The 116,614-nt window shown below is 49.3% G+C and overlaps 3 protein-coding genes across 10 annotated transcripts; all 3 read left to right on the top strand.

Annotated features, from left to right (window-relative positions):
- The first annotated feature begins 5,982 nt into the window (after positions 1-5,982).
- Positions 5,983-53,089, top strand: ASAP3 (ArfGAP with SH3 domain, ankyrin repeat and PH domain 3). Of its 4 annotated transcripts, none has more exons than XM_087446576.1 (26): positions 5,984-6,184; positions 28,873-28,945; positions 29,035-29,180; positions 32,141-32,215; positions 33,370-33,419; positions 40,029-40,140; positions 40,371-40,456; positions 40,888-40,963; positions 41,140-41,226; positions 41,404-41,513; positions 42,456-42,525; positions 42,808-42,895; positions 44,364-44,412; positions 44,540-44,730; positions 44,818-44,951; positions 45,205-45,299; positions 45,532-45,709; positions 46,663-46,748; positions 46,906-47,021; positions 47,862-47,929; positions 48,024-48,131; positions 48,261-48,459; positions 49,304-49,529; positions 50,375-50,465; positions 50,856-50,918; positions 51,706-51,768. In XM_087446576.1, exons 1-25 carry the CDS (start codon positions 6,056-6,058, stop codon positions 50,874-50,876), a joined length of 2,664 nt encoding a protein of 887 aa, XP_087302702.1. In that variant the 5' UTR covers positions 5,984-6,055; the 3' UTR covers positions 50,877-50,918; positions 51,706-51,768. The 4 variants fall into 4 exon arrangements, with proteins under 4 accessions (XP_087302700.1, XP_087302702.1, XP_014639462.2 ...); XM_014783976.2 differs by having other exon boundaries at positions 48,264-48,459; XM_087446574.1 differs by lacking the exon at positions 50,856-50,918 and having other exon boundaries at positions 5,983-6,184; positions 51,706-53,089.
- Positions 53,090-56,027: 2,938 nt separating this feature from the next.
- On the top strand, positions 56,028-91,134 carry TCEA3 (transcription elongation factor A3). Of its 4 annotated transcripts, none has more exons than XM_087446578.1 (11): positions 56,028-56,219; positions 61,258-61,320; positions 62,029-62,176; positions 62,639-62,780; positions 69,889-69,951; positions 78,215-78,378; positions 78,528-78,583; positions 81,747-81,902; positions 86,421-86,567; positions 88,269-88,340; positions 91,008-91,134. In XM_087446578.1, exons 1-11 carry the CDS (start codon positions 56,151-56,153, stop codon positions 91,014-91,016), a joined length of 1,089 nt encoding a protein of 362 aa, XP_087302704.1. In that variant the 5' UTR covers positions 56,028-56,150; the 3' UTR covers positions 91,017-91,134. The 4 variants fall into 4 exon arrangements, with proteins under 4 accessions (XP_087302704.1, XP_087302705.1, XP_087302706.1 ...); XM_087446579.1 differs by having other exon boundaries at positions 56,030-56,219; positions 62,029-62,161; XM_087446580.1 differs by having other exon boundaries at positions 56,030-56,219; positions 62,056-62,176.
- Positions 91,135-96,454: 5,320 nt separating this feature from the next.
- ZNF436 (zinc finger protein 436) lies at positions 96,455-106,838 on the top strand. 2 transcript variants are annotated; one of them, XM_004425710.3, is made up of 4 exons: positions 96,455-98,778; positions 100,073-100,165; positions 100,976-101,102; positions 103,014-106,838. In XM_004425710.3, exons 2-4 carry the CDS (start codon positions 100,133-100,135, stop codon positions 104,264-104,266), a joined length of 1,413 nt encoding a protein of 470 aa, XP_004425767.2. In that variant the 5' UTR covers positions 96,455-98,778; positions 100,073-100,132; the 3' UTR covers positions 104,267-106,838. The 2 variants fall into 2 exon arrangements, with proteins under 2 accessions (XP_004425767.2, XP_087302703.1); XM_087446577.1 differs by lacking the exon at positions 100,073-100,165.
- The last annotated feature ends 9,776 nt before the right edge of the window (positions 106,839-116,614 follow it).

Below are 116,614 nucleotides of genomic sequence, written 5' to 3' on the forward strand. Positions count from 1 at the left end.
TGAAGTGATGAGGAAGGGTGGATTCTGGATCTATTTTGGGGGTACAGCCAACAGATTTCCTGATGTGGAGAAAGAGGTTTGGGGAGGGAAATCAGGAGTCCAGCTTTGGACATGTTAATTCAAGATGTCCTATTAGACTTCCAGGTGGGAGTGTCAAGGAGGCAGTGGGATATAGCAGTCTGGAATTCGGGGAGGAGGTCCGGGCTGGAGCTGTAAGTTTGGGAACCATCAGGATCTAAATGGTATTTAAAGTCATGGGCCTGGATGAGATCGTCAAGGGAGTGAGCATAGAGATTGGAAAGTAAAGACCAAGGAACGGGGTCCTCAGTGTTAAGAAGTCAGAAGGAACAGGAAAAACCAACAAAGATCAAGAAGGAGCCACCAGAGAGGGAGGAAGAAAATCAGGGCAGTGTGGTGTCCTGGAGGCCAAGTGAGGAAAGTGCAGCCTGGAGGAAGGCACAAGGAAGCTGCTGGCAGGCCAAGCCTGGGGAGAACTGAGCACTGACCCCTGGGTTCAGCAACGTGGGGGGCACCTTGGTGAGAGCCGTTTCAGTGGCTTGTGGGAGCAAAAGTCTGATCAGACGGAGCTTAAGAGAATGCTGGAGTGCAGGCATCGGCTTCCTTCCAGAACTCTTACTGCTGTCTCCAGCGGCTCCAAAGAGCGTGCCTCCAGGGCCTCTCTGAGCTCATTGCTCACCCTCCCCACTGCTCAAACCCAGCAACATCCTGGATTCTCCTCTTGACAGATGGCAGTTTGCCTGCGACCCAGAATCAAGCACAATAATCCAGTGGTGCTGGTGGACGGTTGTCCGAGCAGCTGCTCCTGACTCTATACCACTGGCTGTACGCAGAAATAAAGAGAAGCTATCTTCAGAGGTTCTATTTAGAAAGTTATGACTCTGAGAGAGAATATTTGCATTAGGTACATCAAATACTGGGATCCTTACATTTTTCTCCACTGTCTGTTTTGATCCAATATAAACATAATCTTGGGCATATGCCATGATATCAAACACCTATATATTACTTAAAGATTACCCCAAACCTGGAAATCTAGGGAAAATTTCAGCATAATTGAATTGTTCGCATAATATTTAAATAAAAGCAAAAGGTAATTTTACTAAAAAGAAAAATATTGAAGAAGAATTGGATACTGCGAATATAGTGGTGACTTTTCAATGACTTCTGCTGCAGAGGGGAGCAGAGAAATGGGGCAGAAGCTGAAGGGAGAGGTTAGGTCAAGAGGAATTGTTTCTTAGGGGAGAGACATTACAGCATGTATCTGTGCTGATGGAAATGGACTTTTCTGTACTGGCTTTCTTCCCTGTCTTTGCTCATTCTGTTCCTGGCTCCCTCAAATCCTTCAGGGCTCAGCTCAGTGACCCTTCTTCCCTGAAGCCTTGCTAGCTTCTCTGAGCCAGAAGCCAGAAAGGCTCGCTTTTCCCCTCTCCCCTAATTCCTATAGCACCCCTTTAAGAACGTTTACGATTTGTATCTTATGATTATTTGAGTACAAGTTCCCTAAGAACTGCTCCATATCCTGCCCATCTTTGTATCCACAGCCTCCCTACTCCTCATTTTCCATGTAGAAATACACCTAGAACTGTTGGATAAATGTTTGTTGAGCGAACAAGTGAATTCCAGGCAGCCAGATTTGTACAGGTTGGTCCAGGGACCTAGAAACAGCTATTTTATAAGTAGTGTGTCTTAAACTCTTCCCTTGAAATAGCCCTATCAAGGTGAATGTTTACTTAGGGTGGTCTGGGGAAATAGCTTGAATCAACTGGAAATTTCCTTGAAGGCACTAGGATTTTCTCTGAAAATTCCTAAAAATCTTGTAACCTATTCTGATATAACTCTGGGTTTATCTTATTTCCAAATAATACTGTAATTTGTTCTTCAGTTTTCTCCCAAAAGTCTTGAAATAAAACTTATGCTTCAGAAAGGGGCCTACCATCAGTATCTGTGTCTCTCAGTTTGAGGATCTGATATAGGATTTGACATTGAAGCAGTTGCTTCACAAAATAGTAAGGGATTTGTTAGCCTCCAAGATTTAATGACAGTATTCTGCCTCTGGTGGGTGGCATGTTCTAATTATAGGAGAGAATATATGGAACATTTATATCTACTTAATTTACAAGGGGCAATATTTTCTAGTTAGGTAGCATAGTTTGGTGATTAATAACAAAACAAAACAAAACAAAAACGAAAGGTTTTAGAGTCATGCAGACCTGGGTTGGAATCTTGGTTATATTCCTTGTTCATTCTGACTTTATACAAAGTAAGCTCTCTAAGTTTTAGTTTCCCCACCTATAACACGAAGGAGGAAAGAATAATATTACCTGCCTCCTTGGGCTGTTGTGGGTATTGAGTGAGCCATAGCCCTTGGTACTGTGACTGTACACAGTAAGTGCTCAATAAATAATAAGTGGGCCGGAGACCCTGGCCAGCAAACAGCTGATCACAGTCCACAGTGAGAAGTGCTGAGGCAGAGGATACCCAGCCCTGTAGGAAACCCTAGAAGGACATCAGGGAAGGCTTGCTGGAGGAATTGACGTCTAAATTGGCCAGTTGAAGGGTGGTGGGGGAGCATTACAGGCAAAGGGAAGAATAGTGAGAGGGCTCAGATCCTGGAGGGGAGGCAGTGGTGAGAGAGAGTTATGGCTGACGATGGCAGGAGCAAAGATCATGTAGAACCAGGTAGCCAGGAAAAGAAGTTTGTCTTTCATGCAGAGCACAATGGGGGCCATTGAAGAGTTCTAAGCAGGGGAGCAACAGATCAGAAATGTAAGACTGGGGACACGGAGACCAGTGAGGAGGTGAGAGTGGTGTGGTCTGGACTGGGATTGGCCTAGAGATGGGGAAGGTGGCCACATTTGTGAGACATTTAGGAGGTAGTGATAAGACATGATAATTGGGTGGAGGTTGGTGGAAGGAGATGGGGAGGATGATCCCCAAGGTGTGCATGGTGGTGCCTTCCACCAAGACAGGGACAGAGAAGGAGCTGGGGCATGGGCAGGGTACAAGATGGTGAGTTCAGTTTTGGACATGTAGAGTTTGAGGTGTCTGTGAGATAGCCACATGAACGCTATCAAGCAGAGAAGGGTCCAGGCTGGAGACAGAGACTTGGAAGATGTGGTGGGTTGAATAATGGCCCTCAAAGATATCTAGGCCCTGATCCCTGGAACCTATAAATGTTATGTTATATGGCAAAAGGAATTTTGCAGATGTGATTAAGTTAAGGATGGGGAGATTATCCTGGATTATCTGGGTGGGCCCCAAATGTAATCACAAATGGTGCTTAAAAGAGGGGCCAAGGGAGATTTGACCACTGAAAAGAAGGCAATATCTCTCTCTCTCACACACACACACACACACACACACACACAGAAGCAAGATACCCTTGGAAATGGAGGAAGTTGACCACTGGCCAAAGAATGCAAGGAATTCCAGAACTGTAAAAGAATAAATATGTGTTGTTTTAAAATATCAAATTTGCAGCAATTTGTTACAGCAGCAATAGGAAACTAATACAGAAGACATCAACAGTAATGGTGTAAAGGAAGCTGGTGGGTTGGATGAGGGTGTCCCGGCAGCCTGGGTAGAGTGAGAAGAGCAGATCTAGCAGAGAGCTCCCAATGACTCCAGCATTTAAGATACACGCAGAGGAAGCGCATCTCCAAAAGGGCCCTGAGAAGGAGCAGCCAGAGAGAGAGGAGGACCACCAGGGAAAATCGTGGTCCCAGAATTCAAGGGAAAGAGGGTTTCAGGAAGGAGGGAGTGGTTAACAGTGCCCAATGCTCCTAGAAGTCAAACAAGAAAAGTGCCTGTTGCATTTTAAGAGGAGATCCTAGTTGACCTTGAAATAACTCTTTGGAGAAGTCCTGGATGAAAACAGACTGGAGTGGGTTGAAGCTGACTGAGAGGTGAACCGGAGCTGTATTTCACAGCATATTTGTCCTACCTCCTCCACCAGATTACACATTTTTTCAATTTTTAATTCTATTACACAAGTAGCATATGCTCGTTGCAGAAAAGTTAGTATATACAGATTAGCCAAAAGAAAAAAATTTTACTCATAATGTCCTCAGCTGGTAATATTTTAGGACATATCTTTTCAGGGTTTTTTTTGTTTTGTTTTCTATACAAACTATATAATCCTCCCAATCACCCTATGGGGTAAAATACCATTAGGCCATTTTATAATTTTATTTATTTATTTTTTCCCCCAAAGCCCCAGTAGATAGTTGTACGTCATGGTTGCACATCCTTCTAGTTGCTGTATGTGGGACGCAGCCTCAGCATGGCCGGAGAAGCCGTGCGTCGGTGCGCGCCCAGGATCTGAACCCGGGCCGCCAACAGCGGAGCGCGCGCACCTAACCTCTAAGCCACGGGGCCGGCCCTCATTAGGCCATTTTATAATTTTTATTTATTTATTTTCCCCCAAAGCCCCAGTAGATAATTGTACATCATAGTTTCACATCCATCTAGTTGCTGTATGTGGGACGCGGCATCAGCATGGCCGGAGAAGCGGTGCGTCAGTGAGCGCCCGGGATCCGAACCCGGGCCGCCAGCAGCAGAGCGCGCGCACTTAACCGCTAAGCCACAGGGCCGGCCCACGTTAGGCCATTTTAAAAGGAGGAAATTCAGGCTTGGAGAAGCAAGAAATTTACCCAGCTGCACACAGCTGGTCAACAGCAGCACCAGATTGGAACCTAGGTCTGTCTGACTCCGAAGCCAATGTTCTTCACGGCCGTGCTCCCGTGAATTTTCTACCTGAAGGAATCTTCCAGAGGCTCTCAGCCTCCAGAAGTAAACCTAAGTGGATTTCTATCCTGAATCCCATCCCTCATCCACCCAAGGATATAAATGGTTCCCAAGAGTCAGAGGTTAGTGGGTGGGGAGGAGCGGCAGTCTTTAGCCTGGTGGGGACGGTGAGTGGGGTTGCAAGACACCAGACCGAACCTAGGAAGGATGAAGACACGGGTGAGAGGGCCGCGTAAGGTGGCGCGGGTTACTGAGCGCCTATCAGGTACACGCACGTGTTAGGTTCTTTCCTCGCAACATCACAACCAAGTAGGCATCACACTTCCCCTTCCCATTTTACAGATAAGGAAACTAAGGTTCCAAGAAAGGATGTAATTTTCCCAGAATCACACAGCTACCCAGGAGCGCGGACCCAAACAGTCCTCGGAGACGGGGCACGCGGCTGAGGGCGGGTCCAAGGGGCGGAAGGCGGCCCTGGCCGCGCGCACGGCCGAGGCTGAGAGCTGGGTGTGCGGCCAAGGGAGAGGTGGGGCGATTTGGGGCGGAGCGGGGCACAGAGACTGGCAGGGCTGGCAGTGCTTGGGGCGCAGTGGGAGTAAGTTTGAAGGGGCGAGGTCATGGGGCTGGGAACGAATCGGTAGGAGAGGAGGAGGCAAGGCGCACTGAAGAGGGGCGCGGGGGTGTGGCACCGGGACCGTGGGAGGGATGGGGACTTGGGAGGCGAAGGAGCGGGATGAAAGGGGGCGGGGCCGTGGAGGGCCCGAGAGGAGGGCGGGGTGGAGAAGCGTCAAGCGAGGCCGGGGGCGGAGCTCTCAGGGGCTGGGCGGCCTGGGGGCGGGGCCGAGGAGCCCAGCAAGGGGGCCGGGGCAGTGAGCCAGGGGCGGAGCTCCCAGGGGCTGGGCGGCCCAGGAGCAGGGGACCGAGGAGCCCCGCGAGGGGCCCGGGGCTGGCGCGGGGGGCCAGGGGCGGAGCTCTCAGGGGCTGGGAGCCTGGGGGCGGGGCCGAGGGGCCGGGCGAGGGGCCGGGGGCCGGCTGTCCAGGCTAAGGTGCGGAGAGAGGCTGGAAGGCCGGGGCGGGGCCGAGAAGCGGGCGGGGCGGGGCGGGGCGGGGCAGCTCGGGGCTCCGGCACGCGAGGGGACGGGGCTGTGGCGGGCGCGGGCAGTCGGGGGCGGGGCGTGCGGAGGCCCGGACGGCGCCCGCGGCGGGCGGTGAGGTCGGCCCAGCGCGGTGCAGCGAGCGCCCCCCGCGCCTCTCTCCCCAGCCCCGGCGCCCCCCCCGCGCGCCCGCCATGCCCGAGCAGCTCAGCGTCGCCGAGTTCCTGGCCGTCACCGCGGAGGACCTCAGCTCCCCGGCCGGGGCCGCTGCCTTCGCCGCCAAGATGCCCCGGTGCCGGGGGGCGGCGCTGGTGCGGGAGGAGGTGAGGGGGCCGTGGTGGGAGGGGTTGGGGGTCCCGGCAGGGCCTCGCCTTGACCTTCACAGGCGTGACCGGAGTTGCGATGGCCAGAAACCTGCCCCCTCCCTAGATCTGTGAGAACCGAGTGTATCGCAAACATCCGCGTCCTCGCCGTCGAGGCGGGGGAGGGCCCGAGGGACTGTCTCGGGGGGGGGGGGCCTCGAGGTCACCTCGGTGACAGGCTTCACTGGTCGGGGCACATACCCCTAGTGCTCTTGGTGACCTGTCTCGTCGCATGTGTGTTTGCTCAGCGCCTCACTGCATCTGTTTGGATTTTCATCTTCGGAGCCTCACAAGTTTGCCCCCAAAGTCACTCCCCTTCTGGGATGCAGGCCTTCCCGCCTCAGTCCTGAACTTACTTCTCCGTGGCTGCAGGAAGGCCCCCTCCTCCTGGCTGCTGGTTTTGAGATTTGGCCGGCGTTTGTGGAATGAATGTGAAGGAGAAGGCGCCAGGAGCCAGGGTTCACCTTGGCCAGGCTGTTGGCAAGTTTATCGTCTCCTCTCCCCTCCCCTCCTCTCTCCTCTTTGTCTTTGCCATAAACGCGTCCCAGGCCTTTATTTCGCCCTTGCAGGATGCCCCACCCCATTCCCCTACTCGCTGGAGTTCGTTCCCCTTCTCCGGACCTGCTGCACTTTCCCGGGCCTCCTCTGCAGGAATCTTCTAGGGCAGACACCCTGTGGCTCTGGGCCAACAGAGAATCTGTGTTTTTGCAGCTCCCTTTCAGAGGATGCCCTGAATTTGGGTGGCATTTTTGACCTCAGCAATGGCTCTCACCTTCCATTCTTCACCATAAAAGTATGAACACCTACTGTGTGCCAGATACAAAGCTCAATAATTCATAATACCCTGGGCCAATGTCTTGGGAAATCTCTGCTTCTCCTCCTCTCCTCTGGCAGGCTGAACCCCCATCCCAGAGTCTGTATGTATTGCTTTGTAGGAGTGGTAGAGGATTGTAGAAAGAGCATCGACTGTGGGGGAGGCAGACCTGTGTTCAAATTCTGACTCTGCAGTTTGCCAGCTGTGTGAGCTTGGGCATGTGACCTGATCTCTTTGAGCCCCACTTTTGGCATCTGTAAAATGGGGATACTAATGTTTACCTCACAGGGCTATGGTGTTACACGAGGCAATGTGTGTAAAGCCTACATCTTGATAAATAGAATGATTACCAGGTTAATTGACAGACCTCTTTAGACAGTGACTAGGTCTCTTTTGTTCTCATTTCTCTCACAGAGCCTAGCCTGGTGCTTTGCACGTAGTAGGAGTACAAGTTTTAATTAAAATAAGAAGCAGCCAGTGACCTTTGGCTTCCTGCCTTGGGCAGAACCAATAGCTTGGAGTCCACCACCCATGAATGTGGACTTACTGGGAAGTTCACAGGGAAACTGCTGCAGAGCCTCATCCTGAGGAGAGAGAGCTTCCTGAGGTTTGTCTTCCTGGCCTCGAATTTCGTGACCAGGAAGAGTCCAGTGCCGTGGGCATCTTTAGGGCTTTCACAGTTCACCCTCCTCTCAGGACTGTTCATTAAAATGTTAAATCAGAGCAGGAGAAGGGGCTGTACTATGAATCCTTCTCCAGGGACAGAAATGCCCTTTTATGCCCGTGCATCTGGCCTGGCCTGGCTTGGTGTGCATGAGCACTTGTGTGTGTCAGCAGGGCTGGGGGGAGCCCTTGGAATGGGTCTGGGGGCCGTGGCAGGCTCTGCTCAGCGCTCAGCTTCGCCCCAGTTCAGTCCAGACAAAACCTGCCCTCCTTTGCCTTTGGGACTTTGGTTTGGCGCATCCAAGGGTTCATTTTTGCAACAGAAAGGCTGTGGCACCCAAACACAGCTTTTCTCTTTAGCATTTCACTGCCTGAAAAGTTAGAATCTGACCTTTGGACTGGACTTTCCTAAGGTTTCCTGTTTGGTTTCGCATTCATGTTTATATTTACATGTAGTTTGATGCTGGCATCCCCCACCTCCACAGTTCTGGGCATGACTAACCCACCCCCAGGCTTGAAGCTCCATTTGGCTGAATCAAAATGTAACTGATTCTTTTTTTTTTTTTTTTTTTTAAAAGATTTTATTTATTTATTTTTCCCCCAAAGCCCCAGTAGATAGTTGTCTGTCATAGCTGCACATCCTTCTAGTTGCTGTATGTGGGACGCGGCCTCAGCATGGCCAGAGGAGCGGTGCGTCGGTGCGCACCCGGGATCCGAACCCGGGCCACCGGCAGCGGAGTGCGCACACTTAACCACTAAGCCACGGGGCCGGCCCGTGTAACTGATTCTTAAAGCAAGTCTTCCAGTCCCAGCTGGTTTCCTGGGAGTAACTAGGGACTCTGTCCTGGGACTTGCAGCCCTTTTTTGCTTTCCTGCTAGGAAGGACCCTGAGCAGGCCACAGGAAACTAGAATGTCAGTGCTGAGAGACCCTTTAAGAGAGAGATCACCTAGGAACTCGCTCATTTAAGATGGGGAAACTGATGTCCAGAGAGTGTGAGAGACTTCTCCAAGCTCCCCGTAGCTGGGAAGTGGAAGAATTGGCATTTCCACCCAAATGTTCTAACCCCTGGTCCTTTTCTCTTTCTTTCTACAGTCCGACTGCCTGTTTCCCTATGTAACTTCTCTGAACCTCGGTTATTTCACCCATAAAATAGGTTTAATCATCCCTTCTTGCTTACCTCTCTGGGTTGTTAAAGTTGTTTTTGATTGTGAAACACCTACAACTGTAAGAGAGTATTAAGACAGATAATCATTCTGTCAACCTTCCTCCTGTCCTGAGCCCCTTTACATCCATCGTCTCATTGATATTCACAATAACACAGGTGAAAATGGGTCCAGGGAGGTTAAGGCAGTTGCCTTGTGTCACATAATCAGTCTGTCTGACTCTAAGGCCTGTGCTCTGTCCACTTCTCCATGCCATCTCTGTGCTAGGCACCAAAGACATAAAGATGCTTGAAGGATGAAAGTAGAGAGGACAAGTGAGTGAATTTGGAGACTGGTGGGAAGAGAGCATATTCAGGAACCAAGTAAGCCATTTTGACCAGTGCCGAGAATTCATGCTATCTGGCGTGTCCCACACTGCTAGTGAACTTCTGTCTCCTGGTGAGGCTTGGATGAAGCAGTCCTCCACAAATAGGGCATCTTCAAAAGCGTGTGTATTATATATTTTTTTGAAATTTTAATTGCACACAGGACATAATAATTTTTAATTAACAAATTTAAAAACATAACAGAAAAGGCTAAAGCAACCTCTGACCATGTCCCACAATCCCTGTGTTCTCGCCAGGGGTAACTGCTGTGGAAATGTGCATGCTTCCCAATGTAGGTCCTCAGAGAAAATATGTTATCGGTAAGGGAGTGGTGGTTAGGAGAATGTTTACCTAAATTGGTATCATGTCTTATAATGCATAGTTTTAAATTTTATGGGAGTCAAATTTATCTTTTCCTTTGTGACTTTTGCTTTTTTGAATTTTGTTTTGGAAAAAGAATTTCATTCTTAGTCTTAATATTCTTGTGAGTTTCACATTCTGCTTCATCATGTGTCTATATTTGTTTTACAAAACATAATAAAATTTTTGTTTTACAAAAAATAATAAAAATTATGTAATCTTAGAGATTGTTTGCAAGAAACATAAACCCTCTCAAGCTTGTTTATGTTGAAGGGAAATTTGTTTTAAGGAATTAAAGGTGCTTCAGGGGACTGGAGAGCAGTAAGTAAAAGTAGACCTCACCGGGGCCTCACTTGAGGCTGGGGAGTCATCAGGGACAAAAGCAGCTGCTCCGTCCTTCTCGCTGTCTCTTGCCTCTTTCTGCACGTCTGAACAGTGCTTTTGCTCACTTGTCATCACACTGGCCCCAAAGGGCATCTCAGAGTCTTCTGGGGAAGACAGGCAGCTCAGCCCCCACATTCACGTGACCTCACTGGTCCAGCATCCAAAGGTAACCAAGCAAGTCTTGTGTCCCACTTCCCAGTGCCTGGTAGAGAGGCTGCTGGCCCAGCCCAGCTACTGCATTGGTTCCAGAAGCCGGGTCTCCACCCCTGGTTTCATCAGCAGAGGTCATGGAGGGATAGGCTCAGGCAGAGTAAACATGGCCACAGAGACCTACGCTGTGGGAGGGGGCACTTCTCAGAGAAGAGGGGCAGGGCCTGGAAAGTGTCCCCCCCAGTGTGTCCACGGCAGTTCCTCTTCATTTGGCACAATCTAGGCTCTGGGGAGAGGCTCTGTGCCTCCCTAATTATCCGGGTGTAAATGAACCCCAGTTTGGAAAGCTCAGGGATAGGGGAATTAAAAAGATGGATTGGAGAGCTAAGGGAGTGCAGCACGACTTGGAGGGCCTTTGGGCTTTTGTGCTTTTTGCTGGGCAAAAAGTGGACCCAGTCATGTTGCCTAAGGAATGGATGGGGCTGGCGCTGCCAAGGGCCACAGCAGCCAGCATAGTGCCTGGGGACTGTTCCATGCCAGGCCCTGTATTGGCCCTGGGTAGACACATTGCTCAGTAAAAGAGATGCACTCCCTACCCGTGGAGCTTACACTCTTCCGGGGAAGACAGGCAGTAAACAGGTAAACAAACAAGTCGGTAATTGCACATTGTGATGAGTGGCATGAAGGCTCATCTTCCCCGTCAATGCCTTCCTTAAGATTTGGTCCTGGATCTTCATCTCTTCGCATGCTAGCCAGTCTCCCCAGGCAATCTCATCCACACCCATGGCTTCCCCCATCTTTAGGTGACTCACACATTTGTACCTCCAGCCCAAACCTTCATGTCCAACTGCTCACGTGGCTGTTTCACTTAGATGTCTCAGTGTGTCCAAAACCATACTCATGACTTTCCCCCCAGCCTGGCCCTTCCAGTCTTCCCTTCTCAGTGAGTGGTACCTCTCTCTACTCTGTTACATAAGCCAAAAGTCTCGCACCTCCACATGCACACTGGGTCACCAGGGGTCATCAGTTTTCCGTTCTAAGGTCTCTGCAGTCTACCCACTTCTCTACATCCTAGTCCAAGCCACCATCACCTCTGCCCTGGAACACTGCGGTGGCCTCCCAGCTTGTCTCTCCCCTTTCACTCTAGCTCAGTTCTCTCTAATAGCACTGAATCTCTCTCTTATGCATCACACACCATAGATAAATTTTACATTTATTTGTATAATTATTTTATTAAAATCTGATTTCTCACTAGATTTTGACTTCCATGAGAATCGAATCTATCTCACCATTGTATTATTTACATAGCACCATAGTAGGTGCTCAAAAATACTGGTTGAATAACAGATAAAAGAAGAACACTAAAAAGGAGCATTAATAGAGAATAATGGTGTGAGAGTGCTCCAGATGGAGGGAACAGCTTGGGCAAAGGCCCTGAGGCAGTAAAGAACCTAAAGTATTTGTGACACTGGAAGGAGGCCAGAGGAGCAGAAGCATAGCGATGGGCAAATGGAAGAACGACACCTTTCATTGGGGGAGGTTTGGGAAAGTAGGCAGGGGCTAGATCATATTCAAGCTTCGAGACCCTGGTAGCACGTCTGGATTTTACATATTTTGCAGGCAAGCAGCATGATTCAATTTATATTTTAGAAAGATCATATCAGCTGCTTTGTGGAGACTACACTGGAGGGGAGCAGGAGAGGACCCAAGGAGGCTATTGTAGTTGTTCATGGAAGAGATGGTGGTGGTGTGGACAGGGCCGTGATTGGTGGAGGAGGGAAGTGGGCAGATTTGACAAGTATGTTATAAGTAGTGACTTCAAGATTTGTTGGTGGAGTGGTCAGAAAGGGTTCCCAAATTCCTAATGGAATAGTGCCATTTACCCTTCCTAGGAAGGGGAAATCTGGAAGAGGAACAGGTTTGGGGGAAAGTCAAGAATTCTGTTTGTACATCTTTAGGTCTTTGAGACATCCAAGTGGAAATGTCAAGAAGGCAGTTGGATGTATGAACCTGGAAATCAAAGGAGTCAGCTGGAGATACACATTTGCGAGTTGTCAACGCTGAGATAGTGGGTTTCAAATTTGCCTCTGTGTAAGAATCACCTGGCCTCATTCCCAGAGAGTCTGATTCAGTAGCTGTATCTTATTTAGGCTTTTTATTGCAAGTAACAGAAACCAACCTGAGCTGATTTAAACAGAAAAAGAGTTCACTGAAAGGGAATATTCAGTAGCTCACAGAATTTCTGGGAAGCTGGAGAACGGGAGCAAGGCAGCAGGCAGGATCTCAGCCAGAATCATTCTGCTGAGCCAGTTTGGCGAGGACACTGCTGCTATGCACTAAATGCCACAGCTCGTATCACCCCTGCTCCCTGGAGACGAGGCACCTTCACTGCTGTTGCCACCAGCATAAGAATGGATCTTCCACTCTCTCCGCTCCTGATTCAGAGTCTGCAGTGAGTGCCTCTGATTGGTCGAGCCTCGCTCATACGACTGTACCCTAGCTGCAAGGGAGGCTGGCGCAGGAAGAATTTGGTTTTCTCCGCTTTTATAGGAGTCAAGCTCTGCCAAGCCTCGTGCAGCAAGTAATTTCCCAGACGAAGGAAGGAAGTTCAGATGCCAGACTGGCAAAAGATGACAATATGTCCTTGACAGCAAGTTTGCCAGTGTACAGAAAGTGTCTGGGAATCTTCATTTTAACCAGCACCCCAGGAGATGCTTGTGTAGGCGGCCCACGAACCCCATATGCATTGATTGCATTAGCTGGTGTTTAAAGCTACGGAAGCAGAAAAGATCACTCAGGGCGAGCAATGAAGAGGGCCAGGGCCCAAGCTCTGGGGAGCTCCAGGATCGAGAGATTAGGATGGAAGGGTGGTTAATAAAGGAGACTGAGAAGGAGCCACCAGTGAGGAAGGAGGGAAATCAAGGGAGTACAGTAGCTCAGAAGCCAGGAGAGGAATGTTTTGAGGAGGGAGCAATGCTCAGCTCTGTCAGATGCTGCCTGGATGTCCAGAGCTAAAATAAGATGATTGAGACGTGACCCTGGTGTTGGCAACATGGAGGTCATTGATGACCTTAAGAACAGGTTTAGTGCTGTTTTCCCCTCCACACTGGCCTGGACTGATTGAGGAGGGGGCAGATGAGAAGTTCTCCTGAGATGGGGAGCAGAGGCGTGGGATGGTGGCTAGGGCCCTGGGCCAAGAGGGTTTTCCAGTATGGGCTTAGAACCCAGCTCTGCCTGAGCCCAGCCTCTTCCCAGAGCAGGCTGCCTCCGTACGAGGGCAGAGGGTCTTCCTAGACTCATAGCCGCGAGCCCAGTCTCGCATAGTCTCCTCCCCTCCCCAAATTTCAGTCTTCAGTGTTTACTTTCTTGCCTCGTGTCTGCTGTTTCTGGCCACTGAGGTAACATGGGCAGGTTTGGGAACAGAAACTGGAACTTTAGTTCAGAACAGAAGGAAAATGCTTTCCTCAAAGGCAATTTGGTAGTATAGTCTGCAGACATTATTGCTAGAAGGTCCCTTTGATGGGCCTAGTGTTACGCCCAAAGCACATGAGGCAGTGAGGCCCACGGAGGCCCAGTGAATGCCCCAGACTCTGGGGCAGGGTCCTGGGCTCCATTTGTCCTGGGAACATTGTGATTGGGCCTCTTTGGCCTCAGTGAGTGGGCCTCGCCGTGGAGGGTACAGGAGGCCAAGCTGGGAACAGCTGCTAAAGGTTCTCTAACCTGGCTGGGTTTTGACCTTGACTGAGGTTTTAAGAACTTCACATGCCGCAGGCTCCACCCAGACCTACTGAATCAGAATCTCCTGGGGGTGAGGCCTGGGCAAGTGAGTGGTTCAGAAGTTCCCCAGGCGACTCGGATGAGCAGTGAGGGTAAGAACTATTGTGGTCAGCTCTTACGTGCCCACTTAAGGTTAGTAATCCCTTAAACCCTATTTACTGAACACCTGCTGTGGACAAAGGCAGGATGGCAGATTCTGAGGGCATGAAGATGACAAGACAAGGCCCCCATCTGGGAAGGAAAAGGACTTGTGCCCATGAAAAGATGATTGACAACCCACAGTATACAGGGACATGGCTGAGGTCTGTGGAGAGAGTCCAGTAACTGAAGTCAGACTGACCTGGGTTTGAATCTCTGTTGGTTGTGTGACCTCAGGTTGTGTGACCTACCCTTTCTGAATCTCAGTTTCCCCATCTGTAAATCAGGGGTGATAATAACTATCTTCTGGGGTTATTTGAGGGGTTACATATAAAACATCTAGCACATACCTGGCACATAACAGAGACAATAATTTTTTTAAATTCCCTTTTAATAAAATCACAAGTACACTTGCACGTGGGACAGTTAAAGAGATCAGGAATCACACAGAGAAAAGGGGGAGATAATTGCAACAGGGATGAAGTAATTACTACCAGTGAGCACTAAAATTGTCTGTGCAGTCCTGGCACCAGAGCAAAAAGAGAAATCTGTGTACCTTGCAGGTGTCCAGGAATGAATAGCTGAACCTAATTCTGGACAAGGCAGGTTCTTCCCTCAGCTCTGCCCTTTGCTCTCTCCCAGCCATTTATTTCTTCATCAGACATTTGTTGAGAGCCTACCCAGTTCTTTTTTTTTTTTTTTTAAAGATTTTATTTATTTTATTTTTTCCCCCCAAAGCCGCAGTAGATAGTTGTGTGTCATAGCTGCACATCCTTCTAGTTGCTGTATGTGGGACTCGGCCTCAGGATGGACGGAGAAGTGGTGCCTCGATGCGCACCCGGGATCCGAACCCGGGCCACCAGCATCGCAGCACGCGCACTTAACCACCAAGCCACAGGGCCGGCCCCCTACCCAGTTCTCAATCCTGGCTGGACATTACAATCCCCTGAGTTGCTTTTAGGTAGATTTTTTTTTTAATTGAGGTAAAATTCATATAACGTAAAATTCACCATTTAACCATTTTAAAGTGTACAGTTCAGTGGTCTTTATTCACAGTGTTGCGCAATAGTCGCCATTATCTAATTCCAGAACATTTCTATCACCCTAAAAAGAAACCTTGTGCTCATTGGTGGTCACTACCATTCCCAGCCCCTGGCAACTTTCTGTCTCTATGGATTTGCCTATTCCAGACATTTCATATCAATGGAATCCTACAATATATGGCCTTTTGTGTTTGGCTTCTTTAAGTTAGCATAATGTTTTCAAGGGTCATCCATGTCATCTGGGTTGCTTTAAAAGCAAAACAAATAAGAATAGCAAACACACCAGGCAGTGTTGTAAGCATTCTCCATATATTAACTCATGTAATCCCCATAAGTAAACGAAGGCACAGAGGTGAAATAGCTTAGTAAACAAGGCTGCCACATAACATACAGGATGCCTGTGCAATATCTGGGACATACTTTTACTAAAAAATTACTCATTGATCATCTGAAATTCAGATATTACTGCAAGTCCTGTATTTATTTTTGCTAAATCTGGCAACTCGACTAGCAGTAAGTGGCAGAGCCGGGGTTTGGACTCCGATGGTTCAGAGCCCTTGGGGTGCTTCACGTCTCACTCCACTGTGGGGCCTGACTCTCCCCTCCCCTCTCTAGGGACTGATTTAACAGGTCTGAAGTGAGGCTCTGGCATCCTTATTTTTTTAAGCACTCCAGATGATTCCCCTGGCCAGCCTGGGGATGTGTCTCAGGGTCTGGGAATACAGAGAAGCTCTTTGCTGGCATGATAGCTACCAAGCAGCCCTCCCCATGTGCCGGGCACTGGGCTTGGTGCTTAAATGCCTAATGGCATTCAGTCCTATGACGTAGATCCTGTTATTATCTCATTTGAAAGATGGGGAAATAGAGGCTCAGAGAAACTAAGTTACTTGCCCCAGGTCACACAGCTAAGAGTATTGGAACCAGAATTTGGACTTCAGAACAGTGTGATGTAAAAGCCAGAGTTCTTAACCCCTGCTGCCTTTTCTGTGTTCCCATAGGGCCCTGCTAATATCCATTCATTCATTTACTCATTCATTCATTCCACCAATGTTTATTGCACTCATGTGCCAGGCCCCGAGCTGGGTGCTGTGGATACAAAGGCAAATGAGCTAATCCCTGCCCTTCTCGAGTTTTCAGCCTCATAGAGAAGTCAGACGCATGGTCAATAAGGGCCATGAGTGCCCTGATAAAGTCTGCAGTGGGCACAGGGCAGCAGGAGGGGTGAGTTCTGTTGTGTAGGGAGGGAGAGACCTGTAAGCTGAGTCCGGAAAGATGAAGTGTTCACCAGGCAGAACGGGGGAGGGGCTCTCCAGGCAGCTGGAGCAGCCTGAGCAGAGGTCTTGCGGCTGGGAACAGGCATATTAAGGAAATTGGAAAGCATTGGTTAGGGCTGGGGTTTAAGGGATTAGTGATGGATATCAAGCCCAAGTGGGGGGCAGGGAGGGGTTCATCTGGGCCAACAAGGAACCCAGAGGATGCGAGGCATGGGACCCTGTGCTGCTCTGTCCGGGAGGGCAGGCCAGGCTCTCCCCAGGGTTGGGTGGTATTCAGGGCTTGGGGCCAGGAGTCAGATGGGAATCTTCAGCGGTCGGTCCAGTGGAGTTCTTGCTCTCTTAGCTCATCACTGCCGAGCAGTCTCCGGAGGAAAATCCCAGCCAGGAAACTTGGGGTTTGCAGAGGCCTCAGCGTAGCTGAGGGTGCGGCTCCCTTCCTGCAACCCCTCTTCTTCCCTGCTTCCCACCACCCTGCGCGGGGCAGCTGGTGAGGCTGAGCTGGCAAGGCTGGACAGGTTCCCAGGCTGGGGAGATGGCTGCGGGGCCCAACCAAGGGGGCGCACAGCCAGTCACGGGCTCCAGCAGCGCAGGAAGGAAAACAGCGAGAGGCTGAGGATCCTGAAATAATAAATGTCAGAGCTGGCAGGAGCCTTCCGTGTCACTGCCCAGCCCCTTCGTTCCGGACGAAGAGTCGGCCCAGGGAGGGAAGGGGGCTGGGGCAGAACTAGGGCTGGCCCCGGGTCCTGGATCCCAAGCCTTGAGTGTAGCCACTGAAGGGGCTGTGGACAGGCAGGCAGGGCTGGGGGCCTCTTCCACATGGGCAATGCAGAGGGCAGCTGGGAAGAGCCCTATTCTCCTCTGACCCTTCCTTCTGACTGCCCCAGCCTGGAATCGGGGTGGGGTTTGATCCAGATGAAAACCACTGGAGACTTTTGCTCCTGCTGGTGGCTGAGGTTAGAGCAGCCTTGCAGGGTATGATTAACCTCGACTCTGAGTCTCAGAGCATCGACCTGGAAGGGGATTTGGAGGTCCTGTCCATCAGCTCTAAATTGTACAGATGAGGAAACTGAGGCACAGAAGGAGGAAGGGACTTGCTCAGAGGGACATAGAGGGGCTAATGGCAGGCCTAAAATTCAGCACCCCCCCCTTCCCTCAAAATGTTTCTGCATTGCCTCTCTAGATGCCTGACATCCACCATTAGAAAAAATATGACCTAGTTAATCTTCACAGCAGCCCTTACAGAGCTGATTGGGGTTCAGTGATGTGGGACTGACCTCATGGTTTGCTGTCGTGTGGTAGGGAGAGAAGGCTCTGGAGGCAGAGGGCTCCGCGCTTCCTGGAGCTACCTACATGACCTTGAGCCAGTTGCCTAACCCACTCCAGCCTTGGTTTCCTCATCTGTAAAATGGGGAGCATAATAACTACCTCACGGGGTTGTCAGGAGGCAAAACGAGGTAAATAACATGTCTGCCCCAAAGCGAGCACTCAGTAAGTGGTGCCTGGATTCACGCATCCTGGGAGCTTGGAACCCGAGTCCTTCCTGTTGTGTGATCAGCTTTGGGCCAGGCTGTGCTGTGCTGTCGTGCCTCGGGGACAAGGCTGCACCCCCTTTCTCCCGCTTGGACGTGGGTCTGCTGCCAAGCCCCAGAGCTGATCTTTCTACCACAAGAATTTATCAAGCCGCTCCCCTCGTGTTCAGAACGCTGCAGATCTCCCCATCACTTGTGGGATAAAACCTAGAGGTTTTGGTTAAAAGCATGGACTCTGGAGCCTGACACCATAGGTTTGAGTTTCGGTTCCACCACTTACTAGTTGTGTGAGCCTGGGCAAATGCCATAACTTCCCTGGGCCTCAGTTTACTCATCTGTAAAACCTCCTGGGGTTGTTGGAAGCATTATACGAAATGATACAAAGTACGTCACGTGCTAAGAATAAAGCCTGGCACGTGGTACTGATAGAGAAGCACCTACCTGGCTCTCGTTATCATGAGCAGCGTCTCCGAGGGTCATTCCGGGCCCTGCTTAGCCCTGAGGCCTCACTGCTCACCACTTCCCCACTGGCCCTGGTATGCACCTGCTCCAGTAAACTGGTTGTTCCCCAGGTGTGCCAAGCCCTCCTACCCAGGCGCTTTGCAGGGACGCCTCTCCTCTCTTAGAGTCATCTTCCCCTGTCCTGCTTTGCTCCACCGATGTCTCCTCATTTTTCGAGGCTCTGATGAAGCATCACTTCATCCCAGGGTGGGGTGGGTGCTCCCCATCTGTGCCCCCACACAGGCTTCTCTTCTGCTCCAGGCTCGCCAAGGCCTCCTCAGCCCTTAGACAACATCTTTGTCTACATTCTATCTCCCCTACTGGGCTGTGAGCACCTTGAGTGTAGAGCCTGACGTCCCCCTTTCCCCAGCACCTGCAGAGGATCTAGGGTACAGCCAGGCCCTCAGTGTGTGTGAATGAGCTCCTACTCTATGTCAGTGACTCCATTAGAGACCTTACCCCAGCCCCTCCCCTCTGCCCCACCAGGGGGGAAAGGGGCAGGTTTGCAGATCTGAGATTCCGGAGCAGAGGCTATTAAGGGAGTGGAGCTGAGCTGGATTGCCTTGGAGGTGGGATGCTAGCAAATACTTCTCAGTCCCACCCTTTCCTCTTCCTTGCTGGCCACCCAGGAAGGGCCCTGGGGGATTCTGCCTTTCTCTGGATCTGGTGGATGGGCAGGTGGGTGAGAAAAAGCAAACTTAAAGCATAACACAAACAGGACAGCTCACGTTTGCACGGCTGCAAACTTTCCCAGTCTTTATGTGATTCGATCTCAGTGGGAGGTGGCTGGAGCCACAGTGACTGTCATTCCCATTTTGCAGGTGCAAATTCCCCTAGAGACTCTGGGGACTTGCTCAGGGTCTCAGAGCTAGTAAGGAATTGGGTCTAGAATGGAACCCAGGTCTCCTCACTCCACGCCCTGTCTTTCTACCATGTGCCCTCTCTGTAATTAGGCCTGGAGCTTGGTCAGCCTTAACCCCTTCCCGCTTGCCCCTCAAGGACCCTCCCGCCTGGGCCTTGCCCTCCGTTGGTCCTGAGCCCCAGGCCCTCAGGCCCACTTCTCCTAGACCCCACTCTCTCCCATCCCATCCCTCTTGCTGAAAGCCGTGCACCATCCACTGAAAGGGGCCAGTTCAGTATCCTAAGGTGTCAAGGACTGGTTTCAGATAACTTAGTGCAGTGGTTCCCAACTTTTCTGAATATGAGAACCTCTTGTCTTCTTTTATTAACTTGGTGTTGTGGAAATTTTCAAACATACACAAAAGTAGACTCAGCTTCAACAACTATTACTATTTTGCCAATCTTATTTTTTCATCTCTAACCTTCCCTTTTTTCTTGTTGTGGAGAATTTGGAATAGTCACAGAAACAGAACAGAATGATGAACCCCCATTGACTCATCACCCAGTCCCCACCTGCTTCCCTGACTCTCATCTTATTTTGAAGCAAATTCTAAACATCATATCATTTCATCTTTAAATCTTTCAATATGTAGCTCTAAACAGTAAGGACTTCTTGTTTGCCTAACTACAATACTGTTGTTGTACCCCCAAACATTAACAATAATCCCTAAATCATCAATTATCTAGTTTTCAAATTTCCAGTTGTCTCATAATTGTCCTAACTACTTTTACAGTTTATTTTTTAAAAAGCAGGATTCAAGAAAGGTCCACACATTGCCATTTATTGATGTGTTTTGAGTCTCTTAAGATTCCTCTTCCATCACTTTTGTTTTTATTTTTTGTGGTCCACTTGCTAAAGAAACCGCATGGCCTGTTCTGTAGCTTCCCACAGTCTGATTGTGCTCATTGCCACATCCCCAGGTGTAGTTTTAACAAGATTCTCCATCTTCTGCATTTCCTGTAAATTGGTAGTTGGATCTAGAAATGAGAAGCCCCAGGGGTTTTTTGGGTGGTTTTTTTTTTTTTGCATTTTATGTATCTTTTCATTGAATGTTTTCAGTGTAACTTGATTTGCTCATTAAAATATTGTATTTTAATTTTCATGTTTGACATGTAGTGCATATAATTTCATCTTCTTGTGGACGTCAGAGTCACAGACCAAAGGAGCCAGGATTCCGCTGCCTTACAGCACGACCCCTTTTCAATGTCAAAGTTTCATTGACTTTCCCTCGACACCTGTACTTTTCATATTGATTGAGAAATACGGAAAAGGACAAAAAACTACCATGAATTCCAGAATGGTTTTAAAGATTTCTGTGTCTTATTGATCATAACAGCTGCACACATGTTTGGAATGTGGTCATACTAATTTTTGAGACATTTCTTTTTGGTCTTTAGTGCTTACCATAAGTGTGGCTTCAGAGGGCCCTGGTAGTAACTCCATGGACCCCCAGGATCTGGGGCCGACAGACGGGAATGAACAAGGGAGTCAGAGTCTAAAGTTTGGGTTCCAGGTCTGTCGCCACCACTTTCTGGCTGTGTGAGCTCAGGCAACTTTCTTTACCTCTCTGAGCCTCATTGATTCATCAGCCAGGTGGAAACAAAAGCAGTGACTGCCTCATTGGGATGCTGTGAGTCTTAAAGGGTAGATGCCCAACTGCTTTACAAACCGTAAAGCCGCGTACAAGTTTGGGTTTGTATTCTTTCCTTAGTTTGTTTGCATTTCCAATGAGACCTGGGGCAAGAAACCCATCTGAGCCTTCTTTGCAGTCTGTAAAATGAGGAAAGAATATTGGATTATCTAATATCTTGTGATTTAGTCTCTCAACGGTCAACATCATGGTCGAAAGCAAAGATAGAAAATGGTTTTCATCTCCTGTGCCAACTCTAGTTTAATTGGTAGAGGCTACCTGAAGAGCTGTCTTAGCAGTATGATGAACCAAACCCAGGGTCGGTGGGAAAAATACTGTGATTGATTAATGATGGCTGTAATGCTCATGGGATGCCACAAAAGTGGTGCCTATGCCCCATATTATAATAGTCCAAAGGAGTGAATGTCTAATGGTGAAATTTAATCTGCAGCTCTCAAGGCCTTAGCTTTAGCTGCTCTGCCCCCTTGGCTAAGTTGCCATAGTTACCACAGCTGGCTCTGAGAACTCACAGGAATGAAGAATGGGTCCTATTGATGAATCTTGACCCAGGAGAGGGGCATGCAGAAGGCCCTTCCAAGCAGGGCAGCTGGGCATGGCCGTAGTGCTGCCATCTGTGGTCTTTTGCCTGCAGAGAACACAAACCAGAGAGCCAGAGCACAATGTGTGTGTGTGTGTGTGTGTGTGTGTGTGTGTGTGTGTGTGTGTGTTTGGAGTGGGGTGGGGAGCACAAAGGGCAGTGCCACCAGCTGGAATTCAGGCTTTGTCTAGGAACAGCCAGGCAAGGCTGCCTGAAGGACTTCAGTTGCTTTTCCAAGTTCAGACATGTCCCTGATGCTCTGTGTTTCACCTGCCTTTGCCCAGTGCCTGCCCAGGCTCTTGCATGGAGCCACTGACTCTTAGCTTTGAGACAAATCTCAGTGGCCATCACTACTAATCCAAAATCCAGTGCCTAAATCATGTGCTACCACCTGAAGTCCTTGAATACTTCTAGTGACAGGGAGCTCACTCCCTCCAGCGGTCACTTATTCTTCCTTAGGAACATCTTCCTCTGTTTGAGCTGAAATCTGTTTCTGTCTCCCTAACTTCCACCTCTCAGTCCGGGAATCCTCTTCAGGGCCAACTCATACAAATCTCCTCTCTCCTCTGTAGGATAGCTCTGGGAGTATTTGGAGCTGGGGCCCTGCCACTGCTGTCAACCTTGTTTTCTTTGGACAGGTCTCCTTCTGTCCCTCCCTCCTCCCTTCCCCGTTTGAGGGGATGGTGAGGGGATATGGTAGAGGTGGTTGAGTTGGGATTCACGTTCAGAGGCAGATCCAGTCCCAGGATCAAAGAAGCTGTGTCCGTTAACCCTGGTGGGGCAGCTCGGTGGAGGGAAAGAACATGGCCTTGGATTTGGCCAGACCTGGATTTAAATTATGACCCTGCTACTGTTCAGCATTACGTGACCTGGACATACCTGGACATGTCCCTTGGCCCCTGGCAGCCTCATCTATAAAATGCAAATGGTGATGCTTACCTCAGAGTGTGGCTGGGAGGGTAACAAGTAACACGCCTGGCACAGAGCAGGCACTCAGGACATGTAACGTCTTGCACTCTGTGACTGCCCGGTGGCAGAGGTTTCACTGTGGTACCTCTGCACGTGTGGTTCCCAAATCTTGGGGAGTGGGATCATTGGTGGATGGAGAGGAGGTATTTTTAATTAGCTCAAGGAAAGCTGAAAAATTCCTAAACCAAATTCAACTTAATTTTCAAACAGATCACATTATTAGATATCAAATACCAGTGTTCTGAGCACTTTACCTATGTGAATTCACTTAATCTCCCCAACAATCCTATGTGGTAGAAACTATTATCATCCTCATTTCATGAATGGGGAAACTGAGGCACAGAGAGGTCACATAGCAAGTACCTACTGGAGCTGGAATTCAAAACCAGGTAATCGGGGCCAGCCCCATGCTTTTAGCCAAGATGATTTACTGTGTCTCTGAAGGCAGAATTAGACCAGTGATTTCCAAACGTTAGCTGCGTCAGAATCATCTGGAGGGCTTGTTAAGCCACAGATTGCTGGGCCCTGCCCCGAGTTTCTGATCCAGCTGAAGAATCTGCATCTCGGACAAGTCTCCAGGTGATGCTGACGCTGCTGGTCCAGGGACCCCACTTTGAGAATCACTGACTCCTGGGGATTAAATGGACCCACCTGAATCCAGAGGCTGACTTGTTTTTTCTAACCTATCCTGTCTCAGGCACAGGGAATGCGGGCTGATCTCATTCAGAGGCAGAAAATAAACCACAGGAAGAATCGTATTCATTTTTTCCAAATGCCTCAAGCCTTGGCACATGCTGCCATGTCTATGATCTCATATAAGCCTCACAGTAACTCTGTGAGTTAAGTGAAGAATGGATTTTTTCCCCATATTATATTATTTTTCTCTCATTTTAAAGAAGAGGCAGTTTGAAGAGCTGGCTGGGCTGGTATCACCCAGGGAGATAGTTTTAGGGAGACGGGGGCTAGAACCTCAGCTTGTGACTCATCATAGTATCATTACAGGAGCTCTGGAAACTTCTGTGCCTTTCCCCAAATACCTTCCCTTCCCCAGGCTATGATTGGAATTTCCTCCTTAAAACTATATTTCTTTAGCTTAAATCTTTGCCCCATTATATCATAGAGGGTAGATGTTATCAGTCATTTATACCCAGTGTGAATGATTTTCAGATAGTTTCTTGAGAAAAGGGTGGTTAGAATCCTCCCCTCTTTGTGCCCCCTTCGGGTTGTGTGTTAATAAGTCTGTGAGCCTCTTGAAGGAAGGGCCATGCCTGACTAAAATAGGCACCAGTAGATGCTTGGTGAAATGAATGAATGAAAGAAGGAATGAATGATATTCCTCCCCTTGCCCATTCTTCCCCGAGCAAGCCTCCCTCCTCTAGCAGTCCTGCCACGTATACCACGTGCTCCCCCACCCCGCCTCACAGTGCACTCTCTCAGTCTCTCTTCTGCCTGTCCAGTGTCCACAGTCAAGCATCACGGTTTCCCTGTTCCTCCTAAGCAGACACAGCTCTGCTTCCCCTGGGCTCGCAGGTACCTTGTCCATCTTCCACTACAGCCCTAATCACACTGCGTTATAAGTATCTATTTACTCAGCTCTTTCTTCCCTTAGATGGTGATGTCCCTGAGAGCTGAAACTGTGTCTTTTACACAGGGTGTGAACACAGAGCAGGCACTCAGTAACTAGGTGAATGAATGAATAGCTGTGTGAACCTTCATTGCTAAGAGCAGTAGGGGCGGAATGGTTTCTTGCTGGGAAGCTGTTTCCTGATATATGCCTGACAGGGGCATGAAGGGACAGTTTATGGGTGATTAGAGTGACTTGCCTGCCTGTACCAGTTAGAGCTAGGTTCAGCTATGAGTGTCAGAATAACATAACAGTTGCTCAAGTAAGACAGACATTTGTTTCTCTTTCATATAAAAGAAGTCTATAGATAAGTAGTCCAGGGCTGATAGGGTGGCTCCCCAATCACCATAGACAAGGCTACTGCTTTGTTGTTCCATCATCCACCACACGTGGCTTCTACCTCATGGTCCAAGATGGCTGCCTGAGCTCCAGACATCACTAACGCATTCTAGCCAGGAGAAAGGTCTGACAGAGGACACCCTCCCTTCTATTTTTTCTTTTCTTTAAAAAAATATACTTTATTTTTTAGAGCAGTTTTAGGTTCACAGCAAAACTGAGTGGAAAGTACAGAGTTCTCATATATTCCCTCACCCCACACACGCACAGCCTCCCTCACTATCACCATCCCACACCAGAGTGGTTCATTTGTTATAATCAGTGAAACTACATTGACCTATCTTTATCACTGAAAGTCCATAGTTTACGTTAGGGTTCACTCTATGAATGTACAGTGACAGGTATCCACTATCATAGTATCATACAGAATAGTTTCACTGCCCTAAAAATCCTCTGGGCTCTACCTGGTCATCCCTCCCTCCCCCCAACCCCTGGCAACCACTGATCTTTTTACTGTTTCCATAGTATTGGCTATTCCAGAATGTCGTATAGTTGGAATCACAGAGTACGTAGCCTTTCAGATCAGCTTCTTTCACTTAGTAATATGCCTTTAAGGTTCCTCCATGTCTTTTGTGGCTTGATAGCTCATTTCTTTTTAGCACTAAATAATATTGCATTGTCTTCCAAGTTTTGGCAGTTATGAATAAAGCTGCTATAAACATCCATGTGCAAGTTTTTTGTGGAAATAAAAAAGTTTTTCAGGGGCCGGCCTGGTGGTGTAGTGGTTAAGTGCATGCACTCCGCTGCGGCGGCCGGGGGTTCGCCGGTTCGGATCCCCGGCATGCACCGCTTGTCAGGCCATGCTGTGGCGGCATCCCATATAAAGTAGAGGAAGATGGGCATGGATGTTAGCCCAGGGCCAGTCTTCCTCAGCAAAAAAAAGAGGAGGATTGGCAGATGTTAGCTCAGGGCCGCTCTTCCTCACAAAAAAAAATATATATGTATATAAAAAAGAAAAGTTTTTCAGCTCATTTGGGTAAATTCCAAGGAGCACAACTGGTGGATCATATGGTAAGCATATGCTTAGTTTTGTAAGAAACCGCCAAACTGTCTTCCAAAGTGGCCGTACCATTTTGTATTCATACACTAGCAATGTATGAGAGTTCCTGTTGCTCCACATCCTTATCAGTATTTGGTGGTGTCAGTGTTTTGGATTTTGGCCATTCTAATAGGTATGTAGTCCCTCTCTTCCTTTTAAGAATACTTTCTGGGGGCCGGCCCCGTGGTGCAGCAGTTAAGTTCGCGCTCTCTGCTTCGGCAGCCGTGGGTTCACTGGTTCGGATCCCGGGCGTGGACCCACACACCGCTCATCAAGCCGTGCTGAGGCAGCATCCCACATAGAACAACTAGAAGGATGTACAACTATGACATATAACTATCTACTGGGGCTTTGGGGAGAAAAAAGGAAAAAAGGAGGAAGATTGGCAACAGATGTTAGCTCAGGGCCAATCTTCCTCAAAAAAAAAAAAAAGAATATTTTCTGGAAGCTAAGAAAGGAAATGTCCATTATGTCCCATTGGTCAGAACTTAGTCACATGACCACATTTACCTACAATGTAGGCTGGGAAATGTAGTCTCTATTCTGAGTGGCCAAGTGACCATCTGAAAAGTCAGGGTTCTTATTGCCAAGAAAGAAGCGAGAATGGAGGGCCGGCCCCGTGGCTTAGCGGTTAAGTGCGCGCACTCCGCTGCTGGCGGCCCGGGTTCCGATCCCGGGCGCGCACCGACGCACCGCTTCTCCGGCCATGCTGAGGCCGCGTCCCACATACAGCAACTAGAAGGATGTGCAACTGTGACATACAACTATCTACTGGGGCTTTGGGGGTAAAAAAAGGAGGAGGATTGGCAATAGATGTTAGCTCAGAGCCGGTCTTCCTCAGCAAAAAGAGGAGGATTGGCATGGATGTTAGCTCAGGGCTGATCTTCCTCAAAAAAAAAAAAGAGAATGGACATTGGGAGCCGACCAGCATCTCTGCCAGACTGCAGGGAAGAGACAGACTTGCAGACTAGCTTAAGCACTAAAGGGAATTTGTTGGTGGATCAGGGGTATTTCATGGAGGCCCAAGGACAGGAAGTGTGGAAGGGCCTCTCAGGGGGCAGGATCTAGGTCTTATGTGCTTCTCCACACACCTGCTTTGTTCTCTTCTCTTTGCACGTGGTGGGAAAGATGCCCCAGCTCAAGCACTTCCAATCAATTAGCTAGCTTCCCAAAGCCCAATTCCAGATTCCTTGGAGAGAGAATCTGATTGGCCCAGCTTGGGTCAAGTGTCCACCCTGGTCCAGTCAACTCTGGCTAGAACAAACAAAGCAGCCCAGGGCCCACCTCTGAGGGCAGTTTTCAGAGACTGGGTGTCATGGGATGGGAAGACTCCTCAAAGGTATCTAGAGCATGGACATAGACCTCTCAGGTCCATGTCCCAGGACTTTGCAAACCATCATTCATTTAGGTAAACAGTTATTGAGCACCTTCTGTATGGCAGGCACACAGATCTGCCTTCTAGGGAGTTTTCTAAATCTCTTTGGAATTGTTCATGTCTTTAACCTGCACTATCTTTGGAGTGAAGTCCTAGCTCCTTAAATTAATCACCTCTTAGCTTTCCCTTTTCAAGTTTCAAGGTAGGGGTCAAGGGCTTTGGCAAACGTGTTTCCTCACGTGGGTCTTTGGGAACTATAGAGATGTCCATGTTCTCTCCTCTTGTCTTTGTCTCTCTGGTAGAAGTGTCTTAGTTCTTGAGCTGATTCAAATATGGCCCCCTCTTCCCAATCTCCCTAATTCCTTGACTTTCTTTTTTCAGCCCAGGGATGGGCCTCCACTGGTCCCAAACACAAAAGTATCTCAAGTTCATACTCGGGGAGGAGAATGTTAGGTTTCTAGTCCCTGTAGGAAAAGTACCGAGAATTTGATGGACCTTTCTAGCATCAGCACGGCTGCTGATGACCATAGGTACTGTTCATTGAGGACACACTGTGTGCTCACCACCAAGCTAAGCCCTTCACATGCAACGTCTCATACATACAATCCTCATAATTACCCTGAGAGGTAGGCAGTATTCCCCCGATTTTACAGATAGCTAATCAGGAAGCTCAGAGGCGACTTGCCCAAGGTCACACAGCATCTGGGCAGTGGAGCTAGGCTTCAAAACCAGACCCTCCTCTCTCCAGAGGCTTCCTACATGCCAAAAGCTTCCAAGAACACTCCACATTGTCTGCGAGTTCTGCCCTGTGCATGTCCTCCTGTGAGTATCGTTTAGAATCTTCAGAGATACTGTTCCAAATGTGTTTACTAACTCTTGTCACGTAGAAGTAACTCTTTGGAGATCAAACTCTGATCCCATTTTAGTCTCTGGACAAAACAGGTGGGGCTGGGGTCAGAGTAGGGCCATGGTGTGTGGATGGAGCACTGGACTAGAGCACCCCTGGAAGCCCAGCTCTGCTGCTACCCCACCCTTTGACTCTGGGGAAGGCCCTCCCCTCTGTTGGCCTCAGTTTCCTCTTCTGTGGCTCTGTGAGCCCTTTGCAGCCTAACATTCTATAATTTCCAGCTTAACTCTGCATTTCTTAAGGGTTTCATGAGGTTGGCAGCCTATATACCCACTGAAAGAGGAGTGTGTCTGGGAGGTTTCCATCTGGGCTGAGCCTGGGGCAGGTGCCTTCTGCTTCTCACCATCATTTCTTCTGGCCGTCCGCAGTCTGCCATTTGTTCTGCAACCCCTGGACTTTGGGGTTGCCTGTTGTCGTCCCACCAGTTCTCTCCAGTGGGGCTGAGTGCCCCCTCTGCCCTCTCTCATCTCATCGCCCACCCATGGTATCTGGCCTCTTCATCCTCCTCCTCACATGGCTGCTTATCAAGCCTGGGATTTGTGAACAAGCATTCCCCCATCTGTGTCTTTCAAAAATATCGGGATGTCCACGTTCTCTCCTCTCATCTTTTGCCAAGCATTTTGTACATATTCATCACATCGTTAATTCTCTCAGCAACTCCATGAGTCCACAGTATCATCTCCATTTTGCAGACAGGCACCCAAGGCTCAGAGAAGTTAACAGATTTGTCTGGACTGACATACTAGTTAGTGCCAGAGCTGAGATTCAGACCCAGGTCTGGCATACCCGACTATGCCACATGCCTTGGCATAGCTACTCGGCCTGCATTGGAGTTGAGGAGAAAAGTCTGTGGTCCTCCTGGAGGGGTGTGACTGGTCTACGGTTTCCATGCAGTCTGGTGTAAGAGGGTGGTCTGTTTATGTGTGGTGGGATTACAGCAGGCCGCCAGGGAGGAAACTCTGTGTGTGTGTGTTTGAGGGTGGATTGTGGAGTCAGGCACCCCTCCCAGCTGAGCACCCCTGAACCTCTGTCCCCGTTTGCTTCCAGGTCCTGGAAGGAGACCAGGCCCTCCTGCAGAGAGTGAAGAAGGCGGTGCGGGCGATCCACAGCTCCGGCCTTGGTGAGCGAGCCTGCCTGATGCCCAGCCTGGCCAGCCAGCCTTCCCCAGCCCCAGCCTGGAGCTGACACTGCCCTTCCCTCCCTCCACAGGCCACGTGGAGAACGAGGAGCAGTACCGAGAGGCTGTGGAGTCATTAGGCAACAGCCACCTGTCCCAAAACAGTCACGAGCTGTCCACCGGCTTCCTGAACCTGGCCGTGTTCACCCGCGAGGTGGCCGCGCTCTTCAAGAACCTGGTGAGGCCCCTGATCCCTTCTTACCCAGCCCTTAGCCCGGGCTCAGGGTAAATCTAGTGGGTTTCAGAACCTGACTGGGAAAGGGTTGGTTTCCACCCTTCTCCCAGGTTGCCCTTAACCTCTAGTCTCCCTTGACCTCTGACCCATGACCTGAGGTCCCTCTCCAGTTCGGATCCACCGTTTGCATTCTTCTTCCCCTCTGCCTTCTCGCCCACGTCTTCCCTCTCCCTCCTCTCTGTCCTCCTCTTTCTCTTCTGTGGTGAGTCCCCGGGAGCAGAGGGGGTCTCACAAGGGGGCAGAGCCACACGCGAGGGAGGGCTCCCTGAGGGAGGTTTTGGGAGAAGGGAGGGCAGACTCTGGGCTTCCTGTCTTTGCGCCACTGCCTCTCCTGCACGCTCTGTGTCCTCTGCTTTCCCGACCACATCTGCTTTGTCTTCAAAACCTAGAAGCTGCCTCGCCTCAGCAAGCCCCTCAGCTCCTGCACGTGGCCCCGTGGCCTCACCTTCCTTCCTGAGATTGCCTCCTCCCCTGTCCTCCGAGTCCCCGCCTCGAGGCCACCCCGAGACACCAGCTCCTCCGGTGTGCAGACACGGTTCTCAGTACTGCGCTGGTGTTAAGTCATTTCATCCTGGAGCACAGCTCTGTGGGGTTGGCTTACCACTGCCCTCGCTTTACAGATTAGGAAACCGGGACACCAGGTTAAGCAGCTTGCCCCAGGTCTCACAGCTGGATTTGAACAGGGGGTCTGGCTCCAGTGTTCGAGCACACGCCTGGCTGTACCGCCTCCCAGGAGAGCCCCTCTCTCTCCAGGCCCCGTAGCTTTTGGACCGGCTCTTGTGGCTCGAGTCCCACACAGTGCCCTCCCTGGCTGGCAGGGACCGAGTCATCTCTGAGAGGCACTTTGCTTAGTGGTTAAGCACCCAGATGTCAGGCTTAGACTGGGGCCTCGAATTCCCACTCTGCTGCTCACTAGGTATGTGACCCTGGGCAAATCACTCAATCTGCCTGAGCCCCGTCTGTAAAATTGGGACGCTGATGGTACCCACTTCACAGAGTTGTAATGAGGATTACGCAAGTTAAGTGCCTACTCCAGAGTAAGTGCTCAGTACATGTTAGCAAATATTGCCATCTGTCATTACTACGTCTCTTTGCCTAGCACTGCCTCACACTGTCCTGCATGCAGAGGCCTTATCAGTGCTTGAGTTCAGCTGAGTTAGTGACTTCTTTTGTCTCTACCTCTCCTTGCCCTGTTTTGGTCAAACTAGTGTTTGCTGTGGTGGCCACTGTACCAGGAGCTGGTGACACAGGAAAGAGTCAGACTCTGCCTGAGGGAGCCACGGTCTAGTGGGGGAGACAGGAACTGAGATGTGGGACAACACCAAGCAGTACAGCAGTGTGGCACAAACTCAGGGACCCAGGGGTCGGGTCAGTGGCTTGGCCTGCCGTGGTTCAGAAAAGGGGAGGTCAGCACAGGCCGTGGGCAGGGGTGGTCAGGAAGGCTTCCTGGAGGAGGGGAGACCTGAGCTGTGCCTTGAAAGGTGGGCTGAAATATTAGGCTGTTTTGGGTTGCCAAATGACAGAAACTCAACTCAAACTAGGTTCATTTTTAACAAGGGAGTTCATTGGCCCCTGTAATGGGAAGTCCAGGTGTGCAGCTGCCTTTAGGCACCTTCTCTTTCTCTTAGATAGTTTCTCTCTGTCTCTGCTCAGTGGGCAGGATGGCCCAGCAGGCCCAGATTCCCATCTTACCAGAAGAAAGACACAGTCTTTCTCCCATGACTTTGGCAGAAAAGTCCCAGGAAGGATCCTGATTGGCTGGCTTGGGTGGCGTGCCTGTTCCTGATCTAGTCCCTGTAGCTTGAGGATGGAGTACTCTGGTCAGCTCTGACTCCGGTGTGACCCCATGTGACCACAGGGAAAGGGTTCCCCACATTATAAGGGGAGACGAGGAACTAGCCAGACAAAAACAACAGGTGGGCACCACGGGTGGACTTCAGAGAGTCAGAGAGCAGAGGAGAGGGTGCTCCTGGCAAAGGGACAGGGATGGGACTGACCGTGGATGCTCCTGGAGCAGTGGGGTGGTGAGGAGCTTTAGTTGGGGAGGGACTAATAGCTTTTATGGGAGGCCGACTCCACCGCCCCCTTCTACCCTCCCAGCTTCGCATGTCTCCCCCCTGCCCTCATTGCCCCGGTGCTGTCCTCCCCCTGCACCCCGGTGCTGTCCTCCCCCCACCTCTTTACCCCGGTGCTGTCCTCCCCCCATCTCTTTACCCCGGTGATGTCCTCCCCTGCCTCTGTACCCCAGTGCTGTCCTCCCCCCTGCCCCCTGTACCCTGGTGCTGTCCTCCCCCCACCTCTTTACCCTGGTGCTGTCCTCCCCCTGCCTCATTACCCCGGTGCTGTCCTCCCCTGCCCTCTTTACCCTGGTGCTGTCCTCCTCCTGCCTCATTACCCTGGTGCTGTCCTCCCCGTGCCCTCTGTACCCCGTTGCTGTCCTCCCCCTGCCCTCTGTACCCCGGTGCTGTCCTCCCCCCTGCCCTCAGTACCCAGGTGCTGTCCTCCCCACTGCCCCCTGTACCCTGCTGCTGTCCTCCCCTTGCCTCATTACCCCGGTGCTGTCCTCCCCCTGCCCTCTGTCCCCCAGTGCTATCCTCCCCCCACCCTCATTACCCGGGTGCTGTCCTCCCCCTGCCCTCTGTACCCCGGTGCTGTCCTCCCCCCACCCTCATTACCCGGGTGCTGTCCTCCCCCTGCCCTCTGTACCCTGGTGCTGTCCTCCCCCCGCCCTCATTACCCGGGTGCTGTCCTCCCCCTGCCTTCTGTACCCCGGTGCTGTCCTCCCCCTGCCTCTGTACCCCGGTGCTGTCCTTCGCCTTGTGACGCTTCACTGTACCCTGAGCTCCTTGGGGCTGGACAGACGGTCACCCAAGGTGGGGTATGGGGGTCTCTGCTTTTTCCAGGTTCAGAACCTGAACAACATTGTCTCTTTCCCCCTGGACAGTCTGTTGAAGGGGCAGCTGAGGGATGGGCGACAGGTGAGTTTCCTTGCGGGGAGCAGGGGTGCCCAGGGGTGGTGGGATGGAGCGAGAAAGGGGCGGGCAGGAGGCCACAGGGGAGGCAGGGCTGGGCTGAGGACAGAGGCCAAGCAGTGGGAGACCTCATATTACTGACCCTCAGGTCAGGAGGACTGGCTCTGGGGTCAGCCTAGGATAGCTGACCTACTATCCATCATGGCCCGTATGTGAAATAGCTCATGTTATTCTTACAACAGCCCTGTGAGGTGGGTTCTCTAGGTACTATTGGCCCCATTTTGCAGTTGAGGAAATCGAGGCTCAGGGGTTTGGTAACCTGCTTACAGTTTACACAGCCAGTCAGTGGAGGAGCCAGTGTGGGGCCCCGGCTCCCAACTCCCCTGCTTGGTTGCTCTCTCTGCACCTGGCAGCCCCAGCTCCAGGCAGAGTGCAGCTCAAAGAAGATGACAGAATAATCTCCCTGGGAAGTCGGTCGCCGAAGGCCCAGGGGAGGAGCTGTGCCCCCCAGAGGCTTCCCTCCTTGCCCTCCGCTGGGAACCGCCCAAACCAGACGGGCAGCTTTTTCACCTGGCTGACTGGGGCACCTGGGAAGGCGGGGCGTCCTGAAGGGTGTGAGCACCTGGCTGGATGAGGCCCAAACTAGGCCAGAGATCAGCCAGGTCTCACTGGCTTGCTGTGTGGCCTTGAGTAGACTTCTGAGCCTCTCTCTGTGTATGTCCCTCCACCTGTACCTTCCTATTGAGAGGATGATCTATTTGCAGGCAGGAGAAAACGCTGGGATAAAGTCAGGGGAGGAGTCTGACCTTCATCCTCCCATCCTCCTCCTCATGGTGATCTCCACCTTCTGAGGGATAGGGCACACGGCAGACCCCAAAAATCTCCCATACCCCAGGCCCAGGCCCACCAAACCCCACTGATTCTTGACAACTGTGGGAGGTCAGGTGGGAGGAGGGACTCAGCCCTGAGAAATGGGGTCGGTTCGGTCTGTTGTTGGGGGTCAGGTTTGCAGGCAGGGCTGTGGGGGCAGGGGTTGGTTGGAGTGTGGCTCTGAGCAGCATGGGGGGCATGCAGGCGCAGGGTCCCCCTAACTAGCAAACTGTGCTGTTGATTCCAGACGCCAAGCGCCCTGTGGGCAAATTGTTCTTTTTAAACCACAGGACTCCAAAAAGCAGCTGGAGAAGGCGTGGAAGGACTACGAGGCCAAAATGTAAGTGGCTGCGGCCAGGTGGCTTGTCCAGGAGAGCCATGCTCATGTTGCAGCAGGAGGCTGGCTATTGGGAAGAATCAGTGCTGCCAGGACACATCGCCCAACGTACAGGGCATCTGGATGTCTAGAGGCCTGTACGGGGGGGTGGTTTATGCCCAGCCCTGACGGGAGTCCGGGGGCTGGACCACGAGGCCGTGAAGGGGGGGTGTTTTGTGAAGGGGCCTCAAGATGCTGCTCTCAGAGACCCATCTGCTGGTTGGTGCCCGACATGGGCAGAAAGACAGAAAGAAGCTGCTCGTTACTGAACACCTCCATATGCCGGTCATTTAATCCTCACAATCACCCAGCCCTGTGAGGGGAGTATTAGCATCCCAGTTATCAGAGGAGGAATTGGAGGCTCAGAGAGGTTAAGTCACTTGCTCCAGGTCACACAGCTAGGCAGAGGCAGAGCTGGGGTTCATGCTCCTTGAGCCTCTTTCTGCAATACCAGGTGATATCTATAAACATTTAGTTTGATGTAGAGGAGGAAAGGGAGTTGATGTCATACCCAGGCCTCTTGTGTGCACCACACAATACTCCAGATCTCTCACTAGCTACTGGAACTTCATGGGGACAGAAGGAGTCTCGGGCGCCCAGTGATCAACTGCCCCTGAGCAGAGACTCCTCAGGCTCTGTCTTCTAAACTCTGTACGGGGCCCAGCCCGGCCAACTGTACCTCAGACCACTGCTTGCTATTCTTTGTAAAATTTTGTTTTCTCTTACATTTTGCAAAAGCAATATGTGTTCATTATGAATAACTTAGAAAATATGGAGAAGTAAAAGAAGAAAAAATTTTGATTATCCTTAGGGGAGGATTGGGGTCATGTGGGGAATATCTAGTACTTCTCTGTTGTTTGGATTTTTTTACATAGTATGGGTAGCACTGTAATTTTATCACTTAAAAAAGTAGGGGGAGGGGAAACTACCAGAAACTAGGAGGGAAATCTTTAATTTCCAAGCCTAAAGTATTAACGTCTTTCTAGTCATTTTTCTATATATAAAGAAATATTTTTACAAAACCGAGGTAGTAATCATACTGGTTTTTTTTTTTTACTTAAAAATACATCATGAGCATCTTTCTCCATCATTTCATATTCTCATACAACGTCACTTAAATGGGTGCACTGTGTGCCAATGTATGCAGAATCCAAAATGTATCTAATCCGCCCCTATCATTGGGGAACCATCCTTGAAACTAAATCTTTGCTCCCATCCATAACTATTTCTGTAGGATCAATTCCAAGCAGTAGATCCTGGAGCTTTATTGTTCGTCAACCTCCCAGAGCCAGGGGGACCCCCCTCCTCCGGTCTAAAGGAGGGCCACACCCTCTCCCTCCACCAGCACCTCCATCTCCACTCCAGCTGTGGATCTAGATCCTGTGGTGGAGGGAGTGGGAGTTGTGATGGGCGAGGCCATCGGCTCTCATTAGAGGCCTGGGAGGGGTGTGGACCCGCAGGCTAGCTTTCTCTTTGTGATTTGATGTGGTGATCCCTGGCCTTCCTCCCCCGAGTTACCCTAAGCCCTTAGCCTTTCAGGTCACCATCTACCAAATGGAAAACTAAGCCTTATCCTGCTGACCTTCCCCAGGAGCTCTGCTTTTCCCAGATTTATGTATTGATCTTGCCTGTCAGGTTTCATGTAAAGACAAGACTCTGTAATTGATGGGGAAAGGAGCTTGGCTGAGGTTATTCAGTGAGTTGTCGACAGGGCCTGGGCTAGAACCCAGGGCTTCCAGGTCCAGTGCTCTTCTGGCCGAGCTACGTGGTCTCCTGGCTCCTGCCATGCATGTCACATAGGTTGAGCTACATGTCCTGGCACAGGTGTCTGTGTACATTCTTTTTACACGGGCTCCAGGTATAGCTAGATATTGGCGAGCCATGATTTGCTGTGTAATTCTGCCTCATTCTTACCAAACTGGTCTGGGTAGCAGCTGGAAGGGCCCAGGGCCCTGACAGCATCTGTTGGATACCACCAGGAGTCTCACCCCTGGGTTGTTCATATAGAAGGAGGGCTCCCCCTCCACCTGGGGCTGCTGAAAAAGGCATCCCACACCCTGTGCAGGCGCCGAGTTTATCTAGCCTATTTCATGTGCAGGTCTGCTTCCTCATCTGAAAAACACGGCCCATGATACCTTGCAGGATTGATGTGGGGATGAAATAAGTACAGTGCATATTAGGCGCCTGGCAGTGCAGTTCAACAGGTATTTATTGGCCATCCTTCTGAGCAGAACTGGCACCAGAATAACACAGCAAGGCTGAGAGGCAGGAGCCCAGCCCTCTGCTCCTAGCGTCTCGCCTCACTAGCTTGGGATCTTAGGCAATCACTTCTCTTCTCTGGGTCTCAGCCTCATCCTCTGTAAAATAGTCCTGGACCATGATCTATCAGAAAAGACACTGTGACTGTCACCAGCCGGGGGAACCAGGCAGCGAAGAGGGACGGAACAAGTCTGAGCTGCAGTGTTGGTGTCCAGTGCCGTCCCCAGGGCTCTAGCGTCAGACAGACCTCGGTTCAAATGCTGGCTCTGGCACTTGACAGCCGTGTGACTTGGACAAGTGGCTTATCGTCTCAGCCCCAGGCCCCTCATCTGTAAAGTAGGGTAGTGATTCCTGCCTCACGGGCTATTGCTTTAGTGTGTGAAGGGTCTAGCAGAGCACCCAGTGTAAAATTAGTGCTTCAAGACAACAATTAGTAATAATAGCAGCTAATACTTACACTTACTTGAGAACATCCTTTGTGCCAGGCACTCTGATAAGCTCTTTACCTCTGTTATCAGATTTACTCCCCTTGGCAAGGAAAGGTGCTGTTATGGTCCCCAATTTATAGGGAAGTAGTGAGGAAAAGACCACCACCACAGTCCCTGCCTTAGTAGATCCCACTGGTTTGTAACCAAGAAGGGAGGTGGGTCAATAAATAATGAAAATACAGAGCAATGGTTCCATAACCATAGTGTGAGCACAGAGGGGGCAGAAAAGGCAGGTGGTTGTGTTTGGGTGGAGGAAGAGTGCTGGGAACAGGCATCACAGGAGAGGCGGCTGAAGGTGTCAGGTTGGCAGGTGCGAGATTCTCTTTGATTCCTTTCCTCTCCCGTCTCCCTCCCCCCTGGCCTCCTCACTCCACCGGAGCACCTGTTCGCATCTGCTGAATAACATCAGACTGCTGCTGTGTCCCCTTCTCCAGTTATCTCGGTCTTCTTAGTAACCAGCATTCCAGGGCTCGTCACTCACTATTTCATTTCACTCCTGCTGCTGCAAGTCCATTCAAAGGAAATAAAAATATTCCTAACATTTGAAATGTTTACAAAACATTGGTGATCCTTTGAGGACAGGGAAGGAATGGGAGTTGCTATTTTCTGTGCAGGGGTGTGTGTGGTTGAATAAAAAGCACTCCCCAGCTATTAGTTTGAGGTGTGTCAGGTGATGTCAGGTGACTGTGTCAGACTTTGTAGGGTAAATCTCTGTAAATTACCATAGCTGAGGCTGAGGGACAGAGCTATGGTAATTCACAAAGCCATGTATAGTGCTTCACAGTTTATCTTCATCCTGAGCTAAATAGCTTCTGTCCTTTAATCTCCACTAGACCCTGTATAAAAAAATATTAAAGAAATAAAGAAGTACTCTATGCTAAAAAAAAAAAATCTAAAGGGATCACCAATGGTTATTACTATAATCATCAGTATCATTAGCATCATCATAATCCTGCCATTTATTGAGGGCTTACTGTATGCCAGGGACCATACTAAATGTTTCCCATGCATTATATCATCTGATAAGTAGGCAGTATTAAGTCTCATTTTTGAAATGGGGAAACTGAAGCTTAGAAAGATTTAGAAAGGTTAAGTAAGTGAGGGAGCTGCCATTCAAATCCAGAATCCACGTTTCTAGCCACTATACTATATTGTGGCTTCCTTTTTTCTCCATTTATTGTGGAGTAGATGTCTTTCAGTGTCAGTATATATAGATCTTCCTCATCCTTTTTAACAGCTGCATAGTATTCCTATATGTGGACATAGCATAATTTTTTAAACCACTTCCTATTGATAGACATTTAGCTTATTTTTCATTTTTCACTATTGAAAGATATGGTAACAATATATATGGAAGATTCGCCTGCACCCTCTCAGCTGCTCTCCCCACTCAGTCTCTCACCCTCCTTAGCAGGCTGCCAGGCTCATTGTTGCTAACACACTGCAGGCCTAGCCACTGCCTCTCTCTCTGCTGCTCATCTTCAGATCCCAAAAAAAGCATCTGCCCTGACTCGCAGGCCCAGTTCACAGGGTCAGTGCCCACCCTAACTCCACCACCCTATCACAGACTCCCTCTTGGGGTATCATAAAGCTTTAGGGAATTGGAAAATAACCACTTCTAAGAAAATTAGAAAAAAGCCAAAAACGTGCAGAACTGCTCTAGAACAGTGGTTCTCACCCAGGGGCGATTTTACACCCCAACCCTCACCCCCAGGAGACATTTCTGGTTGTCACAACTGGGGAGATGCTACTGGCATCTAGTGGAACACCCTACATCCACAGAACAGCCCCACACCCAAGAATTATCTGGGGGCCCGCGCCATGGCATAGTGGTTCAAGTTCAGCATGCTCCACTTTGGCAGCCCACATTCCTGGGTTTGGATCCTGGGCACAGACCTACACCACTCATCAGCCATGCTGTGGTGGCGACCCACATGTAAAGTAGAGGAAGATTGGCAACGGATGTTAGCTCAGGGCGTCTTCCTCAGCAAAACATAATAATAAAAAAGAATTATCTGGTCAAAATCTCTGTAGTTCCAAGGTTGAGAAACTGCTCCCCAGGTCTCCAGGGACAGATTCTGCATATAAACACTGTCCCAGAGGTCTGACAGCGAGGCCCAGGACTTTGGAGCCAGAAAGGACCTGAGACCTCAGTCTAGGCCATTGCTTCCTTAGTTTACAGATAAGAAAACTGGGACCTAGAGGGGCCTATGATAATAACAGCCGTAGGGGCCGGCCCCGTGGCTTAGTGGTTAAGTGCGCGCGCTCCGCTACGGGCGGCCTGGGTTCGGATCCTGGGCGCGCACCAATGAACCACTTCTCCAGCTGTGCTGAGGCCGCGTCCCACATACAGCAACTAGAAGGATGTGCAACTATGACATACAACTATCTACTGGGGCTTTGGGGAAAAAAGGAGGAGGATTGGCAATAGATGTTAGCTCAGAGCCGGTCTTCCTCAGCAAAAAGAGGGGGATTAGCATGGATGTTAGCTCAGGGCTGATCTTCCTCACAAAATAATAATAATAATAATAATAATAATAACAGCTGTAGTGTCTTCTTTGTGCTAAGTCTTTTGCCTACTTTATCTCATCTGGGTACAAATAAGGATCCCCATTTTCCAGATGAGGAGACTGAGACTCAAAGAGGGGAAGTAATGCAGCTTGTACTATATCCCACATCTATCTTCTCTGCTCAGGGCTGGCACCCACTTGGGAACAAAACTATTGAGCAAGATTTCTCCGTTACACGGCATTCATGGTCACATGCGCCCAGCCCCAGATGTGGAAATACTGTCCTGGCTGGGAGTGGGTGATCTGATGGGCGTGGGATTTCCAGGAAACCATTTATACACAGTTCCACCCATCCCCAAAGAAGGAAAACAGCCAACCCTTGAGATCCTTGTAGGGGAAGGCCCAGGTTACTCTTAGCTACAAGGATGGAAAGCACTTTCTGTCTTCACTTACAAAGAAAAGAACAAAGGTTTTGTAAGCTTTAAATGGGAAGCTCCATGGCTCAGAAGAATGAAGGCACTTTGTGGTCCTAAATCCCTTCCAGCAAAATCAGAATTGGTCACCCCAAGTCCACCTGGCCTTACCTGAGCCCATCCCCTCCCTGCATAAAAACCTTCACTCCTGGGCCAGCCCCGTGGCTTAGCGGTTAAGTGTGCACGCTCCGCTGCTGGCGGCCCGGGTTCAGATCCCAGGCGCGCACCGACACACCACTTCTCTGGCCATGCTGAGGCCGCGTCCCACATACAGCAACTAGAAGGCTGTGCAACTATGACATACAACTATCTACGGGGGCTTTGGGGGAAAAAAATAAATAAATAAAAATTAAAAAAAAAAAAAAACCTTCACTCCTTCCCATTGCTCTTGGGACAAAGACCAAGAACCTTAACATGTCTTAATTAGGCCCTGCATGGGCTGGCCCCTCTTTACCTCACCTGGAACCCCTCTCTCCATCTCTGCTCGTGAGCCCTGATCCCTCTGCCTCCTGCCAAGGCAACTTCCTCCAAGGCAACTTCTGAGACTTCAGATCCCAGCTCAGCTCAGACATCACTTCATGAGCAGCCGGACGGACGAGGTCCCCCATTTTACTCTCTCATCGCTCTCTTCAGGGCTATGATTTGATTCGTGTCTCTCTCCCACCCCACCCTGTGGATTCCCTGAATCCGTCTTGTTCACCGTTGTACCGAGCCCACCACGCAGCTGGCACCCAGGAGGGCCCCTCACTCTCGTGTGCCTGTGCAGAGAGGAGCACATAGGGATGGTGGGACATGAAAGGGGCTGGTGAGAGTTGCTTAGCTCTCTCTTTCCTTGGGGCCTAGGGCCAGGCTGGAGAAGGAGAGGGACCGGGCCAGGGTGACAGGAGGGAGCCCTGGGGAGGTGGCCCAGGACACGCAGAGAGAGCGGCGCGTCTTCCAGCTGCACATGTGTGAGGTAAGGGGTGCTCTGGGGGAGGGTGGGGTGGGATGCATCTTCCTGTCTGCCTCTCCTGAACCCCCAGGGCCCAGTCACAGGCTCAACTCAGGTCCTGGCCAGATGGCCCTTGAGATGTCGCCAAGGTTCAGTCATGGCCAAGAGGATTAGCCCGGGATGGGGACTGCAGCCCCTAGTCCCTGGATTAAGCTTCTGCTCACATCGCACATCTTGCGCTGCCCTTCCCCCAGTATCTGCTGAAAGCCGGGGAGAGCCAGATGAAGCAAGGCCCCGATTTCCTGCAGAGCCTCATCAAGTTCTTCCACGCCCAGCACAAGTAGGTCTCCCCATGGCCCCACTCCAACCCCCAGGGTCCCTCGCCCCTTAACCCTTCAGGCAACACAGAACAAGGCCCATGCCCAGGCCTGGCAGGCCCTCGATGACTCCGTGTGCCTGTACCTTATTGGTAATGAGTTTTACAGCTCCTCTTCATTAGGCACTAAGTACCTTATACACTTGATCTTAGTCCCCCAACACCCTGTGAGCAGGTACTGTTATCCCATTTTACAGATAAGGAAACTGAGGCTCAGATTTACTAAGACCACACAGCTAGTAAGTGGGGTCTGGACCCAGACACTCTGACTCCAGAGTGCCTGCTCTTGACGGTCAGACTCTTCTGCCCCCAGGTGCCCTGCGGTCCTCAGAGCACCTTCTCCCACACTCCACCTCTCATTTACATCTCTCCTTGTTTGGCCTCACACCTCTTAGCTTTTTCCAAGATGGCTGGAAGGCTGCTCAGAGCCTGTCCCCCTTCATCGAGAAGCTGGCGGCCTCGGTACATGCAGTAAGTCGGGTCTCACCCTTGGGCATGTGGCAAGTCCCCTGTCCTTCCGGGAGAATCGGGGGTGTGGAGGAGCTGGCTGCTGCCCGGAGAGCGAGGCTACTGCTCCGCTGCTCTGGTCTGGCTGTGCACCTGGCTCATCTGCTGGCTGATGCTGGGGTCCCGTCCTGGTCCTACAGCTGCGTCAAGCGCAGGAGGAGGAGCTGCAGAAGCTGACCCAGCTCCGCGACTCCCTCCGAGGGACGCTGCAGCTTGAGAGCAGAGAGGTCGGCCCCTGAGTCACCCCCAAATGAGTGCCCTGCCCCGAGGCCCGCCACGGAGGGAGGGGGAGAAGGAAGACCCCTCAGGGTCCCCTTGCGAAGTCTCCCCAAGTGAGACGCCTGCAGAATGGGGCTCTTCCCACCCAGACGCCCTGAGGTCTCCTTTGCTTGTCTGAGGAACAGGAGAACCTGAGCCGGAAGAACTCGGGGGGTGGCTACAGCATCCACCAGCACCAAGGCAACAAGCAGTTTGGGACAGAGAAGGTGGGCTTTCTGTACAAGAAAAGTGATGGGTAAGTGACTCAGAGAGCTTAAGTAACTTGCCCAAAGTCACACAGCCAGTAAATGACAGGGTGGGGGGAACTGCCCAAGGGGACTGTTCTTATCATTTGTGTAGACCCTGAGGGCTCCAGGGTCCACTCTGGCAATGCAAATTCATCAGAATCCTGGGCATGGGAACTTCTGCTAAAAGTCACTGAAGAATACCTAAATTAAGAATACTTATTAAACTTAAAGAATAATAATAGCAGCAGCTAACACTTACTGAGCACTTACTGTGCCCTAGACAGTCTCCATGCCCCCATTCCTAACCTCTACAATATACTGAATATGCCTGGAAATGAAAGTGTTTACTGAGCCTTCCTCCCTGGTACTAAAAAATCAGTCTGTGAAATGCAAAGGCCCTTATGGATGTGTTCATGTTTCTACTTACTAATCAGTTTTTATCAGAGAAAAATAACTTTGTTAAACCAATTAGTATGTACCTCTAAGAGGAGAAGTGTAAGTAGCTTTGGATCATGGATTTGCTAATTTTATTTTGCGAGTCTCAATATTTGTCTTACTTTATCTTTAACCATAATTCATCTGTTGCAGTCAAGAGCCTGTTCCCCCTCTCAGACTAGGAGTTCCCTAAGGTTGGGAGCTGTGTCTCCTCCACCAGACTAGAAGCTCTCAGAGGGCCAAGGTCACATGGTCCCCTTTAGAATAAGGATTCCCAGAGAGCGGGGCTGTTTCCCCCATCAGCCTGGAGCTTCCTAAGGGCAGGGCTGTGTCTCCTCCATCAGCAGGAGCCCCAGAAAGTGTGGGGTGTAGGAGTCAGGGGACAGAAGAGGTAAGAGGTATGGCTGGAGGTCATACAGGTGGGGCTGGGGACCTGGTCCAGGACTTTGTTCTCTGATACAGAGGAATTAGGTATGAGCCTTCGGTCACTTTCTCTCTATCCCTCTGGGCCCTAGAATTCGAAGAGTCTGGCAGAAAAGGAAATGTGGAGTCAAGTATGGCTGCCTGACCATCTCACACAGCACGGTGAGGCCTGGAGGGGTGGGGGTCTCAGGGCACAATGGGTCCTCTCCTCTGGTGTCCTGAGCAGACAAGTGTCAAGCCCTCCCTCCAAGATTGGCCCCCAAACCTGGATCCAGGGAGCTGGAGACCCCCTGTGGGAGGAAGGATGGGACCCACAGCCCCCAACCTGGTCTTGGGGGGTAGACATAAACTGGCATAGGATTATTATGCCATTTAACAGATTGGGATAAGAGTTTGGGAGGCGCAGAGGGTAACGTGTACATCCTCCCCCACAACTTCCCACAGATAAACCGGCCCCCAGTGAAGCTGACCCTGCTGACGTGCCAAGTGAGGCCAAACCCCGAGGAGAAGAAGTGCTTTGACCTGGTGACGCGTAAGTCATCCCTGTCCCCTCCCCGCAACTGCCCAAGGCTCCTGGGAGGCTTCAGTGAGGCGCCTGTGTCCAATTCCACATGTTTATCAAACAGCTGCTACTGCAGACATGACACTCCTTACGCCCTGGACACTGTTTTAGAGGATTCCCCCCACATCACCTTAAACATTAAAATGCACCCACATCCCACATTAAATATGATTATTTCTGTAAAACATATTTGAATGGATTTGGGTAATTTGGCTTTCAAAATTATTATTACTTTAAAATTTTCAGGGGCCAGCCCAGTGGCATGGTAGTTAAGTTCACATGCTCCGCTTCAGCGGCCCAGGGTTCATGGGTTCGGATCCTGGGCACGGACTTACACACTGCTTATCAGGCGATGCTGTAGCAGGTGTCCCACATATAAAAAAAATGGAGGAAGATGGGCATAGATGTTAGCTCAGGGCCAATCTTCCTCAGTAAAAAGGGGAGGATTGGCAACAGATGTTAGCTCAGGGCTGATCTTCCTCACTAAAAAAAAAAAAAAATTTCAGTGTTTATCCTTTGGAGCCTTTGGTGACAGGCTTTACATGGGGGCCAGCGCAGGCTAAGAAGGGCCTAGATCTGGTCCTCAGGGAGTTCTGTCTGACAGGGGTGTGATGCGGGGACCTAGGACTGCAAGCTGACGGGGAGTGTCCAGAAGGGAGCTGCAGATATAACACCACCAAAGATGAGAGAGAAGGCCTGCCCTGCTGTGGGGAGTCACGAAAGGCTGCCTGGAGGAGAGAGCATTTGAGTTTAGCCTTGAAAGACACAGAATGTAGAGTTTGGGGGAAGACATTTCAGGACACAGGATTGGCATGAGGAAAAGCATGGAAGCTTGAGAGTGGGTCCGGCCAGTTTGGCCAGAGTGCAGGGTTCACATAGGAGTAGTGAGAGATGAGCCCTGGGAATGCCGCTTAACAGTTTGGCCCTTATTTCCTGGCAATAGGGAGCCATGGGGGATCTTGGAGCACGGGAGTGCCTTGATCAGAGCTGAAGCTTAGGCACAACGATCTGGCAGCTGGTACAGGCCATGGGAAGGGTGAGAGATAAGGAGCAGGGAGACCAGACAGGAGGCTGTGGGGCCGCATGGGGCCGCACCAGTTCAGAGGATACCGTGCCTCTGAGCTGCGTGTGGTCCTGTGCCCTGGGAGACCTCCCGACCCTGGAACCTGAGCTTCACACAGACGGCCTTCTTGGGATCCTGCGTTGGAGGTGACTTGTGAGAAACTGCCCCCTCTGCTGGCCACTGTCATTATCCCCCCCACTCCCAGCTTGGCAGAGCCTGGCCCCACAGGGACAAAAGCTCCATCTGGACCCAGCAGAGATGGGAGAGACGGAAGGCCCGCCTTGCTGTAGGGAGTCAGGAAAGGGTGAGGCTCCCTGGGTCTGGGGAAGGCCAGCAGGATTTCTGTGGACCAGACATGCCCTCCTTTCCCCACAGACAACAGGACATACCACTTCCAGGCGGAGGACGAACACGAGTGTGAGGCGTGAGTGCCCCCCACGGCCAGCCTGGGGGTGGGGGCAGGGAGCTTAGCTAATCTCCAGCCTCCGGGCCTGATACAGGACCCCACCACCGCGGGTATCACCCCACGCCTCCCCGCACCCTCTCCGCAGGTGGGTGTCGGTGCTGCAGAACAGCAAGGACGAAGCCTTAAGCAGTGCCTTCCTCGGGGAGCCCGGCAGCGGCCCGGGGCCCTGGGGGGGCGCCGGGCTGGACGGGGAGCCCCAGGACCTCACCAAGCTGCTCATCGCCGAGGTGAAGAGCAGGCCCGGGAACGGCCAGTGCTGCGACTGCGGGGCTGCAGGTGGGGCCGGTGGGCGGGGGCGAGGAGGGAGGCGGACGCGGAGGGGAGGGGCCCGCACCGCCAGGCACGAGCTGCTCTACTTTGCAGACCCCACGTGGCTCAGCACCAACCTGGGCGTGCTCACCTGCATCCAGTGCTCCGGCGTGCACCGCGAGCTGGGCGTGCGCTTCTCGCGCATGCAGTCCCTCACCCTGGACCTGCTGGGCCCCTCTGAGCTGTTGGTGAGGGCGGGGCGGGGCCAGAGGGGGACTCGGGGCGGGGCTTGATCAGGGGGCGGGACTTCCCGACAGGCTTCGCCAGACCTTGTTGGGTGGCCAAGGCGGGGCAGGATCCAGACGAGCCAGAAAGGGGATGGTCAGGGGCGGGGCCTGGACCGGGAGGAAGGCTGAGGGGCGGGACCTCTGGGGGCTCAGTCCTCCAGTGGGCGCTGTCCTAACCACCGGTCTCACCCCCACCACTTTCCCTCAACCCCAGCTGGCCTTGAACATCGGAAACACACGCTTCAATGAGGTCTTGGAGGCCCAGCTGCCCTCACACGGCGGCCTTAAACCCTCTGCTGAGAGTGACATGTAAGGGGGTTCCCAGATGGAGAGGCATCCTAGCTGGGGGATTCTGCTTCCCCAGCGCCTAGGGTCTCAGATGGATCTTGGACCAGAAATTTGGGGAGACGGGAGCCTCAGATCTAGAAGAGTCCAGGACGGGTTCTGGGGAAAAGGGGATCCGTGTCTCCTGGGGGATGGTTCCCGGGGTCAGCTGGGTGGAAATGGTCCTTGCTCTGAGATCCCCCGGTTGTGTTGGCAGGAGCACCCGCAGGGACTATATCGTGGCCAAGTATGTGGAACACAGGTTCGCCCGGCGGTCCACAACTGAGCCTCAGAGACTCTGCATAGCCATTTGCAACCGGGACCTCCTGTCGGTCCTGGAGGCCTTCGCTAATGGGCAGGACTTTGGACAGCCACTGCCTGGGCCGGAGGGGCAGGTGAGAACCACCTCCAAGGGCCACTTAAAACCCACTTGAACTCACATAACTCCCCAGTCCTCCTCCAGGACCAGCTATTACTCTCCTCTGCCCCACCCCTGACATCTGCTCAAAGCCCACCCATCAGTGGGGTAAATGGGAGAGAACACAACTTCAGTCAGGCAGACCTGGGCCAGAATCCTGGCTGTCTATTCCTAGCTGTGTGATCCTGAGCAGGTTACTTAACTTCTCTGAGTCTCATTTTGTCATCTGTAAAATGGGTTAATAATAACACCCACAGTGCTGAAGTGAGAATTAAGTCATGTATGTAAAGGGCGTGGTGCATAATATGTGTGCAATAAATGTTAGTATCATTTTTTTTCTTTGAATAGCCTTAGAAATGGGTAGGGTGGGTCAGATTAGATCAAGGAATGCCATTGTGTTGGTGATTCCAGTAACAACATCTGTGAAGCGAGGGGGAAAGGCTATCAGAGACATTTGAAAGATTGAATCAGCAGGAGTTGCTGCTTGGACATCAAACATTGGATGCCCTGTCTTTGAGCTGTTTGATATCTCGGTGGGGCTGTCCATGGGGCAGTGAGGGTGCAGTGTGTAGGGGAGATAAGAATCTGGAACAGCCTACACCTGAGTGATGGCTGAAAGCGTGAGGTTAGCTGAGGTCTCAGGGGGCAGTGAGAGAGAGGAGCAGAGAGAGGAGCCCAGGGCCAAGAACCAAGTTTGGGAAACACCTTCTATGGGGGGCAAGAGGAGGCAGAACCACTTAAGGAAGCGAGGATGGAATGGTCCTTCAACCTCCTCCCAAACGTGAGATTCCATCCATTCAGTCTCATCTCTCAGGGGTTCTGGCAGCTTCATATCAAGAGCAGTCAGGGCAGCAAGAGTTCAATGCTGGTAATACTGGGATGGGGGCAGGTGAACTGGGGGGACACTCAGAGGTGTGGACGTGTATTCAGGCACCTGGAGAGCTCGCCCTGCACTTGGCTGTCAGAGTCGCCAACCAGGCCTCCCTGCCCCTGGTGGATTTCATCATCCAAAATGGGTGAGGACCTCCCTGCCCGCCTGTCCGCCTCCTCACGCTGCCCCCTTTCCTTCCTCTTCTCCCACCCTCCTCTCTTCTCCCTCTTTTTCCCCCTGACTTTGACCCCCTCACCTGTCTGTTCCCCTTCCCCCCTCCCTGACCACCTCCCCACGCACAGTGGTCACCTGGATGCCAAGGCTGTTGATGGGAATAGCGCTCTGCACTACGCCGCTCTCTACAACCAACCCGATTGCCTCAAGCTGCTGCTGAAAGGGAGAGCGTCCACGGGCACAGGTGGGGCTCCAACACCTCCTCCTCAGACTCCGCCTCCTGACACCCCTCCCGCGGGCCTTGCTGCCTTCTTCCCAGACAGAGAGCATGGTAACAAGCATGGACTTGGCAGACAGACGTGGATTCTAATCCTGCCTTGCCTCTGACCCCCTCTGTGACTGTGGGGTTTGTCCTTTTATCTCTTGAATCTCAGCTTCCTCATCTGTAAAATGGGAATGATACCGCTGACCTAGTAGGCCTGCTGAGAGGATAAAATATAATGTTTCTGGGGGCCGGCCCCATGGCTTAGCAGTTAAGTGCACGTACTTTGCTGCTGGCGGCCCAGGTTCGGAACCCCGGGCACGCACCGACGCACCGCTTCTCCGGCCAAGCTGAGGCCGCGTCCCACATACAGCAACTAGAAGGATGTGCAACTATGACATACAACTATCTACTGGGGCTTTGGGGAGAAAAAGGGAAAAAATAAATAAATAAATAAATAAAATAATGTTTCTGATAGTACCTAACCAAATAAATATTAGCTGAATCTGAATAAGAAATAATGATTATAATAGCCACTATTTACTATTTAACATGTGCCTGATAATGTGCTAAATGCTCTGCATGTATTAACTCATTTAATCCTCTCAACAACCTTATCAGGTAATTACAAGTATTATACTCATTTTATAGACAAGAAAAATTAAGGCCCAGAGAGGTGAAGTAACTTGCCAAGGTCACACAGCCGGGAAGTAGCAGAACCAGGGTTCCAACCCAGATAATCTAATTCCAGAGGTCAATCTTAACCTCTAAGCAGAATACCTCTTTGACCCTGACCATGACCCCTGATTTTACCCCTCACAGTGAACGAGGCCGGAGAAACAGCTCTGGACGTAGCCAGGAAGAAGCAGCACAAGGAGTGTGAGGAGCTGGTGAGGTCTGGGGAAGAAGGGGGAGCGCCTGACTCTCTCTGTCTCTCTGCTGAACCCCCGACCCTCTGAACTAACAAGGCTTTGTTTCTGGCAGCTGGAGCAGGCCCAGGCTGGGACCCTCGCCTTCCCCCTACACGTGGACTACCCCTGGGGAATTTCCACAGAACCTGGCTCTGACAGTGAGGAGGACGAGGAAGAGAAGGTGGGTCCCAGCCCCTGCCTCTTGGGCCTCAGACAGCAGAACGAAAGAGCCAGATGGGACCTGGTGTGGGGAGGAGCGGAGCTGAACTGGAGGAACCAGGCTCTCTTCCCTCCTACACTTTTGCCCCAGCAGCGCTGCCCTCTGAAGCCCCCAGCCCAGGTCCGCTGGGCCAGTGGGAGGCTGGACATCAGCAACAAGACCTATGAGACCATTACCAGCCTGGGACCAGCCGGCCCTCAGAGCCAGAGTGAGGACTGCCCCCCGCCCTTGCCAGTCAAAAATCCTTCTCGGACTGTGGTCCAAGGGCGTGCGGGACATGCCAGTGGAGGTATGGTTGGCTGCCCAGAAAAATGCTCATCATACCATTCATCAAGAGCCTACTGTGTGCTGGGGTACTGAGCTAAGAGTGCATGTGTTAGTCTGTATCATCCTCACGGTCACCTGTCAGGTAGGGGTTATCATCTCCCTCTTACAGGTAAAGGAACAGAGATGTTAAGTGAGATGCCCAGGATCCCACAGCTAATAAGTCCCTGATGTGGGATTCAAACCCAGGTCCGTCCAATGCTTCACTGAAATAAAAAGAGAGAGAAGCATTTGCTGAGCATCCACTGTGTCTGGAGTCCTTTGGGGGCTACTGAGACACACGCTAGTGGGGGAGAGAAAAACTGGAGTGCCATTACTATAATATGAGGCATGGTGTGATATAGAATGTAAATCCCCAAAGGACAGAGACTTGGATGTCTTGCTGACTACCGTTTCTCCAGCTCCTACCACAGTGCTTGGCTGTTCTCAAGAACTATTTGCTGAATGAATGAACCGGCTTGTTCTAGAAGGTCGGGGGAGGGAGGGAGCATGTCCTATTAGGATTGGGGGTGGTTCAGGAAGGCTTCCTGGCAGGGGTAGCATCTGAGCCGAGCCTGAGGGATGAGCAGAGAGTCCAGGCTGAGGAGATGGTATGAGCGGAAGCAAAACAGTGTGGCCCTGGCTGTCGCAAATAATGTTGTGGATGAATGAGGCTGAAGCGTGATGGGGAGGAGCTGAAGGAGAATGCTGGAAAGGTAGATAAGGAGTGGGGAGTTGGGAGAGAACCATGATAGATCCCAGAAGCTAAAGACTGCTTTGAAATTGAGCAGATAAGTGATAAAGACAGGCTTTATCACTTCCAATTCCAGATCGTTCTGAAGTCCCCAGCCTGAGCTCGGACCCCCCTGGGGCCCCTGAGAGCCTGAGCAGTCCAGCCTCCTCCTTCTCCAGCCTCACAAGCCCTGTGGAACCTGGGGGTCCCAGCCAAACCCTGCACGGCTCTGAAGAGGGCCTCTGGGAGCCCTCGGGCGCCTCTCGACCCAGCCTGCCATCTGGAACCGCACCTGCGGAGACGTATCCCCCTGTCAGGTTCAGGTTGGTGAGAACCTGGCTGTGCAACCTGGGCAAGTCTCCTGACCTTTCTGAACATCCATTTATTTCCCCACCTCTAAATGGTGCCGGCCTGAAGACTGGGAAACCTTCCAGCTCTGAGGCCCTTGACTTATGTAGAAATGCTAGACCAGGGCCGACCCCGTGGCTTAGCAGTTAAGTGCGCACGCTCCACTGCTGGCGGCCCGGGGTTCGGATACCGGGCACAGACCGATGCACCACTTGTCAGGCCATGCTGTGGCAGCGTCCCACATAAAGTGGAGGAAGATCAGCACGGATGTTAGCTCAGGGCCAGTATTCCTCAGCAAAAAAGAGGAGGATTGGTATGGATGTTAGCTCAGGGCTGATCTTCCTCACAAAAAAAAAAAAAAGAAAGAAAGCAAAGAAATGCTAGACCTTAAGTACAGGGTGATTGGACCTCTTTCTCCTCACACACCTCCTCCCGAGTCTGACCTGGAGAGCTGGGGAGGAGTCGGGGACTCAGACTGCTGAAGTTGGAGTAGCTGAGGCTAGTCCCACCTGTGTCGCTTATTCTAGGGGCTCTCAGTGGGGTCTTCATTCTGTCCCCACCTCCAACCCAGGTTCCAGTCCTCCCTTCCTTGCATACCCTTTCAGACTGGAGTTTGGGGAGTAGACATGCAGAAATCTCCAGAGCCCTCTGGAGGTCAGTTCCAGGCCTCTGGGGCCTGTGATGGACCCGGCCTGGGGGCCTCGTGGACCTCTGCCCACCCATCCTAAGCCCCCAGCCTTGCTCTGTACCTGAGCCCTTTCTCCCTATTCTGAGGGGCTCTCTGGCCACGAGGTCATGTTGCCTTTTCCCTGCTTTCCAGCTCCGAGAGCACTCGCTCCTATCGGCGGGGGGTGCGGAGCGCCGAAGACTGTCCCTCAGCCAGGCAGCCTCTACCTAGAAGAAACATGCCGGTAGGAGCTCCGGGACTGTGGTCTGGGGGCCGGTGGCAGGGTACCTGGGAGGCAGAGTTGGCAAAGAGTAGGTGTGTGGGAGAGGGGGACCTCTCCCCGTGACTGGGGTACAGATGGGGCCAGGCGGCCACAGTTGGGCCAGCCCCTGTCCTGGAGCTCCTCCTTGCCTTTCCCGCTCCAGCTCAGGATCGGTGAAGCCAGGGAAAGCCCAGTTCTTGAGGAGCAGCAGAGGTGATGAGGCCCAAGTTCTGCCTGCTCCCCCGGGGAGGATGAACAGAGCTGTGTCAGCCTGGCTGGTTGCTCAGAGAAGGAATCACTTCCCTGCAGACGAGGCAGGATTAGGGTGGCTGTGTACCAGCCCTGGGTTTACCTAACTCTCCTCTTGTACAGGAGTCTCCTGGAATCCGCTGAGACTGCCAGCTCCCAGGCATAGAGGGATGTGACAGGGACAAGGCAAGAGCTGTCACCCTTAATCCAGCCTCTCCCTGCTGAATCACAAAGTCTCAAACAATCACACATGTGTAGTTGAGGAACCTGGGAGTGGGCATAGGACAGGCCAGTTGTGCCGAGAAAGAAGCCTCCTTTGTTCCTTGTTCCCTGGGGATTCCTCAGGGCTGGCATTGGTTGTGTGTGCTGGGAGTGGGGCATAGCGGGGGCAGGAGCTGGGTCTCTCTGAGGAGTCGTCATCCCCAGTCCATCATAGTCAGGCACCAGACACAAATCTGTGTCCACAACCAGGTATCTGTCACCCAGCATTTAGTTTATGCCTGTTGTTGAGACATGTATGATAATAAGAACCCGGGCTTTAGAATGTGGAGGCTTGGAAAAGTGGCTTCCCTTCCTCAAGCCTCAGTTTCATCGCCTGTAAAATGGGGATAATTTCATCCACCCCACCATAGGACAGTAGTGAAACTGAGGGAGATAAACAGCTGGTGTGGGGGCCAGCCCAGTGGCGTAGCAGTTAAGTTCACGCATCGGCGGCCCTGGGTTCGCAGCTTCGGATCCCAGACACAGAGTGACACACGGCTTGTCAAGCCATGCTGTAGCAGGCATCCCATATAAAGTAGAGGAAGACGGGCATGGATATTAGCCCAGGGCCAATCTTCCTCAGCAAAAAGAGGAGGATTGGCAATGGATGTTAGCTCAGGGCTAATCTTCCTCACAAAATAAATAAATAAATAAAACAGCCGGTGTATAATAGGTGCTTAGAAAATGTCAATTTTCATTCTTCTTTCCCCAGATTGGCTTCGCTGAAGGAGAGGGCTCAAGGACTGGGGTTCTCCCGGCAAGTTCTATGCAGCTTTTGCAAGACTAGCTCCTTGCTGGTCCTTGCATGCCTGGACCACCCCCATGCTGGACCCCAACGTTCAGAGCTAGGACTTGAGCCCACAAGACTGGGGAGCTGAGGTGTTCATTCCCTTAGGTCTTGCTGTCTCTGTTCCTTGTGCTTTTGTGGCTGGCCTTCCTCCCTGCAACGGGCCCGTGCCCCCGCCAAGGACACTGGACCCTTCCATGTTAGGGATGATGGTGGTTCTTTCCCCTCTATCTCATTACCCCCCAGGGGCCAGGGAGCCCTATGGCTGGATCTCCTGAGCTAGCTTCAGCTGCAGAACCCTCAATCCCTTATCAGACCAGGACTGTGTTTCTTCCATCAGTCTCGGGGCTCCACAAGAGTAGGACCAGCCCACCTTCATCATTCTCCCTGTCCAGACCAGGGATTCTGCCAGACTAGGAACTGTCTTCTCAGCCTTTCATTAGTCTAGTATTCCTTTACTGAGTTCCAGCTCTACGTATGCCACATGAATAAGACAAGGGTCCTGCAGAGGCGGTCCCTTGCTGGGAAGCTGGTCCCAGAACTTGGGCTTGGGAATGGGCAGGGCTAGTCCTGGGGATGGTCCTGGGCTCGGGCAGGCTGACAATCAGCTGGTTTGCCCCTGTGTGACACGGCAGCTGCCTGCAGCCCATTTCCATTCTGGCTGGTCAATGCCCGTGCTCTACTGGCTGTTAAATAAGTGTTCTAAATATCACCCCTTTTGAGGGTCAGCACAGCCTCCTGGGGGACCTCTGCCACACTCCCCAGCCGGGAAGTAGAGTAGGCCTCACCCCCATGTGCCCACTCTCCTTGATTTAGAGGAGTCTAAATCCTCTAAGGAAGGAAGGAAAGCAACGGTCCAGGATGATTGATCCTCACTTCTCTCTTTCTCTCGGTCAACTCAGGAGCCTTTCGGTCTCAGGGGAGGAACGGGCCCGGAAAGGAGAAAGCGGAGTGATAGAAATGGGAGGGCAAACAGTTATAGGCTCTACTTCCCAGGGCCAGAATTTCCAGCACGGCTTTCAGCCCCATGTTAGAATATATCCAGACCATCCTCAGTCTTTAACACCCCAGCCTTACGGTCGCTGGGCACCAGGCGCTGGCAGGGATGGGCCAGGCCAAACGGGAGGCCAGAGGGTGCCAACGGCCAACGCGGCAGTCTGGCCCGGGAGGCTGGACTGTTTACTCTGGAGACCTGACTGGTCTGTGTTCCCACAGGAACAAGGTTGTCTTCTGAGCCCTCAGTGTCTGGTTTTGTTCATCTCAGACTTGTTATTTCACTCATCTCTAATAAAGGATTTTTTTGAGTAAATTCTAGTGGTTTCATTTATGTGATCTGAAGAGCAATAGGGAAGGGCAGGGAATCTTAGGGCTTGGAATTCTTTCTCTGGACCCAGTAAAGGAGACAGCCTGGTGTAGTGCAATGGTTTGCAACCAGAGGCAACTTTGGCCCAGGGGACATTTGGCAATGCAGAGACATTTTTGATTGCTCCCAACTGGAAGGTGCTACTGGCATCTAGTGGCTAGAGGTCAGGGATGCTGCTAAATAAACATCCTATAATGCACAGCTCTGCCCCTCACAGCAATGAATTATCTAGTCCAAAATGTTAATAGTGCGGAGGTTGGGAAACCCAGGTGTGGAGGAAAGAGCACTGGATGAGGAGTCTGGAGACCTGTGGTTTAGCTCTGCCACAGTCCCTGTCTCAATTTCATTTCCCCCAAGACAGGATTTGGGGGCAAGTAGTTTATTATTTGTGAAGTGATCCCAGGAAACATAATGAGGGAGTAGGGAAGTGAAACAGGGCAAAAAACAATAAAAAGTGTGTTAATGAGGGGCTACCACCGTGAGCCACTAGGGCTTATCTTGTTGGGGACCTGTGAGAGACTATACTGATTAGAACATGCCTTCAAGTTGTCCCACGGAGAGTGAAGACATTGGTGTGTTTACCACCAACTCTGGGGTCCTTCCTGGGGGTGTCAGTCCCCAAGCACCTCCAGCTTGCCCGGAAGCCCTCAGAGAGATGTGGGAAGCTGTCGGAGGTGTGTCCAGGAATTGCCTGCCAGAGATCTCCAGGGATACTGGGCAGGCAGGGGGATATGGTGGGTACCAGCAGAGTCCGATACTGTTGAGCAGTGCAACCCTGGGCCTCTCTCAGCCTCAGTCTTCTCATCTGTACAATGAAGGGGTCAGACTTGATGTTTTCTTAGTGTCCTTCAGCCCTGATGATGTGGGTGTCTTGGCTTCTTTTAATGTCACACACCTCAGGGTGGGAACTGGGTGGAATTTGAGGAAAATTAAATCTGCTTTTATTTTTTAAAAGGCAATCCTAAGTAACTGCAGACAGCTGTCCCTTCAACCCAGACGGACTTCCTAGGGGCTTGGCCAAGAGACTCCTCAAACCCAAAACCGTTCAAGTCTAACCTCCTCAAAATGGCCTACAACGCTTTGCGTGGCAGACCCCGCCCACCTACGACCTTCTGCCCCGCCTCTCGCTACATTCCTCTCACCTCGGTGCTGCAGCCACGCTGATTTCCTGACAGCCAAGCACCCTCCCTCCCCTAAGCTTTGCACATTGGGAACTCCCGGAAGAGCAGTTTGTTCCTCCCTGGATGCTCAGGGTGGAACTGCCTGGTACTAAGTAGGTGCTCAATAAATATACGTTGAATGAATGAATGTTTCTTCCTTTTGCGTGAACACTCCCTTCCTCCCCCCAAATCCCACCCTGCACTTCTGCCCAAAGTTTAAACTTCGTTTCTTCAGAGAAGATGACACCCCAACTGATGCAGGTCCCCTCAAATGTGTCCTTAAGGTATCCCCCCTTCTTCCTGACCCTCACCCCAGTTGTGATAATACAGAATTGATTGTGTCCAAATTCGGTTAGGGTTTCTCTTGCCTACAGACCAAATCTCAAGCTTGCTGAGACTGGGTCTGTCTTGTTCCTTGCTTGGACACTCAATACATATTTGTTGAATGAATGAAAAAACCCACCTCTTCCTACCTTTGTCCCAGGTCACACAGCAGCAGTTAGAAGCCACATGAATCCACACTACACTGTCTCCATGACCCAGGCTGGGATGGGGTTCTCTAAGGTTCTCTCAGGAAAGTCTGGAGATTTCAGTGAGCACCCCAAACCACAGCTCCCCACCCTGCACACACTGTGGACTGCTTTTCATGCCTCCACTCTAGGTCCCTAAGCATCCTCCCGGCAATAAAGATCATTTTCTGTCAATTAAACTCACTTGTTTAGGACCCTTCACGGGTCTGCTGGGGACACTTGGAAGGTCCTTCCACAGATGTGTGCACAGCTGTGGGGGCACAATGCTGTTTCCTCCCCTCCACCCAAAATGGACCCTTCCAGACCCAATCCCACTGGGGAGGCAGTAGCCTGACCCTGAATAAATAAGGGCACCCATGCACCGGGATCAGTATTTCTCAAAGTCTGGTGCACTTAACAATCTCCCAAGCCCTCACTACTCAGAGAGCAGTCCTGGGAGAAGCAGCACCGGTAGCACTCGGGGAAGCTGTTAGAAACGCAAAACTTTACTGTGACAAACAAAATAGGGGCCGGCCCTTTGGCGTGGTGGTGAAGTTCGCGCGCTCGGCTTCGGCGGCCCGGGGTCCGCAGGTTCCGAACCGGGCGCGGACAGTGGCAGGCGTCCCACATATAAAGTGGAGGAAGATGGGCACGATGTCAGCCCAGGGCCAATCTTCCTCACACACACACACAAATAGACGGCAGAAGAGGGGGCCTGGATATATGTATAAGCACAGGATAGAGCAGAGTTGGATTTAATGACCGTGCACAAAAACGTGATCCCAGTGCACAAAAACGTGATCCCAGTACACCAAGTTGCCCCCACTGGGGCATCGGCACGGAGCTAGATCCGCCCGCTTTGAGCTGCAACGGAGCAGAGACGCGGGAGCCCAGAAGTCTTCCCGGAGCTCCGAGGCGCCCTCAGGCTCCCTCCTCGCAGCGACAGCCTCTCGTGTCCCGGGACGACGGCCTCCCCACTCGCCAGAGACCCGCTCCTCCCCAAGTCTCCCTTCAGCCCCTGGCCCCCCAGGAAGGGCCCGAGCTGAAGGGCCCTCTCTCGCAGCCTCGTCCCTCTCGGGAGGCCCGACTGGCCGGCGCGGGCAATCTTTGCCCGAGCAAGTCCTTGAAGTCTATATTTAGCGCGCGCCACCCCTCCCCCACGTTTGGAGGCCGGCCGGCCGAGGGGGGTGTGGGGGAGAGCCCCGCCCCCGCCAGGCGTGTGTGCCGTGTGTGTTTGGGGCCCGCGCGGGTGGCGCGCCCTCCGCCTTTGCGCCTCCTGCCCCCGAGGCCCAGTTGCTGCCCCCGCTCCCCTCGCCCCGGCGGGCGTCGTGGGCCACCATGGGCCAGGAAGAGGAGCTGCTGAGGATTGCCAAAAAGCTAGAGAAGATGGTGGCCAGGAAGAACACGGTGAGGCTGCAGAGTTTGGGCCACAGCCCCCGCCCCCGGGAGGCGCGGCGCGTGCGAGCCGGGGAGCCCCGGGGGCACGGGCTGGCGGGGCGCCCGGGAGGCGCGTGCAGGACTCAGGGACCCGAGGGAGGCGCGGCTGGGGCAGGGCTCGGTGCCCCTTGGGGGCTGCTGGACACCTCGGGGTGGGTGTGTGCATGGCCTGGGGCGCTGGGGGGGATCATGCGAGCCCGAAGACCCTCTGGGCGCACGTCCCTCTGGACCTGTGGGGTTCGGGGGCCGCTGGGTAGCTTGTGCAGGGCCCGGGAAAGCGAGTGAAGAGACCGGGACCTGGAAAAGGACTTTCGGAGTCTCGGGACTCGGCGTGTGCAAAGCCCGGGGAGCGGCGGGGCGGGGGGAGGGGCGACGGGGGGAACAAAATCCTGGGTGCCCTGAGAAGGAGCAAAGAAACTTGAGCTGATGAGGGGTGCTGTGCCGCGTCTACCCTGCACCCGGCGAGCGGATCTGGGGGAAGAGGGGCGCAGGGCCGCGGATCCCGCGACCCTACAGCTTGGGGCGCCAGGAGAGGTTCTGTTTGCAACTTTCCCTTTCCTCGGCCGCGGGGTGGGGCCCCGGCGGGCGGGGGCCGAACAGGTGCGGGGCCGCTGCGGCGCCCGCCCTCGGGGCCCGCGGCGCGGGGGGAGGGGGACGGGCTGGAGGCCTGGGTTGTGAGGGGGACCTGGACCCGGAGCTTGAGGGGAATCAGGGCTGGCAGTCCTACCTGCAGGTCCCTGGGCGCTCAGTGCCAGGGGCTCGGAGCGCAGGCCGAGTTGAAGTTAATGTTTATCCTTCCCATGATCTTTGCCTTAGACCGGCGGCGGCTGCCCGGATGCCTGGCCAGAGCAAACTTGACTTTGGGTCAGGGAGGGTCTGGGCGCACCTCAGGAGGAAAGAGAGGGGAGGGTAGCCCGGAGGGCCCTCCTCCTCCCGCCATCCATAGCCACTTGGAGCAGGACCTGCGCTTCCAGCACTTTCTGTGACCCTAGGAGCTTGGGAAAGAGATGGACCTTAAGGCAGGTTTTCAAGCAGGGAGGAGGGAAAGGTGGCTGGAGCCATGGAGCGTCAGGGAGCCCTAGAATAGACATGGGCAGTAAAGAGTTGGTGTCCATATGCAGGCCAGAGCCTCAGTTTCTTCATCGGTAAGGAGGCGGTGAGATTGCCTGCCTCCTGGGAAGGAGTGTCACTGATGTTTGCCGGGCGGTGGCGGTGAGGGTGGAAGAGGTGAGACAGGTGTGTAAAGCTCTTAGTAGGACTCCAGGTGCTCGGTCAGTTAGAGAACAGCCCCTGTTTTGCACAGAAACCCACAGTGCTGGGAACTTCTCGCTCTCACACTCCCAGCCGCCACCTGCCCCCATTCCAGGATCCTCCAAAATCACCAAAACTGAGCCTCACCTCATGGGGGCATTTTCCCAACTAGCGGCCGCAGAGCCCAGCCCAGGTCATCTGAGCTCAATTCCACCTCAAGTGCACAGGTTATCCCAGCCCTGCCCCTTGCTGACCCCAGGTTTGGGCCAGCAGATTCTGGGCCTCTGGGGGAGAGAGGTGGAGGGCGGGGGATGTGATGGGGAGGCTTAGGAGACCTGAGAAAGGCAGCTGGGTTGGGAGCAGAGCTCAGGCTGAGGAGGAAGGGGCCTGCCCTGGCCCCTTCTCCCTCCTTTTATGGCCCTAGGCCCACCACTCTGCTTTCCCTCTCTGGGCCTCGATTTCCTCTTCTGTGAAATGGGAAGAGGAAATGGTGTCCTTTGGGGATGGGTTCTTGTAAAAGTACAGGAGCTCTCTCCAGGAAGGATGCGAGTCTGGCCACAGGGTCCCTGCAGCACAGAGCCAGTGTGCAGCCACGTCTGCGCCTGGGCTCTGGGCAGCATCTGGGGGGGCACAGAGAGCTCTGGGCCTGCGGCCGAGGGGTGGGGCCTGCTCCGGGAGTGAAAGTGGGCCCGCCCAGTGGTGGTAAGGGAGAGGAGGACACACTTCCTGTAATAAGACGGATCCTCCACGTTGCAGCTCAGGCCCAGGGTTTACTGCCGGTTACTGAAGCCCCAGCCCTTAGGGCTTTTGTCAGATGCTGTGAGCGCACACCAACTGAAACAGCTTCAAACAGCAGCAGTCACAGCTACACTTACACATAATTACACGCAACAAACAGCTCCACACACGCAGCCACACACAACAGTTAAACAGGCAGCTATGAACATAATGACTGCATATGACGTGGCTACTGACTCTGACATGACAGACACACTGGCCACTACGTTTACAGAAAGACGCGCGAAGACAACTACACACTTGCATGCATGCACATAACACAGCTGCACCCAGACGTGCAAAGCTACAGGCTTAGCCAACAGCCACACTTACACATTCAGAGCTTGTAACACAGGCATCATCCCACAAAGATAAATAAACACATTATGCTTCCAGCCGCCTATGCACAGCTCCACCCCTGGACCAGAAACATTACTGGCTACACATCCCATGCGTGCACGCAGAGAGACACACCTGGCAACACTTGCACGAGGCTCTGTGAGCCCAGCTACAACTGGGGCTCAGGGCTATTCTTCTCCAACATGACCCACTTACATAGTGTGCCATACAGAGACACACACCCAGTGGTGAGCTAGAACCGACTTAACACTGATGTTGAATTTTCAGGATTTTGCAAGCCAGTTGTTAAATATAGCCATTATTTTCAAAACTAAAGTATAGGCTTACAATTAAATAAATTATATTAAAAACAACAGTAATAAATACTCCAAAACTATCACTTCCTAATTATTTCACTGCCATCTATGGTCTAGAGGTTATTTACCTCCATTATATCAACATGGTGGAAATACTATATAATGGTATTGATACTGCAATCTCTTTCTAATACCTCCTTCAGTGACAGCTTGTTGGTAGCTTGAAATTGGCCATGGAGCAGTATTTACAGCATAGAAATTGGCAAACACTACAAAGGTTTTTTTTTCCCTGGAGAACTCATTATTAAACATTGACCAACATACCACTGCACTTACCCATGTTGGTATTCCATGCCTGTACACATCTAGACAGATCTATGTTCATACCTATACAGTTTGTATAGTGGTTCAAGCCCAAAAGGCTTGAGTTTGAATCCCAGCTCAGTTCCTGTAACTTTGGGCAAATGATGTAACCTTTCTGTTTCTTGGATTCCTCTTCTGTGAAAATGGGATAATAATTCTGTAAAAATGAGCATAGTAATAGTACCTACCTTATAGGGTCATTGTGAGAGTTACACAAGATAAATGTACGTAAAATACTCAGAACGCAGCCCAGCATATAGTAAGCTTTTAATTCCTGGTAACACGCAGAGTCGTATGCCCGTAAGTTTACATGCACACGCACCCACAGATCACACTTCTGAAAACACGCTGTGAACCCCAGCAAAGGGAGGCTGAGGACTGACAGAGGGCAGATCTTGGGACGTGGTCCAGGAAACCTGGCAGTGTGGGGTTTGGCAGCTGGAACCACACAGTGGGGCGAGGGCAAGGGACATACAGCACACCGTCTGTATGTGCTCCCCAGGAAACCGATCTCGGGACAGGAGACTAGGGTTGGCTTCTAGGAAGTGGGTGGGAGGGAGGAGAAGGTTGAAATGAGTCAGAGGTTGTTCGGGGCCTGGCAGCCAGCAGATTTTCTTTTCTTTTTTTATTTTTTTTAAGGCTTTTGAGTCTACATCTTTTTTTTTTTTTTTTAATTTCCCCCCAAAGCCCCAGTAGGTAGTTGTACGTCATAGCTGCACATCCTTCTAGTTGCTGTATGTGGGATGCAGCCTCAGCATGGCCGGAGAAGTGGTGCGTCGGTGCGCGCCCAGGATGTGAACCCCGGGCCGCCAACAGCGGAACACACGCACTTAACCGCTAAGCCACAGGGCCGGCCCCAGCCAGCAGATTTGCAAATCGAGTCTCCTTTCTTCTCCTCCTGCCCTCCCCTCCCACCTTCTTCTGTCTGCTTTATTCATTCACTCAGGGACCACTGGGCTGTGTGCTGAACCCTGAGGCCTCAGAGATGAAAACAGTCTTCTTTACCTAAGAGAAATGAAAGTATATGTCCACACAAACACTGTACATGAATGTTCCTAGCAGCTTATCTGTAGTACTCCGGACTAGAAACTACCCACAAGTCCCATCAACAGGTGAATGGATAAAGAAAGTGTGGTACATCCATACAATGAAATACTACTCAGCAATAAAAAGGAACTATTGATCTACACAGCAACATGGATGAATCTCAAAATAATTACACTGAGTGAAAGAAGCCAGACAAAAAAGAGTCCATGACAGTATAGAAAATCCTTAAAAATGCAGGCTCATCTATAGTGACAGAAAGAAGAATGGTGGTGGCCTGGGGTTGGGGTTGGCAGTGCAAGGAGGGATGGATTACGAAGAGGCCAGGAAACTTTTGGGGATGATGGCTACGTTCTTATCTTGATTATAGTGATGGTTTCATGGGTGTATACGGATGTCAAAACTCATCAAATTGTAGCCTACAATATGTGCAGTTTATTGTATGTCAATTATACCTCAGTAGAGCTTTAAAAAAAAAAAAAAAAGCCCCAGTTCTCACCCTGCAGAAACTCGCAGTTGGGAAGTGAGGGGAGGAGGATACTATACAAAAGCGATAACAATAAACCGTGAAGTCATTAATTTTAGAGGAGGGGATGGGGAACAGGAGAGCATGCCTGGTAGAAGGAACAGCAGAACCAATGGCCAAGGGTTAGGGCTGGACCCTGCTCAGAGGGGCCTGGACCAGCTGGGTGGTAGAGATGAAGTTAGGGAGCTGCTCTGGGGCAGAATATTTTCCTTCTCTCTCCTTCTCTGTGTCCCTTGCCTGTCCTTCGACCACTTGTCTCCCTGTATCCTGCAGCTGGAACAGTCTCCTTCCTACCTCCCGCCCCTCTTTTCCACCACCACCACACAATGGTCAGAGAGGGGCCTGGGGCAGAACCCACGGGCCTCAGTCCTCACCTTGTGGCCTCCCACAGGAAGGAGCCCTCGATCTTCTGAAGAAGCTGAACAGCTGTCAGATGTCCATCCAGCTACTCCAGGTGGGGTGGGCGTGGGGAGACCTGGGGGCAGTGCCTGGGGGGTGTGGGGAGACCTTCTGGGGAAGGGAAAGACCCTGGTGGGGGGAGACCTCCAAGGGTGGGATCTGGGGGGAATTTCTGAGGGGAGGGCTGGTGGGAGGGGAGACCTTAAGGTGCGCGGAGGGTGGGGCCTGAGGCATTTAGATGGGGGCAGGGTACCTTCCAAGCACAGCAGGCCCTCTGGGTCTAGGAGAAAGACTGATTTGCTGTCCTCAAATATCCCAATTCCCAAGTCCCTGGGCCTGTGGGATCCAAGAGGCCAGTGATCCCCGGAGAGGGAAAAGTCCCCCATTTTTAGATCCTCCCTGTGTTGCCCGTGTAGCCCCCAAACGTTAGCAGAAGCTCTTGGCCCTGAAAAACTTGGCACAGACCCAAGCTGTAGTAACCAGAGCTGTGTCTTGAGCTGAAACTTGAGCTCAGAGACACCAGGGGGTGGGGAATGGGGCGGGGTCCTCCCCATCAGGTGGTGGTCCTGCCCGCCCCCCACCCCCACCACCAGCTCAGCTTCTCTCCAGAGCGCAGTTATCCCTCTGTGCAGGGGCTGGGCCTTGGGCACTGGACCTCACTGAGGGCGGCAGGTCAGGGCTGGGGCTCTGGAGAGGCTGAGGCTGGGGGAAGGGGTAGTTGAGCCAGGGCAGGCGGCAGCCAGTCATGTGTGTCCATTCCCAGACCAGCCCTCACCCTCTCACTTGGCAGACCACCAGGATTGGAGTCGCCGTTAATGGGATCCGCAAGCACTGCTCGGACAAGGAGGTGGTGTCTTTGGCCAAAGTCCTCATCAAAGACTGGAAGCGGCTGCTGGGTGAGAGGGGGCAAGGTGGGCTTGGGCCACGTTTTTCTCCCAGTACCTGGGGTGAAACTGTGCCTGGCAGGCACTCAGCGTATGTTTGTTGAATGACTTAATAAATGACAGATTGCCTCCAGTGGAGAGTGTCAAGTGTTTGTGTACACAAGTGCAACATTTGTAGACATGCGAGTTTTGTGTACATGTGCCTATGTGTGTATTTCTGTGTGCTTGTAAGTGTTTGTATATATAGCACATGTCCGTATGTACACATTAGTATAAATATGTGCATGGGGGTGTGCAAATGTTTCTATCCCTCTGTGTGTGTGGATCTGTACCATACATGCAGATTGTATATGCATCTGTGTATAAATGTATATTTGTGTGTGTGTGGCTGTCCCTGGCCCTGCGCTTTGCTTCTTCCTCCCCAAAGCCATGCTGGGTCCTGCTGAGACAGAGCCGAGTTGAGGAACAATGCCACCCTTTTGTTTTCAGACTCCCCTGGACCCCCCAAAGGAGAAAAAGGAGAAGAAAGAGAAAAAGCAAAGAAGAAGGAAAAAGGAATTGACTGTTCCGATTGGAAGCCAGAGGCAGGCCTTTCTCCACCAAGGAAAAAACGAGAAGAGCCCAAAGACAGGTATTTTTTCTGGGATGGAGAGAAGGGGGCCAACACTTGTCAGATCCTCTGCCAGCAGCTCTGTGTATATAACTTCATCTAATCCTCACACCCCCCGGAGGTGGTTATGGTTATTATCACCTAAGGTGCCTCCCCGGGGGTCTTCTTTGGCTCAACCAGATGGACTCACAAGACCCCAGTAGGCCTCCTGGCACTGGCGTCACCTAGAAGGATGCAGGGACAGGAGACACAGTGCGCTAGGAGGGCAGCCTCAGGCGTTTCTCATCAGCCAGAGTCCTCATAGGGGACCACACGGTGTCCAGAGCTATTCTCTGGCCCAGCCAGGTGACAGCCCAGCTGCAGGGAATGAGACTACAATGAATGGGAACCCCCTGACTTAGAAGCCCCATGTCCCAAATCTTATAACAGTCCCATCGACAAAGCTTCCAGGATTCCAGCAAGGGTAAGGACCAGTTAACAAGATTCACTACACTCGGGGCAGCCCAAAAGCTCTGGTTTTCCGCTAATTATTTATAGTTTGTTCATAGCCCTTCCTGTCTAGATGTAATTTACCAATCAGGGGTCATTTGCACTATATGCAGTGTTGCCTAGTAACACAGCTGATATTCCACCTTTGTCAGTGATGAGGAAGCTGAAGGTTGAGGAGCAGGGACTTTCCCAAGGTCACACAGCCATTATGTGACAGAGTGGGATTCCAGTCTTTGTCTGTCAGACCCCAGACCTCTGCTGAGAAGAACTGTTGTTTGTGTCAAATTCGTGCCCGCTCTCCCTTGCCCGCCCCAGCCAGGGTCCCCAAAAGTGCATGGCTTCCCAGGGCCCAAATGTCTTACCCATCCTGGTGGATAAAAACCCTCATGGATATGTAAATAAATCCTACCTATTCCCTTTGTGACTAGACAAATCATTTAATTTCTTGGCGGGGGGGTGGGGGGGGTAGGGGGGTGGTCTTGTTTATCTAATAGATAAGAGGGTGGTATGAGATAAAACTGAATAGTATCTGACAGTACTAGATAACATGGACAATGCCATCCACGATATATCAACATTTTTAATGTACATACCTTTTTGCCCAGTATATCCACTACAAGGAATTCATTTTAAGGAATTAATCAGATTAAACCTAAAGAGGATATGTTCTGTGTGTAACATTTTTCAGCTGGCGTTTCTGAAACATTTTTTCCTCTGAACCCTTTTTAAATGAATGTTTGTTATCATCCTATAAAATAAGTGTTCTGCGGAAAACACTTTAGGAAACAATGCTGTCAGAGGAGTGATTCTTGACCAGGAGGGAGGTGGACCTCCACCACACTATTCCCATTTTTGGTTGTAAAAATAACTTAGAGGAGAGAGGATGCTCCATATCCTGAAATGCACAGAATAGTCCTACACGTTAAAAATCATCATGTTGGGGCCAGCCTCGTGGCATAGTGGTTAAGTTCCCACATTTCGCTTTGGCAGCCCGGTGTTTGCAGATTCAGATCCTGGGCGCGGACCTACGCACCACACGTCAAGCCATGCTGTGGAGGCATCCCACATACAAAATAGAGGAAGATGGGCATGGATGTTAGCTCAGGGCTAATGAGGAAGATTGGCAATGGATGTTAGCTCAGGGCTGATCTTCCTCACACACACACACACACACACACAAAATGCCAGTAGGGCCCCCATGGAGAAGTAGTGCAGGATAGAAGAATATTTAATGACATGGGAAAGTGTTCACTAAGTATTAAGAGAAGCTGTGTACTGCATAGCGTATATAGTATGATCCTGTTTTTATAAAAATTTAATAAGTGAATTTTACGTATATGCATAGGAAAAAAGATGAAAAGGATATACACCAAGATGGTTAATAGTGATTATTTCTGGGTGGTAGAATTGAGAGGAGTTTTTTTTCTTCTTTTTGAAAATTTTTGTCTTTCTAATTTTTTACCCATAAATATGTACTAATTTTTTTTTTTTTTTAAAGATTTTATTTATTTATTTTTCCCCCAAAGCCCCAGTACATAGTTGTCTGTCATAGCTGCACATCCTTCTAGTTGCTGTATGTGGGACGCGGCCTCAGCATGGCTGGAGGAGTGGTGCCTCGGTGCGCACCCGGGATCCGAACCCCGGCCGCCGGCAGCGAAGCGCACGCACTTAACCGCTAAGCCACGGGGCCGGCCCTGTACTAATTTTTAAATAAGGAAAAATAACGAACCTTTTTTTATTTTTTTGTGAAGAGGTCAGCCCTGTGCTAACATCTGCCAATCCTCCTCTTTTTTTTTTTTTTTTTTTTTGCTGAGGAAGACTGGGCTAACATCCGTGCCCATCTTCCTCCACTTTATATGGGATGCCGCCACAGCATGGCTTGCCAAGCAGTGCGTCGGTGCGTGCCCAGGATCCAAAGTGGTGAACCCCGGGCCGCCGCAGCAGAGCGCGTACACTTAACTGCTTGCACCACCAGGCCGGCCCCCTGAAACTTTTTTATTTATTTATTTATTTATTTATTTATTTATTTTATTTTTTTTTTTAAAGATTTTATTTATTCAGTTTTTTCCCCCCAAAGCCCCAGTAGACAGTTGTATGTCATAGGTTCACATCCTTCTAGTTGCTGTACGCGGGACTCGGCCTCACGCTGGACGGAGAAGTGGTGCCTCGGGGCGCTCCCGGGATCCGAACCCGGGCCGCCAGCATCAGAGCGCGCACACTTAACCGCCAAGCCACGGAGCCGGCCCTGAAACTTTTTTAAAAAACAAAAATATATCAATGTGATTGTGATTAAGACGAGCTTCATATTCTATATTATACAATAAAATTTTAAAATCTGCATTGTTGGTTTTTTTCCCACAATGATCCTGTATTGCTTTTGAAATCAGAACAAATAATAGCACTTTTTAAAAATAAGCAAGTAACAGTGATAAAAATCTGTTGTAGAAATAATGGAAAATATAGAAAAGTAGAAAAAAAATCACCCACGTTCCCACCACCCAAAAACAATCACTCAATATTTTGGTATATGATTTTTCTTTTTATTCTCTCTTTGTTTTCTATAGTTATCATCAATTTTATAGTCTGCTTTTGAAAATGCAACACTTATCAAATGGTTCCATAATCTTTTCTATGTTCTGTTCCTTTCATTTTGCTAATTTTGCAATTGTTTCCCACTTGGAGAATCCTAATTGACATTTAACTTATTTTTTTTTTTTAAGATTTTATTTATTTATTTATTTTCCCCCAAAGCCCCAGTAGATAGTTGTGTGTCATAGTTGCACATACTTCTAGTTGCTGTATGTGGGACGTGGCCTCAGCATGGCCGGAGAAGCAGTGCGTCGGTGCGCGCCCGGGATCCGAACCCGGGCGGCCAGTAGCAGAGCGCGCGCACTTAACCACTAAGCCACGGGGCCGGCCCGACATTTAACTTTTTACGTGGTGTGTTTTGTTTTCCCAAAGGGGTTAGAAGGTTGGCTGGCAGGGGTCCTCTGATCCACAGTGCACAGCATGAAATGAACATTTACTGAATATTGCTAGGCCCAGCCCTACCAGTGCAGTCTGCTGTGGACATTCTTGCTCTCACTGGTCTGGCCATGTGTGGAGCGTCTGTCTGGTTCTGAGCACTTTGGCAAATGAAGGACCAGGATGGGGAGGGGTCTCGTGAGATGAAGTTGAAAAACTAGAGGCTGAACTATTGGAAGAGGAGACCAGATGGAATATGGGACTAATCTGTAGAATAGGGAGTGTAGCCATTGGGTAAAGATGGCAGCCTGAACACATGCGTTTTGTTTTGTTTTTTTTTTTCTCTATCCCCAAATCCCACTGAATGATCGGTAAAGGGATTTCTTTTAGAGGCCTACAAGGACAACAGGTATGGAAGAGGAAACAGTTGGAAAGCAGAAAGCCAAGTTCTGGGCTGAACTTGGCCACTTACTCACACCCTTGGTCTTTGAGACTCAGTATTGTGACCTGCAAAATGGGCACCATTTTCTTAGTTCTTCTTAAAAATAAAATGTTTTATTTGTAATATATTTTAATTATATTTATTGTTTTAATTTAACTATTTTGTAGTATATTTATTTTATTATACAGGTAATTATTTAATCATTGTAGAAAGTTTTAAAAATACAAATAGGAAACTAAATAATCATCCACTATCTAGAGACAAGTATATATATAATCATGTGTATAAATATATATATACTTTATATAATCACATATATATATCCTTCTAGGCTTTTTCCTATGCATCTTCACTACCCATAGAATACTTAGTGTATTAATAAAATGGAATTAAACTCTATATACTATTTTTTAACCTTTCCACATACATTTATTTATTTATTTCAACAGTAAGTCATGTCTAGTATAAAAAGCTTAGAAAATCAAACACAAGAGGAAAATAGCAGAAATAACCACTGTTAACATTTTCATGTGTATCTTTTTCATCTTTTAAGAACATATATGTATACATTTATATTTTCTTAATAAAACTGGAAGTGCGCTATACATACTGTTTTGTAACCAGCATTTTACATTTGAGAACATCTTAAACGTTTTCCTGGGATGTGCAATTGCTAATGCCAGCTTACCTTCCACAGCTGGAGAGCTGGGAAATGAAGTTCTCACTGTGGCTAAGCAGAGAGAGGGGACGTTGTTTCCCCACCTTGCTGGGAGAATCAAGTCGGCAGGGGTCCCACTTCAGCTCAGTTAATAAACTTCCTTTCTTTTTAGTTTTCTTAATAATTCGTTATCATTATTTATTATATAAACACTAGAAGCATATTAGTGAAATTTAAGATAACAATGAAAAATATTTGTCCACAGTATGCCACTTTCGACAAATGAAACAGCTTTTATTTTTTCCTCTTCCCTCCCAGTCCTGATCTACTTACACACAGAATTTTTCCATTCCTGCAGGCAGAGTGTACAAACTATTATGTCCCTGTTTATTTATCTTCCTGTTGTATTCTAAGCATTTTTTCATGTTCCTGAATAGTTTTCATAATGATCATTTGCAATAACTGTAGAATATTTCTGGTTTGTTCTAAAAAGAAAAGCAATGAGGAAGGGCCAGAAAAGGGTGAGTCTCTGGGATAGAGGCTCATGTCTTCCCTCCTTTCTCTCACTGCAAGAATTCTGGCTTCCCGCTCTGGCCTGCACCTGCCTTCCCCATGGGGCACCCGGGGAGGAACCCCACAGAGGAACTCCCAGGGCCTGGCATGGGATCACAGGGGTGTGTGAAGGAGGGTCTCCCTCTCTCCCTCTCTGCTGCCGCCTCTGTGTTTAATCTGGGATGAGGTTCCGGAGCTGGATGGGTCTGGTCCACAGAATAATTAAGGCTAGCCCCTGAAGCTGTCTCACCCACTGTCTCCCGAACCACTTAGAGGATGAGGTGGGAGCTAGAATTCCATGCAGGAACATTGCACAAGCTGGAAAACAAGAAACCAGATGCCTAGGATTATGGAGCATCGAGGACTTCTTTGTGCCGGGAACTGCTTAGGGATGTAAATGATCTAATGTCTTCTTCCTAGCCAGCCCCAAGATGTAAGTCCTCTTCTCCCCGTTTGACAGGTGAGGATGACCTGTCCAGGGGCAGGGCTGGGATTACAACTCATGTCGTTGCCTCCCTTTCTAGAATTGTGTTATATATGTCTGTGTGCATGTAGAAAAACATCTGGAAGGAAAGACATTCAACATAATAGTTGTTACCTCTGGGGAGGTTTCTTCTTCCACTTTTTAAATTTTTATATTTCTGTACTTTTTGACTTCACAGCATTGGGAGCACCTGCTCTGCGCAGACACCATTCTGTTTGCTTGGGATACATCAGTGAATATGTTAGATTGGGTTCCCCAGAAGCAGACCCTGAGACATGGAGTCAAGTGCGAGGGGTTTATTTGGGAAGTGACTTCAGGAAATGCAGATAGAGGAGTGAGGAGGTGAGACAGGAAAGGGAAGGAAGCCAGCACAGGGTGTGTTAGTGAGCAGGCTACTGCCGTGGGTGACCAGGGCTTAAATCCTTTTGGGGAACAGTGGAGAACACACCTCAAGTTGACCCACTTGAGGGCCAAGGGAGCTGGGGTATTTATCCACCAGTCCCCACGTGTCTGGTCGAGCGCTGCTCCTAGGGTCATTAACTCCCCAGCACTTCCGGTGCAGAGGCCCAGGGGAGCTTGTAGAAGGAAGCCCGTGGGTCCCAGCACTGGGAGAGTGAATGCCCGAGGGAATATGGGTGCAGCACAGACAGTGTCCACCACAGTGAACAAAACCCCCCAAACTCTGGTCTTGCAGAATTTACACAGGGAGTGGTCAGACAGCACATATAATAGGTAAGCAAATGATATAGTATGTTAGCAGGTGACACATGCACTGAATTAAAAGGAGAGCTGGTAACTGATGTGGGAGTGGGAGTTAACAATTTACACACAGATAAATTTTATAAAACCAATAAAAGGGAAAAATACGTTCTGTATCATGAAAAGAATGTAGCTACATGCATTTTGGGAAATGGGGGGAAAAGTTTCACTTCTAATCCCATCACCCTAATATAACCATGGTTAGCGTTTGGGTGTATTTTGTTTCAATCGTTTTTCCTCCTAGGCACTGGTTTTCTTGCATGACTGTAGGCACAGCATACGTCTCATTTTGTACCCTGTTTTTTCACTTGCTGTTTTAACCCAGCTCTTCTGTCTCCAAGGCCTGTGTACTTCTCTCTTCCTCCTAAAGTGCCTGCAGGAGAGGCTGAAGCCAATCTTCTCCAGCTCCTCATGAGAATAGGCAATCCCAGGAATTCTAATCTCCGTGGACTCCAGCTAGCCAAGGCCTGCCTGACAGCAGGGAGAGGAGGGGCCTGCTGAGAATTAGTTATTAATAATGAGTAATACATGACCTAACACATGTAACATATCTGGTGTGTATTAGGTTTTCTTCCCTTGTGTTGCTTCATTGGATGGAGGGTAGGTGAGGGTGAGCAGCCAGCACTGCCTGGAGCTTCCTCTCCCAGGCAGCTGTGGTCCAGGTGGGCTCCATCATCCTCAGTCCAGCAGGCCTGGCTCCGGGATGCTTTCTCTGATCTCTCTAGACCAGTGCTGATGCTACCCTACAAGAGAATCTCATCACCAGTTTCTCTTCTTTCAGGAGAGACTCTGTGGACTCCAAGTCTTCAGCCACCTCCTCTCCAAAAAGGCCATCGATGGAAAGGTAAAGGAAGCCATGGACCTCTCCATCCCTGAAGTCCTGTTCTACCTGTGTCTCTCTCTCTGCTTTAATGGAGGAAGCCCGAGGCTGGGGAAAGGAGGAAACCTCATACATTATGTTGCCTCCAAATTCTAGGACCTGCACAGTAAGACTGTGAGTTCTGTGGTCAATTAGCAATGTCTGTCATGACTAAGGCCTAGGAATGGAGGCTGCAGTGTCATCCTGATTCTAGACCAGTGGTTCCCAATGGTTCTTCAATTCATTTAGAAATTTGTGGAGGTATTTTTGGTTGTTGCTATGACTTAGGAGGTATCTTAGCTCGGGCTGCTATAACAAAATATCATAGACCGGGTGGCTTAAACAACAGACATTTATTTCTCGCAGTCTGGAGGCTGGGAAGTCCAAGATCAAGGTGCCAGTTGATTCAGTTCCTTGTGAAGGTTTTCTTCCTGGCTTGCAGACAGCCACCTTCTCACTGTGTCTGCATGTGGCAGAGGGAGAGAGGGGGCGCTCTGATCTCTCTTCTTCTTATAAGGACATTAATCCCATCATGGGGCCCCACCCTCATGACCTCATCTAAACCTAATTACCTCTCAAAGTCCCCCCCGTCCAAATGCTATCTCACTGGGAGTTAGGGCTTCAACATATGAATTTGGGGGGACACAAACATTTAGTCTGTCATGGGAGTGGGGGAGGAGCATCATAGCATTTAGTAGGCAGTGGCCAGAGATGCCAAATGTCCTGGGATGTGAAGGACAGCCCTGCATAAGGAAGGATGGTCCTGTCCCCAAATGAAACACTGACCACTAATCCAGTTCTGGGTTTGATGCTGTAGTAAAAACATTTGACATTTGTGTAAGGATTTATACCTCCTGACTTTGCCTGTGGCCTTGAAGTCTCCTGGCTCCCTCCCATAATGCATTCTTTCTCTGACGGTCAGTCAAGCAGAATATGTTTGTCCTTCCAGCAGTTGTGCCATTTCCTACGGGTTCAGAATTGGGGGTGGGCAACCCAAAGGGACAGAAGCAAGTCTTATAAATTCACTTCATCCACTACCCAGACTGTTTCCTGTGCTCTCTACTTCTCCATTTCATCTTTCTCTTCCATTCACTCATTCATTCATTCATTCGGAGAGCACGCGTGTTGGCACCTCCTGGCAAACTCAACATCCTCCAGGGGTCAAGGGCGTGTGCACACACTGGGTGACTAGTGGAGAGCAGCTGCCCGTCTGAAGGGGGCGCCCACTCCCCAGCCCCAGCTGGTTGTTGCTTTATAGAAACCCAGGCGCAGTGCGCCATGTCTTCCAATTTTTTAAGGAAAGCTGGACGTCTAGATTGCCATGTGAAATTCCCAATTTTAAATATTGACCACGTATTCATATTTTTCTAAGACACAGTAGGGCAAACACAACACATTTGTAGCCCACCAGTTTGTGACCCTTAAGGCCAGGCAGAGATTTAAATTCATGATCTCTGCCTTCGTACAGCTAACCACTAGTGTAGAAGCAGATGCCCAAATGCTTGTTTTCTGAAGCCATAACACACAATGGGAACGTAGGAGAAGTGTCTCAATATGACTTGAGAAGTCAAAGGAGACTTCACAGAAGAGAGAGTATTTGTACTGAGAACTAAAAAACAAATAGGAGTTTGCCTGGTAGACAAGCCAAGAGAGGGCCTCCCAAGCAGAGGGAATACACATGCGAAGGTGTGGCAGGATGAGTGAGCATGGTGCTCTGGGAACTGTAGCTGGAGTACCGGGGACAGACCACGAAGGGCATCACTGTGACGGGGAAGAAGGTTGCTCTTTATCAGCTGCCCTTAGCACCCAGCTGTCGGAATTGTACTCTTGTTCTCACCGAGCACAGTTACGCATGCTTGGCAGTGCAGTAACCAAAATGCCCTCGAGGTGGTGCGCAGGAGCAGCAGGCCGGGCCTCCAGGTGCCTCTGCTCTGACCTGGGGTGAGAGTTTTCTGAGGGCTTGGTGATGTCAGACCACACATCGGGGGAGCAGAAGGAAGCTATTGATAAATCCAGCCCCCCACCCACTCCAGTGATGCCCTCTCTGCAGTTTGGCACAGTTCCCAATCTTGTGCATTGAAAGCAGGATGAGCATGGCTGCCTGATATGCCACCCAGACACGAATTCCAGCCAGCCAGCCAGCCAGCTCCTAGCCAAGAGGAGGGGCCCAGGCTGGGAGGGCCCTGCCAGGAAGGTGGGGAGAAAAATGCAACAAGCAGCCTAGCCTAGGCTGGGTAAGGGGACTCTGGAAAACTCTCTGCCTTTTAGAGACACAGTGAGATGTGCTGAAAAAAGTTTGGAAGGCAGGCAGACCTAGATTTGTGGTCTGACTCTGCCATTTGCAAGTTGGATAACCTTAAAATAAGTCAGTTTAACTCTCTGAGCCTCAGTCTATTGATCTGAAAGATGGGGATAATTATGACCCCTCTCATGGTCACTGTGAGGATCAAATGAGGTAATGAAACACTTAGCACTGTTTGTAACCCATGTGAGTGCTCGATAAATGCATAATGCTTAGTAATAATACACTTAACATGGTAATTTACGTAAGTTGCCTAATACTTCGTTACTGGAATTCTCTTAGGTGCTTCAATTTCTCAACAACTCTATAAGATGGGAACTGTTGTTATCCCCATTTTACACATGAGAAAACTGAGGCACCTAAAGGTTAAGGAACTCGCCCGAGGTCACATAGCTACAAGGTGGTGACGTCAGGCTTTGAACCTGGGGGTTTGGCTCTGGAGCCTGGGTTCTTAATAAATATACCACCTCAGTGTAGGCATTCCCCAAACGACAACTGTTATCATTGTTGTTTGTTGTTATGACTCCTGGTGGTTCCCCACCGGTGAGTCCTAGACTTTAAGGGGTGGGGATGGGGCACACAGGTCAGAGAGGGGCAGCACCAGGAAGAATCTGGGGCTCCATCCCAGGTGTAGGAGATGGGATGGCCCAGGTCGTGGGAGTTGACAGATGCTGGCACAGACAGAGATCCCTCTCTTAAGCCCAGGGAGTGGGGCCACTGGCCTTCCAAAGAGGACCTGTCCCCTGCCCAATTCAGCTCTGCCTAGCCCCGCTGGATGTGCCTTTCGTCTCTTTGTGGCCAGCTCCCTCAACTCATCCTGTATTCATTCATTCACCGAAGAGTCATCAGGTGCCCACCCAGAACACTGTCACAGGTGCTGGAAGACAGTGGTGAGCCAGCCAGCGGGGTCCCCATACGCTGGAACCTGTAATCTGGAGATGGAGGCAGACAATGTTGATAAACACATAAACGAGCTAATTGTAGACTTGGACGAGTGCTATGAATGAAAGAGATCAGGTCACGTGCTAGAGAGTTACAGGGCAGAGACAGTCTGCTTGGCCGGGGTGGTCAGGGAAGGCCTCCCTGAGGATATGATATTTGAGCCGAGGCCTGACCTGCGGGAAAACACCAGTCATAGGGAAGTCTGGAGGAGGAAGAGCCTTCCAGGAGGAGGGACCAGCCGGTGCAAAGGCACTGCAGCGGGAGTGATGGGTGTTGAAGGAACAGAAAGAAGCAGTGCAGTGGGGGCTTCAGTGAACTGTGAGGGGATCGTGGCATGAGACTAGGTCAGAGGGGAGGCAGGGCCAGATGTGGAGAGGCTGGGAGGCCATGGTGAGTTTGACTTTATGCTGAAAACAACTGGATGCCATTAGAGGGTCAGAGGCAGGGGAATGATGGGATCAGCTGTGTAAAGGGCCCCCAGGCTGCTGTGTGGCAAGTGGATTGTAAGGGGGGCAAGAGGATGCAGGTGAGAGCCCAGGGGCCGGGACCGGGGTTGGGTGCAGGGAGATTTTTGGTTGCAGGCAGCCCCTTAGACTGGAGTTTATACCTGTCCCAGTCTTCCCTCACCCACAACTTTCCCTCCTGCTGAAATCTGACTCTAGGGAGAGCAGGCTTGATCCCAGCTTCTCTATCCCTGTGCCCTGCTGCCAGCCTGCCCAGTTGTCAGGGTTGGGTAGAATCCAGGGTAAGTTAATCTAGAACAGTGAGGTTCAAACTGCATTAAAAATAAATAAATAAAAGCTAGGGAATCCCTTCGGACAAATTTTTGGGGATTCAAAACGTAAACCTTATAAGAGCCTTCCCTCCGCAGCCCACCCCACCCTTGTGGCAGCACCAAGACAGCTTTGAGGAACCTCAGAGCTCCAGAGAACACAAAAATCCCAGTGGTCCAAGGGTGTCTGAGGTGCCAGAGGGGATCCAAGGTCAGACCAAACAGCAGGGGTTGGAGGACAAGGAGGTCACGGGCAGAATCCACAGTGAGAAGCGCTCAGGGGGAGATTGAATGGGATTCTCTTATAACCTCAGCTTTTCAACACTGGGAAGCCTGGGCTGTTCAGTCAGCTTCACTCTCAGGCACAATTCCTTGGGCCTGAAAGACTGTCAGAAGCCCAGCGTCCTGGACATCCATAGCTCCTGCAGCGGCCCAGGCTGTGCGCTGTACAGGCTGTACCAGAGGTACCCAGGTGACAATGCAAACGGTGCCCCCTGGAGTTGGGAAGCCCTTTGGGCCCTTCTACTAGGGCTCAATGTGGTAAGACCCTGGAGCGAAGGAGGGGATCCTAATTTCTTCAGCTCTGATGAGTCAGTTTTTCCTAGGAGGCATGAGGGCTGGCTGGCAGATCCTGATGGGTTACTGGAAGAGAAGACTGGGAAGAGCCAAGATGTGAAGGCAGAGACATCTTGACTGCCTGGCCCCCTCCCCAAGAGTAGCGTGGAGCCAGCTCTGAAAGGGAGGGAGTTGTGCAACTATCACAAAGTCACTTCACTTCTCCAGGGTTCCATCCCCTCATCTGTAAAATGGGGCCCGTAACGTGAGTCTCAGGTTATAGAGGAAGAAATAGCAAACAGGCAGTAAATGGTGGCTCTTGTTATTACCATCCTTCACAAGCCCCAGAGTCTGTCCATATCCTTTCTCTCCAGCTCCCTCACGCTCACGATCCAGGGGCCCTGAGCCCCTCCACATCGCCCATGAAAACTATGGACTTCCATTCATTTCTGCCGAGAATGCATCTTCCCACCCACTCCCCTAGTGGCCGACTCCTACTCCCCATCCCTTGCTGAATTTCTTGGACTGAATTGCACTGTAGTGTGTGACCTGTTTGACCTCTCTTAAGCCATGCAGTGAGGGCTGGCATCGTGGTGCTGGTTGGCACGGGCCACCTCCCGGATGCTGGAGGATGCCTCTCAACGTCGCCCAGCACTCTCTTCGTGAGGACCTAAAAGGGACCAACAGGTGGAGGCTAAGCCTCAACCTGGTGTTTTTGGTGGCATGCAGCAGTACTGCATTCGTTTTTTTACTTTTTTTATTGTGGTCAAATATCTATAAGAAAATTTGCCATTTTAACCTTTTTTGTCAGCATAAGAAAAAAGATATTTTATCATTTCAAGTGGATTAAGATTTACCAAATATATAAAACCAGTTAGTTATCATTGCATATTTCAGGTTTTATGGCTACTCCTATTCATCAAACTTACTATATAGATATTTTTATTGTGGTAAAATACACATAACATAAAATGTACCCATTTTAACCATTTTTAAGTGTACAGTTCAGTGGTATTACGTACATTCACATTGTCGTACAACCATCACCACCACCCGTCTCCAGAACTTTTTCATCATCCCAAACTGAAATTCTGTACCCGTTAAACAATAACTCTCCATTCCCCTCTTCCCCCAGCCCCTGGCAACCACCATTCTACTTTCTGTCTCCATGAATTTGACTACTCTAGGTACTTCATAGAAGTAGAATCATACGATGTTTGTCCTTTCATATCTGACTTATTTCACTTATCATAATGTCTTCAAAGTTCATCCACGTTGTAGCATCTTTCAGAATTTCCTTTCTGTTAATGGCTGAATAATATTCCATTCTAATTATACACCACATGTTGTTAATCCATTCATCTCTCAATGGACATTTGCATTGCTTCTACCTTTTGCTGGCAGCTCCTTGAGAACTGGAAGACAGGAAGCCTGTCCGAGCCATCAGCACAGAGTGGCCACTCATGATTGTTAAATGTTAAAAAATGAAAAGCAAGACAAGTGTTTCTCATTACAGAAGTTGATATATTCTTCATAGGAGATTTAGAAAATATGTATAAGCAAAAGAAAAATATTAAAATTTCCCATAATCCCATCTCAGAGAGATAATTACTATGAACATGGCATTATGGTCTGAATGTTTGTGACCCCCCCAAAATTCATATGTTGAAGCCCCAACCCCCAGTGTGGCTATATTTGGAGTCAGGGCCTTTGTGGAGGAAATTAAGGTTAAATGAGGTCATAAGGGTGCAGCTCTGATCCAAAAGGATTAGTGTCCTTAAAAGAAGAGACACCTGAGGGGCCGGCCCGGTGGAGCAAGCAGTTAAGTGCGCACACTCTGCTGCGGCGGCCCAGGGTTTGCCAGTTCGGATCCCGGGCGCGCACCAACGGACTGCTTGGCAAGCCATGCTGTGGCGGCGTCCCATATAAAGTGGAGGAAGATGGGCACAGATGTTAGCCCAGGGCCAGTCTTCCTCAGCAAAAAAAGAGGAGGATTGGCAGATGTTAGCACAGGGCTGATCTCCTCACAAAAAAAAAAAAAAATGAAGAGACACCTGAGAGCTCGCTTGCCCTCAAGAAGGTGGCCGTCTACAAGCCGGGAAGAGGGCTCTCACCAGAAACCAAATTGACCGGCACCTGGATCTTGGACCTCCCAGTCTCTAGAACTATGAGAAATAAATTTCTGTTGTTTGAGTCATCCAGTCTATGGTATTATGCTATGGCAGCCCAAGCTAAGACACATGGTTATCCTTCCAGTCATCTGTACATATATGCATATATATATTTGTGTTTTTTTAAGCCCAGACCAAAATGGGATCATTCTTAGGCTGTGTATCATAGGAGTTGGTGTTGAAATCAGACAGACCTGGATTCAAATCTTAGCAGTGTAACTTGAGGCGGATCTCAGTGGTATAACTCTCTGTTTCCTCATCTGCAAATGGGGATGATACGAGCATCTACCTCCGAGGAATGCTGTAGGATTAAGTTAGAAAGTGGTCCTCAATTGTCTGGCACAGTGCCTGGCACATGGCAAAAGCCTACTCCCCATCCCTTAAATGGTGGTAATGGTTTAAATGGTGGTAAATTCACTATTAATTTAACAGCCCTCTGAAATGGTGGTAAATTCACTATTCATTAGACTGTAAGCTCCTTAAGGGAGGGAGCTTTTCTGACCTGTCTGCTGTATCCCTTATTCTTTTTTTTTAATATAATTTTATTTATTTATTTTTTTTTCCCCCAAAGCCCCAGTAGATAGTTGTATGTCATAGCTGCACATCCTTCTAGTTGCTGTATGTGGGACACGGCCTCAGCATGGCCGGAGAAGCGGTGCGTCGGTGCACGCCCGGGATCCGAACCTGGGCCGCCAGCAGCGGAGCGCGCGCACTTAACCGCTAAGCCACGGGGCTGGCCCTGTATCCCTTATTCTTAGCAAAGTACCTGGAGAACAGGTGCCTGTAGATATTCATTGAATGAGTGAATAAATGGTTCGGTGAGAGCCTGGGGAAGAGCAGCTAGCACGGTGCATAATGAATATCGGATTGTCACATAGTCATTGGCGTTGTGACACTCTTCTGTAACCACAGAGCACGGTAGCTGGTTAAGAGCCTGGGTACCAGAGTTCAACAGCCTGGGTTTCAATTCTGGTTCTACTGGTTTCCAGATGTATGACCTGAGTCAAATTATTTTACATGCATCTTTCTCTAAAAGTCACTTTAAAATGGGGATAAGAATAGTACCAACCTCATGGAGTTGTTATGAGGATTAAATGAGATGATCCATGTCAAGTGCCTAAAATAGGACCTACCTCATAGGGCTGTTATGAGGATTAAAGGAGATCATCCAGGAAAACATCTAGAATAGGGGCTGGCCCGGTGGCATAGTGGTTAAGTTCGCACACTCCATTTCAGCAGCCCGGAGTTCGGAAGTTCGGATCCCAGTGTGGACCTATGCACTGCTTATCAAGCCATGCTGTGGTGGCATCCCATATAAAGTAGAGGAAGATGGGCTCAGATGTTAGCCCAGAGCCAATCTTCCTCAGCAAAAAGAGGAAGATTGGCATCAGATGTTAGCTCAGGGCTAATCTTCCTCAGCAAAAAAAAAAAAAAATCTAAAATGGTGCTCAATAAATGCTTTATTCGCTTAATGTCAAAATGTCTATTACTGATTGTCATCCTCAGATCAAACAGCAGCAAATCGAAAGCAGAGACCCCCAAAACACCCAGCAGCCCCTTGACCCCCACCTTTTCCCCCGCCGTCTGCCTCCTGGCCCCCTGCTATCTCACGGGAGACTCTGTCCGGGACAAGTGTGTGGAGATGCTCTCAGCGGCCCTGAAGGCAGACGGTGAGAGGGCCTGGCCAGGGATGGCAGAGGGAAGGGCTTCCCAAGGGTAGAGGAGATGCCGTCCTTCTCAGCCGTGGGAGTGGAACAGTCCCCAGGACAAACAGGCTTCACTGCCAAGGTCATGTCTATGTTTCCCGAATCTCTTTCAGACGATTACAAGGACTATGGAGTCAACTGTGACAAGATGGCATCAGAAATCGAAGATCATATCCTTGAGCTGTGGCGGGCTGTGGGTGCTGGACTGTCAGCAGCAGGTGTCCCAAGTGCAAGGGACCTGGGGCAGTGAGGGGGGAAGGGAAAGGCTCCAGGACAGCTCCCTGCTCTGCCTCTGAACCAGAGTTCTTAATGCTAGCTAACATTTATTAAGTCTTGCACATGCCTCTTTCTAAGCTGTTTACGAGCAGTACCTCATTCAGTGTTGAGAACAGTCCCACAAGGTAGGTTCCCTGATTAATCCCATTTTACAGGTGAGACAACTGAGGCTCAGAGAGGTTAAGTCACTTTCCAAGGCTCATACAGCAAATAGTAGTGGCAGAGTGGGGATCTGAACCCAGAAAGTGTGACTCCAGAACCTGATGGCTCCACTGCTGTGCCAGACCGACCATGTCACAATCTGCCTGGGTTGTGACATCAAGTGTCAGAGTAGAAGAGAGGACGGAGTTTCTCATGCTCAGCCTTTCCCCTTCCTCCATACTCTGAAGATAACAGCTCCCCTTGTTGACCCCTAATATGTACCGGGCCCTGTGATGGGCACTGACACTTCCCACCTCTGCTAACTCTCACAGCAATCTCTGTGAGGAGGGGCTGTTGTTCCCGTTTTACAGACAGGGAAACTGAGGCTCAGGAACCACTGGGTGTCAGAGCTGGACTGAAAACTTGGTCTTTGGATTCCATGTCCTGAGCTCTTTCCATGTGTCCCATTCTCCCACTATCTGAAAGGGGCCTTGTGTAGACAGGAGTGGTGACCACCTATGTGATTCAGGCCCACTGCACCAAAAGATTTTTGTCTTGGGGAAAAAAACATCCCTCCACACTGTGCCCCATGGGATGAATGCATGGAATTTCTTTTACTGGAGACTAAGCTTTGCATGTCAGAGAGATGTGGAGAGAGGGGGACAGAATCCCCAAGGGAGAGGGTCTGAGTGTCACACCGAGGTGTGAATGACCCCTTTGAGGCCTCTGGGCTCTACCTAGGGAGCTCAGCTGGGTCTGCTGGGGAGGGGTGGGGCCAATCTGCAGACAGCAGACGTACTTGCTTCCACCTCCTGCCTGAGGCCCACCCTAGTATCCGCCAACACATCTCCTGGGAGTTTCCCTCCACCATCATTTAATTATTAGCCAGCACGTCTTGAGCTACCCAACTCCTCACCAAGTACATTTCATAATGTCCAATTAATTCGGGAACACAGAGCAAGGTGTCAGAACCATCAGGAGCTTCATCTTCATTTTCTCCGGAACAGTCGTCCCTCCCAGCAGGTCCCTTCCACCTTCAAGTCTGAAACACAGGTGGAGGATCCAGTACATAGTTCCACTCCTGGCCTTCCCTCCCCGCTCTCTGCCTCCACTGAATGTCCCTCATCTGAAAGAGGAAATCAAAGCTGCATCCACCCTTTCGCTCTTTTGTTCTTAGATGGTGGGAGGTCAGGGGGAGGATAAGTTTGGGGGCTCAAATGTTCTGTGTCCTAAAAAAGATCCGTCCTCTTTGGAGCGGCCTGGACTAACCCGGCAGCCGTGGGGTTCGCATGCGCTCCTCTGAGGGGTTGGTGAACCAGGGTCCACGCTCCACCTCATCCTCCCCTGTGATCTCAGGAAATGGAGACAGTCAGAAAGAGGCTGATGAAGTACCACAGCCCTGCTGTCCCCACCTAGCCAGCAGATACACACCTCCAGGAATCCCAAACATGGATTTTTAAGCCAACTTTTTGGCTTTCAAATGCATTATGGCATAGTCTTTCTTTTCACATTTTTATTGTACGACATTGAAACAACAATAACAGGAAAAATAAACAATGCCACCTTCCCTCCCACCACTTCTAGCAAGTCAGCTATTTCCATTTTTCACATTCCCTGCAGCCTCTTTCTTGTATATGGTTTTTCCCAGCAAAGGCTTTGTCTTCCTGATTCTGTTTGGCTCAGGAGACCAAGAAAACAGGGCTATATTCTCTGAGCTCCTCCAGAGGCTGGAGAAGGGAGGAGGGGGTGGGAGGCCTGTCTGGGATGCAGTGTCTGCACAGAGGAGTCACTGTGGTCGGTGGCCAGGGGCGACTTCCTGCTGTGTGAGTGGAGAGAACATTACCGCTAGGAGGGCGTCTGGCTTCCAGCCCTGTCTCTGCCGGGAATTTGTCCTGTGACCTTGAGCGAGGGCCTGCACCCTTTCTAAGCCTCGGCTTCCTCATCTCTTAATGAGAGAAGTAACTGACCAGCAATTCCCAAAGTGGGTTCCATGGGATGGTAATAGGTATTACTAGAGAAAAGGGAAGGGAGTTCCTTGCTCTAATATGTTGGGAACACCAGATTAAACAAAACTCAGCAATTTCTTTTTTTTTTTTAAGAGTTTCTTTCTTTCTTTCTTTCTTTCTTTCTTTCTTTCTTTCTTTTGTGAGGAAGATCAGCCCTGAGCTAACATCCATGCCAATCCTCCTCTTTTTATTTTCACTGAGGAAGACTGGCCCTGGGATGCCGCCACAGCATGGCCTGACAAGCGGTGCGTTGGTGTGCGCCCAGGATCCGAACCCGGGCCACCAGCAGCAGAGCCCGCGCACTTAACCACTACGCCACAGGGCCGGCCTCAGCAATTTCTTTATTGCAATACTTCTTAGAGCCTTAAATATGTGACTCCCAATCTTATGTTTTCCTCCAACAGCTAGACTCATAATCTCCAGTGGCCCTTCCAAACTAGAGGTTCTCTTCGTTATTGTCATCATCTTAGCAGCCCCTAAATGTTGAGCTCTTGATGTGTCCCAGACACCACCCTAATGCATCATGCAGCTCAGCTCACTGAATCCTCATAACAGCCCTAGATTTTATAAACAAGGAAACCGAGGCACAGAAAGGTCATGCGACTCACCTGAGGTCACACAGGAGGCTCAGACAAACCCAGCACGCCCACTCCTGGGGGTCCCTGACAGCACAGTGCTTGCCGCAACCTGATCTCACCATTGAGGCTGTTTCCTGTCCCTGGTACATGGCTGACCCCAGATGTCCAGGTGAGATCCCCACTTGGGCAATCAGAGGCCACACAGGTGCCTGGCCCCTGTACACGTCCAAGGAGAGGAAGAGAGGGCCCTGGGGCTCCGCGGGCTTCAGGAACAGGCTCCGCACCCTTCTCGGCCCCTCTGTGAGCGGCTGGCTGGCCCTTGACTGTGTCACATATCTACCAGGAGCTCAAGAGCACCGACATGAAGTACCGGAACCGCGTGCGCAGCCGCATCAGCAACCTCAAGGACCCCAGGAACCCCGGCCTGAGGCGGAACGTGCTCAGTGGGGCCATCTCTGCCGGGCTCATTGCCAAGATGACAGCAGAGGTGAGGGCAGGGGTGGCGCCTCTGCATGGCGGGACGAGAGGCCAGGCCGCCCCCAGCTTTGTCCAAGTCTGAGAGCAAGTGGCTCGTGGCTCAGTGAAGACGAGCCCGGGCACTTTCTCAGCCAGACCACCTCCGACTCCCCACCCCTCGGCTTCTGGACTGTCAGGAGAATGAACACAGCTAATACGTATTAAGCGCTGTGCTAAGCGCTGTGAGCACACTGGCCAATTCTGTCTTCGCGCCAACTGAGGTAGAAATGTTTATTATCCCCATTTGACAGATGAGAGTACAGGGGCTCAGAGGTGTGGACTGGTTTGCTCATGCCCACAGCTAGAAAATGCTGAAACTAGGAAACAAGCTCTCTGGTCCCAGAGCACCAGCTCTTCTCTGCTTTGTGATCTGCCTCCCTCTCCTGCCTTGTTCAGTCCTGTATCCCATCACCCAGCCCTGTGCCCAAGCCAGAATAGGAGTCCCTGTCTCCACAGACCACAGTCCAAGGTGGGGAAACAGACATGTTTACAAATCTGTATAATACAGAGGTGGTACCATGATGGAGCCACCATGGAACTTACAGGAGGGAAGGATTGACCCAGCCTGAAGGGATCAGTAAGGGAAGGAAAAGGGAGCAAGCCTGCTTGAGGAAGTATGGTGCAGGGGTTAGAAGCTCGGGGGCTGTGCCAAACTGCCTGAGTTTGAATTCTGCCCCTGCCACTTAGCTCTGTGATCTTAGACAAGCTACTTAACCTCTCTGTGCCTCAGTTTCTCATCTGTAAAACAGGAATAATAATAATAATAGCTATCTCATAAAGGATTGAATGAGTTAATATATGTGAAGTGTTTAGAAGGTTAATACATGTGAAGCCCTCCCCAGAATTAGCATATGATAGGCTCATTTGCTGACCGTTTCATGTAACACAGCACCATGCTATGAAAGAGGAAATATTGTCCCCATTTTATGGATGAGAAAACTGAGGCCACACTCAACTAGTAAGTGACAGATAAGAGTTGGAACCCTGATCTGTTTATTTCAGAGCCCACATCTTAGAAACACATTTACACCCTCAGGCGTGCGTGGCTCTGTACTGCCAGAGCTAACTGAGGGGGTTCCTGCAAGCACCTGGAGGTGCACTGTGAAAGCACTACTAGTTGACATGGCCCAGAGTGAGGGGGGGAGTGCATTGGGGTCCTGGAGTCTGGGTGTGCCACAGGGAGTCTAAGGACCCTCTGAAACAGTTGGCCAGGGTGTGCCTCTGTGTCTTTGTGGTATGTGTGTGGTGGGTGTGTATGAAGTGTGTGTAATTAGTATATGTGTGTGGTGTGTGTCGTTAGTGTATGTAGATGTGTGGGGGTTGTGTGTGTGTTATGTAGTGTGTGTATGTTCATTTTTCTGAGAAGAGAGTTCACTGCTTTCCTCAAATACCGAAAACAAGAGCAAGCCCTGGCTTTAGGATAAAAATAGAGAACTTGGCACAGGTGGACCATGGTTATCTTTCTGCTTAATTTAAAATGTCTGACCTTTTTAGGCAAATAGCATCCTATGCCCAGAGTTACAAATTGCAACCTGGCTTTATAGTGTATTCTCCTTCCCTCCAAGTTGAAGCTGTGAATTTTATGGAAACCTGGCCTTGTGTTTCCTTCTCTCTGTCCCTCACTCTGTGGCTCTGAGGTTCCTGTGCTTCTCTTTGTGTGTGTGTCATGGGAATGCTACCAAGAGACTGTCTTATAGGCAATTCCAGAGACATTGGGAAACCAGGCCCAGGAGGACCAAGAGCGAGGTGTAGACAGAGGTTTGAGCCAATCACAGCACATTCCCAGAAGCTGGAGGTTGGAACAGAGCTGGGTATCTGGATTAGGACAAAGACAGGCCCCAGAAGTCCCAGCAAAGCAACTGGGCAAGCCAGACACATGGATGAAGTTAGGCCCCATCCAAGGACTGTTAACTAGAATAGGGCAAGAGAACTGGGTGACCAACCCAGGCCCAAGAAGAGGCTGACCAGGCCAAGGAGAGCAAGCCAGGAACTTACCAGACCCTCCACAGGGACTGCCAGGGCCAGCCCCCAGGACCCTGCCCCGCCAGCAACCCAGGCAAGAGATGCCGAGACCTTCATCCTGGGGACATCTTTTACCCCAGGCAGGAATTTTCTATAAGAAATATAGGACCATTTTTGCTGCAATAAGAAACATAACAGCTTGGGTTTGGGCTGTGTGCTGTGCTGTGGCTCGGAGGACAGGGAGCCCCCATCAGGGAGAGCCAGGGACTGCGGATGCCCTTGTGGATGGATGCCCCTCTGCATCCTGTCTCTCTCTAGCTCCCTTTTTGTGTCTCTTTCCTGGTCCACCTGATTCCCTCATTCTTCCTTCTCTCTTTTCCTCTCTACCCGGATGTATCAAAGAATGGAACAGATTCTGAGATTTCCATTAGAGCTGTCAAGTGCACATACTGTCAGCCCCAAAGGAGAGGGTTTTTTCTGTTCACGGTTCATCCAGCATTGAGACCAGCACTTGACTCAACAAATATTTATCGAATTCACATTTAGGACCCTTCTCTAATGTGAGGACTGGTATCATCTCCTACCCTTATTACTGTACTTACTTCATGTATCTTAACGTTGCCTCCTTCTAAATGAGGAAGGACAGAGACGGGTAAATGGATTGGTGAGTGAGTGGGTAGATTTTTTCTGTTCTCTGTTTCTTAGCTGGCACACAAGACCCTCTTTCCACAATCTGACCCCCAGCCATGTCTCCCACACTCCCCACCTTGAACCCACCCCAAATACCCTTCCCCAAACATGTTATTCTCATCCTCTGATCTTTTGTGTCTACTATTCTCTCTGTCTGGAATGTGCCATCCCCTTTGGGAAGTCCTGCTTATCTTTCAAGACTGGTTAAGGTGTCAGCTTCTTTAATGAGCCTTCCCTGCCCCCAAGCAGTTAGCCACCATACTTCAGGCTCCCCTGCACTTTGTAAACTTTTGCTTTAGTGCTTCCTACCTATCTTGAAATCTTGTGTAAATGCTTGGCTATTCTACCAGATTAGCATTACCAGGACAGGAACCAAATCTTTATATCTGAATCCTTAGGGCTTAGAGGGAGGAGCGTGTTGGAGCCAGCTCCTACCAGCGCAAGACAGATGATTCTGTGTAGCTCTTCCCAACTCTGCGTTCAGCTACAACACATTAGTAGCTTGAAATTGGCCGTGGTGGGAGTGTTGACACCATGGAAACTGGTAAATGCTACAAATCAGGTACCCCTATAGCCAAAGCCAGCTAAACAGCACACGAACGCAGTTAAAGGAATTCAATAAATTGGCATCCAGTACATTTTGAATGAATGAATGAATGCATTATGCTCTAGAAAATCCCCCCAAATTAAAGTCAGCTGCTTTTTGTCTATATGGTCTTGGGTTGACTTGTTTTTCTATATACCCCTGCCATTGGTTAGGACCTAGTCCTTAAATTTAACACAGTAGGACTTAAACATTAGTGTGTACCAGAATAACTTGGGGGCACTTGTAAAAATGCATATTCCTGGGCCCGCCCTTAGAGTTTGGGATTCATGGGAATCTGCATTTTATCAAGAAGCCCAAGGGCTTATAATGCAGTGGTCAGCACACTAACATCACTTGGCCTGTGTGCCAACTCTGTTCTCCAGGTTTAAGGAGTCAGGTTAGATAGCAACAATGAAACTGTTCAGCTAGTACCAAATCCTCATTTTAACCTTAGCTTTAGCTGTCCTCCTTCCCCCAACCCAACCCTAACTAGAGCTCTCCCTAGTTGGAGTGTCCCCGCTCTCTGCTGTCCTCTAGCAGAGGTTTGGGGGGAGTCAAATGGCCAGGAAGATGGGTAAAGAAGGGAAGGACCTAGCTAATACAGACACTGAGTGTGTGCAGTGAGCTGATGGGAGACAGGAGACTGTTCTGTAGGAACATAGAGAAAAAGGTGTTCTGTGATGCATCCACAGGTGAGCAGTTAGTTGTGTGAACCCAGGAGCTTCAAGTCCTGCTTGGGTTGGGGGTAGCAGCATGAGTCATGGATAGCTGAGACCAAGGTTCCCACCAGGTAGAATGGACTGGGCAGTGATCACAGCTCAGACAAGCAGTGGGTCAAGTCCAGACCGGAAGGATAAGGGGAACATCATAGATCAGGTGGTCAGTGGTCAAGTCAGGAAGGTTCCTTCTCAAGCAAGAAGGTTCAGGCAGGTACCCAGGTCCTGGCAGGCAGGCCAGGCAGCAGATCTGAGGAAATGTACACAAGTGTGTTGATCTGGGGGTGGAAGCTGTTTGCTTTCCGCTCTCCTGTACACGCCCTACTGTACTTGGCACAGTCAGAGCCCCCAGGTTTGACCTTCACCCAAAGGTGGAATGAGGACTCTTCTGGTATAGCCAGGCCTCCCTCCAGCTCCTTGTACTCAATACAGCATGTTCATTCCCCTCTCCTCTGTTCAGGATCTCTAGAAACCAGGTGTAGGGCAAGGCTCCGGGGGCTCCCCAGCCCTGAAGGGCAGACTCATTTCTCTCCAGGAAATGGCCAGTGATGAGCTGAGGGAGTTGCGGAATGCCATGACCCAGGAGGCCATCCGTGAGCACCAGATGGCCAAGACGGGCGGCACCACCACCGACCTCTTCCAGTGCAGCAAATGCAAGAAGAAGAACTGTACCTATAACCAGGTATGGCGGGGACAGGGGTCTTGGGGGAGGAGGCCATGGGGCATGGAGGGGAGAACCAGGGGGAGCTTAGGGGAGAGCCAGAGGGGACAAAGGGCTAAAACGCTAGCCTGCAGACAGAGGGCACGTCTTGCTACACCCACATAATGCCCCCATGGTGTCTAGAGAATGTTCTCCTGCATGTACAACCACCCAGATTTGTGTCTATGAGGCTTGGCCAGCGTGTTCTGGCATGTTCTGGCCTGCTCTGAAGCAAAAATAAGAGGAACCAGACTAACAGGGCACAGAACTTCTATAGAGTCACAGATGGATGGAAGAAAACTTAGCAATATAAAACCCCCACATTTTACACACTGGGAAACTGAGGCCCAGACAAGGGACAGGCTTTGCAGCTTTGCCCAAGGTGACAAAGATGGTCACTGGCAGAGATAGTAATAAACCCAGACCCAGACCTTTCTGCCCTCAATACAGCCAACTTGGTCAGTAAAGCCTGAGGTATTTAGCCCCAGTCCTAAGGGGGAAGACCATTGCCCCACCGTGGGGAATCAGAAGGCTGTGGAGGCTCCTTCTCTGAAAGACTTAAAACCAGAGAACCGCCTCCTGTTTCTGGGTTGCACGTGTTATGTCCTTGGGGCACCAGTATTCTTGAATTCTAATTAGTGCCTAGGCATTCTAGAACTCTATTCATTCCCCCATCTGCTCAGCAAATAAGATTTATCAAGGGCACCTTGCCCGTGGGGATCTGTGGCTACACAGAAATACAGTCAGCCTTGCCCTTCTGGAGGAGTCCCTCGGAGAATTCTGATTCAGGAATTTGGAGATGTTTCTGCAAGCTCCTGCTCTCTTCCAAGCACATTTCCACGTGGAGTGATATGTCTCCTGCACGTTGCCTCCCACCAAAAGTAAAGTGCCCATGAGCAAAGTTTTCTCTGCACAGAGAAACCCCAATACTCTCCTTTCTCAGGTGTCATTGCTCCCCAGTGACAAGGCTGTGCTAAGCTGTGTCCTCCTGACCGACTGCTGGGCTCACTCAGCTGGAGGACTCCCTCCCACCCCATAGACTCCCCGCTGACATCACTCATAGCTGAGTGTCCGCAAAGTAACTACTTGCTACATGTCATGGCCATCCAGGGTTGGCCATAGAAAATCAGAACGGCAATTGTTAAATCTGGAAATGCCAGGGATTTCCTGCACCTGAATGGTTTGGTGAAGGGGATGAGAAACTGGAAAACATAACATTAGATAGTCCCAACGATCTTCAAATCCCTTTTCCTTCCTGGGTCTCAAGTCTTCCACCTATAAAATGAGAAACAAACTAGATCTTTAACGGGGCTTCCAGTTCACAAGTTCTGATCAGTGAGGCACATCCAGTAGGGTGTGTTCAGAGGTGAGTCAGGGGACACTTCCTGCAGGAGATGTCGCTTGAGGCAAGAGAAGAGAGATCAGGTCAGAGGACCAACAACAAGAGTGAGAGTGCAAAGGTCAGGCTGAGCCAGTGACATCCTGGAAGTGAGCTGAGGGACCTGCGAGAGGAGGGGCAAGTATACCTGATGGAGTTCTCAGTGATAAGGGCATTGCCAAAGCAGGGTGGGAATAACAGTGCCAAGCTCTGGGATTTGAACCTACTCCTATAGGCAGCAGGAGCCATGGCAGGTCCTAGAGCAGGGGAGTGACTTCATGAGTGATCCTCGTGCTCTCTCTCAGGTGCAGACACGTAGTGCTGATGAGCCCATGACTACCTTCGTCTTATGCAATGAATGTGGCAATCGCTGGAAGGTCTGTATCTTTCTCCCTCCTCTGTCATTCACAGACGCTGCCTCACATAAGGAGGAGCATATCCACAGCCCAGAAGGGGCCTCGTACACTGGGGGCTTGCCAGCCTGCACAGAGTAGTCTGCAGAGCTGGAGAGAGCTGTGGGTGGTTGCTGGGGAGGCGGGGAGAGAGTGCCTGTGCATGTTTTTGTTTTGGAAGGCACCCAGCTGGGGTGGGGGGCAGCAGCCCACATTTTATCACAGGATGGGCAGGTCTGTCATTTGAGCACAGATGCAGTCAGCCTCCGGAGAGCCACAGAAGGGAAGAAAAACAACAGCACTCTGCATCTGGACCACACCTCTTTGCAAAGTGCTTTCACAGATGCTATTTCCTTTGAACCTGGCCACAGCCGGGGATGAGAGGAAGGCTAGCCCTGTCAGAGGGGTGTGGCCCCCACATGCTCCCAGGTCATCCTCCCCTCCCAAGGCAGCTCTGGAAAAGCCTTACATTACCCAAGGCTGTAACCCGGGCTGCCCCAGCTCCTGCAAAGGCAGAGGTTCTGTTTTCAGGCGTGGGAGCCAAGCAAAGACTCCTCCCAGAGGGCTCCTTCCTGCCACGTCTTCTGAAAAAACTGAGTGTGGTCACGTGACTACTGTCAGTTCCAGTACCATCTGGCCTGCCCATGCACTACGTGATATCTGGGCCACTAGGCAGGCTGCAGGTGCTCTCAAAGTTCCAAGGTACTTAGCAAGGAGCCCAAGACTGAGCATGGGACTGGGAGTCGGGAGCCCTGGTTTCAGGTCTCCACTCTGCCCTACTCGCTGTGTGACCCTGAGCAAAAGGGTGATGTCATGCCTTCCTCCCGTGGTTGATGTGAAGATTATTACATGTGCACACACACTTTGCAAACGACTATGAGAAGTGTTACTTACAATATTACTCTCACTTTTCACACAAGGAAATTGTGCTACTGAAATACTTAAGGAGCATAAAGTCCCATAGTTTGGAGCACTGAAAGACAGTGCTCCAAATTCCTGATCCATTGGCATTTTCTACAACCTTACTAAGAGCCTCAATAGCCTGGGGCCTCATTAGAACTGCCATATTTTTTAAGGTAAAAGTCAGACGATTATGTATTTTTCCTTTATTCACTCATGGAGCACTTAGGGATGGGGCCAGTATAGTGGCCTAGTGGTTTAGAGGATGGGCTTTGGCATCAGGTTCAAATCCTAACTTTATCACTTACAAAGTGACTTAGCTAAGTGATCTGAACCCTCTAGACCTGATTTCCTCATCTATAAAATGGGAGTATTAATATCTAGCCCACAGAGCTGTTTTTTTTTTAAGCTTCAGTGCATAGTTGTGTATCCTAGTTAGTTTAGTTCTCTGTGTGAACCGCTACCACAGAGGGGTGGTGTGGTTCCACGACTGGGAAACAAACCTGGCCGTGGCAGTGAGAGCACTGAATCTTAACCACTAGACCACCAGGGCTGGCTCTCACAGAGCTATTTTGAGGATTAAAGCAGGTAATACAGACAGAGCATTAAGGGGGCCTCTGATAGCTTATATGGCATCTTTGTCAAGTTAGAAAAAGGTTTCCCTGGGGCCGGCCTGGTGGCATAGTGGTTAAGTTCAAGCACTCTGCTTTGGCAGCCCGGTGTTTGCAGGTTTGGATCCCAGGCGTGGACCTACGCACCGCTCATCAAGCCATGCTGCGGTGGCATCCCACGTATAAAATAGAGGAAGATGGGCACAGATGTTAGCTCAGCAACAATCTTCCTCAAGCAAAAAGAGGAGGATTGGCAACAGATGTTAGCTCAGGGCCAATCTTCCTCACCAAAAAAGAAAAAGAAAAATGTTTCCCTGCCTCCAGGTAGACACAGCCTTGCACCAGGGTACAGAGCTTGGTACACAGAGCAGGGGCTAAGTTTCAGCCTCAACTTGCCCCTTTGGCCAGGCCCTCTTGTGCAGTGAACAACCTATACAACTATACAAAAAATCTCTGAGCACAGATGTACATAAAAACCACTATTCTTGTTATTCTGAGGTTGTCCCCTACTAGTATTTATGGGAGCTTGGGCAAGTTACTTAACCTCTCTAAGTTGCTTCTTTAGTTGTGCAAGCGGGAGTGATACAGTGCCTATCTCACAGGGTGATTGTGAGGATGAAATTAGTTAATACATGTTAACACTGCCTAGCCTAGAGTAAGTGCTCAATAAATAGTAGTTCTTGTGATTGTTACCATTGGGGAAAGGACATTCTGCATCTCCCAACCAAGCTCCTCCTCCCTGATTCCTATTAGAGAGGCAGGGCCCACTGGAGGTGGCAGCTGCGTGGCTTCTGACAACATTTTCAGGTAGTGTCCATGGCCGTGTTGGAGGCCTAAGTCACCCAAGTCGTTAGTAATAATCACAGTGATATTTCTGACCATGAAGGGAGAGCCCATCAGATGCCCAGCACTGAATTTCCATTCCTTTATTATGTGATATCCTTCTCGCACTGGCTGGCAGTATGCTCCCATCTTACAGATGAGTGATTTGTTCAACGTCACACAGCTGATAATGGCAGAGCTGGGATCTGGACTCTGCTCTGTGTGGCTCCAGACCCTACCTTCTTCATGTCCCCTCCCCCTAGCCTCCTTGGGTGACACAGGAAAGCTCTAAAATGCTGTCGCCTTTTTGGTTTTGTAGTTCTGCTGATAGAGCCGCCAGCCAGGATTTCAGTGAACAAGGTGAGGAAGAACAAAGAGAAAGCCCTAAGCCATTGTAACTGGAGAAAAAATAAAAATGAAAATGAAGAAAAATGCTCAACTCTGAATGGGGCATTAGGAACCAGAGAGAGAATTCTTTTGCAAATTAATAATCAGATATTAATAATAATTGGTTAATTGGAGGAGCCTGACTGGGGTATGATGCTAAGAGAGTGTGTGTTGACAAACCTCTTGTAGCAACTCAGCGACTTCAGAGCCTCACAGCTGAGGTGTCATGTCTTTGACAGTGGGCTGGCAGACGTTTGCTTCGAGTCCCTTCCCTCACATCTGAACCTCTCAGCCTTTTCTGAATTGAAAAATACTAGACTTCACAAATCTTACCCCAGCCCACTGCAGAGTCACAGGTGCAGAACAGTTGACACATGGTTTGGCTTAGGCAGATATGACTTCCACGCCCTGTAGAAAGATTTCCCTACTCCTCATCGCTTCACAAACTCTCTGCTCTCCCTGTTCATAGCTGGCTTTGGGGGACTCTGACGACTCAGACTTGGTCCCTTTCGGCAGGGAACGGATTGTCTCAAGCTGAGGCTTTCTGAGTGAGGAGTACAGTGGTGCCCCTGAGTTCCGTGGCCCCCGGGAGGTCCTGAGCCTCAGAACCTGCCCAGGCCTGGCAGTGCATTCCTTACAGCTCCATCTGTGGCCCGAGCTTCAGAGGAAGTCTGCAGGGCACAAAGGGTCTTGCTGGGCTTCTCCTGCGATGACATTAGCTTGCTTTTTGAGCTGATAGGAACTTTAGGCAAAGCTGGAACCTTCTGGAAAAGCCTTGGGAGCAGGCCTGGTGGGCCTGTCCAGGGTGTCAGTCTGTGACTATCCCCGGCCTTCCAGCAGGCTCCTGGATTTCTGTTTCCTAAAATGGCTGGAGCACAGGAGCCTGTGAACTCCTGGGAGCTCGGGCAAGTCATTTAACCTCTCTAAGCCATTTTTTCACCTGTGAAAGTGGGAGTGGTACTAGTGCCTACCTCACAGGGTGACAGTCCAAAGGCTGTGGGGTTTCCATCCGTCTTGGTTCACCCTTAGGGCAGCTGTTTGGGGTAACTTGAGCCCAAGTTCCTTATATGCCCCAGGCATCATCCACTCTGAAATTGGTTATCGCCTTCCTCCTTCCACCCGCCAGCTGCCTCCTCCTGTAGATGAAGCCTGTGAGTAAACTGTGTACAGAAACCTGCCACCATCTTCAGCTTTTCAACAGTCAGATTTGGGATGGGTCCTTTGGAAGAACAGAAAATCCTCTCACAGAAGATACAACACACACAGCTCATACACGGCAGAACCGGGACCGAAACCCAGGTCTTCTGCTTCCTGTCATTGTGCTCAGTGCCATGAGAGCTCCAGAGCCACACACAATGCTCAGCCCCTACCTTCCAGGAATTGCCGGCCTGGCAGGGAAGGAAACCATAGGCACAGACGTCCACACAGGCGGGATGTGATAAATGCCTGAGGTACGAATGTTAACCACAGAAGCGTGGAGCAATCCTGCTTAGACACCCAGCTGCTGCTTACACTTGAATATGGGTGGGAATCCCTTGGGGACTGTTAACATGCAGATTCTGACTCAGTGGGTCTGGGATGGGACCTGAGATTTTTCGTTTCTAACAAGCTCCCAGGTGACGCCAGTGTGGTTGGTCCACAGACCACCCTTGGAGGGTTTAGGTATCCAGATTTTTCTCTGCATTATCTAATCCTCCATCCAAATGTCTAGAAACCAAAAGCAGAACGAAACAGCAACCGCTACCAATATAATAATGTCAACAAATGTTACTTTGGGGCTTTTTAAAGGTGGCACCCTGGGATGATTTTCAATAGTCACGGTCTAAATACCCATTGTGCTCCCGGTGTCATAGGGATTTACAGCATAGGAAAAAATACAAAGCTGAATCTCCACCCTCAATAACCTGACTGTTTACAAAGGAGATGAGTCAGAGTAAACAGCAAAAGAACAAGTTGCCTCCAGTCCACATATCTATACAGTACACATCTACATTCACAAAAGGACATAGAAAGGTGTGAAAAGGCCTCAGACTGTGTCCGTCAGCAGGTGTCAATACCCTTCGAACTGATCTTCCTGTGTCCACTTTGGAGAGACTCCAATTCATGCTCTCCATTGCGCTGAGCCACATAGGCTTTTCAACACTGCAAATCTGATCGGGTTACAGCCCTCGACTCTACCACTCCCAGTTAAAACCGTCCATTTCTCCCACTGCTCTTGGCAGGGCCTACAAGGCCTGCAGAGCTGGCCTCTGCCGCACCCCCACCCCTTTGTGCTCCAGCAACACTGGCCGTGCTGTGCTCTGCCTTGTCACACAGTCTGCACACAGTGTTGACTGGAACACATAGTTTACCCCCGTCTCCTCCTTCATATCAAAGACGCAGAAGGTGCAAGCTATAAGGGAGTTGGCATTAACTTGCCACCTAGGAAGCCTTCCCACGGGGAGATTGCTACCTTACAGGAGGAAAAAGACAAGGTTAGGTGAAGTGAAACAGGCCACCTGCTTGGGTTGGAAGAGAGGTCTCACCGGGATGGCATGGCCAAAAGACCTTGGAAACAAAAGTACATTCAAGATCCTATGACCAATGTAAAAGATGTTTTCAAAAAGTGACAGGAACCTGAAATACTATATAAAATGAGAAGTCTTTCTGGGTAGTCTCATCCAGATTTATACCAGATCTCTGTCTTTAGCCCTGAGATTTCTTGAGCTCAAGATTTTCGTCACCAAATGTCTATCTGGATATCTCCTGCAAGTACCCCACTGGCCCTCTCAATCCAATCAATCTAAAACTGAACTCACATCTTCTCTTTCTTAAATTTTCCCTTCTGTCTTTTTTGTCAACTAGTTCATTACTTAGAACCATCTTTACTTTATCAGTTACCAAGTCTATGGTCTCTCCCTCGTCCAACTCTTCTCTCCATTGCCATCACCATCAACATTGTCTTTCAGGTTTTCTTTTCTTGGATTGATGCAAAGATCTTCTACTGGCCTCCCAACTCAAAGCACCCCCTGCCTTACCTGCATCTGCCCTGCATCGCTCTGAGTATCATTCCCCCAAGCACCTTCAGTGGATTTCCACCAGCTATCAAATAAATTTCAAACTCCTTGGTTGGACTTTCAAAGCTCCCCTCCTTCTGCCTTCTGCCTGTCTTTGGTGGCTTATCTTCCACCCCTGCTGCCCCCTTGCTTCAGCCTAAGGGAGGTATCTGCCCTGTACTTGAACACCTGATAGACCTTCCTAACTGTGGTTGCCTATTCTGATTCCCCTTCCCCACCTCGGTCCAAATCTTACCCATTCTTCAAGGCTCACCTCAGATGCACATCTTCTGTGAAGTCTTCTCTGATCCCCTGGACATAAGAGATGGTTCTCAGAACTCCCACAGCACTGTGAAACTCTAATAACTATACTGCATTCTTCCATGATGATGAAAATGATGATGATTTCTTTGTATGACAGTGTCATAATATCTATTAATTATTGAGCATTTACTGGCAGGGTATCTTGGGCACATTATGTAACTTCTCCATGCCTCTGTTTTTCGTATGCAAAATGGTGGTGATAGCACCTAGCTCAGAGGGTTGTTGTGAGAATTCATTAGAATCATGCCTGACACAAACTACCTGATTAGTAAACATTAGCTATTGTTATTACTGTGACTGTAGGGGAGTACTTTATATTGTCTCAACTAACCCTCAGACCCCATGAACTAGGTTACTATTAATAGACTCTTTTTTAAAAAATTGTGGTAAAATAAACATAACATAAAATTTGCCATCCTAACCATTTTTAAGTGTACACACAGTTCAGCAGTGTTAAGTACATTCACGTTCTTGTGCGGCTCATCTCCAGAACTCTTTCATCTTGCAAAACTGAACCTCTGTAGCTATTAAACAACAGCTCCCCATTCCTCCTCCCCCAGCCCCTGGCAAGCACTATTCTACCTTCTGTCTCTATGAATTGTATTACTAAACTCTTTTTACAGAAACAACCAAGCTTAAGAAAGTAATTTGCTTCTAGGAGACAGAATCTGGACTTGAACCCCAGGCCCCCACTCATACTCTGAGCCACTCTGAAATACAGCTTCACCTCACAGAGCATCTGTGTTGCGTTTTACCTCCCCCCTAACAGTGATGGCCGCTGTGTGCCAAGGCCCTCCTCTGTGCCCATGCGTTTTGCAGCCATTCTCACATTTAATCCTCACAGCAGCCCTGCAGTCATCGTGAGGGGCGGTGTCCTGTCTCCCAGCACAGTGTCTGGTACAGAATGGAGACACAGTAAACATGTTTGGTGAACATAGGCCTACTTGATGCCTTTAAGTAGGCTAAACAATACTAAATAAGTTTGTTGTACATTTTTAATGCAACTGTTTACATTTTTTGAAAATGTTGATTCTCTCAGGAGAAAACCAGCTGAAATGCACCCCCCCACACACCCCCTCCTGCAGAGTCAATCTGCTCTTCTCACCCCAGGCCAGCCCCTAGGCGGCCCCCCCATCTGCACCTCATCACCAGCTTTGCTGAGCCACAGCCAAAGGCAGAGACAAACAAGCAGGCAGGCAAGGGGACATAAGAGACGGCCCCTGCTTTGCTTCCTCCCCCTGCCACTCCACCCCCACTTTTCCCTCTAGTCTTACCCAATCCTGACCATTCTGGAACACGATCTGTCTTTTCACGCCTCCGTGACTTCGCACATGCTGTTCTTGAAGACTGGAATGCTTTCCCTCCCCTCGTTCTCCACCTCCAAGGCTCCTACAGTCTCTGCAAGCCAGCTCAGATGTCACCTCCTCCGTGAAGCCTCCTCCCCTACCCCCCAGAGCTCTGAGTCCGCCCCCTCCTCGGCACAGACTAGCTAGCTCATCTGTATAGGATAGCAGTTGGACTGCAATGACTGTTTATAAGTCAGTGTGTCCCCCTTGTCCCCAACTCCTTGTGCTGTGATGAGGCTTCATCTCTGCTCCTAGCAGGGGTCAAAAGAAGCCTGGGTCATTCTGATTTTTTTCATGTTCCTGGTATATTTGAAAATGAAGAGATGACAAAACAAGATCACAAATATTGAGGCATATTTTTCAATGTTTAACAGATTAATGCTCCTGATACCAAAAATTACAACATAAGTGTGCTGCTCACAAGATAATTATAGGATTTATTAAAATATAGTAGTTTAGGGGCCGGCCCGTGGCGTAGCGGTTAAGTGCGCGCACTCCACTGCTGGCGGCCCGGGTTCGGATCCCGGGCGTGCACCAACACACTGCTTGTCAGGCCATGCTGTGGCGGCGCCCCACATTAAAGTGGAGGAAGATCGGCCGGATGTTAGCTCAGGGCCAGTTTTCCTCAGCAAAAAAAAAAAAAAAAAACAGGAGGATTGGCATGGATGTTAGCTCAGGGCCAGTCTTCCTCACAAAAAATAAAAATCAAATAAATAAATAAAATATAATAATTTATAGTGCTCTGCAGGCACAATGGTCTGTTAATAAGAAACAAGTTTAAGGATATACAAGGAGGATCTTTGATCAAATTGGTCAGTAGAGCTGATATAATATATAACCCCATTTGGAGATGATGTCAAAAGCCCAAATTGAAGACCCTGGCTGAATGGTTCTCCTGGCCCCTTTCCTGGGATAGGCTGTGCTGCTGCCTCTGCACACAGTAGGTGCTCTGTGTTTGCTGAATGATAGGAATAAATACAGCTTTCCAAGTTGGTTATTGAAAAGCCACATACAATAAGTATTCCTGAGGAACTATGAAATCCTGAACAATAGGGCAGGAAGCCACCTCCTCCTCTAGTGACCCCAGCCCTCAAGAGTCCAGCTGAAGGCTGCAACAGGAAGCCCCTCACCCACTGTCTTTTCTCCCCCTCTTCCCTACTACCCTCCCCCCATCCCCAGCCCAGGAGCACCAGATGCAGTCCTGCTTCCCATCCGCTCTCAGCCTCTTCTCCTCCACTCTCTGGAGGGTCCCAGGTGAAGAAAGAGAAAAGCATTTACTCACAGAAGGAGGCAAGCAGCCAAGCTGCGCTTAGAGAGCCGTCCTGCCCCCAGGCAGGCCTGAGGAATAAAGAAACAGCAAACAGCGACAGGACAAAGAAGGACTTAAAGCACTGGAGCAAGGGGGAGAAAAGGCCTCAGAAAGTTTACAAAGCAATCTGTCAGAGAAGGAATGAAAAGGGACCCCGCTGGGCTGAGGGGCTCAGGCGCCCGCCTCACCTTAGGCCTGGTTAGAAACCTGCAATTACTTAGCCAAAGTCTGAACCAATCCCCCTCCTCCTTGTCCCAGAGGTTTCCCTGAGCGTGAAGCCTCAATTTGCTGGGTTTCTGGCAGCCCCAAATACCTCTGCTCTACTGGGCTCACTACACCATGTGCTTGAACCCACCAAACTGGCCCAGCTCCCAGTTCCCTCTAGATTTCTAGCAGAAACACTATGTGAGGAAAAGGTCACCAGCAGATCCTCACAGCTATGGAGCCACTCTGACTTCCCAGATTTTCAGAGCCAGTGAAAATATCCACAGGCCTTTCTGGAAGTCTCCCCTGCCAGTAACGGCAGGATTGATAATAACAACAGCTATCATCTGAGTGCTTACCCCGTGTGGAGTGCTTAAAGTCATATCACTTAGTGCTCACCACCGCCTTAGGTGTGATTACCCCATTTTACAGAAAAAGAAATGGGCCTGGAGAGATTAAATAACTTTCCAAAGGACACACAGCCTGGATTCCAAAGCAGGTCTGTCTGACCTTGATGCTCATACTCTCCCCACAGAGGGACACTGCCTCTTGGGAATCCTCTATGATTCCATTTTTTTGTGGTACTCATACCAGTTTTAGATGGGGTAGGATGGTACAATTCTGTGGTATCTAAAGAATTCCTAGCCTCACAGTTGGGGGTGAGGCATGGGAGTGGGAGAGTTTGCCTGACGTCTGGGTAGGGTCCTAGTTCTTTTTAGACACTTGAGTAATTTAACCATAAATAACTGGGCACTGGGAACAGGACACTCACTAATAAAAGCATAGCCTGGAGTCATGTTCAGGAAAAAAAAAAAATTCAAGTCACTCAGTGGGTGGATGTATCCGCAAAACAAAAGAAAAGCCCCTTTCCCAGCCCAGGCAGAGAAGTCTCCTGTACAGTTAAGAGACAACAGGCTTCTGGGCACGTAGCCAAGGTTCTGGGGATATTTATAACTTGAAGAGGGTGGGAGTCCCTAATAAGCTGCTATATTCTTTTTCCATCACTTCCCTCTCCAAGGCTACAGCGAGCTCAGAGCTCTTCCCCACGCAGAATGCCTGCTTTCCCTACTCCTGGGCTTCCATTGTCTAATTTTCTCCTCCTGGCTGGGGAAAGGGAAGGCTGCAAGCCCTTCCGTTCGGAGGAACTCCAGTTGAATACAGTTTAGCTGCTAGTGGTGTTTCTTGGCTAGCTCCTGTGGTCTTAGGGATCTGCCCATGAGCCTGCGGTTTCTCTGAGCTGCCTGCGAGTCTGAGGTCTCGGGAATCTGAGTCTTGGGGATCCGCCTACGATCTCTGGGCTTTACCTGCAAGTCTACGGATTCGAGATCTACCTGGAGGTCTGAGATATCCGGGATCTGCCAGTGATCTCTAGAACCTTTCCGAACGCCTAAAGTCTCAGAGAACTCTGCCTGCGGATTTGGAATCTGTTTGAGGCCTCTCGGATCTTGGAGCTGGCGATCTAGTGGATTTTTTGCGGGACAGGAGGTAAGTCTGTTCGTTCCCAACTGGAGTTTTCGGCTTCCTACCTTCAGCCGGTCAGGAACTGCTAACATCCCGAGGGCCCGCCCGGCTCAGGCCCTCAGAGGCCCACGATCCCATCGGTGCGGGAGGCCGCCAGGAACCCTTTTAGCAGACAAGCCCTCAGGGATGATAAGGACGGCCCTTCCCAGCGCTGGGGCTGGCTCGCTCCTCCTTACGCGCCCTATCCCACACCCTCGCTTCTGCCTGCCCTCTGGGTTTTCGCTTCCCACCCGCTGGGCGCAACTCAGCCCGCCCCGCAACAGGCACCCTCTTTAGAACGACGCGGTCGGACGCGCCTATAGGGTTAATAGCGATGGAGCCTGGACACAGCCTGGCCCCGCTGCTGACCGCACTTGCTAGCGGCTGGAGGCGCGGGGCGTCCTGGGAGTTGTAGTCTGCCTAGCAGGGTGCAATGCCGCAGGCACTGCCGGGAGGCGTAGTGCGTGGGCGGAGCTCAAAGTTCCAGCGCGGCCTCTGAGTCTCCCCCAGGGAGTGGGCGGCTGCCGCTTTCCTCTCAGGCTTGTGCTGTCAAATGAGTGCTAATCCCAGCGGAACCCAACACAGGCCAGCGCCTAATTTAGGCCCGACGTCGCAGTTAGGTCCAATTCAAGATAAACTTCTAGGGACCAGAGGAGAAGCAGGGCAACCTCCCTGGCCTGATCAGGTTGTGGTCCCCAACAGAAGAAAGCGGAAGATATTCTGCCCTGGCTAGGAGGACGCGCTTCTTTCTTCACCCTTTTGTTCTTTTCCCTCCTTGGCTTTTGGCCTCTGACTGGCCTTTGTACGCCGGAACGGAACTCCAACTCCCGGCAGGCCACAGGGGCAGGCGCAGGCGTGGTAGAGGAGCTCAGCCAGGCTACAAGAGGCGGGCCTAGTGCTCGGCATCTAATTGGCAGAGCCTTTTGCGAGCTTCGCTCGCTGATTGGCTGAGGCAGCTGCCGGAAAGGGCCCAGCCTCGAGATGGAAGAGCGGAGGCGTTCTGTGGGCTGGGCTGAGCGCCTCCTCCCTGAGACAGCATCTGCTTGGCTCCCGGCTCGGGAGGGACCGAGTTAGGGGGCTGTCTTAGTAAATTGCGGCAGTGCCTCCGCCCCATGGTGGCGGAGACGCAGAGGGCGGGTCGCACTCGAGGGTCAGGGAGGAGAGTGACCCGGCCCGGGTCCAGGGCCCTCCCCACCCGCCTGGCGGCCAGAACTCCAGCCCTGGGGAGTGGGCAGGGCCTGTTTTCTGTGCCTCACGCCCTGCTTTTCGCCTCCTTTAGCGCTGTCTGCTAGCTGCTTTTCCTGCTCTCTCTTCTGGGAGGTGAAACCTTGAGCCCGCGATGGCAGCCACCCTGCTCATGGCTGGGTCCCAGGTAAGCCGGGGGTGGCTTCTGGGACCCTGCCTCTGCTTACCCACCTCGTCCCGGCATTTCTTTGCTCCGCACATCCCGGTGGGAAATTCCCTGGAGTTAGTAATTCGGTCGCTTCGGTATTCTGCCTCCAGGGACCCGGTACCAGGCCAGTATAGCCACAAACAAGCATTTATTGAATACCTGCTGTATACCTTTAAATAATGGGGAGACAGAAGATGGATGAAAAGGGCCTCCCCGCCTGCTCATATCTGTAGGGAAACAGACGCATCCAGTAAACCGTGATACAACGTGATAAGAACTCTATTTGCCATGGAACAAAGTTGCTGTGGTGTGGGAGCCAAGAAGTGAGAGTGATTAATTCTATCAGAGGGGTCCGAGGGAGGAGTGGAGTGGAGCCGAGGGATGAGGGGCACTGAAGAACAGTTGGTACTGCAACAGAGCCTTAAAGAATAGTAGGATTTCACTAGTCTGAGAAAGGTATTCCAGGAAAAGAGGAACATTGTGAGTAAAAGTATGGAGCGATGTAGGTGCTGGATGTGTTCTGAGAAATATATGGCTAGGATAAGGTTCCAGAGTAGGGCGGGGATATGAGGTCATGCCACCAAAGCAGTCAGCTCGTAAATTGCTCCCTTCTTTACCACATCTCTTTTTTGCTTGTTTATTTATTTATTTATTTTTTTTGCACTCTACAGATCAGACTTAATACCTTTTGCTTCCTCAACAATTCTAGCCATATCTCTAATTTCAAGAAGAAAACCTGGTACTAACCTCCTAGATGCCAAGTAATGAGGAAGCATTGTGTGATTTCAGGCACCTGTGACATTCGAAGATATGGCCATGTACCTCACCCGGGAAGAATGGAGACCTCTGGACCCTACACAAAGGGACCTTTACAGGGATGTTATGCAGGAGAATTATGGAAATGTTGTCTCGTTAGGTAAGTAAGGATTCTCTATCTTTTTTCAACCCACATTTTTGAGACTGTCAAAAATGGCTTAGTTCTTTCAACACAACCCTAGTTGTTTGATTTTTAAAGCACTTAATTGGATATTGGCTTGAGTTGAGTCCTCAGGCAAATCTTTGAGTGTGGAAACGTGAAGGTCATGTTGTCTAAAATGAAAGAATGTTTCTGCACATTTTAGAAACATTCAGATTTCTTGGGCCCTGAGTCATCTGCCATTCTCCAGCCTGTTTGTACAGATCACTGACCAAACAGGTCTGACATCATGGTGCTTGCCAGGATATAAATGCCCCTGTAAACTGTGCTCTTACTAGAAGATGAGGGGTATCTGACCCAGGTTCAAGGGAGGGCAAAAGCCACCTTTTTGTGTTTGTTTTGGCTTCAGAACCCCAACTTTGCCTCAGGTCCTTTATTTATCTGGAGTAGGTACTTGTCTAGAGATGTTTTAGAGTTGATCATAGATTTTGAGTGTGTCAGATGTTGTTCCAGGAGAATCCTGAACTAAATGAGATCACAGATTCTGTTAGAGACAGTAGCTAATTTTTTTGATAGTCTGCAAACCTGTCTGTTCTTTTAGCTATCCTTTCATCTGGCTGTAATTAGAATAGACAGTAATATTCTTGAGCTGAACAGTCTTCTGACTCACTTTGTCTCCTGTTAGGACTTGACAGAAGTTAGCAGTCATGTATGTTCACTAGGTCATCTGCCACTCATTAAGACTAATCCTTTTTCTGAAATCTTTATTCCTGTAGCCTTTTCCAGAACAAAAGGTGACTGTGAAGGGTTTCCTTTTTAAATTGAGCTCTGATGTCCCAAATTTCTTGGATCCTTCCGTTAGAAATGCAACTAGAAATTAAGTTATCTACCCAGATCTATTGCAGTCTGTAACCCAAATATTCCACTCAATCCAACAAAAACAAGAAATGAGAATCTTAAAGAAATGTAAATTTAAATTTAGATGTGTATGGTCCAGCACAAGGAACACTAGTTAGAAGGATGGAAGCACCAAAAAAAAAGGGAGAAAAAAATTCTTAAATAATGTTTACAATGCTTCTTTACCTCAAGATTCTTCAGACCCTGTAATATGTTATCAGGAATTGTGAATTTCTAAGAAGAGAGACCCTTGTCTCCCAGCATACCTAGTAGCCTCTTTCTGAAGAGTGCACCAAGAAACACAACTTGGAAAAGGCAGTGTCTGGTAGACACTTTCTTGTAGACAGTGGTTGTATATTTTGATTTTCATCTGAAGACTGTATTTAATCGATGCCAAGAATGTTCTGAGCCAGGCATCTTTTTTCCCTTCCCCAGCCTTGCCACCTCTATTTCCCATAAAAAGCCACTGGAAGTAGCAAGTAACATTTGCCAGTCACTTTTCCTGTCAACTCAGACTTGATATAGGTAGATAAAAATTCATTTTTCTCCATGCTAACCCAGTAGGTTCTTAGTAAATATCATGTAATAGTAATGATGAGCGCTTGACAAGAACATACACATACACACATGCATTCATCTAGAAAACATCTCTAGGCTCTTGGCTTTTAGAGATTCTAATTTAGAGTCTCTTATATTTTCTGTCTCTGGTTGTTTTTTTCTTTTGAAACCAAGAAGATATATAATTTTCATAAAGAACCATTAATGGTAGTGATACAGAGCATGAGCTTTTATTAGGCCTGGATTTGAATCCTGGCTCCACCATGACTGCTAAATAACCTTCTGCAAGTCACTTCTCTGGGTCTTGGATTTCTCAGTCATAAAGTGGAAATCATCATAAGGCCTGACTCTCAGGGTGGTTGAGGTAATTCATTTAAAGAACTTAGCACAGTGCCTGGTACACAGTAGATAATTCTTTGTGCATTTACCAGTATTATTATTTACCCTTTGTTACAGATTTTGAGATCAGGAGTGAGAATGAGGTGAATCCAAAACAAGAGATGAGTGAAGATGTAGAATTTGGGACCATGTCTGAAAGACCTGTTGGGAATACTGAGAAAAATCCTGAAAGTGAAGAGGCCTTTGAAAGCAGGGAAAGATCAGAAAGACAATGGGGAGATTTAACAGCAGAAGAGTGGGTAAGCTATCCTCTCCAACAAGTCACTGATCTTCTTGTCCACAAAGAAGTCCACACAGGCATCCGCTATCATATATGTTCTCATTGTGGAAAGGCCTTCAGTCAGATCTCAGACCTTAATCGACATCAGAAAACCCACACTGGAGACAGACCCTATAAGTGTTATGAATGTGGAAAGGGCTTCAGTCGGAGCTCACACCTTATTCAGCATCAAAGAACACACACTGGGGAGAGGCCCTATGACTGTAATGAGTGTGGGAAAAGTTTTGGAAGAAGCTCTCACCTCATTCAGCATCAGACAATCCACACTGGAGAAAAGCCCCACAAATGTAACGAGTGCGGGAAAAGTTTCTGCCGGCTCTCTCACCTAATCCAGCACCAAAGGACCCACAGTGGGGAGAAACCCTATGAGTGTGAGGAATGTGGGAAAAGCTTCAGCCGGAGCTCTCACCTAGCTCAGCACCAGAGGACCCACACAGGCGAGAAGCCTTATGAGTGTAACGAATGTGGACGAGGCTTCAGTGAGAGATCTGACCTCATCAAACACTATCGAGTCCACACAGGGGAGAGGCCCTACAAGTGTGACGAGTGTGGGAAGAATTTCAGTCAGAACTCTGACCTCGTGCGCCATCGCAGAGCCCACACGGGAGAAAAGCCGTACCACTGTAATGAATGTGGGGAGAATTTCAGCCGCATCTCACACTTGGTTCAGCACCAGAGAACCCACACGGGGGAAAAGCCGTATGAATGTAACGCTTGTGGGAAAAGCTTCAGCCGAAGCTCTCATCTCATCACACACCAGAAAATTCACACTGGAGAGAAGCCCTACGAGTGCAATGAGTGTTGGCGAAGCTTTGGTGAAAGGTCAGATCTAATTAAACACCAGAGAACCCACACGGGAGAGAAGCCCTATGAGTGCGTGCAGTGTGGAAAAGGTTTCACCCAGAGCTCCAACCTCATCACTCATCAAAGAGTTCATACGGGGGAGAAGCCTTATGAATGTACAGAATGTGAGAAGAGTTTCAGCCGGAGCTCAGCTCTTATTAAACATAAGAGAGTTCACACCGACTAAGTCCTGTAATTATGATGACTCGGAAATGATTCATTTGAAGGTACAATTTTATTTGATATCAAAGAGCTCTCTCAGGACTGAGCTGCTTTTACCATACTGATTTTCCTTGTTGTGGGCCAAGGTTTAGAACATCAAAGAAGACAGGCCACTTGAAATGCTGACCCATAGCTTTTGGAATGTTATCCCCTCCTCCCAAACAGTGATTTTTATTCACTTGAACGACTTGATCAAAATCAGCCTCACAAGTAACTGGAAATATGAAGACCAGGGGATAAATGCTGGTAAATGCTCGAGCCTGGTAATGGAGTAAATCTTTAAAAGTTATTTCTCCCATCCTTGGGTCAAAGAACTGTGCTAAGGGAAATGTTGGACTGTGATAGGGTGGTCACAGCTGCTTTGGAAAAAGACAGCCAGAGACTTTGCCTCAATTGCCATACCTGTTCACTCACCATGGTAGTTGGGCACACATATCTTCCCCTTCAAAGGGCTTTTCCCTTGAGTTGCTCATGCGTTTGTATCTTTCTGTCTTCCTGAGAGCAGGATTCTGCACAATGAAGGCACTGATCATAACTTTTCTCCTCATTGTTTCTAATCAACTTTTTTAAAGCTTGCATCTTTGTGAAAGCTAACTGAAGACACAGATTGAGACGAAAAATGAGATACAGGTTTGGGGACCAAGGACTCATCAGCGGTGGTGACTTCAGCAAGAAATGTCTGCTGTTGTTATTGCCATTAATCATAATTTATTAATTTTCTTTGGGGATCACTGTAGGGAACATTGTAGCGAAAATATCTTCAAGGACAGATAGGACCGTAAGTGATGATGGAGTGTAAGTGGAACTGACCGCTTCAGGGAAGGACGCACAGAGCCCCTTCCCAAGGAACACAGGTCATGTTTCTTTCAGATCAATTCTCCCTATACTGCTAACTCTCGAATTTGATAAGGGCCACATCCCAGCGTTATCTTAGCTTGCATAAGGGCATCTGTTTGTACAGGAAAACATGTATTCCTGTGGTTTTTCCAATAGCAGAAACTGAATTCACACAGAATTAGCATGTTCTTGGGTGATGTTGATCATGTGACAGAACTGCAGACATAACTCCAATGTGAGAAGTGTCCTTTGTTTTCTTTCTTTATGGAAAAAACATTTCAACACTGGTGCTCTAGTGTGCACTCTCCTGTAAGATCTGTCTTTGTACAGAACTAAGCACTTGTCTATATGTGTCAGTCAATTGTGGGAGATCGTGACCGGACAAATAGGTTGATTGTCCTGTTCTCAGACTGAGTTATCTTCTCTTTGGCCTAGTCACAAGGAATTAATAAACCTAGATAGGAATGTATTTCCATCCTTCCAGCTTGCAGATATGAGTGGTTAAAGTAAAGGTTGACCCAATTTAAGCCCAGTAGTGTCAATTTTCCTTATCTCAGCCCAAATAGGAATTAAGAAATATCCCAAATGTTGATGCTTATCCAAGCATTTGGAGAAGGGAGTGGGAAAGTATTGATGCCCAGGAGATGGGATGGAGTGAGGAATTTTTTTTTGGCGCATGCATGCCCCAAGTTATTTCTACTGTGCTTTATTGTGAGTGTTGTAACATTTGAAAAATTCTTTTGCCATAGCTCTTTGGTACTTGGTGTTAAAGGAGCCAGTGGTCTCTCTTGGGTAGTGTACTATAGTGAGTTATTATGGCCCACAGCTGTGTGGGACTGCATCCCTTGCAAATGGCACAACCTCGAAAGTAACAAAATAAAAAACTACTCCACCAAGGAGATTTCTTTATGTTGCCACTCCTATTTAACTACAAACTCGGGCAGGGGGCATGTTTTTTGTTCTATACAAAATCTAGCCAACTGGGTATTCATATTTTAATTGTTGAATGACTTACATGTTCTTGATGACTAAGCTCGAATATGTTTTTTCCTGTATCAGTGTTGCTGATGGTTTTAACGAATATCAGAGTTCTCCTGTTGTTTCTGTGAGCCGCTACGAGCATCAGCTTTGGAGTGGCCATAGAAGACAGCATTTCCATGATCTAACTGTATTTCACCCCCTTTTCCTTCCCTACTCTCCTGCCCCACCCCAGCCTGTTCGTGCTGCTGCTTTTGGCTTCTAAGTGCCCCAGCCATCTCTCCCTATATGTACACTCCAGCTGAGAAGTTAAGAGGGCAAGGGCCAGACCAGCTCTGTTTCCTCTCTTTCTGCCAATTGCTGCCCATCTGCTGTGCTGAACTTTGTGTAGAAGTTGTGCATCAGATTCTCTCTGCTAATGCGTTTTGCATGCCTTCTGCTCCCAAGTCTCTAGCTGCTTCTGCACATACCCTGAATGCTTTGTGCCTGTTTTCTATGGTTGTGGAGAGTGAGTGAACGAGTAAGTACGTAGAGCAGTTTTCCTTATGGTATTGGTCACAGTTATCCTAGTGTCTATCTACATCTGTATTATTCTAATAATATTCTATAATTAAAAGTATAATTTTTAAAATCAAAAAACTGAGAATTATTTTAGTAATCCAGCACTGATTCATAAAATGTCTTTTCATCAGATTCATTAAAATTGGGCACAGTTGTCTTTACATTGATGCATTTGTATAGACGTTCTTGTGGAAATTTGGAAGTACAGCCTCTTCACATGTTGGTGAGCTCTGGATGTTACCATATTTTGGGAAGATGCAAAAGCCTGGACAGTTTCCTGTGAAGATTAGGCTGGTGGCAAAGCAACGTGGAAATATTTGGTATGGGTGATTCATTGGCTTTGGAGAATGAAAAAACCAGAAAACAACCACATCCAAGATGAAAAATGAGAGGAGGCCTTGTTGCTTTAAGGAGATATTTTTGGGTATCTGATAAGAATACTAAAACAATTTCTACTGAACTGGTGTTGGGATCCCAGAACAGAGATACTCTTAAAAACAGCCGAAAGCTGTCTATTCATGACAGAGTTGCACAGTCTGCCTAAGGCAGTGATTATGTTCTACCAGGGTGTGGCCACAATTTTCAAATTACTTATAAGTAATTTTGTGAAGCCTTTTTTGTTAAAATGGAGAGTCAGTCTAGGCAGAGGTAGGGAGTGGAAGTGCTTTAAATTGGGCAAAAATACAAATATGAAAGAAAAATTTTCATTAACCCCATAGCTGAGTCTTGGAAAACAAAGAGATTTTATCAAAACATTTTTTAAAACTCTTTTTCTCCTTTCCACATGTTCAGCATTTTTTATTTCTTGGGAAGGAAAGTTAAAGGAAAATGCTGGTTTACCTGCAGCAATTCACCTGGATCCTCCCCTCTAAGGGTATTTGATATGTTGATATTTCGCCGGTACTATAATGGTAGCAGATTTCCTCCTGTGTGAGCTGTTCTCTAGGAAGCTAACAGTTCGTTAGGGCTGTGCTTCCAGGCCATTAGGACACCACTGAGTGCACTGAAATGGTAATTTGTTAAATGGTTCCCTAGTATTGTTGGAAAAGGAGTTCCTATGCCCTGGGAGAAATGGGCTCTTTGAAGCGTTGGTTAGATACCCATCTCTGCAGTGGAGTAGCAGGCTTGGGCCCTTCTTATCTAGACTTCAAGATAAAAGGTCGTTAGTGAAAAACAATTGAGGAGTAAAATTAATAGAAGAAAACTACCCTTGTAATGACCTAAAATTGTTTGGTAGTTAATCCCATTGTATTATCTGTTCTCTTAAATGCTTCCTGTTCAAAGTTTGTATCATTTTCAGCTTCTCCAAAAGTGGTTTTGTTTTTCCTTCTGGGAGAGATTGAGGCTCGTGACATCAGAATCTCACTTAGTCTCACACCATCCCCTACAGCTGCTGTGAAAACATCTCCACTTGGGAATTATGCCCAGGCACCTTAAAATCAGCCCCACACTGAGCTGACCACTCTCTGCCGCTACTCCTCACCTGTTTCTCCTTTCTTTCCTAACTCTGTCGTTGCCTAGGTGGCCAAGCTAGAAAAGTGCGCATCATACTTGACTCAGACTCCTGCTCCTTTAGCCACCCTCCCCAAATCAATAATATAAATAAAAAATAATGAAAATTAACTGAATAATTACTCATTTAGTCACGACCATACCACCTCCTACATATTTCTCAAATCCGCTTACCTCGCTCTTTCGACTACCATCACTTACCATGTGACCTTGGGCAAGTTACTTTGCTTTTCTATTCCTTGGATTTCCCATCCGTAAAATGGGAGTAATGATGTGTACCTCATAGAGTTGCAAAGATTAAATGAAAGAATGAGGCTCAAAATATTAGCTGCAATCATTCAAACCGCCACCAAGCCACATCTTGCTTAGTGAAACAACCTCCTCATGAGTCTCCTCTCCTATTTTCAACCCCTTCGGTCTGTTCTCTCTTGCTGCAGCTAGAATGATCTTTCTGAAGGGCAAATCCCTTCATGCTGCGCTTCTGTGTCAAACCTTCTCATGCTTCCCATTGCCAGCGGCAAACAATGAAACTCCTTCCTTGTGATGTCTGAGGAGGTCATCACGATCTGGCCTCTGCTGCCTTCCTCAGCTTCAGTTCTCTGCACTTGCAATGCTCTCCAAGCTGCATCTCTTTCTCTCCACTCTTCTGGTCAACTCCTCTTCCTTCAGGTCTCATACCTAACTTGTTCTAGGAAACCTTTCCTGATCTCGCAAGACTGGGTCAGGTGTTCCTTTTCAGTGTTCCTTGAGTTTAAAGCTTTGTGTGTGTGTGTGTGTGAGGAAGATCAGCCCTGAGCTAACATCCATGCCAATCCTCCTCTTTTTGCTGAGGAAGACCGGCCCTGAGCTAACATCTATTGCCAGTCCTCCTCCTTTTTCCCCCCTTTTTCTCCCCAAAGCCCCAGTAGATAGTTGTATGTCATAGTTGCACATCTTTCTAGTTGCTGTGTGTGGAACGCTGCCTCAGCATAGCCAGACAAGCGGTGTGTGAGTGCACCTGGGATCCGAACCCGGGCCGCCAGTAGCGATGCTCGCACACTTAACCGCTAAGCTATGGGGCCGGCCCCCTGTTCCTTGGGTTTAGCCCAATCAGAGCACTTTATCCCTGTTTTGTAATTGCCTGTAATCTCCTCCATTAGACTTTGATATCCTTGAAGAAGTCACTGTATCTTGCTCACCATTGTATCTTCAACTCTTAGCAAATGTTTGACTTAGAGTAGGCAGGCAACACATCTTTCTTGGATAAAGGAGAGAAGAATGTGTATAACCTTCTTCCCTTCAGCAGGGCCGGTGAATTCATTTCTGATTTGTCACCACACATGTTACTCATAAAAGAACTGTAGAAATTCTGTCATTTCGTACCTGGTGAGCATTATGCAAGAGGAAGAAGGCTCCCAGAGGCGATGTGACCCATCTAAGACACCCCCAGGTACAGCTGGGATAAAGACACCCTGACAGCTCCTGTACTTGATGAATCAGTGTCATCTTTGGAGGGTTATCTAGGCATAGACTCTTTTTATGGCAACTTTGCAGACATGTTGCAAGGCAGGCACTCAATAGAGGGAGCTTGGGCAGGATTCTGGTCAATCTCTAAATTCTCCAAGCAGAGCATATAAACCAATAGTTATTAACATTTTGGGGAGAATCCAGATTCCTTTGAGAATCTAATGAAAGTTTTGGATCCTTTGTTTTTATTGAGTTTTGAGAGTTCTTTATATATTTTGGGTACAAGTCATTTATCAGATATATGTTTTGCAAATATTTCTCCCTGTCTTTAGCTTGTCTTTTCATTCTTTTAATAGTGTCTTTCAAAAAACCAAAGTTTTAAAGTTTGATGAAGTCCAATTTTCTGATAGGATTTTGACCCCAGGGTTTCCTTTTCTAAGTCTCCACATTGATAGCTCTTGAGTCATAAAACTGTAATCTTTGGTTTTTAGGCAAGGGAGGGAAGAAGCATACTTTCACTCTTGTTTCAGTACATCCACTCTTATTGGAGTTTGGGTTTTAGCCCAGGTAGCACTGCCATTAGACCAGAGTAATGGGGCCACCTCCCTGAGCCGGCCCTCCTCCAGTTGCACCTTTTCCCATGGGGCCAAGGGGACGTGGCCATCCAGAGCTCATACCTCCCACTCCCCTTCTAGATCACAAACTCCAGGTATCCAGGACCTTGGAATTATTTGCCCAAACAGCCCACTTCTTCCCCAGGTTTGTTTTGTTTTCTTTGTGTGTGAGGAAGATCAGCCCTGAGCTAACATCCATGCCAATCCTCCTCTTTTTTTTGCTGAGGAAGACTGGCCCTGGGCTAACATCTGTGCCCATCTTCCTCCACTTTATATGGGATGCCGCCAAAGCATGACCTGACAAGTGGTGCATCGGTGCGTGCCCAGGATCCGAACCTGGGCCGCCAGCAGTGGAGTGTGCGCACTTAACCGCTACGCCAGGGGGCTGGTCCCCCCCAGGTTTGTTTTCTTGAGGGCAAACCAAGCCACCTGTGTGTATCCCTAGGCCTTAGGTTTGGGAGGATGGACAGAGCCTGGACCTGCAGGTTGGATAGCCACACATGTGGACATAAGGGCCCTCCTGGAACAGGACAAAGCCAGAATAGGGGAAGGGGGCAGGCCTCCATTTGTACTCTTGCTCCAGTCCTGGTTCTAGGTATACTATCAAACACTTCCATGAGTGACTTACGATAAGGAGTCAGAACCTATGACGTCCACACTTCTGGGGTGAGTAATTTGTTGGACGGAGGAGTATGCTATAAATGGAACCAAAGCACACAAAGAGGAGGAGTCTGGGGCGGGTATAAAGGTTACAAGTCAAGTCATTTAACAAAAGTTTGTTGAGCACCAGCTTATGTACCTGGCATGGGAGTGAACGATATGAACACTCTGCCCTTGTTGAACTTATATTCTGGTGGGGGAGATGGGCAATAAACAAAGATGTATATAATATTGCGTGGTAACAAGTGCAATGAAGAAAAATCGAGTAAGGGAAGGAGAGTGAAAGGGGATGGTGATATTAGAGAGAGTAGTCAAGGAAAGCCTCTCTAAAGAGGGGACATTAGAGCAGAGTTCTGAATGAGTCATCAGGATATCTGAGGGAAAGAGTTCTAAGTACTTAATTTCCTGAAGAGCAAATGTAATGGTGCTGAGACAGCGGCTGGCATACTGGGGGAATAACCACCAGGTCGGTGCAGCTGGAGCTCAGTGAGGAAGGGGGCAAACGGTGAAAGAGAAAAACCATCTTTAGAGACTAGTTGTGAGTTTGAAGAACCTATTACATCCAAACATACATTCATATGCCCAGCAAGTAGTTGAAAATATGAGTCCAGAGCTCAGGGCCAAAAGTGAGGCAGATAAAGAAATGAGAGTGGCTAGAATGATGATGGTAGTAGTGAAAACCATGCAAGTGAGTGGGTGGTTCTAATAGAGCATGAGAACAGTGTCAAGGATGGAATTCTGGGAAGACCAATAACGATAGGCAGAGGAGAGGACCTAGACAGAAGTATTATGGAAACCAGTGAAGAATCAGGAGAGGAGTATCACAGGCCAAGGACATGACACATTTCAAGACGTCCAAACGTAGCAAAGATGTCTAGTGAGATACTGTATTTGAAACTGTAAGTGAAAAAACTCTACACAAGTATAAGATATATTATTGTTATTATTGATAACTAGAGAGCACTTGCCCTTCTTCTAATGGATATTTTAACTTAAGGGTAATGAGAATTTAGATATATACATACCGTCTACTTGTAATCTGTCAGCCTTAAAAATAAAACAGCTAGTTATTTTAGCAGCAAAACGAGTTTATTTGAGCATACCCAAAGAATTGCAATTCAGGATGTGCATGCTATGGCAGACCATAGGCACATCCAACGAACAAGAGGGAAGAACATTATCTTACAGAGAAAATTGAGGAAGTTGGGAGGGGTTGTTTTGAATGAAAGTGCTTTGGAGGAAAGGGGAGTTTAGTGTGATGACAGGTTCTCATTGGCTTGGTTACTGAGGTAGTCAATTTCTGCTTGGGGGTGCAATGTACATTTCTTCCTGTAATTGATGATTCTTCCTTGTTGATGTCTTTCTGCTGGGGTCTATAATTGACTATTTCCTGTTAATGACCTCTTTCTGTTGGGGTCTGTAATTGACTATCTTTCCTGTAATTGATCTGGAGTGGTACTGCATGGGAGCTCCCCCTTCTGGCCTCCTGACTCCAGTTCAAATGAGATTTCCCTTTATTAATTTTCACAAATCAATTCTTACTGTTTTATTGAATTTCAAAGCACAACATAAGTAAGTTATAGTACTGAGGGAGCAGGACTCACAATATTTGTTGAATCTGATTTGTGTTAACAGTATATTTAACTTGTATCTTTGAATGTGGGTAATAATACCTTAGAATTCTAACTAGGTTTTGGCTAAAAGCTTCCAGTCACACTTCCATAAAAGATTTGCAGCTTGTAGCTCTTCTGCTTGCCTATAGGGAAGTCTTAAAATAATCAGAACTTAATGGACTAAATATTATGTTCAACAATCTCCTGGAATTTGATTTCTGGAATGTGCCTGTCTCTTTATTTTATTTTTTATTTTTAAAAAATTTTCATTTTATTTTATTTTTATTTTTCCCCCCAAAGCCCCAGTAGATAGTTGTATGTCATAGCTGCACATCTTTCTAGTTGCTGTATGTGGGACGCGGCCTCAGCATGGCCGGAGAAGCGGTGCGTCAGTGAGCACCCGGGATCCGAACCCCGGGCCGCCAGTAGCAGAGCGCACACACTTAACCGCTACGCCACGGGCCGGCCCCTATGCCTGTCTCTTTAAATGGCTGGAGAGTTCAGCGTCAGTGCGTAGATGCACTAAGGTCCTGGTTGTGAGTGGCCAGGGAATCCTGCTGTTGCCAAGCCAAAGAGTGTTGTGTTAAATTCTTCCACGTGACCAAGTGTTCATCACTCTGAAATTGGATTTAACAATCTTAATTGGACTTGAAAGTTGATTCTTGCTTTCTTGAGTCTGACTCGGGGAATGGAAGGTTGGAAAGGAGAGCTCACTTTGCAGTCTTTCTTTTTTCACTTCAACAGAATCCAAGGAGAACAGAACTCATGAAAAAAATATATTAAGGACAAAAAGAATTTCAAAATCAGAAACTACTAACATCAGGTTTGGAAATATGAAGACTTAAAAAGAGGGCAGTGTAACTTTATTACTTTTGAGTCATCTCTTCTGGCTGTGTAGCATAATGATTGAGAGATTGGAACCTGGAGATATGCCAGAGTTTGAGTCTCAGCTCTGACTTGGGCCTTAGTTTCTTCATCTGCAAAAGGGGGATGATATCGTTTGGTGCTCGCGTCGTATGTTGTTGTGAGCATTAAATGAGACATGGTGAGTGCTTAACGAATGTTAACTAGTATTATGAAGTCCATATAGTTAGAATCTTTATGAAACATTTTCTTTTCTAACAAACCTACCCAAAGGACTGTCGCTCCTAAATGTTGAGACTTTGTGGGGCCACAATTTTGTTCTTAGATACCGTCATTTCTCAAAACAAGTTCAAATTGCATTGTGAAGCCAATTTGCAAACCACATAAGGAAAACATTCTCATTATCTTCTGTCACAGTTTGCTTTGGACTCTAAATAGTATTTTCTAATTTATTCATCAGATTGACAATGGTGAATTTTTTGATTGGTAAAAATATGTACTTCTACAAGTGAAGAATCTGCCAACACTGAGACTCTAATTGAAAAGTAGCTTAGTAAAGTAGCTTTGGCGTCACACAGACCTGTGTTTGAGTCTTGGTTCAGCTGTGTGACTTTGAGCAAATGTTTTAACCACGCTGAGCTTTGTTTCCTCAACAAAATGGGATAATATTAGCACCTTTAAGGTTTCACGTAAAGATCAGCAATAGCATATGTAAAACAATTGACCCATAGTAGGAGCTCAATAAATGGTAGTGATTTATTGTTTAAAACGTGCCACTAAGGTGGTATTTTAAAACAACTCTGATGAATTTGAGAATTAGAAGGAAATTCAACAGGTCAGCTCAAGAATAATCTTCAAAAGAAAAAATGCTACAAAAATGACGATAAAGCAAGTATACATTAAGGTCTTGGTCAGCTGACTACAAGCTATTGCAAATCAGCCACATGGCACTTTATTTTTCAAAAGAAGCATAATCCTAGGAGGTACAAATGAAAGACAAACAGCTCTGGTCAATCTTTTTTTTTTTTTTTTTAAAGATTTTATTTATTTATTTTTGCCCCAAAGCCCCAGCAGATAGTTGTATGTCATAGCTGCACATCCTACTAGTTGCTGTATGTGGGACGCGGCCTCAGCATGGCCGGAGAAGCGGTGCGTCGGTGCACGCCCGGGATCCGAACCTGGGCCGCCAGCAGCGGAGCGCGTGCACTTAACCGCTAAGCCACCGGGCCGGCCCTCTGGTCAATCTTGATTGGAGCACTATGGTGTTGGAAAGTGACTTAAAATGATAAAAATTATTAAAGTTTGATGAAGAAAATAAATAGTTCTACTTGAAAATGGGAGAATTCAAGGTAGAACTGAAGCTTTCAAGTAAAGCTGAGTGGAAGACTCTTGGTACCTAAATGTTAGTGAGGGTTGGTTGTTGACACCCTTTCCACTAGCATTCCACACATGTTATTTCTTCATTTTCCATTTTCCTCTTCTCTTTCTTCCTTTCTATATTGTTTCTTTTTTCCTTTCCCCTGTCTGTGCCTCTGAACTGTGGCTGGGGTGTCTTATTCTTGTTAGTGGCAAGTGAAGGCATTTTGAAAAGGTTGAATTGATATAATCTTGTTTGGAGTCGGAGGAATACACTAAATGTTTCTTTAAGAATCATGAAAGGGACAAGATTAATCTAAGGATCCGGTAAAAAGGTTTGATAATTTAAATAGTCTTTATTATTTTAGGTTGTAAGTAGTAAAAGTCAGAGCTTCAATTTGAATATTCTGGTGCCCTGCAATTGTTTTAAAAAGCAAAGCATGTTCATTGTCCTACCAGCTCAGACCACAGATTTGGTCTGTGACAGAAAAGGGTTGTGGAATGGCCTGGCTGCATGGTGTTACCTAATCTCAAAAGATTATAGATGTAGCTGGAGCCCTCCCTAGTAATTCATTTTTATTATGTTTATTTGTATACTTGTCCTGCCTTGTCAGCTAGAGGACAGTGATGGTGTTTTATTCATTTTATATTGCCTACTTTCAACACAGTGATTTGTATGTAGAGGGCATGCAGTAAATATTTGTGGAATATTGAATTCACGAACAAGCACACACAATTTTTTTTTGAAATGCAAAACTCAGATGATCATATTTTCCAAATTAAAAAAAATCAAGATACATGGTCTGAAAAGGTGGAGTATACTTATAAGGACTAAATGGCTGAATATTTGAAATATTATTTCAGAAAATATTGGGTTGTAGAATCACTTTAATTACAGTATCCAGCCCAAGGGTTCTTATCCTGTGTTAAATGGACTTAAAGGAGTCGCTGAATGGAATTCAATGGTCCTTCAACTTGGAATGGAAAAAAATAACATCTTTATTTTCACTAATATCCAGCTGAAATTGAGCGTTTTCCCTGTTGTGACTGTAGGCAACAAATCACAGTAGAATTAGCAATCCCTTTCACCCTGTCACCAATAGAAATCACAGACATTTTCATCACATTATAGTTATCATGGATTTCTTGAAATATCTTCTCATTGCTTTAAAGATTTTATTTATTTATTTTTCCCCCAAAGCCCCAGTACATAGTTGTCTGTCATAGCTGCACATCCTTCTAGTTGCTGTATGTGGGACGCGGCCTCAGCATGGCTGGAGGGGTGGTGCCTCGGTGCGCACCCAGGATCCGAACCCGGGCCGCCGGCAGCAGAGCGCACGCACTTAACCGCTAAGCCACGGGGCCGGCCCCTCATTGCTTTAAAATTGCAGTAGTTGTTTGACCTGCGGCAAGATCTTGACATTTAATGTGTTAAAGAAAACGATGACTATATCACAAATTTGTTTTTAAACTATATTTCCTAATTGTATTTCAATATAAAGTTTCTTTTGTAGTGCTATGTATTTTATCTTATTTAAAAACTTAGAAGAGATCCAGCTTTTACCAGACTGGCAAATGGTACAAAATAGGTTAAGAACCCCTTAGCTAGAGGCAGATTTATGTGAAGCTAATGAAGTTTAAACTTCCAAGTCCCCTTACCATGCCCTTCCAAGATTCTGTTCCTAAATTTGTATTCGTCATTTTATGTTATTTTTCTTAATGATCCCAGCATTTGTATAAGTTTCCCACTCCATAATACAAAACTTGGATCCATTTAGCTCAGTGCCAGGCACACAGTAGGTTTTCAATAATTAATTTTTGGTTGATAGCTACTGGGAAATTTAAATGATCCTCGAAGTGTATCTGGAAATC

This window comes from Ceratotherium simum, chromosome 22 (genome assembly GCF_057802395.1).
Source record: "Ceratotherium simum simum isolate JZ-2026a chromosome 22, ASM5780239v1, whole genome shotgun sequence".
NCBI classification, from domain to species: domain Eukaryota; kingdom Metazoa; phylum Chordata; class Mammalia; order Perissodactyla; family Rhinocerotidae; genus Ceratotherium; species Ceratotherium simum.

What these genes read in the sequence shown, in the direction of transcription:
- ASAP3 (XM_087446574.1), top strand. Translation starts at nt 6,056, where the DNA reads ATGCCCGAGCAGCTCAGCGTCGCCGAGTTCCTGGCCGTCACCGCGGAG. An exon ending in CCGCGCTCTTCAAGAACCTG is followed by an intron (nt 29,181 to 32,140) that starts GTGAGGCCCCTG and finishes TGCTTTTTCCAG; the next exon opens with GTTCAGAACCTGAACAACAT. An exon ending in GATTTCATCATCCAAAATGG is followed by an intron (nt 46,749 to 46,905) that starts GTGAGGACCTCC and finishes CCCCACGCACAG; the next exon opens with TGGTCACCTGGATGCCAAGG.
- TCEA3 (XM_087446578.1), top strand. Translation starts at nt 56,151, where the DNA reads ATGGGCCAGGAAGAGGAGCTGCTGAGGATTGCCAAAAAGCTAGAGAAG. An exon ending in AGCGGCCCTGAAGGCAGACG is followed by an intron (nt 78,379 to 78,527) that starts GTGAGAGGGCCT and finishes AATCTCTTTCAG; the next exon opens with ACGATTACAAGGACTATGGA. An exon ending in TGGCATCAGAAATCGAAGAT is followed by an intron (nt 78,584 to 81,746) that starts CATATCCTTGAG and finishes TTGACTGTGTCA; the next exon opens with CATATCTACCAGGAGCTCAA.
- ZNF436 (XM_004425710.3), top strand. Translation starts at nt 100,133, where the DNA reads ATGGCAGCCACCCTGCTCATGGCTGGGTCCCAG. An exon ending in TGCTCATGGCTGGGTCCCAG is followed by an intron (nt 100,166 to 100,975) that starts GTAAGCCGGGGG and finishes GTGTGATTTCAG; the next exon opens with GCACCTGTGACATTCGAAGA. An exon ending in TGGAAATGTTGTCTCGTTAG is followed by an intron (nt 101,103 to 103,013) that starts GTAAGTAAGGAT and finishes CCTTTGTTACAG; the next exon opens with ATTTTGAGATCAGGAGTGAG.